A 139,848-nucleotide genomic window follows, 5' to 3' on the forward strand; every position below is an offset into this window, starting at 1 on the left:
ATGGTGAAGGCACTGGTAAGCCACTGGAGGTTGTGAGAGCAGGAGGGCTGACCCTGCCTCCTGCTGATGGTGGCATTGAGTGGCCTAGCCAGAGCAGTGCTGGAGAGCTCACCCTTGTGGTGCAGATAAAGAAGAGCTGCCTCGCTGACCAGTTCAGCTATGACCCAGGCCCAGATCTGGGCCTTTGAGTTGGCCTCAAACCAGGGCTCAATTACACATACAGCATGCTGTAAAAGCACAAGCCTTTATGGATATATTATATCCATATATATATATATTCCATAAAGACATTATTATAAAATACCTGATAAACTTTAAAATGTTTCATAGCCTTAAACACATTTTTAGAAGAAATCTGTTTTTGCAATATCAAAATAAAGTACTGGCTGGAGAGATGGCTCAGTGGTTAAGAGCAATGCCTGCTCTTCCAAAGGACCTGGGTTCAACTCCCAGCATCCACATGGCAACTCACAACCTTCATACCAATGCACAAAGAATAAAATTAAATAAATTATTTAAAAAAATAAAGTACCCACTTTAGGAGTGAGGTCACAAAGGAGAACCGTAATTTTAAAAGTCCAAACCAAATTTTACCAGTGCAAACAATTCAATCTCTAAAATCAATACCAATTTAAGCTGAGATTTGTCTTCTTAGTCTAAAAGGAAATAAGATAAACCGAATCATTACGACTAAGAGGTTCTGTGATTTTTCTTCTCCTTTATTCCTCCCCACAATATGTGGTAATTTCAAAATGGCGGTGTCACATCACATGGCAGGCCACATGGTTGCTATTTAAAAACATTTGTTCTATAGATCTCACAAACATATATGCACACATACATGTTCTAAACAAGAGTTTGAATTTAACCTTTAAACATATCCAATAACTGTTAATCTATAACCAAGACATACAGAGCATATTAACCATTTGTGGTCAGTCAGAAATAAACATGTGATGGCCATACATACATTTAAACAGACAGACAAAACTTTTCTCACTCCATCCATCTGTCCCATCAGCCTGGGTGAGCTCTCACAACCCGCCCAGCTCTTGGCTGTTCTCTACTTCTCCTGCCCTGAGGCATACTCCCACCAGAGATGCCCCAGCTTTTAGCGTTGGGAGCGTGAGGCAGGCAAAGTCACCTCAGTACACAGCTGATTGGTCATCTGCCCACTGAGACCATCATAAACAAACAAACCTATAAAAGAATAACACAAGAAAACAATGTACCAGAACAATGTGCACAAAAAGAAAGGAAGAAAAAAAAACCAAAGGAACAGTGGCCTGTCCCTCAGTGGGTCCTCCTTCCTGTTCTAACACGGGTGGCCTGCCCCCAAATCGGGCTCCACCCAACTACACCAGAGCTTGGAACAGCGGCCTGTCGTTCTGCCAGACCAGGGACCAGAGAGTCCCATCCAAAGAAATGAGATCAGTCACCACAGACAAACAGCCAGACAAACACAAAGCCAAACAACAGATTCTGCCGGGTGAGCGGGTAAGAACCCCAAACCAGTATGTTGGCAGCACTTCCTGTCTCTGTGGGAGTGACCCACATTCTTCCTGGCTTATCAGACTTGGGACCCCTGTCCCTCACAGTGCTATTGGGGAGCCCTATCCCTGCCAGGATCTCTGACATCTCCCATATCACCGTGTACTATCAACATGACCACTCCCTGACCACCCACTGTGTACCACCTTGAGATCTCAAAAATACACAGAACAGAGACACAGAACTTGGCCAAGACAAAAGCGCTTACCCAGGGTTCCGATCCTCTGGCTTGGGGTTCTGGGAGGTCTTGGGGACCCTGGTGAGCCCCCAAGTATTTTGTGCCCTATTCGTGAGACCCCAAAAGACTGCCAGGAGTTGAATCCATTGCAAAATACATGAGGATCTTTTTATTAAAGCTATAGCTTGGGCTTACACACTGTCACCTACTCAGTGGTTGAGAGCAGAGAGGGTAGGCAGAGTGCTCAGGGTAGGCAGGTGATATAAAGACTCCAGTCCCTCCCAGGACACCCAAAGCAGGGGAAATCCTGCCTGGCAAGCGTCTCTTGTTTGAAACACAAAAGGGGATGTTGCATTTTGATCTGATTGGCTGTGGGGAGACCCCCAAACCATTAATGGTCTGGCTTCCCTTGTTTGGCTGTCCTAGGGGAGAGGGGTGATCTGGGCTGGTTTCCTAGCAACTGTCTCTCCAGTGGGCAGAAAAGAATGCAATAAGGCTGGTTCCTCCCCGAGGTGGCTGGACAGCTCTCCACCTGTCTGGCCTTTGTTCAGGCTTGTGCTTTAAACTTTAAACCAAGAACTCAAAAAGCTAATTTTTAATTCTTTGGTCTCTCATCCCCCAAATCTGTATCTTCTGATAAGAATTGGGAGGTTGGGACATGCGAAAGGGATGGTCCTCCATGACACAGGGCAACAACAGGATGATGGTGTCGCAGAAGCCAGAGATCTGGAACCAGAACAATTGGCTCACTGGAAAGAACATTTTCAAGTGAAGATGTGTGATACACTGCGACACACTACAGCTTCCATGATGAGAAGGTTTTTTTGTTTGTTTGTTTGGTTAGTTGGTTGTGTGTTTTTTTGGGGGGTGGGGGTGGGGGTGGGGGAGAGGCTACAAGGGTGAAGGGTAGATATGAGGGAATGGTGAGGTGAGTGGGACGGGGGTGCATGATGTGAAGCTCACAAATAATCAATAAAAAGTTGAAAGAAAGTAATTTCAAAGTCAGGTAGAAAGTGCCGGGAGGTTCTGGCAAGGGTGGTGTTGGAGGTGGTAAAATAGGTTCAAAATAAATGATATGCACTTCTCAAATTAAATGTAGGTAAGTGGAATCACTTTGTACAGGCTGTGTAGGCTTTTGTAGGTTTTGGCTAACACCGTGTAAGAAAGCGTTTTCAGTTTTGTGCAGCCCTCAGTAGTCTCTTCTGAGCGGAATTTCACATCAGAAAAGTTTCCTTCAGGTTTCCGCAAATATGCATTTCCTGGCAGAGGGAAACCGCACCCCTCTGCTCTCGTTGAGGTGCCACAGGACTGTCAAGTTCCGCGCAGCTCTGGCACAGCCTCGGGTACAGGCGCCCTCCTCTCCCCGTGCAGACCACTCTTGCCGGAACTCAGGTCGGGTGGACTCGGTCAGGCCCTGCCTCATTCACCCGATGACACAGTCTTGGGGAGAACTCAGCTGCCAAGAGCCGTGAGTGCATAGGCCAAGCGCGGCAACTACCAAGAACAGACCTTCGCCGTACGCGGCGAACTACACTTCCCAAGAGGCTTTGCACCAGGCAGGCTTGGAACTCCGGGTCCCTGGAGCCGGTCGGGAACTGCCCTGCCACAGCCCTCTGGGAAATGTAGTTCAGGGGCCAGCGTCGGTAGCCACTGAGAGCCCTTTCCCTCTGCCTCCAGGCTCCTGGAAGGAGACCCATTTGTGCATTTTCAGGGAGTAAGTGTGGCACCTTCGTGGGTGTGGAATTGAGATACTGGGAAGAGATACACATGGGTGGAATTGTCTGGCTTGCCACTGGACGGGAGAGGTGACCCCGACCAAGGTCCACTCTCAGGAGCCAGGAAAGGTCTTGGTGGCAGCCTGAACCTGATCTAGAGCTCTGATACTTCCACCTTATCCAGCTGGATCCAGGTCGTGCATAGGCACCACGTCCATACAGCCAGCGTCAGCACTGTCACCTGGGAAGGCCACCGGTGCCCCCAGACTTCCCCGGCTGTGATGGCTAGACTACTGTCTGGCCCCCCAAATTCCTGTTTTCTCATTTTACACCCTAGTGTAATATCTCCCATGATTAGGCAGGCCTCTGAAACAATGCCCGTGTGTGGATCATTAAGCTAAGGCATAACGTCACTCCCTCTGGGAGAGCCAACACCATAGCTTAGGACATTAGATCTCAAAGGCAAGAAACCGGCCTCTCGCTTATCTAACCCTTCACAGCTTTGTTACCACAAGTGGACCTGACTTTGGAGGCTCATGTTGTGGGAGGTCCCTGAGAGTGACACAGAGAGCTAAAATGAGGGAAGAGCTCTCGTTTTGGCCCATTTATTTAAGGGAAGGCAATCTGTTGTACAACAGTAGCTAACAGTGCAGACAGAATGAGTTTAAATAGCTAAATGAAGACAAATTCCAGTATTTAGAATAGGGCTGGAGAGATGTCTCAGAGGTTAGGAGCGCTTCTGCTACCTGCTCTTCCAGAGGTCCTGAGTTCAGTTCGTAGCAACCGTCTATAATGAGGTCTGGTGCCCTCTTCTGGCGTGCAGGTGACAATACAGAACATTGTCTTCATAATAACTAAAATCTAGCTAGGGTGTCTATGAAAACAAGTGGAGCTAAACAGACATCCACAGCGGGCAGAAACCAGGAGACGATGCAGATGGCTGTAAGGGAGGCCCAGGAACTGGGCTGTCTTTTGAGGTCTGCGGAGCAGGCTTTTAACTTGTTGCTGCTTCCCACCCTTTGCACCTGAGTCATTTTACATGCCCCCTTGTACATATGTAGAACATGTGTGCAAGTAAAATACAGTTGATGATAAATTAAAGCAACTTTATTTTGGCTGGGTATGATAGCACAAACCTTTAATCCCAGCACTCAGAAGGCAGAGAGGCAGGAGGATCTCTGTGAGTTCAGGACCAGCCTGGTGTGCACAGTGAGTTTCAGCGCAGCCAGAAGGACATAATGAGAACCTGTCTCCATTTTCAACAAAACACTTAATCTTAGAACTTTTGGTAGATATATAAGTTTACCGTTTTTATTTATTGTTGTTGTGTGTGTAGGGGTATGTGTATCTGTGTGTGTATAGGTATAGAGTGTGTATGTGTAGGGTGTGTGTGTGTGTGTGTGTGTAGGGTGTTTAGGGTATGTGTGGTGCTCTGTGGAGGTCACAGCATGATTTTTGGGGAGTTGGTGTTCTCCTGCCACCGTGTGGGATCTGGAGCTTGGACTCCTAAGCGCCTGTGTGTGCAGCGCTCAGTAGGGCCCACGTCTCGGGCATGGTCCACACTCTGGAATCTGTCTTCACTCAGTGACTTAGACTCGAGTGGCCTGTGCTGTGAGCTCCATGTTGTGGTCTCCGTGTTGTGAGCTCCGTGTTGTGAGCCCCGCTGTTGGATGGACTGCCCCCAGGTGAGCGGTCACAGTGCCGGGCATCAGTCACTGCCCACCAGGACTAGTGTGCTGCTCTTGGGAGCTCTCCACGACGAGACAGGGGTCTCTGCTGTCCTGGAGCTCTCTATGTACAGGCTGGCCTCGAACCCACTCAGGTCTCCGCCTCCGCCTCCTAACCCTACACACACACACACACACACACACACACACCTACACGCATCTATACACAAGCCCTACACACCTACACTCATACACACACCTACACACACATATACACATACCCCTAGATACATACCTATACACACACACGCCTATATACACACACACCTCTACACATACCCCTACATACACACACCCTACACACACACCTAGTCATACACATACTTACACACCTATACACATACCCTTAGATACACACTTATACAGTTACACACACATAGCTAGACACATGCCCCAACATACGCATTCATGCATATACCTACATACACCCCTACACGCATGTACCTGTACACACACCCACACACACATGCACACATCTACACACACACACACACACACACACACCTAAACACATAGAATAAACAGATAATATTAAAATGTTTGATTGTTATTCTTTTTCTCCTGTGTGTCGTGGCATTTTGCCTGTACGTGTGTCTGCGCACCCTGTGTGTGCCTAGTGAACAAAGAGGACAGAGCATGGCCTCAGAGCCTCCGGATGAACAGTTGTGAGCTGCCGTGTGGGGGCTAGGACTCGAACCCGGTTCTTCTGGAAGAGTGGCCCGGCTTTTAGCTACAGCGTCCTCTCTCTGGCTGTCTGCCTTAGGGAGTGCAAAGCACCTTCCGCGGAGCTGAGTGACACTTTTGTTGGTCAAGGTCATCGCTGTGAACGCCCTTTCGTGTGACAGCATGCTTCGAAGTAGCAGAGGTGTGCTTAGGGTCAGGTCCGAAACTGTTGGAAATCCTAATCCCCAAACAAAATGTATTTAAGTGGTTTTTTTTTTTAAATGAAGTCCAAGCTAGCAACTCAAACATGTTTATTTGTGTGTGTGTGTGTGTGTGTGTGTGTGTGTAACAGCTATATCAGGCTTCTCGACAGGGTCCCGAGTGGGAGGACCTGGGATGAAAGAGTCAAAAGCCGGAGTCGGGAGAGCTGCAAGGGCTGGCCGGAAACTGCACAGCTCTTCCCCTCCAACGGGAAGCGAAAACACACAGCACATAGTCAGCAGAATCACGGGGAGCTCAGGATGGCTCAAGTTCTCGCTTAGCAAGGTGCATTCTGGGATGGCGAGCAAGGCAGTTCACGTCTAGTGTCTGGAACATTTGACAACACGTATGTGGGGGCAATGGCAATTGCCAGTTTCCAGATTGCACCCAAGGCCCTGGCACCCCTGTGTATGTAGCCAGCCTTGCCTGGCACGACCAGATGAGGGGTAAATGCCCACATTCCATCGCAGGGGCCGCCCAGCGGTCTCCAGTCCCATCTAGCGAAAGAGTGAGCACAGGAGCGTTCGTTTGTCAGAAGGGAAAAGTTATTAGGAAAACACACACAACAAAAGAAATGACTGAAATGAGCAGCCGTGTTAGGCCTAAAGCTCCTGCTCACGGCACGGCACCACAAGCTGCCTGCTACGGGGAGGGCGGGCCTGCACACACCCACAGATCACCTGGAAGCTGCCTGCTCACGTAGGTCACAGCTTGGACAAGGCATTGGTCTCATGGTCACACGCAAGTTAAAAAGTGTGCTGGACGCCTCATGGGTATGCTCTGCGCAAGCAAGCTGAATCCTCTCATCATTATGGTTCCTATTATTATTACTACTTAGCCGTGACACGTCTTTAATCTCAGTACTCCAGAGGCAGGGGCAGGTGGATCTCTGAGTTCGAGGCCAGCCTGACCTACAGAGTGAGTTTCAGGACAGCCAGGGTGACACAGAAACCCTGTCTTGAAAAAAGTGTTTTTTTGTTTTTTTTTTTAACTTTCCATGTTTGGGTGTTTTGCATGCAGTCTGTGTGATGTGTGGGCCTGGAGCCTGAGGAGGCCAAAGGAAGGCATAGGACCCCTGGAACTGAAGCTACTGATGGTCGTGAGCTGTCCTGTAGGTGTCAGAAACCAAACCCAGGGCACCTGGACGAGCAGCCAGTGCTCTTCAGTGCTGAGGAATCTCTTCAGCCCCTGTAAGGTATCTCTTAATCAAAATAAATTAGTTGATTAAGATGCCTACCATTTATAACAACAAAAAGTAGGACCAACCCTTCACAGAGCCGGCACTGTGCGCAGCTAACCGGTAGAGGATGGTGAAGCAGGCGTGGGTGCTTGCTGGGAATCCTAGCACTAGGTGAAGGCAGGATATTCCGGAGCTCAAGGCCAGTATTTTCTAGATAGCAAGTTGGAGGTCAGCCTGGGCTACCAGAGATCCTGCCTTAACTAAAATAGAAACAAGAGAGAGGAGGATGGGAAGGGGGAGGAGAAGGATGGGGTTTCCACTGCTTCTGGGGCTGGAAACTGGTGAACAGACTGGCATTTCCTCCAGTGCATGCATGCGTGTGTGTGTGTGTGTGTGTGTGTGTGTGTGTGTGAGACTCGGCATGCATGTGGAGGTCAGAGAACAATTTGTGGAACTCAATTCTCATTCTCTGTCATGTGGGTTTTGAGGGATCCAGCTCAGTGGTCAGGCTGAGCAGCCAACATCTCTTATGTAAATGAACTACACACTATATTTTTATATCTTAACGCAACTGTCTGAGAAATTATTTCATGTGAGCCCCAGAAGACAGGTTAAAAAATAAATTAGCAGCATAAGTTAATTAATTAGCAGCAAACATAAACCAGAAGGTTTCAAATGTCCACTACTAGGGAGTATAAATAATTCAGTTGAAATATTATACAGCAGTGAAAATAAACGTACTGAGACTACACAAACAGATGCATGAACCTCATAAGTAAAGACTAAAGTGTAGCTCAGCTGCAGGGCATTTGCTTGGAGCAAGGAAGACGAAGATAGCACTTCACAAGAACAAAACACAGAAAGGAGTGTTGGGTTGCACAGCAAATCCCAGAAGATTACAGATGGCATAGTACCAGCTTAAAATCAGAGCCAGGCAAAGCACGGCCTACAGTGCTCAGAGATATAGGATTGCATGGTGCCTCTGGGCAATGGACGAAGAGCTGGGGTCACCCTGTGCCTTCTGTAATGGTGTTTTGGCTGAAGCAGACAGTAGGCAGTATTTTGTGTGCTATCGCAGTTTACAGTAAACGCATAATAAAAAAATAATTAGCCAACGTCAAGCTTTCTCGTTTAAGAGACAGAAGCTGGGGAGGAAGGCCCTGCACGGGGGAGTCATTGGCTAAAGAGGTGCAGATGTTCACCATGGTCTGGTTTGGGTCCTGGTAGAGGTCTGCTGGGCACTGGGGGTGGCGAGCACTCGATGGTGGCTGGGGCCAGAGCCTCCTTGCTTGACCCCTTCCTAGCTAGAGGACAGCACTGGCTGCCCAAGAGACATGCCTCTTCTCCCTCTCCGAGATGTACAGGCGGTTAAAGCCTCTGCCTCTTAGCTGAAGAAGGCAAGAGCAGGGTGTCCTGGGCTCCAGCTGGGCAGGACATGAAAAAATGGAGACAGGACCAGCAGCTGGCCTGCCGTGAGCAGAGGCCCAAGCACTTACTTGATGCCTGCGGAATGCCAAGCCCTGGGCTGACACAGCATTGATAAGATTAATTTATTTATTGTGCATTTATTTATTGTGTGTGCGTATGTTCCTGTGTGTGAGAGTGGGTTTGGAGTGTAACCTGGGGTAAGGTTTCTTGTCTCCTGCACTGAGGTTTCGAGGGCCAGGCTGGCCGGCCTGTGAGCTTCTGGGGTTCTCTTGTCTCTGCCCGACATCTTTGGAAGGATGCATTGTGCTGGGGTTACAGGTGCATTCCACCTTGTCTGGCTATTGTGGATTTGAACCTGGGTCCTCACAGTTATGCAGCAAGCACTTTATAAGCCAGGCTCTCTCCCCAGCTGACCTAGGACCTAGCAAACAAGGTTATTACCAGGTAATGAGCTCATTAGGAGGTCAGACAAGGTCATTACTGAGTGATGAATTTACCCCCTGCTTCAGCACAGCTCCAGAAAACCCGTCTGTGCCCAGGGGTATTCAGGGCAAGGTCAGCCCCCATGGAAGGAAGCCCTGGACCATGCAATACCCCCCCCCCACATTCTCCTCCTCTTAGTTTGAAAACAGATTCCCCCAACACCAGAGATCTCATACCTGGCTTCTGTGTAAGCGCAAGCATGTTCCATCCCTCTCACCCCCTTGGCCCTCACACTTCCTGGCAGCATAGCCTGAGGGTTTGTGATGTGCCTACTATATGATGGGTGACAGTGTAGGTGGACATCAGTCAAAAGGCACACAAGACAGGGGGGATCACACGGGCAGAGAGAGAGGGCAGTTTGGGGAAGGAAGGACAAGGGGCACCGTAACAGTGATGTGGAAACCCAGGCTCAGAACAGGCTCCTGCCGGACCATCGGTAGGGGAGTATCCCACTGCAGTGTGGGCCTCGGGCAGGCTGACCTGCTTTATGACTTCTCCTCCCTGGCTCTTCTCCAGGAACAATGAAAAAGATCCCTCCCAAGGTCTGGAAGATGACCGGGACAGCTTAGCAGGCAGGGGAAGGGGGACGTGGAAAGACCACAGACAGCTGGACAGATCCTTCCCAGGTGGCCAGCCACATTCCGTCAGGCAACAACAGCCCTGTGTGTGAGCCTCTTTTGTATCTATGTTACATGTAAGATGCTTCAGCTGTTGGGCCGTGGTGGTGACACAAGCCTTTGATCCCAGCACTCAGCACTGGGGAGGCAGAGGTGGGTGGATGTCTGTGAGTTCAAGGCCAGCTTGGTCTACAGAGCAAGTTCCAGGACAGCCATGGCTACACCGAGAAACCCTGTCTCGAAACACCAAAACCAAAACCATAAAAGCCAAACAAAGGTTCAGCCACATATTGTAATTCTGCAGATGCTCTTTGAGGACCACCTGGGTTGAGCCGGGCGCTGCGGTGGTGCAGGTTCTGCTGAGATGGGATTCAGCTCTAAACACAGAATAACAACGTGGGGCTTTGTACTGGAGCAGCAGGGAGGGACCGTGATGAGACTTTACAAAGGGAACCGGGTAAGGGGAGTTCTTGTTGAAGATGGGTGAGGCTGTCAGATCATCCGGGACATGGTGGAGGCTCAAGTGGGTGGATATTGGCCCTTGCTAAACTGACTTAGCAGAATTCCTTTTTGGTTTGTGTTTTTAGAGACAGGCTCTCACTCTTCAGTCCAGGCTGTCCCTGGAACTATGCAGCACAGACTGGTCTTGAACCCACAGCAATCCTGCAGTTTCTGCTTCCTAAATGCTAGGATTGCAGACATGAGCCTGTAAGGTAGTGCTAGGCTGAGGAGAGTTCGTGCTAAAGCAGGAACCCAGATGGAAGCTCACACAGGGACCCAGGGAGCTCCAGGAGCCTGAGGAAAGTGTGGCTGGGCAGAGGATTTTTACTGCTGTCTGTGGGAAGAATGAAGCAGATTGGGGTATAGGCCTTTTCCACATGGGAGGGGACAGTCAGTAGGAGCTGAGGCACACATGCTGCCAGGTCCATTTCCATCTTTGTCCCAGACAGGTCACAGGGGTTAAGGCCCAAGGCCTAGACTAGTCAGAGCCACTTCGGGCCAGACTTCCCAGGGTCTGGGAAGCTGCTGACGCCAAAGCCTTGAAAACAAAGTCATTACCAGGTAATGAGCTCATTAGGACAAGGTCATTACTGAGGGATGAATTTGCCCCCTGCAGAGCCACCTACCTCAGCACAGTACCAAAAAAACCCTCTCTATGGCCAGTGCCCAGGGGTGTTCAGGACAAGTTGGAAGGAAGCAGGGACACTCAGGCCCCAGTTCTCTCCCACTCAGTTTGGAAACAGATTCCTCAAGTTCAAAATCCGGATGTTTGTGCTTCTCCGTGAGCACAGACACGGTTTTTCCCCTCTCATCACTGTCTGGCAGCTTAGGATCTCCCAGAGCTCTGACGGTTGGGGAAATTAAGGCAACGGAAGTGTAACGGCTCTGGCGGGAGCTGAGACATTCGAAAGAGAGGTGTTCGTACAGACTGTTTGAACAATTAAACAAGGAATTTAGACTTTGCCCAGAAATTTTATGCTGGAGGAAGGGAAAGCCTGGCGCCAGCCAGAGGGGAGTTTGTGTCCCAGAGAGAGATATTGCAAAGTGCCCAGAACTCGTTAGATGGCCTTGCGAGACAGACTAGAGCAAAAGCAGCCACCGGTTAGTAACGGGCAGGACCACAGTGACCACCTGACTCCAGCTTGTACCCGAGACTGTGGCAGGGCTACCGGAGGCCCAGGAAGAGCTGGGGCTCACAGACAGGCCATACACACAGCAGCTCCACCCTGCTCCTTCTCCTTCCAGCTCTCTTCACTCCCTCTGGTATCCTCTTCCCCCCACCTCCAGGATGCAGTGCCAGGGCCCCGGGGCTGCAAAGATGGCTTCCATCTCTTGCCGCAGAGGCAGCATCGAGGGCTCTGTGCTTGGCTGCACTTCACTGAGAACTAACACAGCTTGAACTTGGCAGGAGCTCCATGTCACTGGTTTTGGGGGTGCTCTGATATGCCCGGTAAGGGCTGTGAGGCCAGCTCTCCGTCCCCCAGTTGTTTGCACAACTCCCTCACCTCTAAAGCCACCAGAGACCCTCCAACATGGCTGAGTGCCCTCCTGGCTCCCAAGTGCCCTCTGGCTCTGGGAAATAACTCCTATCTTGGTGACTGCCAGGGTTTAATAGCAAGAGTGCAGTGGTGGCAGTAGTGACGACATTTAAGTCACTGATAGAGATTGCCCCACCACGAGCTCTGCTTGGCCCCCGTGTTCCACCCCCACTCTCCATGAGTTAATGAGTTGGTCACTGACTGCCCTTTCAGGAGGTCCCACCTGGATGCACAGGGCTGGCGCAGGGGCCAGATAGGAACAACATAGCAGCCAGGCTCCCTGTTCTGCAGTGCTGGCCCAGCCCTAGCCTGCTCTTTGTTCTGTGCTCCAGCTTAGGCTCTGCTTTTCACCCCATCCCCTCCCCCATGGCAAGTCCTCCCTGAATAACCATCTGGGTGATGGTTGTCTGTTTCCCGGAAGCGTCTGCCTCCAGACCTCAGCATCTGCTCCAGCCTTCCACACCCATCCGACCTGGGTCAGCCTCCCCACCTTGAGGTCTGGGGCACGATCCCAGGGGCTTGTTCATGTGAGACAGGTGCAGCAGCCCCAGGGGGCCCACCTACTTCCTGACCTCTGCTTGAGCTCAGAGGCTGGGGATGGTGTGTGAGTGTGTATGTGTGTGTGTGTGGCTTGCATTTCAGCTCGGCAGCCCTACTCCGGCACGATAGAGTCCTCTGGGCCTTTTCCCATCGGATTCTCCCAGCCTTCTTAGACAACCCATGACTCCAGAACCCTTATCTTCAGTCTTCACAAGAGACAACCTGAGACTCTCTGTAGAGGCTCAGTCTGTAGCTCAGCATAGTCATAAACATTTTTTCTTTTTGGTTTTTTGGGACAAAGGGTTTCTCTGTGTAGCCTTGGCTGTCCTGGATTCGCTTTGTAGATAAGGCTGGCCTCAAACTCACAGAGATCTGCCTGCCTCTGCCTTGCTGTTGCCGGGATTAAAGGCATACGCCACTACGCCCAGCTTCATAAACATCTTAAGTCAAATATAAAACTGCTGAATTATTTACCTCTCTGCATGGGCTCCTCTCATTTCTAATCCTGTCTGCAAGCCTAGAGTCTCTGTCACCTTCCCGGCCTCCTGGGCTTCCTAGGTGTAGACGGGTCAGAGAGTTAGAACCCCTCAGGAGCAGGCCTGGGGCAGGAATTCAAGGCTTTTTACTCAGCAGTGTTTTAACTACGGAGCACGGCTAATGAGCTCTAGAGTTCATCTGGAAACACAGGAGGTCCCAGGGGAACAATAAAGTCAGCAAGAACAGGGGACATGCAAGACACTGAGTGTCACATTCTCATCTCTGAGCTTTCTGGAGGGGAACAGGTGGCCCTCACCAGGCGGCCCACAGATGGTAGACACCCTGCCTCATACACGCAGGCGCAGGCAGGCAGAGAGGCAGAGCTAGCTCCACACACATCAGGTAGCCCGACCTGGCACTGCTGGGCCCACCAGAGCCCTCCCTCCTTAGACTGTCTTCAGAGGTCCCCGGGCACCGAGCACCCAGTGTTAACAACACCCCGAGGGTACCATGAGCACAGCATGCCAGGTGGGATACTGCCCTCTAGAGGGACACACAACCCACCGAACTGCTCGCAAGCACAGCTCAGTTTGTACAGGGGTGGGAATGAATCAGGCCGGTAAGAGGCTCCGCAGAAAGTGAGAGGGTAATAAACACAGCCTCGAAATGCCAGCAAGGACAGTCACAGGCCCCTAATGGGACTCGGCTGGGCGTGTAGGAGGGGTGAGCCGGGCTCCTGTGCTCAAGCCTGCCCATCCATGTATGTATTCATTCCTTCATTGAACAGTCAGCATATTGAGCAGGACTGAGGGCCTAGTCAACCTAGAGGAGCCAGCCATGGCTCCAGACTTGCTGTGAAGGGCAGAGAGTCACTTAAAATCACTGCAAGCATCGGGGCCTGGAGCCCACACCTTTAATCCCAGCACTCCGGGAGGCAGAGGCAGGCAGGCAGGCAGATCGCAGTGAGTCTGAGGCCAAGCGAGTCCAGGCCAGCCAAGCCTACACAGAGAACCCTATCTCAAAGAACAAAACAAAAATCAACAAATCACTGTAAACCAGATACAACAGCCTGTGCCTATAGTCCCAGCTACTGGTAAGGCTGTGGCAGGAGAGAGCATCTGAGTCCAGGAGTTCGAGACTAGCCCAGGCAACACAGCAAGGCCTTGTCTCAAAACTGAGCAAAAAAACTGGCTCAGTGGCTAACGGCACTTGTTGAGAAAGACCTGGGTTTAGTTTCCAGGCTTCATCACCTCCTCTGGCACCAAACACGCATGCCGCACACACACAGGCCAAATACTCATAACACACATAAAACAGGAAAAATAAACAGTAAATAAATCTTAAAAAGTCACCCCCAAACTAAAGTCAAAACTAGCTGGGCATGTAACTGAGTTAGCCAGCTGCCCCTCAGCACCAGGGAGTCCCTGGGCTTAATCCCTTGTGCTGACTGGACATGGTGAGGGGCGGAGAGACGCTCAGAGGCTGAGAGCACTGTCTGCCCTCCCCAGAGTGTGATTCCCAGCAAGCACACGGTGGCTCCCAACCATCTATACTGGGATCTGGTGCCCTCTTCTGGCATGCAGGTGTACATGCAGATAGAGCACGCGTGTAAAATAAAAAAAAAATAAATAAAATCTTCAAAACAAAACAAAACAAAAAACTAGGCCTGATGACACACACCTGTATCCTAGCACTCACGAGGTGGAGGCAGGAGGATCAGGAACTCAGTCCGTCGAGGCTACTGTCCGCAGAGGGGAGGGGCACGGGAGTCTGTGTATGTAAAGGCCCAGGGGGTGACTCGGTTGTTTGGTTAGAAGAGGTTAAAGGGGATGAGATGTGCGGGCTGGGGCTTGGCAGTCTCTGAGATGTGCCCATGCTAGGGACAGGAAGCCCCTTGGAAGGCTGGGGAGAAGAACAGGAGCCTGGGTTGAAGGTTGAAGATGCCAGGGACAAGGATGGAGTCTTGTGGACAAGGGTGGACTGTGGGAGATTCAAGGGCGGCTGGAGTGGTGTGGGTTGGGGTGTAGCTCAAGTAGAGTGCTTGGCCGGCTTGAAACACGCACGCACGCACAGCTGAAGGATGGGGCTGATCCTTGTCCGGCCCAGCTTCCCCTGCTGTGGCCAGGACAAGGAGAGGAGGTGAGGTGGGTTTTGATTCCAGCCTTAGGATGTCTGAGCTTTAGCAGCAATACTATTGCAGCTGCCTAGAGGCCAACCTAAGTCCCATATGGGGGGTCCCCAGCCAACAACAGGGTCCCTAGGGCTAAGTTTCAAATAACCCAGCCTGCAGGTACAACCCTCCCCCAAGCCACGTCTCCCTGGAGCCCCAGCCACTCGGGAACTGGTCCTGCTGGGGTTCCCCCCATGCCTGGTCGTTCCCGCAGACCTCCCAGGGGGCGCGTTCTCGTGGGTCCCGTGGGTCCCGTGGGTCCAGCGGTCGCTAGGCTGCAGGCTGGGGCCCTGGTCCTCTCGGCCGGGCTGGCAGAGAGTGGTGCAGGTGGCAGCGCATGGCGGCAGTGCCCGGGCGCTCGTGGACTCAGGCGCGCAATGCCTACGGCGCTAGAGAGGCGCTGAGGCGGGGCGTGGGCCGCCGGCCGGACCCGGGCTCGCAGCCCAACGGGCCGGTCCCCGAAGACGTCCGCGCCCCCGGCCGCCTGGCTCGGCTGCGTGGCCAGCTGCGGGCCGAGGCGGCGGCGCGGGCCGAGGCGCCTCGAATGCTGCGGCTGGTGGAGCGCGCGGGCGCGCAGGCCGGGCCGGCGGGGGCCGGCGACAGGAGGGACGCGCGCAGCGGCGGCTCGGTGTGCTCGGTGTGCGGGGAGCCGCGCGGCGGCGCCACCTACCCCGCCGACGTCCTGGAGGTGAGCGAGCAGCGGCTGCAGGAGGGGCTGGCGGCCGTGCGCGCCGAGCTGGGCGCGGGGCTCGAGGCGCTGCGCGCGGAGCTGCGGGCCGAGCTGGACGCCCTGCGCGCCCTGCTGCCGCCGCCGCCGCCACCGCCGCCGCCACCGCCGCCGCCGCCCGTCCGCCGCGAGCCCCGCGGGCCCGCCCTGCTGCGGGCGCTCGGCACGGTGAACGCCTTGGTTTCGTCCTCGAGGGCCGCGGAGAACGGCTCCGACGCCCCCGCAGACGGCCTGGCGAACCGAGCCCCGGCCCGCAAGAACCACAAGAAGACTCCAGCGCCTCCAGCGGCTGCGCAAGGCAGCGGAGATTGAGGAGCTCCGGCGACCCTGGCTGATGGGCAGTCCTCCTCAGATGCCGCCAGCTGACTCTGCCTAACTTAGTTTGAGCGGCTTCGCTTTATGGGTGATGGTCTGGGATGTAGAGCCGCTTTTGGCCTTGGGGCTGGGGACGAGTCTGCGACTGGAGTGCGACTGCCTAAGAGGTGCAGCTGTCTGAAGCTAGGGATCTGCAGCCTGGAGGCAAATGGCTGCCTTTTTCTTCAAAGGCCTAGGGAGCAGTCAGGATCCCCGCGCGCTAGAATAACTGGGTAATGCACTGGGTAAGACATCAGGCACGTAGGCAGCTGAGACAGTGTCACTTCAATATACACCTCTACGTGGCGTGAACTGGGCATCAATTTGCTGGTCACCATCTAGTCACTCTACCCTCCCACTGTGGTGTCATGTTGTCAAGTAGCCCTTGGACTGAGACTCGGACAGTAACAAGAAGGACACTTCCCTCGGTCGCCCAACACCAGCTTCTCTTTAGAAACTATTCCACCGGGTAGTAAGTCTCCATTGTCAACGGGCCTGGCTTCATTGCACTTGCTGTCTCTCACCAAAACCAGCCAACTCAGCGCTTCCTGCTGAGCCTGCTTCTCCGTAAGGACCGACCTCAGAATCTCAGCCAGGGTCATTTCAGTTGGGCACAGTAACCCCCTTTGTTGGTCACCCAGGTTGTTTGTAAAATAAAATGTAATTTCTAGTATAGGCGGCAATTCTAAGATATACCGACTTTCCCACTTCCCTTTAAAAGGTGTTGCTGGTGGGTATCTGAGCGGGTCTCGGTTTTTGGAAGAGGTTTCTATGGCAGGGGTGGGCAAGAGGGTAGTCACCCAGGAGCCTCCGGGTTGTGTGGACAGACATTGAGGCTGCAGTGAGGTTAGGGAGGGCTCTCCGTCATCTCCTTGACCGCTAGGCACATAACCCTTCCCAGCCACATTAGGCCAAGATCACTGTGCAGGATTTATTGTGGAAACAGGAGCCGCTGCTGGATTCTAGGGGCCCTGCCAAAGCCTCAGACCAACCCCCAAGCCCAGAAATGCCAGGTGCAAACAGGGATGGGTAGGATGACCGGGCTCCTGAGCTCCAGATGACCGGATGGATGCTCCAGGAGAAGCCAATACCCTGCGTCCTCCCAGAGGCTGCTGGGGGCGGAAATTATCCATGAGAGGTCTGAGGTGCAGACCTGGAGGCCCAGCCTGGGGCATGGTCTGGAACTGGGCTACCTGAGTGGGTAAAGATGGGTCAAGATGCGATGGGGCAGTCAGAGAAGGCAGGGGTGGCAGGAGGCTGTGGGAAGGAGCCTGGGCGTAGGGAGGGGCAGTGGCGCCCACCTGCGCACGTCCAATAGGGATGGTGTTTTCAAAGACGGTCCAGAGCACCGCGGGCTCACAGCCGGGCGTGGTCAGAGACCCAGAGTATCGGTAGTAGCGCAAGAGCCCCAGAGTGCTTGGCAGCAGAGAAGCCAGCGGGAAGGTGGACGTCAGATTCACAGAGGTCCCTGGACGGTGGAAGAGAAGCTGGAACTTGTCTCTCCAGCTCTTGCTCCTCACCCACATAACCACCAGCCCAGATGGGACACCCCCCCCCCCAGCTCCTTACCAGGTGAAGATAAATTTTTCAAGCCAGACACAATGGCAGAGAAATTGGCATTGTCCCCGTCCTCCTCCTGGGGGGAGTTGCAGAGAGAGAGGCTTTGACATTGTGTGTGTGTGTCCAAAGGTGAAACAGGCATAGTTGGGACACCAGTTGAAGAGCCCAGTCGGAGGGGCTAGGAGACCTGGGGCTGGGGTGGGGAAGATCACCTCCCAGAAGGCCCACCAACACACCGTCGTTTGGCCTCACCTCCTCGGGGTCGCAAGTTCCCTAAGCCTTCTACACCTAACGCTCCCTGGTCCCTCCACACAGCTCCAGGACCCTCCTTCTGGGGTCACACCGCCCCTTCCTCACCAGCAGCAGCATGGCCAGGACAGCGAGCCCATCCGGCTGGGTCCGTGCATCCCCCAGGCTCTGGTACTTGGTGTTCATGTGCACCAGGTGCATCTAGAGAATACAGAGCACAGGTGCCGTCTGGCTGCGCACTGCTCCCTGTGCCCATCCTCCTTCTGGTCCGCCCTGAACCCACCTCCATAGAACCATGCTTTCCGTCCAGGCTGTGCTCTGAGCCTGTGTGACCCGGGCTGCCCCAGTGGAAATGCAGCTGCAGGAGCCGGTACTCTGCTGACGGCAGCCCAGCCCCTCGGATCGCCGGGCACTTCTGCTGACAGGAATCGACTCGCAGTCGCACTGAAGGTGGAACAGCCTGTGAGCATTCCTCCCCAGCAGACTCCCTCATGGTGGGAAGCAAGCTGGCCCTGGCCCTGGCGGTTAGGAGAACCTTGACTGCCCAGCATCTTGACTTGCATGTGTGAAGTGACTGTCCTCAGGGGCCCCTGGCTAGTTTCATTTATAGCGAGGCTCCTGCCATGTCCCCACAGTGTGTGTAGAGCCTCCTCAGCTTTGTTCACAAGGATTTGGACTCGTGTGTGCGTATCCCTTTCTTACAGCTGCTTAGCCGTTGGTAGGGGGAGGGGTGGGACAGCGAGCTCCTTGGAGAAGTTGGTGTCTCGGTTTCTGTGTCATCATCCCCGTGTACGGGTGAGGTTCCTTTGTGCTGTGTGGAGTCCTGCCTCTGTACAACAGTCTTGACCCTATGATGCTGACCTGTATAGCCATCATTCTCCAGGGTCCAAGGGTCTAGAGGTGCGGAATCATAGCCTTGAAAGATGAAGGGTTCAAGAGTGTAGTCCCGCTGGACCAATCGGAGGTCAATGTTGATAGGGGACTGAGCTGGGCCCCCACAGGCAGGTGCTAGCTCCTTCCAGTGGGCAGGGCCTGAGGAAACAGGGACTGGAGTCTGCAGCAGGGGGCGAGGAGGCAGTCTGAGAGTACACGGAAGAGGGTGGATCCCACGTGCCCACCCTCCTGCCCTCCACCCACCTAACTGAGCTACCAACTCTGCAAGCATACGGACCCTTAGAGAGACAGCGCAGAAGGATCTGGGACATGGCTGCATACTCATGCTGGGGACCACCCCAACACACACTTGGGCTAGCCATACCCATAGGCTCCCAGACCCTCACTGTGGATTACAGTGGATGCGTGACCACAGCATGCCTGCTGCCCAGGCCTTTGGAGCACAGGAAGCTGACCATACAGACCCACAAAGCCTGTTAAAACTGTCCTCACCACACTTTGGGTCTTGGGAGTCGTAGCACCAGGTACCTGCAGGCAGGAGGCAGGGACAGCTGAGCACCACTATGGAGCCCTTTAAAGTTCCATCCTGGCCTTGGTCCCAGAATGAAGCCACCTTTAGCCAGGGAGGCTGCTCCCTTGGCCGTGCATCTGTCCATTGCCCCCGCCCCCAACCTTGAAAGGATGGTGTTGGGTAGTAGCTCTAGGATCACGCAGGCAGAGGCTTGGTGCTCACCCTTGGAGTCCACCTGCGCAACCAGTTGTATGACGAGGAAGCGGAGCAGGAAGCCCAGGGCACGCATGATGCAGCAGTGGCTTGACTCTGGAGAACTGCAAAGTGGAGGAGGAGTGTGCAGCCGGGCTTAGAAGGCTGCTCTGTAGTCATAGGCCAGTGAACTAGAGGTGTGGATAAGTCCTGTGGACATGCTGACGCAGGGCCAGGCAAGGGCCAGAGTGGGTGGGGCTCAGGTAGGGCCACTAGGAACAGAGGTAGGCTGGAGCCTACATTCCAAGGCTTCTGCAGTCGTCGTAATGGTTGGAATTAATCCTGAAGGGTGTCTGGTTATTCTTCTCACTTACAGCAGGGGACATGGGGGACCAGGACCAGGAGTGACATGCCAAAGCCATCATCAAATGGTAAAGACATTTTGGATCCTAGTGCCCGAGACTTAAGAGGCTAGGGGAGGAGGCTGCTTGGATGAAACTGACCCTTGTTCCAAGTCAAGGTCCGCATCTGCCTTCCCACTGATGCGCCTGTCCCAGGACTGCTCTGCTGAAGGGTCTTGGTGCAGCTTGTTGCATGGTGGGGACACCGCAGTGGCTGATGCCCCATAGGGAAGTGTGTGTGACTCCCTGGCTTCCTGTGTCAAGTGATCACCAGACAGTTCTACATGTGGGCACTACGTTGCCGTGAGCAGGTTACGCTTAACAACGGCTACCAGGGAGTGGGCTGGGGGCCTGTCCCTCCGGGTGTCCCGGTTCTCAGCATCTCTCTCCCATGGCCCGAGAGAGGTGAGATACAGCTCAGTGGAACAGCAGTCCCTTAGCACGTGCCCCTGAACTCACCCTTAGAACTACAAAAGCGAACGGCCATTGTGGGAGAGAGAAGGAAAGGGCAGTGTTGGTGGTGACCCAGACAGCCCTGCTTCAGAGATGCTCAGGATATAAACGAAGGACTTGGCAGTTCCTTCCTGACCCTGGCTCCTTGCCTTTTTGACAGCCTGTTCCGTCACTGCCCCTTCTAAGCTGGCGGGAAGAGCTGGGTTAGGACGGTGAGCTTGGTCACAGAACCCACAATGCTAGTTCCCCATTTCTGACCACTGAGGATTCCTGGTGGATGCGTGCAGTGCCTTGCTCGTGCATGTGGGGCACAAACACATGCAAAACTACAAACATTAAAATACTGTGCCAGCGGTGGTGGTGCACACCTTTAATTTCAGTACTTGAGAGGCAGGTTTGTGAGTTCAAGGCCAGCCTAGTCTGCAAAGAGGAACGCCACAGTTATGCAGACCCTGTCTCAAACAAAACAAATACATATTTATTTATATTTATGATAGAAACAAATATATATAATTTATTTATTTGTTTTGTTTATGACAGGGCTTCTCTGTGTAGCCTTGGCTGTCCTGGGACTCACTCTGTAGACCAGGCTGTCCTCAAACTCGCAGAGATGTGCCTCCCTTTGCCTCCTGAATCCTGAAATTAGTCATGTGCTACCATGCCTGGCCCCCAAAATTGTACTTTTTTAAAAAAGCAAAATGAGCTTAAGGACCCCTTCCAGAAATTTCTATAGAGAACCCTGGTGTCCCATAGAAACAATAGCAAAACTATAGTATCTGGGAGGCTACCATGCTTTCCCAGCTTCTCACCCCAGCTCCCTCACCCTGTGGGCTGAGTGCCAGTGTGTGGGTATAAATCCCCCCTCTTTCCAGGAGGGGGCACAGGACCTCTGGAACAGCAAGGTCATCTGATCTTCTGTACATGAGATCTTTCATAGACCCTGCAGGGGGAGGCCTGGTCCAGCCGGCCCTGGCTGTGGGTAGCCAGGCCCTCCTCCACAGTTGCTCTGCTGGAAGGGGCTGCCTACACCCACCGGAATATTAAGCCCCATGCCCTTCCCTCTCAGCCTGTGTCACACTGGTCACCAGCACTCAGATCCACCAGCCCTGGCAGATAGATGCAAGGCAGCTCTGCCAGCCACTCTGGCAACACCTCCAACGGAGCACAGTATGGCCGCTGGACATGAACCTTGTGCAGGGATTCCACATGCAGCTGTCTGGTCCTCAACCTAAGGGGTGTCAGAAGCCTGCTGGGTGCCCACAAGGGCTGAAAACTTCGGAGAGCCCTGGCTATGGGGCTGGGCCTCACCAAGGATGGACCATGTCTTTTCCATAACACAAGTTTATTTGGCATTGGATGAAATGGTTCTCACAGCATCTTAAGAAAGGATTAATGCCAACCCGACCAAAAATACACCCAAACTAAAACCTTTAGTGAAAGGAGTATGTAAAAACAGGCATTGAGACAATGTACAGTATCAAATTCCACTTCAAGGCAGGTCAGAGGGCTCAGAAGTGTGGCAAGGCAGTCCTGGGAAAGGGGCCTCCTAGGAGCTTGGCCTGTCTCTCTGGGGCCTTGTGCGACGGGCAAGGAAACACAAACCTCAACAAATCCTGGACTTGGGATTATTTGCCAGTAGGAGCTGGCAGTCCCCAGTGCTCAGAACTGGAATAACAATAGTCTGAATAGCCCCAAACACAGGCCTTCCATGCACTCTGCAGGCATGCTGGACAGACCTCGCAGTCCTGACAGGTCCACTCTGAAGCACCAGTCCACACGAGGTCACCCTCCTCAACTCTGCCTCCTAGACTCAGGTCCAACCCCAACAGCCATTTGGTCCCCAGATAAGTTTCAGTCAGTACATATGGCCTTCTGAGGCACTGCTGTGTGGTCCTTAGGACTCTTTTGGGTGGCCTGGCACCAATGCGATTCCCTACTGTTGCTCTGAAGCATGGCTGCCCAGCACCCAGCTCTCAGTACTTGCTGGAGGCATGATGAGCTCCCTGCTGTTCTCAGCAATGTGTGTAGGGGGCAAGAGCCCTCTGCAGAAGGATGTCTGTACAGCTGGTCTGTGGGCTCAGACTTGGGACACTGTCTACTGACCTCCAGGCAGCCCTGGGGATCTGGTTTGAAGATGTTGCCTGTGGGAAGGGGAAATGGGTTTCCAAGTAGTGTAAGGATGTGCCTAGAACTGTGCAGGTTTGCAACAAGCACAGCAGAACTGGAGCTCTCAGTCGCTTCTCCCGCTCATGCTCTCATTTGGAAAGGAGTCACAGCGCCGCTGACCTCGCAGACAGATGTCTATGAAGCTCAGACACAGTGGTTTAAGAGCAGACCAAGGGCAAATGGCTGTGGTGGACCCCCTCCTCCCCAACCCTGAGCTCCAGTGAACCACCATCACCTGCAAACATTTGGCCACATGAAGACACACATAAGATACAGAAAAACCCAGACATCCAACATAGAAAAGACACGATTGTGCTAAAAATTGCACAGAACCTTGCTTAATCTCCAAACCTTAGAAATGCCACAGGCCTGTGTCAGGAGACAAGACCACTGCATGTAGCTGGAGCTGGCAACAGGGTTGTTTGGCTAGAAAAGCCCCGTGCTGTGGAGGGGTGGGAGGCATGAACGCGCCTGGCAGACACTGGGCTCCAGCAGTGGTCCTGGGCGAAGGGCACTCGGATGACACAACACAGGGTGTCCACTTGTGCCCTTCTCTTCCCCAACAACCTTTTATGGCACAGGCGAGGCGAAGGCGGCTGGCAGGTCACCAGCAAGCAGAGCACAGGGATCCAGAGTGTGGCAGAGAAAAGCCAGCACCAACCCTCCACCGGGGCCTCGTCTACTCCTGGGGAGCCATGCAGAGCTATGCCATGGAGAGTGCTAGGAATGAGTAGGGGCCTCCTGGCACCGTGCTGGCCTCAAAGCAAAGCTAGAAACGGGGTGGCAAGTTAAATTTCCTCCCAGGTATCGGCACCTTGATATTTGCAGTTGAGCCCGGACAGGATGCCCCAGAGAGCCAGTGCAGCAGCTGCGAATGCCTTCCCTGGGAGCAGTCCTCAGACGCTCTGCTGCCTCTAAGCAGCCACCAGCACTAGCCCTACTGTCTACACTGGGGAAGACGGGCTTCTGTGGGCGAGACAGCGCAGTAAGCAAGCCCATCCAAAGATGTATTTGGTGTGAGTGTAGCCCACTGCCTCTGTTCTCTTGGAAATGTGTGGTTTCAACTCCTGTGTCATTCTACCATTTAAAAAAGAGACTAACAGCCCTCAGGTAAGGATGGCACAGGGCACTGACTCCTCTCAGTGCCTGGCTTCAGTTTCTATGTACACACCCGCTGCTGGTAGGATGTGGCAGTGGAGTAGGTCCAGGCTACGACAGGACCCTTTAAAGTCTCCCACTGGGATAGGTGTCTTCAGAACAGGAAACACATACTCCTGGCCCACTGGGGCCGTGAGCTGAGCCACCTAAACCACAGTATTGAGGGAGCCACGGGGAAGGCGACCACCCCCTGGCGGTGCTTCTGTAGCTGGGGTGCTCCCACTCTGGCCAGGATCAGGAGGTACAAGCAGGGCACTGCTACTGTCTGTAGAGTCTTCCAGATCTGCCAAGGAGCTCTCTGCAGGGGGCAGCGGCTGATCCAAGTGCCTGGGCAATGCACCTTCAATGCCACCATCCCTTGCGGTTGGCAGGCTGGCCTCCACGGGCTCAAAGGCATCGTCATCTGCAGGAGACCAGAAGGGTGTCAGAAGTGAGTGAGGGCCTGGGCAGAATGAAGACTCCCTCCCTAAACACTCCCCGGTCCCTGAGTGCTAACATTCTGGCAGAACAAAGTTCACTGTGCTACCACTGTGTGTGGTAGGTAAGAGGCAGTGACTGACTCATGAGGACTAAGGGACACTCGAGGAAAGCCACCTCTGACTCAGCAGCAGCACATAGGACAGAGCTACCGGACAGGCACCCAGGGCTGCAGAACTAGAGCAACTAGAGCAAAGGGGGTTGGGTGGGAACAGGCAGACTTGAGAGCTATTGGTGTCAGCCCAAGGTGTTCTCCAATCTACCCTGCTGCAAACTTTGGGCTGTTTCTAAACGCCCAAAGGCCCAGAGGCCTTGGCTATGAGCTGTCTCCATCCCCACTTCCTGACCAGTCTCCAGAGACCCAGAACCCTGCCCCGAAGCCCAGAGGCTGTGGAGTGGGGATCTACAGCTATCTAGCACAGTCGTCAGAAAGCTCACCTTCTGTGTCAACCCTTCTGCAGTGTGAAGATCCAAGGAGGGCCTCTAGCATACTAGGCAAACATGCTGCCAGCTGAGCTTTGCCCCAGCTCTGACTCTCGGGCAACAATTTTTGATCATCTGCTCTGAAGGCAGGAATCAAAATCTCATAGCCCTAGACTGCAGCAGTATTAAAGGTTCCATTCCTGCAGAGTGCAGGCCTATAAGGACCACGCATGTTCCACACAGAGAACAGGACGGGAGAGGACAGGACTCCTCCCTAAATAAGCCAGGCAAGGGGCACACTGGACACTCTTCCTTGGCCATGCAGCCCAGGAAGAACGGCTTTCAGGGTCAGGGGAATCAAGCTTGTTGTCACAACATGAGGGGCTGTTACAATGGTGTCTAACGGTTCAGAGCAAGCTCCGGAGCTGAGCCGGGACCAGTTCTATCCTTACGATCCCTACTGTCCATCACACATATGGGCTGAAGGTCCTGAGAGCTACGCCACTAACAGGTGCTCACAGAAGGAAGAGAAGAGTGCTGCCAACGGCTCCCCAGAACTCTCACCACCCCGAAGAGGTCAGGATCAAAGACCTTTGCAGGGGCAGTCTTGGAAAGGGCCCTAAAGACTGGGAAGGTATCCAGAAAGAAAGGAAAGGTCCCAGGCCCCAGGAAACCCTGTGGTCCCAAGCCAGCATTCCTGATAGAATTCCATATTCCCTCTCCCTGGGATGGACAGGCACCTGCAGGGTCGTAGAACACACTGTCTGGGTTGATGGAAGCCTCATAGGGCGGTGGTGGATCATCTGGCTGGTCCATGTCTGGGTACTTGTAAGCTGTGTAAGGAGGTGGAGGGTCGTGGAAGTGGAAAGTCCCACCTTCCCCGTCGTCAGAAAGATGTAGTGGAGTGAGGCCGGTGCCAAACCCATCTGGGCCATAGTCAAAGCCAGGGATCCTCCGACCAAGGTTGAAATGGTGCACTGAGCCAAACAGAAAAACGGGAGGGAAGCTGTGTAAGTTGGCGGCAGGCTGCTGGCTCTTGAGTGTCCGTGCCAAGGCTGAGCCGACCACCCCAGTCTCACACTCCTATCACCAGCTACCCGCTACCTGGACACATCCAACGTGTCACATGAGACCCTGATTTGGACAGAACTTCTCACCCCTGGGTCTCTCCAACCAAGGTGCCCTCACCCCACTTATACAACCTTTTCCAGTCCTGTCACTTGACTGCAGGAGCAGCCCTTGGCATTGCTGTAGTCTGTGGATATCCATCTACTAGAGAAGCTCAAGTGAGCATAAGGGTGATTACAAGGACTACCTACTCGTGGCTCAAGTTTCAGGGCCCTAGTTAATGGTGCAAGCTTCAACCTGCCTAGGAAACCCTGGAAACCCCTTCACAGAACAGGTCCGATCCCCTGTAACTGTTGCCAACTTGCTCCCAGTCCTCCAATTGCTAAGGAGGGGCCTTCCAGCCAGAAGTAGAGGAGGAATTCTGTCAAAGACGTTCTCTCGGGTGCCTGCTGTGGCCGGTATCTGGGCCTTCTCCTACGGCAGGTGGCCCCCACTCAGCTCATCAGGAGAAAGTGTTTGGATGTTCGGGATACTGTTCTTGATATAGAGCTGAGAAGGCAGAAGGCCTATCCTGAACTTCAGGCCATGTATACCTTCTCGGGTGTACCGTGTCCCAAAGCACCCCATCTTATCACAGACACCACCTCCTTGGAGGGTCACAGTTCGGGACAGGGGAGACTTGGAGACCTGGGGGTGGTGGTGGTGGTGGTGCATGTGTCACTCTTGTGGTCCTTGCAGGGCACTCACAGTTTGCTCCAATCAGGGACTCGATGCGCTCTCGGCGCCGCTGGCGCAGCCGGTGGACCATGAAAAGCAGCAGCGAGAGGATGAGAAAGGAGGAGATACAGCTGACGACCAGGCGCATCCCGCTCGCCATGGAGTCAAACAGGCTGCTGCCATCTATGAGGAGGGTGAGGAGGAAGGAAACCAGCTGCTCTGAGAAAAGGAACTTGCAGGGCTGGGGGTGGGTGGAACAAATGCAGGCATGTTCTAAGTGCTTGGGCAGCTTCAGGCATCTCCCCTCCACCCCAGGGGCTTTTACAGTGTCCTTGGCAACTTTCGATACAGAGGGTAAAAGAAAACCGCTCAGAATTAATACTGTGACAACACTGCAAAAGCAAGACAAGGAACACAGCTCTCAAGCCTTCAAAGGCGCTGCACAAACGGGCGCCACCTCTCTGCCGGAGGACAGGGGAGCTATCTGGCTTCATCCTGCTTTTCTCACTGGCCACTGTGACCTGCTGCTGCAAGTGCCACCAAGTAAGAAAGCAGAGACTTGCACAGCTGAAGGACAGGCAGGACAGCTGCTACCCAGTGTCTTCCAACAGCCGAGCCAAGATTCACAGGAGTTAACGTGGACATTGTCCATCAAGTCTCCACTGCGGCTGTGGGTTCTCAGGCTGCAGCACAGAAATCACAATCTCACCGCATACCCAGCCTGGGCCCACCACACACAGCAGCACTTTAGGTCCCAGGGCAGCCTTCGCTGAACACGCCTAAAGCAGACTTTCTATATGTAGATTCAGGAGGGGCGGGGCAGCACCAGCAACAAATTTGCTGGATCAATTCTGAAGAAAAAGGATGCTAAACTGCCTTCCTACTGCCCTGGAGACCAAGAAACTGGTCCAACCTGGAGACCCTTTCTCAGTCTTCCCATTTTTCTGGTGGTCATGATTTAGGGAGGGGGCGTTTAGTGAGTACAGGCTAGAGACACTGATTAGCAGGCAGCAAGGAAGCCCCTCACCACTCTCTGTGGTCCAAGATGGACACGGTACACACGTGGGTCTCTCACGTGCTTATAGCTACTGATACACGTGAGAGACGATGTGCACAACCAGGTGCGAAAGCAGGTAGCTTCTACTGCCAAGCGCTTGCAGTGTGCCATTGGTGCCTCAGGCTGGGTGAGGGTGTGGCCCCTCCCGGAAGCGGGAGGTCCAGCCTATGCAGTGACCTACTAGGCTTCAGGAAGATCTAGCGCTGTTCACTCCTCACCTCTACAACAGTTTGGGGAGGCAGGTGCCCAAAGATTAGCCTACGGAAAAAAATACTCCACAACCTACAAATGAACAGCCAGGCTACAGAGTCCTAACAAATCCTGCCACCAGCCAGCTTGACCTAGAGCAATACACATGGCCCAGCTGGTTCTGCCTTCTTCTCATCTGACCAGGAAGTGATGCTTAAAATTTTCGAGTAGAGCTGGGCAATGTGGCACATGACATTAATCCCAGCACTCAGGAGGGACAGGCAGAAGGATTTCTGTTGAGTTCAAGGCCAGCCTGGTCTACAGAGTAAGCTCCATTCCAGCACAGCCAGGCTTACACAGAACCATCACCAACAACAAAATAGTTGAGTGGGTATGTGGAAAAGATGTGCCCAGTCAATTAGCTGCTTGTTTGCATGCCTCTGATGGCCCTCCAGGGTCCCTGTCTGTGGGACGGCCACAGGCCTGGCCACTGGTGGCCTGCCCTCAGTTCCCAGGGGAGTACCTAAGGAAGCAGCCATTTGCAAGACTACTTCCTAATCAGTTCTAGACTGGGTTCCTATAGGACTGATATCGAACATTTTTTTCCAGGGCCTTCACGGAATAGTTACCTATCTTCTTTGGGGAAGTATAATTTAAATGATTTTAAATACAGTTGCCTTTTCTTATTAGTGCGTTTTTGTTTTGTTTTTTTGACAGAGTCTTATATATCGCAAGCTGGCCTCAAACTTGTTCTGCAGCCAAGGATGGCCCTGGCCTTCTAACCCTGCTGCCTACAGGTTTGCACCGCCGTGCTCCACTTTGCAGTTTTGGGGAATCAAACCCAAGCACTCAGGCAGGCCAGGCAAATGCGGTATGAATTGTTACGTTCCCAGTCCCCAGAGTTCTTTGTGTGTTCTGAACTTAAGAATCAGGTCTGGACTTACGTTGCAGAGCTACTCTTTCCTGGTAAGTGGCTTGTGTTTGTCTTTTCATTTCTCTATCAGGTTGGAAGCTTAACGCCATGTAACTTAACAACCTTTATAAAGATTGTGCTGTATTTATATTTCTGCGTATCCCATGAGAAAAAACTTTCCCCTTCTATTTTCTCACAGAAGTTCCATACTTTAGCATTTTCTAGTCTGGCTTATGAGACTTTTGGCTCACTCTGGAGCCAAGGAGCAGATAGGCTGTCAAGGCCAGCTGCCTGTCCCAGCTACTAGTTCAAAGACGCTGCTTTCTCTACTGAGTCATGCTTCCTTGCTTGACAAGTACGACCGGGCCATATCGGCATCACTTCAGTACTTTGTCTCACAGATGTACAGCTGTTTCCACCTATACCATCCTGCTCTGATTAATAAGACGACACTCTAGGTCCTAAGTTAGGCATTATAAACCCTCTCTCTTTGTAAAAAAAAAAAAAAAAAAACAAAACGTTTGGGCTATTTTAGCTTTTTTGCCATTCCAGGTAAGTTTTCACATCATCTTAGGAATACACCAGCTGTGCGTGGAGAGATGGCTCAGAGGTTAAGAACACTGGCTATTCTTCCAAAGGCCCTGAGTTCAATTCCCAGCAACCACAGGGAGCTCATAACCTCTATATTGAGATGGTGCCCTCTTCTGGTACACAGGCACACATGCAGGCAGAATACCGTATTAAAATAAATACATAAATCTTAAAAAAAAAAATACAGCAGCTGCCATTTTGGTAGCGCTTATGGCTGTATCTATGGTTAATTTGGGAAGAATTAACATCCAGGCACATGATATCTTTCTTTTTATTTAAGTCTTTGACTTTGTTCTTCCCTTAGTGTTTGCTGGCAGCAAAGTTTACAATTAGATAGCTCCTATTTTGGGTTTAGGTGGTGCTTTCTGTAAATTTTCAGTGCTTAACTGTTACCAATAGTATACATAAATCAATGGACTTCTGCATACTGATCTTGTATCTGAAGACCTTGCTAAATACATTAATAGTTCTAATAATTTTTCTGTGGATCCTCCAGGACATTCTTTGTAATTACATCATTTGCAAAGAGGGATTTCTTGTCCCTTGCTGCAAATGCTTATCTTCCACTTCCTCTGGCAATGAGTCTGGTCTTGAGCGCTGGGCCCTTGCACTGCTAACGGGAAGCGATATAGCTGCTGAGGCTTTGTTCCTATTGTCTCTACTTCTAGCGGCAGGGCCGGCCCTTGGTGCAGGCCAGTAATTCCTAGGAAAGGCTTGTGTGCAAAAGACAAGATCCTATGGGAACGGGCAGAGCAGGGCAAGTTCCAGTTGACCTGGGGAAGTGGCCACAGAAGGTCTGGGCGTGCACTGCCACATTAAGGTTCTGCTCCGCTTGAGAAGTCCCCGTGGGTGGACAGGCCTACAGGCTAAGCGCAGCGCAGATGGGCCACCCCACCTACCCTGATCATGTCTTCAGAGCCCGGACTGAGTGGCAGGGCAGCACCAGCACGGGGCCAGCCCCAAGGAGCGGAACCCTGAACTAAGATATTGGTATTTGTATGGTGGAGGCATCCATGAGAAAAGTATCTGTTCTGTGGGAAGGAGGAGGTCCAAGTGCCAATCTCCCTGATCCTATGCTCTCTGCATCCTGGTGGGGTTTTGCCAAAAGCGCAGCCTTTGTACTGACTGAAGCTAACTGGACGTCTGATGGTACGTGTGCCAGAGTGCCGGCCAGCTTCTGTCCAGCCTCAGACATGGCCTCTAAAGGACAGTTGTATTCTCCTAGCAGCCTCCTGGAGGGACACTGATGGCAATTCTGCTCAGGGGACAGCACTCCCTGCTATGGCCTCATACTCCAAGCTCTAGCCTCCCTTCCACAGAGCTCCTGGAGGATGAAGACCAATCTTCATGCCTTCCCAACCAGCTATTTTGCTGGGCCTGCCCACATCACTTTCACACCGTGGCATCAAAGGAAAAAATAAATTCATGCTTTTAAAATTCATACTCCCTGAGACCTGAGTTCATGCTGAGATGTCAGTGGCTCTGATATACAGCAAAGAAGGGCGCCATGTGGTGTTCTGAGCAGAACTCAAACCTGTTGGGTTTCCCCACCAGTAGTAGATACAGGACCTAGGGCTTTGCACATGCTAGATAAATGCTCCATCACTGAAAACATCAAAGCCACATGAATGTTCTTCTGTTTCAAGCGGAAGGAGGACAGTAAGCCTGAAGCCTGACCACCTAGTGTACACCTTAGAGCACCACCTGGTGGTGAAGTTTCGTCCTAACACCAGGGCGTAATCCGTTCTGACACTGATGACTAAGGCAAGGTATTCAACTACCTTCTACATCACACCACAATACAAGGAGGAAGAACTCAAATGTACATGCAAATTTCAAGTTTATCTCTATTCTTAAGAAGTGAAGCTGGGCGGGCTGGAGAGATGGCTCAGAGATTAAGAACACTGTCTGCTCTTCCAGAGATCCTGAGTTCAAATCCCAGCAACCACATGGTGGCTCACAACCATCTCATTAGATCTGGTGCCCTCTTCTGATGTGAAGGCATACATGCAGATATTGGACACATAATAATAATAATAAAAAAAAGTGAAGCTGGGCGTGGTGGTGCATGCCTTTAGTCCCAGCACTCAAGGAGGCAGAGGCAGGTGGATCACTGTGAGTTCGAGGCCAGCCTGGTCTACAAAGCAAGTCCAGGACAGCCAAGGCTACACAGAGAAACCCTGTCTTAAAAAAGCAAAAACAAAACTAAAAAAAGTGAAAGTCAGGTCTGAAGCTGCCGATTTGTAAACTAGCAGCCATGCTTAGAGTCAAGCTTATTTGTAAATACTACCTTAGAGTGGAAAATAGGCCATGTGAAGGGAGGCAGTCACAGGGGACTTTCACAGACGCCTACTGAGGACCATGAACCAGCTACATGAGGTACTCGCTGTCAGCACTCACTGCCATGCACCATGTACAAGCTCCTGAGCGTCCTCACCGCTGCTTTTGGCCACGGGTGGCTATCTCACCTGGGTCCAGACACATGAACTTGCAGCATTCCTTGGGGTCCTTGCGGTACTGCTGACATCCTTGGGGCCGCTCACACAGGGCAGCCACACACATCTCAGGCTCCCCTCGATGGCAGGTACAGCTCAGGCACGGGTCGTCTCCCTTGGGGGTGAAGTAGAAGCCTTCATCCACCACATTGTCTTTGATATCAACACATGTCTGACCTGCAGGGGGCACATGCACGGACGAACGCGTTACCAGCAGCGCTGAGCCCCGGTTCCCCACCACCACCGCACCTCTGGAGGGAACAGGGCAACCGAGGACCGGCCGCATCTTATGCAAGTACTCCCTGTACAGCGTGCTATGGGTCTGAGGCAGTCACCACACACACACAACTGGCCAAGACAAATGGAGCCCACCAGCTCAGAACAGGAATGGCAGATTTCAGGGTAAAGGTCCCGACAGAAGCATTTGCTTTTAAGGTGCTTGGTTAATTTATGAGCTTTTCTGAGTTCTAAGTGTAGATGGATATTAGCTCTTTAAAAACTGGAGCGTGTTTAGAATGAGTCTCTAGGTACTGCTTGGCAAGACGGTCCCCTGGAACTGAGATGTGTGTAGTAACCAGCACAGAGGCAGTTACTACAGACCACAGTAGGGCAAAGAGCTACAGCCAGCCCCTCAGGCTAGTCAGCAGATGTGACAGCTGCACAGGGAAGGGAAAGCATGAGGAAAGGGACTGGCATGGGCGTGTCCAGAAAGAGATTTTGGAAATCTTACGGCTCTCTTCTGTTAGAACTAGGATCAGATTACCCACATGGCCATCAACGTTCAGGGGAAGAAAGACAGAACTTTCTCTGCTACAACAGTGAGAAAAGAACAAGGAAAAAAAAAAAAACATGATCCGCAGAGAACCATGAGATCCATTAAGCATTCCATGTGTCAAATGCAAATGCCAGGAGGAGAAGGGAGCAGAAAACTAGTTTTAAAATGCTGACTGGACATGTCTCCAATGCAGTAAAAACAAGACCCTACATCCAGGATATGCAACAGACTCTAAACAGCATTAAAAACAAAAAAATTTCACAAAAGGGCACATTACAATAAAAACGCTGAAAATCTAACAGGACCATCCAAGCTTTTGACACTGTCCCATGACATCATCTACAAATGTGTTGGGCTCCATAGCTACCCTGCAATGCATTAGCTGCAAGCGTAGATACAAGGTGAAGATACATTTTTTAAATATTTTATTTACATTGGCGTTTTTATCTGTATGTATATCTGTATGAACTGGGGTTATAAACAGCTGTGAGCTACCATGTGGGTGCTAGGATTTGAACCCAGGTCCTTTGGACGAGCAGCCAGTATCCTTAACCATTGAGCCATCTCTCCAGTCCCGGACAAGGTAAAGCTGTTTAAAGGAGGACACAGGAAATGCCTTGTGGCTTGTAAGGGACCCTGGTAAACTTAACGACTAACTTCTCAGAAGAAACAACTGTAGGCAACATAAAGGGTTCAAAGGAAAACCAGGCACAGCAAAGGTCGGAGCGGAGAGTCTGCGCGGACGTTTGAGTGGACAGTGTGACTCGGTGGCCGAACGCTTGCCTAGCACACATGAAGGACTGGGTTCAGTCTGGAGCACCCTGAAGGGCAAAGTAAACACTTGCCAAACAAAATCTGCAATTGCTGAGGGACCTGCCTTAAAGAACTACCAAAGGGAGCTCTTCAGGCTGTGGCAAGTTAGTCCAACACAGCGACTCGAGTCCACACCCAACGCAAGCTGCACAGGAGGCAATTATAATCCAATGTTTCCTCCCCCCCCCTTCTTCCTTTCATTATTTCTTTTATTTTTTCCCCTCTCCAAAACAGGGTTTCTCTGTGTAACCCTGACTGTCCTTGAACACAGAGATCTGCCTGCCTCTGCCTCCCAAGTGCTGGGACTAAAGAGGTGTGCCATCACTAACCAGCTCTTCTCTCTTTTTGATACAGGATCTCACTATGTAGCCTGGCCTCATTATGTAACTTGTAGAGATCCATCTGCTTCTGCATCCTTAGTGTTGGGAACAAAGCTGACCATCACTATACCCAGCTTTCCTTTTTCTCTTACCTGATTAAAAAGCAACTGTGATCGATCAATGCAGCATAGTTCAATGGCAGAACATTTGCCTAGCATGTGGGAGCCTCTGGGTTCTATGCTCACACCGATTTTAAAATTTTTTTCTTTATTATTATTATGTATTGTAATTTATTCATTTTGTATCCTGGCTGTAGCCCTTTCCCTCATCTCTTCTGGGTGCCACCCTCCCTCTTTCCCCTCCTTATGTCCCTCTCTCCTAGTCCATTGATAGGGGAGGTCCTCCTCCCCTACTATCTGACCCTTGCCTATCAGGTCTCATCAGGACTATCTGGATCCTCTATCTCTGTGGCCTGAATCAGGCCACCTCACCAGAGGAAGGTGACCAAAGAGCCAGCCACAGGGTCCAAGTCAGAGACTGCCCCTGCTCCCTTTACTAGGGAACCCACTTGGAGACTGAGCTGCCCATGGTCTACATCTGAGCAGGAGGGTCTAGGTCCTCTCCATGCATGGTCCTTGGTTGATTCATTAGTCTCTGCAAGACCCCCTGAGCCCAGATTTTTGCTCACACCAATATAAAGAGATTACTAAATAAATGTATCAACGGTCATATAAAATATTATGTACTTAACCTAATTGTCAGCTCAGCCATACACAGAAAATATATGCCTAACAAATGTTCCAAAACAACATAGAGGGTGCATACTGGAGCAAACTGTATTACATGAAGGAATCATGAACTCAACTTGACAATTTATATAAAAAAAATAACTCAGTGTCAATATTGTAAGGACGCTGGAGAGATGGCTTTGTGTGGTTGAGACCACTGGTTGTTCTTCCAGAGGATCTGGGTTTAGTCAGTCCCCAGCGGATTTAATAAATTAACTTTGTTTCATTGAAGCCCCTGTGAAAGCCAGGTGTGGTGGGGTACACATTCAATCCCATCACGTGGGAGACAGAGGCAGTTGGATCTGAGAAACCATCTTGAGAAGCCAAACAAAAAACCAAATCACCCCTGTGAAAAATTAAGACAAATTACAGATTGTGGAAAATGTTTGCAAACCACCTATCTGATACCTAGAATACATAAAACAAAACAGATAGAAAAAAAAACCTTTAAAATTCAACAGTAAAAGAACTGATAAACAACCCAAATAGGAAATAGACAAACGGCACAGACAGACATCAGAACAATGCGGATATGAAAAGCTACTTAGGGCGGAGGAGATGGCTCTCTGGATAATGCCTGCTGTATAAACTTCAGAATCTGAATTCTAATCCCACATGAGTCAGGATGGCCATGTAAGTCAGCAACTCCGGCTCTGGGGATTAGGGGAGAGAAAAGCAGGTCTAACGGACCACTGGCCCTCTCTAAAGCAAAAAGCTCCAGTTTCAGTGAGAGATCATCTCAGAATATGAGGTGAAGAAGCAATTTCTACATCTTGGCATCCACGTGTACCTGTGCTAAGGGCAGGCCAGCCTCACCTTCCCCTGGCATGAAGGCTCTCCTGAACAACAGACCAAGCTGCAAGCACCAGTGTCTACTGTCATGAACAAATGTTTGCATTTTAATGAAAATTAAGAGCCCCCCACCATGCTCTTAAGAGTGGTCAGCAAAGGCAGAGCCAGCTCTAACAGAGACTATGAAAGTCCGCAGCCCTGTACAGGAAGGGGTCTAAGGGCAAAGACAGGCCGCACACAAGGTCAGATGGTGTCTTAGTTGCTGTTCTACTGCTGTGAAGAGAGACCATGACCAAGGCAACTCTTCTTCTTTAATAAATGTTTTTATAATTTATTTATTTTCATTTTTATATGCATTGGTATTTTGCCTGTATGTATACCTGTGTGAGAATGTCAGATCTTGGAATTACAGACAGTTGTGAACTGTCATGTGGGTGCTGGGAATTGAACCCAGGTCCTCTTGAAGAGCAGTCAGTGTTCTTAACTGCTGAACCACCTCTCCAGCCCCCCAAGGCAACTCTCATGAGACACACTTTCTCCAACAAGACCATACCTCCCAGTTCTTCTAATTCTTTCAAATAGTGCCACTCCCTAGCGAGTAAGCGTTCAGGAGGTCATTTTTATCCAAACCACTACAGATGGGAAATTTAGTCAATAAATGGAAAGATCAAGCAGGCATCCTAGAAGTGGAAGGCACAGACAGAAAGAGTAAAGCAAGTAGCCCTCTAACAGGCTCTTGGGTACGCTTGACATAACAATGGCAAGAACTCAAAGGAGAGAAATGAGACCAAGACAACATGGCGGGCAGAGGCAATGATTCTGGACTGGATTCCAGACTGGGAAAACAACAAACAAACAAACAAACAAACAACCAGCAGTAAAAGGACATTATGGGAACCACTGACAAAACTGGAACACTAGATTGTTAATGATGGTATGGTATTACAATCAAATGAAATGTCCTGAAGTTGAAAAATGTACCACGCTTACATAATAGTATGTCTTTATTCTTAGTAAATATACTACGTTGTTACAAGTCCGTAGTATCTCTAATTTCCCACGGACATTGAACTGGTAGGACAAACACAGTTAGGTCACACAAGGAACATCACAGTGTCTTCGGAGCTTTTCCCTAGGTTACACCCGGTTCCCCCTGCTTTCCCCTCCCAGGGCAGATGGCCCTACAGTCCTGTCTATCAGACATACAAAGACAAGATTATCTTCAACATGCATAGATTTAGAGAGTGCAGGGAACCGCTTCCTAGTTTACTGCTGCTTCAGCTTCCCAGCAGCCCTACCCCGGAGGGTAGCCTGGCTGTAGATGGGCAGGGAGCTCTCATCTGCTGTCAAGCCTTGGCTTCAACCAGCACAGCAGATGGTGACAGCAGGCACAGGATATAGAACACCAGGAGAAGCTGGAAACAGCCACACTTTATTATCGCCTGCGCTGCTACTGACAGCACAGACACAAAGTAGGTAATCAAAACTCAAAGGGTGACGGAGTGGTTTTAATGAGCCTATATATGCAGTAGAGTGGCCATTCTGCCATGTTACAGATAAAGATTTCGGCCTGCTAGGCGTGATGGCACATGCCTTTGATCCTAGCACTTAGGAGGCAGAGGTAGGCAGACCTTTGTGAGTTTTGTCAACCTGCTCTACAAAGTGAGTCCAGAACAGGCAGGACTCTGTTACACAGAGAAATTCTGTCTCGAAAAACCAAAAAAGATTTCAGTCCAATGGAAAGTGTTATGTGATCTTTAAACACTTAAGGGCAGAACCTGAAGACCATTACTTAGTCTTTGTTAAATCTCATCTGACTACACCAGGAAAAAGGACTAGACTGCTGGAATACTAGCAGAGTCTTTTAATGTTCCAAGCTTACACAGGCTGTTCTTATTTTAGCTACATTCTAAAACTCAAGCAGGAGAATGGGCTTTGACGGGTACTGTACCAGAGAGTGGAGGAGCCAACCACATCATTCCAGAGGTGGAGGGTATGTAATTGGCAGCTGTGTTAAGCACATTCTAATCACAGAACAAGATTACTTATTTTATTCAACAAATGCTGAGAGATGGAAAAGCAGGAGCCCTACAGGAAAATTCATGCCCAGTGCTAAGGCGGTCAAGGAGTACTGCAGCTACACCTCCCCAGACCTGGTAAGAAAAGTTAACTAGCATGACAAAGACAGTTCAGACAGATTACAGTACCCTGGAGTCAACCTTATTTAGAAAAAATCATCTTGGGAAAAACGTTTGTCTTCCAAGACTTATGACCTGAGTTCAATCCAGATGGTGAAAAAGAAAAACAATCCACGTCTGAGGGTTGCCCTCTAACTCAACATGTGGACACATGTATGCGCTCAAAGACACACGCAGACACGATGCTTAAAAAATAATACAAAGAATCTTTCTGCTGACATTTGTTCAAAGAGCAAGGCTGCAGCTGGGGACTGAGCAGCAACAGCCTGGAGCCCAGTTATCACACATGGCGTGCTTCAGAGGACCAACGCAGGCTTCCACACTTGGTCCTACCAACCTCACGAAGGGCTACAGTGAGGCTGGACCCAGCATGTCATCACAACCTAGTATGACCTATGTCATGTCATAAAGTTGACTTTATGGTTATTTAGCTTAGGGAAACAGATGAGAGGCAATCTTCCTAAGACCTGCTCTATCTGGGTGGTTGGTACTGAGATCTTAAGCATGATGTGAAATAGTAAACACACACCACACACAGGAGCATGTCATGAGCACATCAGCATGCTGACGGAGAAGACACAACGCGATTGTGCTTCACTTCAGCTGAGTATTTGAAGCTTCTGGGCACTAACTAAGTGTGTTTTAGTTCTGTTTGTACACTGAGATTTTGTATATTGGTCAATTATCCAAGAGACTTGGTGGGAATTATCAGTATGTAGATAGTTTGATAATGCTTGAATTGAATACTGCTGAGCAGGCAGTGAGGGTCTGGTTTATATTCCACACTTTTTGGTTTTTCTCAAGACGGGGTTTCTCTATGTAACTCTGGGTGACCTGTAACTCACTTGGTAGCCCAGGCTGGCCTCAAACTCCCAGAGATCTACCTGCCTCTGCCTTCTGAGTGCTGGGATTAAAGGAGTGAGCTACCCATATTCTATACTTTATATGATGAAAAAGTAAAAGAAAAAGACAAACTGTAGTAGAGGGAATAAAAATGGCCAAGGAAAGGGTGAATTCAACTTGGCCAGTAAGCATTCTCTATCTCTCGCTAGGCCACTGCATATCCCTAGCTGTCCCACCTCTAGTTTCCTGTTTCCCTAAACCACCAAGGGTTTTCTCCAAAAGAGCATCCAAGACAAGACATTCATGGATGCCTCTTGATTACTTGTTTTAAAGGGAAACACTGTTGGACCGGCACTACAATGCCATTTCTTATTAAAAACAAACAACCTGGCTACCAACATTGGTATATTCAAAACCTAATGCCTTTCTAAGAAAGGCAAAATGTTTTTGTTTTGTTTTTTTTTGAGATACGGTCTCACAGTGTAGCCCTGGTTGGCCTAGAACTCAAGAGACCCACGTGCCTCTACCTTCCCAATGTTGGTATAAATAGTGTGCACCAACAGGCCCAGCAAAATGTGACTTTTCTATGTTCCACACAAGTTATTGTTAACTTTTAATATGTTGAATACTTTCTTTTTGATAACTGGATCTCTATTTGATTCTTTCATTTCTATCTAAAAAACTTAAAAAGAATTTTTAAATTACATTTATTTACGTGTGTCTTGTACTGTGTGTGTGTGTGTGTGTGTGTGTGTGTGTGTGTGGTGGGTGCGTATGTGTCATAGCGCAAATGTGCAGGTCAAAAGACAACTTGGGGAAGGTGGTTCTTTCCTAATACCAAGTGGGTCCTGGGCACTGAACTCAGGTTATCAGACTCAGCAGCAAGCACCTTTACCTGCTGAGCCATGTCATGGTCCTTGGGATATTTTTTAGTGCCAATTGTTGACTTACTTATTGTGGAAAGCTAATTTTGTTTGTATTTTATAATATCTGAATTATGAAGAAAAAGTTGTACCAATAAACTTAAATTACATTTTAAAAACAACAAAAATATGGGAGAGTACAGGACAGGAATGTACCAAGTCTGGCTCACTTGGTAAGTACCAGCAAGTGAAATTCAGCAATGTAAAATACACAGACATCACAACATCAAATATGTTGGCAAGTGCCTGAGGCCCCAGCTACTTTGGGGCTGAAGACAGCTACTTGAGCCCAAGTGTTCAAGATCAGCATGAGCAACACAGTAAACCTAGAGCCAAAGAAAGTCTAGCAAACAGTGAACAAAGTGATAAGATTAAAGAAGAAAAACCTACACAACTCCCCAAACCAGAACAAGCCTTCTTGTAAAACAATTACTTGGGTGACATGAATGCTCCTGGAGAAGAAGGAATAGGAAAGCAATTCCTCTACCCCTAAGGATCTATTTTAGAACCCTGCAGAAAGCAGTAAGCTTGATGCTGACCCACTAGGCGAATGCATGGTCCTCCCAGTCAACACTACTGCAGATCTCCGCTAGAAGAGGTAAAGAAATCCAGGGGGAAGATTGCAAAGTCACAAAACTGTTGGCACAGGTATCTAAGAGAATCCCACACTACGAGGGAAAACCAAAACTAGGAGGAAAAAACCAAAAACCCTAAAACTGATGGAGGAGAGAAAATGGCACAGAAGAGCAAGGGCCAGAGAGAGTGGAAACACATGGCTGCCACGGAGGTGCAGCCTGAGTTGTTATTCCCTTGAAGTGTGCGCTGACATTAACTGACAGGGAGCAGGGTCAGAACAGGCCCGGGTACCTGCAAGCTTGAGCAGAGGGAGGGAGCATCAACACACCAGGAGCGGAGAAAGGGATAGTTCAGAAGGTCAGAGCTTGAACCATGCATCAACAACTATAGGAGCTAGCAAAGCCAATCTTCCTCCTCAGCCCTTCCCAGGGGACTAGCTGGAAGGGGGCAGCCCTAGCTTTGCTCTTTGCTTGCTGTGTCTACAGTACAAGTACAGCCCTTGCTGTAAATTAGGGTGGGCATGTTGGCAAAGGGCTGGGGAGACTCCTGGCTCCACATATTAGAGAAGAGAGTTCACACAGAGCAGCCAGCCAAGAGGATGCCCAGCTCATATATCACTAAGATTCTCAACACCACAGAGGTGCCACAGGCTTCCCAAGCCCTCAGATCACTGCTCTCACCCAATCTCTTCAAGATACTGAAGCATAAAGCAGGAACTGTCTCTGTTACAGGACAGGAAACCAGAGGTCAAGAATACCCATGGCTGCCCAGGCCTGAGAGCTGGAGGCTTGCTGGGTGGATCTCCATTAAAGTATACATGGCGAGAGCTAGCGGCTGACTGGGACTCACTTCTTTTACACAGAAATGAAGACTTCTCAGAGCAGCTCTCGGCATGCCAGCTGTGGAGGTCGTGGTGCCTCAGGGTAGGGAAGTGGAAACACTGGAGCTGGGCGCAGAACACATTGTCACTCTCAGACATGGCGGAGGCGAAGATGGGATCTGGGGGCAGGAACACCTCTGGAGATCCTGTGGGGAAGACTGAAGGTGAGGCTAGACTGTCACACACCATCCTCAAGGGGGACCCTGTGTCAACAGGACACCAACCACAGGCTGGAGGACTGCAAGAGCCAGAGACTGCTGTAGCTCCAGCAAAGGTCCCAGAAACACAGGCAGTATGCCAGCCTGGGTGCCTTCTCTGGAACCACTCCCCACTTCCGTGTGCCTTGCCCCCCCCCCCCCCCCGGTGTCCCTACAAATCAGGACGCCACTGGGAGGAAGGAGGCAAGGAGGGAGACGCCAAGAGGGTCTTCTGAGTCAGGGTGGCTCCCTTGGTTTCCAACTTAACCACAAATACCTTTGAATGCTACTTCCCAGCGACCTTCTAAGGAGTGGTTCCGGCCAGTGATCACATACTGGTAGCCAACCCAGAGCCTGGAGAGGACAGAGAGAAAAAGCTCAGGACCCGGGAGGACAGCCACTGATGACCACATGTGGTACAACACACATTAAGTACATAGGTGTGTATCTAGTAGCACTGAGGATATTTATCATTTTTTGGTCCCAACGGCTCAAGTTTGCAAGGCAAGCAGTCTTCTCCAGCAGCAAATTATGTCTCCATTTTGGACTCTAGAACTGAGTTCTTGACTCTAGTGACTCAGCCTCCTAAGTCATGTATGGATGACATAACTGGAGCTTATCTTGAAATGGCCCTCTTGCCATTTGTCTCTTAGGTCATCATGCTCCCCTGGCAGAATGGCAACTGTGCCACTGTTGGGAAGCAGCAGGTAACTGGCAGTAAACACTGACCATCTTTCGACCCAAAGAGAAGGAGAGACAACTGGCTGCCATTTCCAACCTCCAGCGCTACAGCATGGATAGGGCATATGGTGCTTTCTGAAGGTGGTACGGAGCACTCAGGTACATTCCTGCTCCATAAGCCAAAGCCCCACAAATACTGAGCCTTCAGGTTGGCTGCCACTTTTCCGCTTCCTCTAACTGAGCAGGGCACAGAGTTCAGGTGGCAGACTGCCTGAGCTAGGCCTGGCACATGCCCTGCACCCATCAATGATCACATGCGCATGCACTTGGAAGCCTAAGCAGGGCCACAGGGAGTGCCCAGCATCGCTGACAGGCCTCACTTTCTCAGAAGACATCCCGGCCACCTGTGTACTCTTATCGTGTCCAGCGCCCCACACTGAGCAGCCCCTTGGGATTCGGGTTAGCACACTCTGGCCACAATCACCAAGTGTAGCTGTATCCGTAGGGGAACCAGTGAAAGAGGCTGGTCCGTGGTCCCACAAAACAGTGACAGTGTCCTGTCTTCCTTGTTCCTTCAAAAGCCCCCAACTTCATCTTGATGCCAAACTAGGCCCCTGGATCTCTACCTGCTTCTACTGATGGGGATTTGTCTTCCCCAAATGTGGGCTGCCAGTGACTACTTAGCAGTGAATAGACTTTGAACCCAGGACTCACTTGCGCTGGTCTTTCCAGCCGAAGCTCCGCTCTGGCTGGTCCCATTCCTGAGCTAGGACAAAACGTAGCTCCTGGTCAGTGGAGAAGGTGGCGAGTGAGCCATTCACACGCTGGCAGGTCTGCGCGGCATCCCAGTAGTTCTCGCCACTGAGGTAGACCCGGTAGCAGCTGGCTGTGCCTTCATAGTGGTGCCACCCAGTCGGGCATTTCCCTAGGAAGCATGAAGAACAGAAGGGGAGTTGTCCCCCAAATTAGGATCATGAAGTGAAGTTACACATGCCTCATCAACAACAGTCACACTTCAGAATCACGCTGGAGAGCTCGGGCTGGAGGCGATGAATAGGCTCAAGGCAGGGCCTCCCCAAATAGCAGTGCTGGGGACAATGTCCTAAACAGAAAGATTCTGGCTAAGTAAACAGAATCTAGGTGTGGGTCTCTGTTCACCACCCTTCCTCTTCCCTAGAAGTCAACTACCTCAGGCAAGGGCACCAGGTCAGTCCACACAGCCTGAGTCAGCTCAAAGATCCCCATCCTGCTGACAGTCATATACAATCCGTTTGCTTTTCCTCCACTCTTCTTCTCTCTGTCCCGAGAGAGAGGGAGAGGGAGAGGAGAGGGGAGGAGGACGGGAGAGAATATATGCCCTGGCAGTTTGACACCTAATAACTCATTTTATGTACACAGTGGTCTAGGTCCTTTGTCCAGCTGTGCCTTCACTGACAGTGATAAGCTCCTGGCCCTAAGCTCACACTGATCACGTTCTCCTAAAAAGTACAGTTCAGCCCAGGGAGCACATGTCTCCAGGCCCTCTCAATCTTACATGGTTCTCCAACTTTCTCAGTAGTCAACAACTGCTGAGATAGTTTCTCTAACAGTTAATTCTCTGCCTGCATCTGGTTAACAAAGCAGAGTAATTACACAGTCTCATTGAGGCCTTGGGAATAAGAAAATTACCAGGATTAGCTGTTTTGGCCTCTGCTGCCAGCAAGCCCGCTGCTTCATCTTTTTTGTTTACACAGGTACTTTCAGCGGGGTACCAACCAGCATGCCCCTAAAATAGCTCCATAAATCTAATTTCTGAGGACCCAAACCTGCCTCTCACAGATGACACGGAGGAGGCGAAGCTTGCCACAGCTGGAGCAACTGAGGAGGTGGGCAGCGCCTGACTCCTGGACACCTCCAGCATCTCATTTTGTTGGGTGGTTCATGTGCCCCTCAGGCATGGACAGTGCTGATACTATACACCTCAGTAAAAGCAGCACCCATTGTGTGCATCGCAGAATCTAGGGTGTTCAAACGTTGGGGGGACTGTGATGGCCACTCTTGCTTGTCTGCTTGATTTCATATGGAATTAACTAAAACCCAAGTTGCTGGGTACATCTGTGAGGGTATTAAATCATTTGAGATGGGAAGCTCTATCTTCCGGAGGCAGCCTATAATAAAGCACATGAATGAAGGAAGCTTTCACTCTGCCTGCTGTCCTTGCTCTCACTGGCAAATCCATTCTTCACTAGCATTAGAGTTTTGGGATTCCAATGTCTATTGAAAATGAGCTGAGATATCCTGCCTCACGGACTGAACAACTATTGAATTTTTAGACCTTTTTATTGGTAGACAACAATTAAACTAGCTGGACCACAATCTATACGACATTTTAATAAATCCCCCCTCCCTCTCAACAGATTCATTCTATCAGTTCTGTTTGTATAGACAACCCTTACTATTACAAGTACCACCACCACCACCACCACCACCACCACCACCTCACGGCAGGCACAGGAAACAGCAGTTTCTGCCAAAGATCTGGCTGTTCCTGAACGTAAGGTGTTATAACCTGAGAGGGCGTCAGCCTCTCAGGGTGGAGGGCATTTTAAACTATGCTTTGTTACAATCCTGCAGAAGTTGAATGTCATGGGTTACTCATTTACTAATTCAGAAAAGGGAGAGTGTTTTCACTCTGCAACTATGGAATCTCTCAGAGCCTAGTTCTCCACCTAGAAAAGGAGAACACAACTACAAAACGTCCTTAGGGTGAGTCAGTGTTACTATCTCTGAAGGCACTGCGAAAACATGCAGCCTGGCTTTAGAGCTTTCTTGGGTACCAAGCCTCCTTTATCTCCACAGCCAGATGCCTGTGGCAAGCCAGCATGCAGCCTCATTGACATCCTCCTGACATCCTCCAGGTCTGCTTTAGTAAACCCATCCCTCAGCACTGGCCTGGAGAGAGGCAGGGTTGAGTAAGGCTGCGGGCTCCAGGCGGAGTCTGGATAACACACATGTTAGTGGGCACTGTCTTAGAACAGGTCTGCAACTTACTGCTGAAGCGAACAGGCTGAGCCACGTTCACGGTGTGAAAGTGTGTGGGGTCACCTCCTTTGGTCCGCCCCTGCCGCAGGTCCACAGTTTCCTTTCCATAAGAACGGGCCTCTCCAGTCACTTCTGAAAGCAAAAGAAGTGTGCTATGAACTCACTAGCAGCAGCCAATGTACAGCTTTGCAGTTGGCCAGCACCAAGTCCAAAGGCAGCTCGGTGCTGGAGTGCTGGAAAGACCAAGCGCTCTGTGGCACGAGTCACAGTCTGAGTTTCTTTAGATGCTTACATCAAATAGGACAAGCGTGCTTCTGGTAAAGGACACTTTTCACTTTATTTCTATTATGACTTGGGGTCTTGCCCTTTCGCAAGCATTCCTAGAACAGCCACGAGTTAGCCATGCTGGCTTCACACTGGTCAGCAGGGCCAGCTCTACAGGGATGTCTGGGGAGTGAGTTCTTCCTAAGGCCCAGGAGGCCTTCTCCTGCATCCCAGGTCTGGGAGCCTGACAGCATACAGGAAAGCCCACCACATGCAGTCTTCCACCAGTGTCACTGCCCTGGGCCACCTGGCTGCAGGTCCCCTGAGGCTGTTAAGCTTCCAGGCCAGTGCCCCAGGACACAAAGCACTGGCATGGGTCCTGGTGTGCAAGTGTGAAGAGGAGACTGAGGAGAGAGGGAGACTTTAGTTTTACATAGAATGATCTAACAATTTCCTTCACAAAGGAAGAGTGAACAAAAGTAAGGTGACTGACCCAAGGTCTCTGATCAGGGTACATCAGAGCCAACATGCCTCTTGGGCCTACCCATCTCCCACTCCACCTGCATCAGGACAATGTGCAGGCAGAGCAGTGTTGTTCTGTGTCTGACAGAAACCTGGGCTGTGACAGGAACAGAGAAATCTCTGGGATCTAAGGCTCCACTTCTCTCAGGAATGATTAGAGCCCTCAGGGCAAGGCCTTTGCACTAGGCCAGGCTCCCTTTCTCATTAGGGGAGGTGAAAACGAGTTTTCCACTTGGGTGTTATGGTTAGCTCTTTTAAAATGAGATTGCTGGTACCAGACAGCAGTGGATATTTGAGCATCCAAAAGCCTGTGATGATACTGCAGAGTTACAGCCCTCTGGTTAAGCCCCTGTAAGCAGGGGGACTAGGGGTGCGGGCAGACTGAAGACAGGTTCAGTGAGACGCAGTTCCAACCGGATGCAAGCAGCACGTGGCTGAGGTCCAGGAGCTCAAGGATGCTGGCCAGCCAAGGCTGGGAGAGGGGGGACCAGTGGCCCTTCTTCAGGGAGCACTTCCTTCCCCAGAATAAATGATGAACCTCAGGCAGTCATGGTGAAGGAATAGTGAAAAATTTGATTTCGTGAATCAGGGACTTCTAACCCTTGGGCAGTGGGAGGAGTTTTGAGGGTGAATGCGTTTGATTCGCTGGGGCTAGAAATGCCAGGGACAGTTGGTTTACATGTAATAACACAGCCCTCTCCTAAGAGAAGGAAAGCAGTACTTGATTATCCCATGGGTGGGGAACTCCAGGCACAGTTAAAGGTCATTGGTTGAAAGCCAAGACACCAAGACATCTCATTAGCATATAGCATGGGTGCTTGCTCAATGGGTTTCTTATCAGGAAAGGGCTGGGCTTGCAATTCCCTTGAGAGCTATGCGAAGAGCCTTAGGATATCTGGGGTTCCCCGGATCAGGTGGAGAGGGCACCATGCTTAGGGGCTAGCTGGAAACACCAGGCTTCAACCTTAATAGCAGGATCTCACAGTAGGATACTGGGTATGCAGGGCTGCCCTGGAAAGTAAGATTAGACCAGACTCTGTAATGGTTTTCCTCAGGCTAGCCTGAGACTGAAGATATGACAAGGAATGACCTTACAAATTGCTTCCTTGATTCTATCACTATATAGAATTGTACAGTGATAGAATCAATTATATAGGATTTCTCTATATATCTCATTCCAATATCCTACGTGCTAAATTTTACTTAATAGGGTTTGCTCCTCTCATTATGAAACAATATTTAATGTAAAATATTTAAAGTATTTAAAACTTAAAATATCAATCATCACTATATTAAGTTTCTCCTAAGTCTCCTTTTTTCCTTATGCAAATCCTTAAAAATACTGGGATCAGGTCAGTGGTCATATACCTATCGTCCATGAGACCTGAGCTCCAGCTTCACAGAGACAAAAAGAAGAGGAAAAAAGGGGGAAGGACAGAACAGAGAAGGGGGCAGTGTGTCTAGTTACTTTTCTATTGCCTTGCTAGGACCCCATGACAACACCTGAGCCTTTACTCAAAGGCTGACAGTTTCACACAGAGCCCAGGGGCCTCAACAGCAGGGAGCAGGCAGCAGACAGGCATGGGGCTGCAGCAGTAACACGGTACAAACCAGAAACAAGGAGAAAAAAAGCTAACTGGGAACGGGGTGGGCTTTTCAAACCTCAAAGCATTCCTTCAGCAACACACCTCCTCCAACAAGGCCACACCTCCTAATTCTTTCCAAACAGTCTTACCCGTTGGGGACCAAGTATTCAAATGTCAGAGACTTATGGGGAACATCTCATTTAAACCATAATAGAAAGGGGGAGAGAGGAGAAAAAGAGTAGAGGGGTGGAGAGGGAAAGAGATGGGAAGAGCGGGAAAGGAGAAGAGAGGAGGGGTCATCCTGTCATGGCTTTGCTGTCATTTGTCATTTGTCCCGTAGGACAGTTTGTGTCATGGGACTCGGGGGGCTTGGGCCCCTGCCACTGACTTGCAACCTTCTCTGTAGATGTCTTGCTGTTATACAGGTTTTAAGTCATGAACCTAGAAGCAATAAGGAGACAAATTTCGAACATGGAACTTGCAGGACTGTGCTTGTGCTTTTTTTATTGGGCTTTATAGTGTACATGTGGGTATAATCTGGAAAACAAAGTATTCATTGGTAACCCTCACTTGGCACCAGAAGGAAGATCCGGAGGGCCCAGGCACCACTAAACTGAACAAGTAAGTGGTGGAGAGATGGAAGAGAAAAGGAAGCAGAACAGTGTGTGCACTATTAAGAGAGGCGGAACTGGGTAGTGAGAAAAGCCTGAATGTGAGTGGCCCGTGCTGCCACCTGAGGTCCTGGCCTATGCTGCCACCGAGGGTCATTTCTGGGTCCATGGCTCTTCAGCAGCGGGGGGTGGGGGAGAGTCTTGTGTCTGTGGTACATGTTACCACCAAAGGCCACGTGGACATCCCTGGTCTAGGCTTCTTCTTGGGGCCATGTTGATGTCCCGGGGGTGTGCAGAGCTAGTCCTACCCCTCGTTGGCTGCAGCATTCAGGAGAGCCTAGCCCCAGAGACCCCTCAGGTGGAAGAAGCAGAGCAGAGCTGGTCCTGGAGGCATGGGTGAAGGTAAGCTGTAGAGAGGGCGTGGGAACGTGAGAGCTGGACCCGATGGCATCAGTGAGGGAGACCTGTCAGGCTGTCAGCTCCCACCCAGGCCCAGATCCAGGGCTTTGAGTTGGCCCACCCCAATATCTACCCTGTCTATGAACTGCTGGACTGTGTGAAGGGGCAGTTCCTCAAGAGCCGAAGCTACAAGATCTCAATGATACAGGGTAACAACAGGAGATCCGAGAGGTCCCAGTGAGGACCCAGTACTAAAGGGCAGCAGACGCCAGAGGCCTGGAACCATGGCAATGAACACTGGAAGAAAAGCTGTTTTGAAGCAAGGATAACCTGTGGGACACGCTGTGACACAGCACACCACACTGCAGCTTCTGTGTGGAGAGTCCTGTTTGTTTTCTTTTGATGGGGAGGTGACAACGGTGGAGCGCAGAAGTGGCGGATGGGAGAGAAGTGGGATTGGGGTGCATGATGTGCAATTCACAAAAAAAAAACAAATAAGTTTTTAAAAAGTATTCATTGGCATTTTAAAAGCATCACAGCCTCAAAACACAGGTAGCCAGAGACAGATGACAGCCTCAAGCGCACACTCTCCAGCAAGTCTCAGCAGGACAGGCTGGGTTTGGCTGGACCGGAGCACAATCCATTTAAAGAATCTGTACATGGTAACAGCAGTACCATCAGGAATTTTGTATCTTCTGACTTTGGGGTTTTCGAAATTGTTTTAGTAAGAAACTATTACTTAGCTTACTGATATCTGGTTCTACTATGACTCCAGGTATAGATCCAAGTTGGTCTGTCCCATCAGCTCGGAGTAACCTGCCTTCTCCGTTGCTTGGGCAGCTCACCTGCACCAGAATGCTCTCCTGTACAAGGTTGTGTGCAGAAGTCAAGGGTGGCTTTGATGGGCTGCCTTTGTGTTGACTCGGGCACCCTCTCCTGATCTTCCGAGACACTCTCTTCTCCTGTCTTTAGTGTTTTAACAAAAGCTAGGATGTGGAGTTTCTGTTGACTGTCTTTTGTACTTGCACAGCTCTCATCCCCTGTAGACTTGGGGATTTTCCACTGTTTGTAGCAAAGAATATTTTCTGGTTCTGGCATTCTTCTCCTATGCCCACAATTTGTAGACATGCCTTTCTCGCAGTGTTCCCTGCACATTCCATCTGTATGTGTTTAAGACTTCCTGACACTCTGGAGTGACACAGGTCTTCTGACCCTGTCTGTGAGCCCTGGCACCCTGCTTGTCTGTGGTCTCCCCCGCCAGCGAGGCTTTCCAACGTGCTGGTCATCTGAATTACTGAAGTTTTGTTTTCCAGTATCATTTCAGTTTGCTTCTTTTTCAGTATTGCTCTTTATATTCTATGTTCATTCTGCATGGACTTCTTTGTCTCTTCACCTTTGTTCTCTTTGCATTCACTCTTCTCGTGTCAGGACAAGTTTTCATTATACGCTTGAAGCCTTTGGAGATTCATCTACGTCACTATTACTGGGAGATTGCATTCAGGGATTGTGCATTTTGGATGAGACATAGAAGTCATGTCACTTGTGGTTTTCTTTTAGTTTTGTGTGTAGGTGTCTGTGTGTGTGGGGTCACAGGACCTTCAGGATTCAGTTCTTTCTTTAACCCTGGGATCCAGGGTTTGGACTCAGGTTGTCAGATTAAACACATGCGATTACTTGGGAGCCATTTTGTGAACCTTAAGGTGCTACTTGTGTTTGGGGTTGGATTCAGGAATTCGATCACTGGTTGAACTATTTTATTTTTTCACCACCTAGGTGGTGACAGTAGTTGAAGTATTGTTTCTGTTAGCCTGGTATTCAGGGTACGAGGCTCCATTAGCATTTTTCCCCATTAGCAGAATACTATCTGTGACAACAGTCAATATTCAGAGGGAAAGCTCTATAAAAAGTCAACTGCAATGTAATCAACCTGAAAAAAACCTTCACATACAAATCTCATAAAAACCAGCTAAGAATTTAACAACAGTAATTTAAAAAAAGTAACAACTCCTCCCCAAATAATCGCCTCTTAAATGCTAGGCACCTCGGGACACTGACAACACTGTGTGAACTTACATGTCACTATGGATGTGAGTGGAAAGAGAAGTTAAGAAACAAACAAACACACACAGCAAGGCTGGTAATCAGTACTGGAATGGTAGGAAGCAGGAGACAAAGAGAAGGGAAAATATAGGGACAAAAATGTGGATGGGGGATAAGGAAGTTTTAGCAAAGGGTAGACTGAAATGAAATAGGTAAAAATATCCTCCCAGATAACAGTCCCGTCTCAGAAAGCTGAGACACACGACTCCATGGATCCAGCCAGACTATGTTCTGGTAAAAGCAAAGAGGAAGATGAATAAAACAGTAGACAAAGAAGAAGATGAAGACAACAAAGATGATGGCGACAAAGAAGGAGGTGGGAGGAGGAGGATGGGCCTGGGCTGGTCTCCTAAATTATCTGTCATATTAAATAAAGAGGGACTGTACTGGGTAGAGGCAGACTGTGAAAACCTACTGGTCTGACTGTGAATTCCCTCTAGTTTCTTTTGCCTTCCTTCTCAGCTTTCTCCTCTACTCTTCTGCAGTAGCTTTTTTGCACTTGTTCTTGTGGTCCAGTCTTCCTCTGCATGATAGTGAAGTCTCAAGAGGGTGGCTGGATCTCTGTGATTTCCTTCGGGTTCTGAGTGATAATGCTGACCGCATTCCTAAGCAGCTCTGGCCAGTGTCCTGCTTGGAATCTGTGCAAGTTCCTGTGTATACTTTGGTTCCCACCAAAGGTTTTCAGCTGGCTGAGTGCTGTGCAGATCTGATTTTAAAGTTTCCTTTCTCAGTCTCGCAGGACTCTGTCTGACAGTTCTTCTACCCTGTAGTGCCATGACACTTGGCTCTTGGGTTGCCACAACTGCACAACAGAATTCTTCTGCCCTGCAGCGTCGCCAGTACCCAGCAAGGAGGCAGCGCCCCCCAGTCTTCTCCATCAAACTGCCCTCTGCACGGCCTTTTCTCTAGTGCTTCCAGAGCGCCTATACCCTTTCGGACTGCGCCTGAGGGTCACCGGCCACCTTCCTGGGGAAAATGTTTCCACTGTATTCTGTAGCACGGGCTGTCTTGGCCCTCTGAATACTGAACTCACAGGTGTGAGCGGCCACACTGGGTCAGCCATGTCACTCCCCAACAGGGAGAGGCCCATGCTGGGCAAGCAATCTGCCACTGAGCAGTCGCCTCAGCCCCTACTTGCTCAGTTGTTTTAGGTTTTTGTCCATATTTTCCTTTAGTTCTGTGAACACATTTAAGATATTTAAGGTCTGCATTTCTTACAATTACAAAGACATAAAAACAGAAAGGGGACTTCCTGGGAAAACAGGGATGAAACAGAGTAATGGGTAAGGACTAAAATTTATTATATACATGTATGAATCTGACAAAAAATAAAAATAATCATTGTTGCCAGGCAATAGTGGTGCACGCCTTTAATCCCAGCATTCAGGAGGCGGAGGCAGGCAGATCTCTATAAGTTTGAGGATAGCCAAGGCTACACAGAAAAACTCTGCCCCAAAAAACAAAAATATACAAGAAAATAAACAATACCTTAAAAAAAAAAAAAAAGAGGTCTCTGTTTTGCTACAGGGATAGGCCATGTTTTCCCTTTCTCTGTGCAAAAGCAGCCATCTCTCCTATCTTTGCAGACTTGCTCTGGATGACTACCTATACCTAGGAGGGCTTGGCAGGAGCCTTGGACTAATGCGAGATGGCGGTTTTTAAGGTTTTTCTCAGATCTCTTTGTACATGCACCTTGCCAGTGCCTATATGTTAGCTTTTCCTGATTTCCAAACACACTGCTTTTAAATGTATTCATCGCCCTTCCTGATGACCCAGGTTGAACTATGCTTGGCTTCTAGGAGCTATAGTACACCCTTTCTACCTCAGGCAAGGGCTCATCCAGAGGAAGAAAAGGCTTCCTGTTTTTGAAGCTTGTGGTCTGGAAGGAGAAATGCAGAACGGGCCCTTTAACAGTGAGAATTAAGTTGGGCGAGGTTTTCTATGATTTTAGTCCCAGCACTCAGGGAGGCAGAGGCAGGCTGATCACTGTGAGTTTGAGGTCAGCCTGGTCTACAAAGCAAGTCTAGGATAGCCAGGGCTACACAGAGAAACAAACAAACCAACAAATAAACAACCTAAACCGACCAAACAATAAAAAACCAAAACCAACCAAACAAAACAAAATAAACAAAAAACCCAACCCCCTCCCCCCAAACCCCCCCCCCCCAAAAAAAAAAAAAAAACTAGTGAGAATTAACCAGCAGTTCTAGATATGCTAAGAGACAGATAAGACAATCAGGTGATTCAGCCAGAGAGACAGAGGTACCTTTTCACTGTGGCAGCTAGCATTTGAGACAAGTCTTGAAGGAAGGCATGTTGACCCAGGCAGGGACATAAACAAAACAATTCCAAGAAGCACAGGGCACATGCAGTGAGGAATTAGCAGAGTGGTACAGGAAACATACCAGCTGAGGTGAACAACAGTGACACAAAAGCTTGGCAAGGAAGAATCATGCCAGACAGTAAAGGATCACAATGCCAGGACAGTGTCAGGACACACACACACACACACACACACACACACACACACACAGGCAGACACCCAAGCGCACACTCATGTACACACATTTTGAGACAGGGTCTCACTGTGTATACCAGGCTGGCCTCAAACTCAGAGATCTGCCTACTTCTATCTCACAGTTACTGGGATTAAAGGTGTGCGCAACCATACACAGCTTAAAATGGTGATTACAGAGTTACAGTATGACTGATCACAGTGATAGAATTGTTATTCTAAAGGACTTACTGATAGATCTACTTAGGAGACATTGAGTCCCCCAAGTAGAATTTAGCTAAAGAAGCAGCACTTCCAAAATACCCGATGAAAAGTCGTGTGCTAACAGGCCTGTTAGAGATAACATAAATTTAGGATGGTAGGATGTAAATGTTTTGTCACCAGGATTGGCCGGCCTTTAGGTTCCAATCATGACAAAGAAGACAGCGATAACTTATGACTGACCAGCCAGTAGGCCCTGCTTCCTATGCCACAGACATACCTCTAGGGGCTGGAGAGATGGCTCACTGATTAAGAGCACTGACTGTTCTCTTAGAGGACCTTAGTTTGGTTCCCGGCAGCCATGTTAGGCAGCTCACAACTGCCTGTAACTCCAGCTCCAGGAAACCCCATCCCCTCTTCTTCCTTCCACACACCCAGACAAATAACATCTCAAAAAACAAACAAACAAACAACAACAACAACAACAACAAAACTCTAATGTCTTTTTGAGACTCTGGCTCAAAAAACAAAAAAACCCCAACAAAAACAGTTTTGGGGGATAGGGGCGGTACAGAGCTGAAGTAGAATGAAGTAGAAAGGACAAATTATTAGATACTGATTTATTTAGTGCTTTACTTAAGCTCTGCTTGCACTGCCTGTTTGCCAAGCATGACTTCACTGGCTACCTGGAACAGAGGGACCTGAAACAGCTGCTAACGCGATGGCGATGGGCTGTTCTGTGTAACGTGGCTTGCGTATTTGCTCCACCTTGAGATTTTAGCGTATAAACCAAGAATGCAAACTGGACTGTCTATTGAAGTCTACCCTGGCTTTGCTCCACCAGTGATGGCTCCTCTTGTCCACTCTCACTGGCATCAGAGTGCTTACTCCAGAAAGGTTTCCACAACAGGGTCGCAACCATCATTAGGTCCAGGTCTGTCACAGAATCGCCTGTGCTCTCTTATTAGGAAAAACAACTCTGTCAGGTGGACAAGATGACCCTGGGTAATAACTATTTGAAAAAGAACAACGTTGCTGGCCTTAAATAATTCTGGTAATATGTAATAACTTTGCTGTGTAAATCTCCTATCTGCCTAAGATAGGCCAGACTTGCAGCCTCCTGCCTCTGTTTAAATTGTTAAAGTGTAACCTGGGACCACGACCCAAAAGAGATGGCTGTAAGTGGAATGCATAAGTGTGAGGTGTGTATAAGCCAATGGAATCTTCTCTTGGGAGCTACTGTTCCTCAGGCTGTGCACGAGCTGGCCAGGTGCTTCGGTGAAGAGCTTCCCTCCCTCTAACTGTGTGGAGGAATTTCTCACTGAGAAAGCTTATTATTTCTACCACATGCCGTGCCTTCTGCTGACAGGCCCTAAAAAAGCGTAATGTATGCATGTGCAGGTGTCTCCCAATATTACACACGTGCACCGATGCTACCCTTCCCACTTATGGCAGGCTGAAACCTGTGGATCAATGTGGAATGGGTGCTATTTTCCATGCTGCTTAACATGCATCAGGGTGCTGAGGTAGAAGCAGTGGGTACCCAACAACGTACCAACTTCTATGGCTCTCTATGTGCCTTTAGGGGCTTATTGAGGGCCATGAAAACAAACAAGACCCAAAAACCCAAGTGCCATATTACTTGAAAGGGAAGTAAGGGCAATGCTAGCTTACTGTCTACTTGCCAGGACACTAGGCCAGCCTCCAGAGGCACTACACCCGGAGCCGCTGAGCGTGCAGCACGCCTCTCAGGAGAGTCCGGGCTGGCGGACCTCCCCTCCCCAGTGCCATTAACTCAGACGTTTCACAGTCAGTTCATGTCCAATACTTAACACACTACCCTTCCAATGTGCACAGACCACAGGGCTTGCCTAGTGACACCCCCTGCCTGTGGGACAGACAGGCCGATCCCCACTTACCCGGACAGTCGGCTTCATCACTGTTATCCTCACACGTTGCCCAGCCGTCACACTTCCAGGGGAGGGGTATGCACTGGATGGCACCACCGTGACATGCAAACTGCCCAGGGTTGCACCGAAGCTCTGTGGATCAAGAGGGCAAGAGGCTGTTGAGGAAGTGGCACAGAGGCAGACACCTAGCAGAGCAGAGCTCTGGCCACACCATGGTAGCCCTGGGAAAAATTGGCCAGGATCTGAGTGGCTGCCATAGCCTGCTTCCTAGGAGGATCTGATCAGGTGTTCCCAAAGCAGAGGGTGGAGACTGGTTACAATCCTGCGTCAGACCACACAGAACTGCCGCCCTCCCAGAAACATTTAAATAGCATGCCAAAACAAGGTCAAAGTCAGAAACATCTCTAGCAGAGGGAGTCCGGAATACTTTTCTAAGAAAGTGGGACTTGAGCAGGGTTTCCCAGGAAGGCAGACGAAACAGCAACCGCATTCCAGGGAAACAAAGGCTTACAATTACAGGAAAGGACTTCAAGGTGGCCGTGTGAACAGAGCCAGACTTTGGAGGTTGCAGGCTAACGGAGTTCTGACTCTGATCCAGCATGCTGCAGGGAACCAGGTTACTAAGGCAGTACCATGAGATGTGTTTAGGTAAAGCAAAGCCGGCATGGTTCCTGACAAGATAAGAATGCTAAACTAACTCAGCGAAACATGGGCTTCACTAGGAGGCAGCCACCTACACTGCAGCCAACGCCAAGCTCTTCCCTTCTTGCCGGGTTCTCCTTCTCTGACCCCCACACCTCTTTCCGCTTTCCAGAGAGGCTCTCACTGTGTGGCCCAGGCTGGCCTTTGGCGTCTGTGCTGGCTTGGAGCCCAAGCCTTGAACATGGAGGGCAGGCACTCCACCCTGAGCTTTACCTATGGCTGGCTCACTTTCCACAGGTTGTTTGCTGCTGATTTTTGCTCCTCCTCAGGCTCTGTCTACTTGGTTTTGTGAGACAGGGTTTCTCACTGGCCTGAGATGGCTGATCACAGGAAAGATGGAAAGCTAGCAAGGCCCAGGGCTTCCCGTTTTGGCCTCCCCAAACCCCATGTTTGCAGAGAAAACATTGTACCAACTGAGCCATCTCCTAAGGCCACAATGCCATTTTATGGGGAATTTTGTCCAAGACAGCTACAGGAACTGGACTTAGGGTCTCATCTCATCCACTCCACCTTTTGCAAGAGTATGAGGACTGGAGGGTGGTTCAGGGGGTAAAGTCACCTGCTGGCAAGTCTTATGACTAGAATTTGATCCCAGGAACCCACGTGGTGGAAGGAGGGAACTGACTCTTGCAAGTCATTCCCTGACCTCCACACTGTGTGCGCCCACATGCACACAGCCCTAACATACAAAAAGGTTTAAATGTAACCGGTTTTCTTTTTTCTTTTAGATTTCTTTATTTTATGTATATGAGTGCTCTATACGCCTGCACGCCAGCAAAGGGCACCAGATCACATTAAAGATGGTTCGGGAGCCACCATGTGGTTGCCGAGAACTGAACTCAGGACCTTTGCAAGAGTAGACAGTGCTCTGAACCGTTGAGCCATCTCTCCCCGACAGACAGTTTTTCTATTAAAAAATAAAAAATAAAAAATAAAAAAAAGCACTGGCTGGCCTGATTCCATTCCCACATAACAGCTCATGTATTTCCTCACATGTCTAGGGAATGTTGATCAAGGGAGGGCGCACCTCCAGCTGGGGGGTGGAACTTACACCACTGTAATCAACTCTGCTTTTTTGTTTTTGAGACAGGGTTTCTCTGTATAGCCCTGGCTGTCTGGACTCACTTTGGAGACCAGGCTGGTCTTGAACTCACAGAGATCGGCCTGCCTCTGCCAACCAGAGTGCTGGGATTAAAGGCATGTGCCACCACCACCTGGCAACTGATTTTTTTTAATTTAATTTTTATTTCACTTAATGAACACAGGTGTAAAAGTTTTACCTGCATGTATGTCTGTGTACCCCACACCTACATGATGCCTGTGGAGGCCAGAAGAAGGTGCAGGAGTCCCTGAAACTGTTGTCAGCCGTCATGCTGGTGCTAGAAATCAAACCCAAGGTTTTCTGGAAGAGCAGCTAGCACTCCTAACCACTGAGCCATCTCTGCAGCCTCCAAATTTAAAACAATCTTAAAAATAAAATAAAACTGATATGGTACATATGATAGAATAAACAGACATTTCAAAAAACTAATATGCCAGCAAATGCTTGAGAGGCTCAAACTAAACACATAAAGCAGAGATGTGGAAACTACAGAGATCAAACCTCCTACCAGAGAGGAGAACCACAATGCCAGAGACGGAAATGTCCCTGAGAGCATTAACACGCTTGATTCCATAAGAGAAGGGACTAGGGACATAAGAGGTAAACTCTCAGAACCAAGAAACAGACAGAAAAAGACTACAAAAAAATGACCAAGAAGCCACCAAGATGCTTAGTGGGAAGGAGACAGCTGATTCTTAGTGGGAATGAGACAGACCCTGACACTCACATGCCAGGTGAGTGTGTGGCCTTCTTCCCCTACAATAAGAAATTTTCTTAATGGCAAAGCTTAGATGATGAAGAATTATTTACAATTTGATGAAAACCATAACAAATCCACAAATCTAAGCAATCCAATGAGCCTTAAACACAAGAAACAGGAAGAAAATGACTCAAAGTTACACGGCAACTGAACTGGTTAAGACCTGAGAAGCCAGGCATACTTGCATAGGCTGTAATCCCAGCACTCGGAAAACTGAGGCACAACCCTCACTCCCCACCCCCACTCTTAACCCCAGACAGGGTTTCTGTCATCCTGGCTGTCCTGGAACTCTGGAGACCAGGCTGGCTGAACTCAGAGACCCTCCTGCCTCTGCCTCCTGAGTGCTGGGAGTAAAGGCCTGTGCCACCACTGCGCAGCCACATTTCTTATTAGAAGTAATAAAACTAGAGGGCAAAGGAGCAACGTTTTTTTAAATTTTGAAAGGAAAAAAAAGTCATTGTCTTAATTACAGTTTATATTATAGTGATAAAATCCCATGACCAAAAGAAACTTGGGGAGGAAAGGGTTTATCTCATCAGTATAAAGCCCATCATGAGGGGAATCCAAGGCAGGAAGCTGGAGACAGGAACTGAAGCAGAGGCCATAAAGGAAGCTGCTTATTGGCTTGCTCTCCCTGCTTTCTATGCAATTCAGACCCTCTGTCCAGCGGTGGCAGACTAGTGTGGAGGACTGGGTCCTCCCACACCAGCTACTAACCAAGCGAACACCCTACAGACTTACCTACAGGCCAACCTTAGAGAAGCATTTTCTCAAATAAGAGTCCCTCTTCCCAGATATGTCTAGGTTTGCATTAAGTTGATAAAACTCAACTACTAGGACGGTCCTCAGCCTAGAAACATTTAAAGCAGAAATGTTGCATAATGTAGCATGACATTCACAACAGATGCAGAGCTCTAACTGTGACACTAGGTCACTAGGAATAGGGAAACACAAGTAAATTGTTTTATGGCTCTTCTATTAGTAAGGTGACCTGTCATTTGAAGGCACATTGTACTGAGCTACAGATCAATACTACTAAACACAAAATAATTACAGCAAATAGGCCAATAAGCAACACAAAATAGAATGCAAACCGAAAGATGATGGGAAAAAAAAAAAAAAAAAAAAAAGAAACAGGTATAGTGTGGTAGATTTTAGATCTGCCTAACTGATATATAGTCATTTGAACCCAACTAAGATATAAAATTGATCACGTATATAAAAAAAAATTAAAAAACAAAAACAAAATCCAAGTATGGGCTTGAGAGATGGCTCAGCAGTTAAGAGCAGTGGATATTTTTGCAGAGGCCCTGGGTTTGAATTCCGGCACCTACATACTACTTACAATGCCTGGTTCCAGAGGCTCTGACACCCTCTTCTGGCCTCCATTGGCACCAGGCATGCATGCGGTAGACATGCATTACAGGCAAAATATTCATATACACAAAATACAAAAACACTCAAAAATGTTTCCTAACCTTTTATTTGCTTTCATCTTACATGTACGGATGTCTATACCATGTCGTATTCAGAGGCCAGAAATGCTGCTGGATCCTCTGGGGCAGGAGTTACAGATAGTTTGAGCTACCATGTGGGTGCTGGGAATGGAACCCAAGTCTTCTGGAAGACCAACTGATGCCCTTAATGGCTGAGCCATCTCTCCAGCCCCAACAGAAACATTTTTAAAAGACCCAACTATGCACCAATGTTTACGGTATGTGACTGCAGGCTCCAGCCTGACAAAGATGCAGGTGGTTCATACTCAGCAGGACTCACCTCTGATTTGGAATCTGAGCAGTAAGGATATGGCAGGTCACGAGGCTGAGCAAGCTTACGGTCACCATGAAATAGCTAGGTGACCGAGCAGCACACTCTGCTGCCCAAACATGGTGTTGGCAGGCTGGGTTAGTAAATGTATGTTTATACCAAGTATGGTATTTTTAAGCCACCATAGCTTTCCTAGCCATTCAGAAGTCAAGAACTACATATAAATACATACACAGTGAAGATAGAAAAGAATGGCTAGATATACCATGTTTTCACGTCCACTTTCTTCTCCTATCACAGAACTTACCACAGAGTAGGTAACTTAGAAACAACAGTTTAGGGACTGAGGTAAGATGGTGGGCTAAAGGAAAATCCATGTGCTTACTTTAAAGACATGTTTTCTTCATAGTATCTTTTTTTTTTTTCCTTATCACTGATCCTTGATCTACCATGGCAACAGCAGTAAAATGGTGCTATAAAACAGAACTATCCAGAGCATCTACTTGGAGTCCGAAGGGTGGCTTTATCTATGTTTACAATAAGTCTACATAGTCTTCTCTCCCAGGTGACTACAATTGCCGAGTAGAGCTCACTTCTGACAGCAGGACAAGTATGTTCCCACCCTTCTGTGGACATCCCATACAAGCAAAACCTGTCCCTCAACCAGACAGAGCCTCTTAATATGAAAACCTAAGAACAGGTGCTAAAACCAAATCAGAAGAAGAAGTGACCTCTTGAGCATGGACTCATGACAGAACAACTGAGAAGGTGTCCTTCACTAATGAACACTGCTGGTCCCCTCAGGACAGTACCACAGATGTTGTGAGACCTCGTCTTGGAGCATCAAGGCAATGCCTTTCATTCATCAACTTAGAAAATGCAACCTGATGTATTTATGCCATGTAGGAAAATAATTACAGTATCTTTTCATAGTAAACCAACAGGCTAATCAGCCAAAGTTCTGCAGGCTGAGAGGCCCAGGTGTCAAGATCTTGCACCTGGTGAGCGTCTGCCTGCTGCACGCAACTCAACAAAAACAGCCCCTGGGAAAGAGCATGTGAGGAGTGGGGAGGCCAGTCTGGTGCACAAGGAAATCAGCAACCTCAGTGTTGAGTAAAAACCTACACACAAGGCTGGCTGTAGCTCACTGGGTTTAGCGTTGGAGGATTTCACTAGAACTCATCAAGTTTTGGGTATGGCTCTCGTCACCTCAAAACAAAACAACCTTTACCAGGCGTGTCCAACTGACCAAATGCATCCCAGGGCAACCATAAACACAGCTCAACACGTTTGCAGACCACAGTGTCAAGTTGCAAAGTTAAAATGTTTGTTGCTTCTGCTTTATGTAAAAATAAACTCCAGGCTCAAATGGCTTCACTTAAAAAATTCCATAAAATATTTAAACTAATACCAGAGCTGGAGAGAGGATCACCTGTTGAAAGTGTGTCCTGCTCTCTCAAAAGGCTCACATTTGGTTCACAGTATCCACACGAGGTGCCTCTCACAACTCCGCAACACCAGCTCCCAGGAACACAGTGCCTGGTCTAGCTTCCCAAGGGCACTCACACAAGTGGCATACACACACATGTAGGTAAAAAAAAAAAAAATTAAATCTTAAAAAAAAAAAAAAAAGGTCAATTCTTCCAAAAATTCAGAGTTCATTGAGTCACCAAAAGCAACAACATTAGAAAGTAAGTATGAGCTGGACATGGTGGCATATGGAGGCTGAGGCAGGACTGAATTCAGAGCTAGCCTGAGCGACACAGTTAAGACTCTGAATAAATAAATTGAAGACAAATGAATAAAAAATGATAAATCTAACAAAAAGACATTTAAATGCTATATGCTGAAAATATACAAATATGGCTGAAAGATATATTTAAAAGACTTAAGCCTATGGGTCTTTATGGATCAGAAGATTCAAGTGGTTAAGATCTCATTTTACCCAAATTCAGTGCTAGCAACCATATTTCATCAGGCTTTGTGGGGCCGGGGAGCTGTGGGATGGAGGTGTGTCCATACCCTGAAAATCTCATCCTGAGATGGGCAGGAACAGGAACACTCTTCCCACTTGACAGCCTGGACCCGTATGTCCCAGTGCACCCAGCCCTGTGTTCCCAAATTTCCCTCACCCCCAGGAGGTCATATAGCCTGGTAGCCAGGTTAAATTTCCTCTTCCTTATGCAAATGAGGTTTCCCCAACACCCTGTACCACCCCTTCTGTGCCCCCAGGCAGTGATATATACTCACACTGAATGCCCCTACCCATCCCCAAAAGATTTAAGTAGCCTTAGTTCCCGCCAATTAAATGAGCTGTCTCACTGAAGCCTGTCTCTCAAGAAGTCTGTTTCCTGAAGCGCTCAAAACCACTAGGCCTCTTCACCCCAACCGATGTGGCAGGTCGAGGCAGTGAGCCTGAATGGCAAGGTTTGATTACAGAAACTGACAAACTGACTCTAAAATCTGTTGAAATGCCAAGAACTTAAGAGCAGTGAAAACATTCCAGGACCTTGCAGAGAAGAACAGCAAACAATACAGATTGCAGAAACATCAAGACAGGATAGTGTAGACAGCAAGAGGCATCACAGAACAGGTGTGGTGGACAAGCCTTTAATCCCATCTCTTGAAGGCAGCAGCAGCTGGATGTCTTTGAGTTCAAGGCTATCCAACTAAGAAATCACTCTGCTCTGCCTCTTATACTAAGAAGAAAAAGTAATTCAGAATACAATGAAGGCCCAGATGTAAATGTGAAGCTCCGAACTGTAAAAGAAACTTTTATTTGCTTGTTTCAATTGTCCCAGAAGCTTACTGCCTCTGACTGCTAACCTCTAGGCCTAGAATGTTCTCAGCCTCCGTGACTTACTATGTAATATCTTCACCCTTCCTTGCTCTTACTGAGCTGGCTGGTTCAACTCAGCTGGTCTGGCTTAAATTCCTCTCCCAGCTAACTTATTCAATTTGGCTTCTCTCGGCCTCTGAATTATTCTGCTTGGCCTCAAACTAACTCCAGCAATCTTCTCATCTTCTGGCTCCTTCTCATTCTCTGGCTCATTTGGTCTTCACCTGAGTTCTCTCTCTGCAGCCTTTTACTGTCCCGGTAAAACTGCCTCCTCTCCCTGCATTACCCCTTAAGTTAAGTAGCTTCCCTTTTTCTCTCTCTTCTTGTGAGAGTTGGGTGTATCCTATTCTGTCAAATCTTCCTCTGATTCATCACTTTTTCTGTCATTCAATTAGACTTTACTTTCAAACATGGGTGTTTCCTTCTACAAACTACCTTTACCTTCACTGCTGGGGATTAAAGATGTACCACCATGCCTGGACGTAAGCTTTTCTCTACCTGAAACTTGCTCTATACCAGGTTGGCCTTGAACTCAGATCTGCTTGCCTCTGACTCCAGGATTACAGGTGTGTTTGTATTCCAGCTGGATCACACAGACCTGGAAAATTTTGGATGTGATCTCTTGCCAGAGCAGCCATGTTCTGAATTAAAATTTCTCTACATCAAACTACCAAAATTTGAGCAGAAACCACGAACAATTTTTAAACTTTAGTTCAAGCAAAGATTGCTAAGATGTGTATGTTAAGTCACAAAATAAAAAGTTGATAAACTGGACGTCATTAAATTTTATAACCTTTTCTTTTGAGACAGGGTCTCACTTTGTAGCAGCCCTGGCTGGCCTGACTTGTAATGTAGACTAGGCTGGCCTTGAACTCACAGGGATCATCTGCCTCTTGAGTGCTGGAGTTAAAAGTGTATGCCAGGAGCTGATGATGTGGCTCAACAGTTGAGTGCGTGCTGCTCTATCAGAGGACCAGAGTCAGGTCCCAGCACTCCCAAGTACGTGTAACTCCAGCCCCAAGGGCCTCATGAGCCTTTCCGGCCTCCACTGGCACTCATACAGCCACAGTTACCTCAGTTACACACACAGCCACACACATATCAGTTATACAGCCACAGCACAGCCACACATACACACATACATGCACATGCAGGCACATGTATACACACACACACAAAATAAAGTTTTAGGGGCTGGAGAGACAGCTGTTGCAGGGGACCTAGGCTTGATTCCCAGCACCCACATGGGGCCTCACAACTCACTGTAACTCCAGTCCCGGAGCGAACCTAACACCCTCTTTTGGTGTCCAGAGATACTAGGTATGCACTTAGTACACACACAGACATTTAGGCAAAACACTCATACACATTTTTATAAAAAAAAAAAAAAAGAAAACCGTGCTACCATGCCCAACTAGAACCTTTTCCTAAGAGGATGAGAAGGCTGGGCTTGGGTGCTAGAAAAGCAGCTCCGTGACTAAGAGTGCTTGCTGCTCTTCCTGAAGACCTGAATTTGGTTTCCAGTACCTACAGCAGGCAGTTCACAACTGCTTGTAACTTTAACTCCAAGGGACCTAATGTCTTTTCCTGGCCTCCAGGGCCCACTCATATGGCAATGATTCACACAGACACATCATCATCATCATCATCATCATCATCATCATCTTTTAAAGGCCAGATGAATCTCAATTATGCCAAGTGAAAGCAGCCAGTATATACTCAAAAGTTCCTAATTACTTACACACTCACACTCAACGTAACAAGAGAAAGCAGGCCACACAAGGGAGGGCAATGGGAGATTACAAAGGGCGCAGGAGAACATCTGTGGTGGTAAGTATATGCTTGTTATCTTGGCTGTGGTGGGAGAGGCAGATCAAAGGAACTACTAAAAATGGCAAGTCCAGCTAGGTTCAGTAAGACATCCTGTCTGAAAAAGTGGGTGGGGAGGTGATTCGGGAAGACATTCCTATGTCAGCTCTGGCCCCCTCCACATGCACCCAAACGGGCAAATGAACCCCCACACAAATATCTTCACTGCTTGGGATTAAAGAACAAATATCACACAGTGGTATTTTTGCGGCGCCTCCTAGGTTGTGGGCTGGACCAAGATGAAGCTGAGTATCTCTTCCCCAGCCACAGGCTATCAGAAACCAAATGAAGTAGACAATGAAATTAAGCTTTCTATTTTTTTTGTGAGAAGCCTGTGGCCACAGCAATAGCTGCTGAAGTTCTGGTAAAAGGTGAAAGGCTAATGTGGTCCCAGTCAGTGACGGGAAGACGTCAGGTGTCCTGACCCACAGCAGACTGCATGCTGCTGAGTAATGCACATTTTTGTTCTAGACCAAGGAGAACTGAAGAGAAGAAACACAGATGTTCACAGATGCATTGCGGATGCCAACTGGAGTGTTCTCAACTTAGTTATCTTGGGGGGGGGAAGGAGGGAGAGGGAGAGGGATAGGGAGATTGATTTCTGGAACCCACACTAATGTGCCCCAGTGACTGGGACCCAAAAGCTAGAAGCATCAGAAAGCCTTTCCATCTCTGTAAAGAGCATGGTGTCCTCCCGTGTTGTCAAGAAGCCCTTGAGCAAAGTGAGAAGCCCACACCAAAGCACCCAAGAGTCAGGGCCTTGTTACCCCACATACCCTGCAACACGAATGCAGATATTCTGCTCTGATGCACTAAGAAAGATGAGGAGGAGGCTGCAGAATAAGCTAAGTGTTTTGGGCAAGAGAATGAGAAAGCCAAAGGGAAATGCCAGGAACCAAGAGAGATATAATATAGGACATCTGTCCTGAGAGCGTCTGCTGCTGCTGCTGCTTCTCTTCTTCTTTTGAAGATTTACTTTATTTCTAATTCTGTATATGTCTGTTTATCTTTGTGGGTACCTAAATACGATCCTCACAACCCAGAAGGTTGGCAAGAGGCCTCAGAGCTCCTGGAACTGGCACTATAAACAGTTGTCCATTGCCTGATGGGAACTGAACTCAGGTCATTTTGCAAGAGCAATACATGTTCTTAACCTCTGAGCCCTCTCTCCAGCTGGGGAATATCTATTTCTGAGTCCAGTCAAAGATAAGTGTTTAGGAGTAACAAGTTGGGTGTAAAAAATGGTGCACACCTTTAATCCCAGCTCTTGGGAGGCTGAGGAAAGCAAATTTCTGTCAGTCTGAGGCCAGCCTGGTCTACACAGTGAGTTTCAGGACATCTAGAGGGACATAATGAGAACCCCTTCTTAAAAAACAACAGCAAGATCCCTCGCAACACAAATCCAACTCCCCCCCCTCCGCAAAATTATCAGAGCTGGCGGGGAGGTGGCTTCTCAACTCTTACATTTTAAATATGTACAGTTTATTATAAGGTAGTTTACCACAATAAAAGGCTGTTTTAAAAACTGCCATGAAACAGATTTGAGTTTACATAATCTGAAAATACGTTCCAAGGAGAAAAGACAATGTGCTGAGGCTAAAAGCCCAGTCACTTAGTGAGATCCGTCAAGATCAGTTATCTCCTCTGTGGCCTGCTCCCGCAGCTGGACAAGCCACGGTGGCTCACAGTCACTGCTGCCGCTCTAGAGCAGGGAGAAGCTTCAGTCACAGTGCTAGGGCTAGCTGCCCTACTCAAGACTGCCTATTTATTAGGAATTAACAATGGGCATCAAGTCTACATTCCTAAGCATTCACCCAAGTACCTGAAATTGTTCCTTTATTCTCCAGCCATGCTAGGTCTTCCAGGTTTTTAGTTAAAAACGAATTTCTAAACTATGATGAGAAAAAGGCAAAAGGTTCCTCTGTGTAGAAACCCTGTCCTGGAACTTACTCTGTAGCCCAGGCTGGCCTCAAACTCACAGAGATCCGCTTGCCTCTGCCTCCTGAGTGCTGGGATTACAGGTGTGCATCACCATGACCAACTGCTAAGAACATTTATAACACTATTCATTCTATAGAAAAAAAGCCACGACACGCTTCAAAGTGCACTCATAGCTTCTTTTGAAATGTCTATGTGCTTGGAAAAGTTTCAATGTGCTGCTGCAGATTCTTTTGGGAAATGGTCTTCCAGAGAAGTTTTCTTTCCCAACATCCCTAATATTTCCTTCAAGAGCAACTGTTTAGAGGTCAGCATGCCTGCTCTGGCAAACAGCCCCTTCCTCATTTCCACACACACCTCGATTCATTTGCTGCTCATTACTAAGCACTTAGGGGTTGGGAGTAGGGGCTGTTTTCTCACTTCTGTGTGAGACTCCTGCTGTCAAAGGGTCCCGAGGCTCCAAGGCCTCCCTGGTTGAAAATTGCCTATGAAGAGTGTTCAACCACCTGTCCCAGGATGGGGGACATAGACCATCAGGTACTGGGAGTAGACACTGAAGCATGACCACTTGAAGTTGCTGTGTACCTGAGGCAGAATGAAAACCAGGGGAAGGTGGGACTCTTAAAACCCCAATTCCCTGAGCACCCACACTTGCTTCCTCAGGTCAGAGAAAAGGGCCTCTTCCTCCTAAAGATCTGGCTAAAACTGCTCCTTTAAACTTTCACTTAAAAATGCTGTGGGGAGCAGACGGCTTTCAGCTGTTGTCTCTCCTTACCCTGAATACCCCTGGCCTCCCTACTCAGCCTTCAAGACATCCCCTCTTCCCAGGAACCCTTCATCTCCTGGGTGAGGTTGGATCTCCTAGCCTAACCTTCTGTCAACAAGCAGGCATTAGCACACTATTTCTTAGAGCTGGGCACACATTCCCACCTCTGTTGCATCAGCTCCAAGGAGCTGAGGAACCATTGCTCAAAGACCTTCCTATAAACATTCAGTGGATGACCAAGTGTCAAAAAGGAAGGTTCCTCCTGGACCCCCACCTGGAGGGCAGGGGCTGTGCTGGGAGCATGGGGATGGTGAACTCCTCATTGACACGTGGGGATCCTGCCTTCTAACAACCACGTGTGGACTGACTGCTCCTAGGAGCAGGAGTGTGGACTGCTGAACCTAGCAGGTGAGCTCCAGCACTACATCACCCACAGTGATGGGTGGTGACTCTGCCAGGCCTAGCTACAACATGCATCAACATCTCCCTTCCCTCCATCTGAGTATCTTTTCAACCCCTCCAAAAGGCAACTAGTATGAATTTCTGCTACACAGGGAGTTGCTCGAAAAGAAAAAGCCAATGCCATGGTACCCAGGTCTTATGACTCTCTCCTTGCTGGACATGAGTGAGGCAGGTCAGATCTTCCTAGCCAAGGATAGTATCCCTGTCATCACAGCACTAAAACAATTCCCACTGTACCAACACTGTCAAACATCATCATGCACTCCTTAATGCATTTTAACCCAAGGCCTATTTATATGCAAAAATTACTGAGGATTTCAAACAGTTTTTGCTATATGGGTTATATCTATTGGTATTTTCTTTGTTGTTTATTAAAGCAAAAACAAACAAGCAGGAACAAACAAAACTCTACAAGAACCCAAGCACATGCCCAAAATATTAAGCATAGAATTTTAACATAACCTAGCAATTCCACTTACAGATATACACCTGTTCTATGTGGCTATAAAGTGTCTCCCCCAAAAGCATGTGTGTCAGCGGTTTGATCCTCAGCTGATGGGCTCTGAGAAATGGTTAAATTATAAGGGCTCTAACACAGCACTTGGCTGATCCATTGATAAGCTCACAGCTGAGTGGGTTGTTAGGCAGGGCTAGAGTAAAGAATGAATTGGGAAGGATGTCTCTTCTTCACCCCTTCTTCCTCTCTGCTTCCTGCTGGCTGAAAGCTGAGTATCCTTTATCACACTACTATTTGCATGATACTCTGCCTTGCCTGAATCCAAAGTGGCAGAGCCACCAGACCTTAGAATGGAGCCTCTGAAAACCTGAGCCACTCTCCCTTTCTTAGGTACTTTTCTATTGGTGTGAAGAGACACCATGACCAAGGCAATACATAGAAGAAAGCACTGACGGGGCTGACGGGGCTCACAGTTTTACGACCATCACAGTGGGGAGCAGGGAGCATGGCAGGAATCATGGAGCATGGCTCTGGAGCAGTCGCTGAAAGCTTATATACTGGTCCACAACTACGAAGGTGGGAGGGGAGCACTAGCTGGGAATGCTGTGGCTTTTGAAACCTCAAAGCCTACCCCAGGTGAAACACCTCCTCCAAGGCCACACATTCTAATCCTTCCCAAACAGTTCCACCACCTAAGGACCAAGCATTCAAATGCAGGAGTCTATGGTGGGGGCCATTCTCAACTACATCCCCACATTCCCTTTTAAGTACAATTAAACCTTTCCTCCTTTAAGTCATTTTTCTCAGGTGTTTTGTCATCATGAGAAAAAGTTGATTATTACATCACTCCATGGGAAATGACAGTCTTTTCAGCAACTGGTACTTAAGGATGATTATATATTCACCCGAAAGGGAAGCTGGCTCTCATTTAATACAGATATAAAAACTAGCTGGAAATGGATCAAAGACTTCCACTTTAAGAGCTGAAACTATAAAATACCTAGAAGATAGGGGACATTTCCTAATGTCCAGCCTTGGAAACGATTTCCTAGATGTAAAACCAAAAGTACAATCAACAGAAGAAAAAACAGACAATGTGACTCCATGATAAAAACATTTTGTAGATCTCAGGACACTATCAAAGACTAGAAAAATAGAGTTGGGGATTTAGCTCAGGGCCTAGCAAGCACGAGGCTCTGGGTTTGGTCTTCAACTCTAGAGAAAAAAAAAAAAGACTAGAAAAATAATCTAAGGAATGAGAGAAAATATATTAAATTCAGTATCTGATAAGGTAACTAAAAACTAAGTTATTTCTCCAAAGAAACATAAATGATTGCCTTTAATCCCAGCACTCAGGAGGCAGAGGCAGTAACTCCATCATGAGTTTGAGGCCAGCCTGGTCTATAGAGTGCCAGGACTACACAGAGAAAGTGTCCTGAAAACAAAAACAAAAACAAAAAGAGAGAGAAAAGAAGACATACAAATGAAATGCAGATGACAAAATGCCCAGCAACATCAGTCACCAGGGAAGCACAAGACAAAACCACAGTGAGAAAGGACCTCCTGGCAAGGAGAACAGTGAAAATGTCCTGCCAAGGGGGTAGAGAATGGAGCCTTAGAACACGACTGCAGCAGTGTGTGATGACTCAGCATTTGCGGAGACTAGAATTAGCATATCAACTAGCAATTTCACTCAGAGACTACACTCAAGACAACTAAAGCAGAGACTCTAACAGGTAGTTGTGTACCAATGTCCACGTCAGCACCTATTTGTAACAGCTGAAGACGGAAGCAGCTCCTACCTGTCAGCTGAAGGATAGATAAAACAAAATGTGGTAAATTCATACAGCAGAGCATGATTGGTCACAATGACTTCTTTGTGCTACAATGTAGATCAACCTGAAAACATACTAAGTCAAAGAAGGACATCACAAAGGGGCATACGCAGCACAATTCCCCTCCAATCCACAAGATAGACCCCCAGAGACGAGAGCTGACCCTAAGAGGAAGCTGTTACTGACTGGCTCAGTGGCTGACTGGTCTAGTGGAAAAGCTGTAGGATGTGGGGTGGTGGCTATGTGATAATCTGACTGTACTTTATGCCACTGAGTCACATGCTTACAACAGTTAAGGGACTGGAGCGATGGCTCAGTGTATAAGGCACTTGTATAAACGTGAAGGCCCTGAGTTTGAATCCCTAGAACCCACAACAAAGCTGCCCATAGTATCATGCTTCGGCAAACCCAGGCTCCTACAGCAAAATAGGAGGCAGAGACATGAGCATCCCTGGAAGTCGGTGGACCCGCCCACCTCGTACAGGCATGTCTCGAACAGGGTAGAAGGCTAGGATAGGTACCTAGGTGGTCCTCTGACCTCCACATCATGTCCATACTCACACAAACTACATATAGTCACACACATACACATGTAAAACAAAACAAAACCAGCTAAGGACTAGGAAGGTAGCTCAGAGCAGAGTATTTCCCAGAACGTACAAAGCCCCTGAGTCTACACCTTAGTACATCAAGAGTAAAAGTGATTAATATGGTAAATTTTATGTGATGTATATCTTACCACATTTTTAAAGTTGTTGAGAAGAGAGCTCTCCAGCATTCATCTCATCAGCCTCAGGAGTAACGACATGGCATCATATATGCTCTCGAAACACTAATAACGTCCATGTGGTAAAGAAGATGAGTGGCAGGCGGCACCACCACAGGAGCGTTATGAAGCAAGTAGTTTTCCTTATGGATCCTGCCAGGGTTCCAGGTGTCACAGTAGCCCACGGGTGCTGGAGAGGCACTGCCAACGCACTGTGCTCTGGGTGGAAACTCAGAGTTTGTGTCTGTAGGGATTAGGAATTCCTAAGCCTTAGCAATAAGATTCTTTTTCTAGAGTCAACTTTTCTGTCAGCAAAACTAGGCCTCACACTAAATTATGTAAATTGAGCTGTCTCAAATGACTGCAGGAAACTTAGCATGCTTTCTAAATCACTTGGAATTAATTTCTCTCCATCATTTGCCCACAAAGGGCAAAAGGCAGAGCCCTAGCAGAAGTACAGGTCACACTCACATCGCTAAGGACACCAATTTCCAGCAAAGAAATGCTGAGGTCACCTTCCGCTGTCCACCTGAGTGGCCGAGACAACAAGGACTTGTAGAGGAATGGTTGTGCACAAACTTGTGCCTCAAGCCCAGGAAGCTGGAGTGTTCCCAGCAGGTCTGTTGTCACCCACCGTCCTGTTGCAGACAGAGCTAACAGCTACGTCCTGGTAGGCTTTTAAAGGCCTCAGTCTGTACCAGAGCTTCTAAAAAGGAGTCTTTTTCTCCCTAGGACCACAACCCAAACTAGCAGCAGAGCAGAAAAAAATCTGAAAGGATGGCTGCCTGGGCTTCTTCTCCATTTAGCCATATGAGTCTAGGAGGTGAGCTCCTATGGACACCGGGTTGCACTGTGCAACCCAGGCCAGCAGATTTTCCTATGAACACCATCAAGAGGAGATATAAACCACTGTTAACGATGCAGATAACCAACAGATAAAATAGATCCCATTCTGAGGTAAGAGTAAAGAAGGGTCCAAACAAGGCCTCAGACAGGGGCCAGTACCTGAGCCACCAGACACTGCTTGGGGCAGTGTTATGGTCAGCACTGCAGCCTGGACAAGTACCAATCAGAGGAAAAGGTACCCTGAAGAAGGGGGCACCCATCTACACGCAGCACAGAGGGACAGAGCCTAGTTGCCTTCACGAAATGTGGTCTGGCTTCAACAAGGACTGCAGCTGCCAACAAAGAGCACTTGCCCAATACAAGCAGCAGCCGGGGAAGGCAGAGCTGGTGAGTGAGGACAGCCAAGACCAGACCTCTGTGATGGCGTACACAACTTCCCACCACCTTCAGCAGCGTCACTTGTGCTCTCCTGAGGGTTCAGGAACACTTACAGCCTTGCCCCAAGAATCCCACTACTTTCTTGGGCTTGGCTTGGCAGTCCCTGAACTCTTTTCCTGGAGCCCGTAATTCCTTTCTGGCTACTGCCATGTGCAACTACCTCAGCCTTACAGCTTCCTGGGATGGTGTATGAGATTATTATAGACAGAGGCACCAAAAACCCACCACAAGACAAGCCTCAGCTCCAGACTACATGGCGATGCCTATAACTTGTTCGGCCCCATTCCTTGTTATGAGACCCATGGAAGTGACCATTCCTGGCAGTCCTGAGCCCCAAAAAGAACCCACTCCAGCAGTGCTCGCTACTGAAGTTTCAAGTGTTCCTTTGCTAGCGATGACCCTGAAGAGGCAAATCTCTGAGAAGGTCCCATAAGCAAAGGAGAGGGGCAGGCTAGGGCTTTGCAGGGCATGGCTCACTGCCATGTCTCCAGTGAACCTGAATAAATTCAGAGCCCATCTGGCCAGGTGTCTTAGTGACTTTTCTACTGCTGTGAAGAGATGCTACGAACAAGGCAACTTACAGAAGAGTTTACTGGGGGCCTGCGGCTTGAGTTAGTCCTGACCGTCAGGGAGGGGAGCGCTGGCGCAGGCAGGCAGGAACGGTGCTGGAGCAGCAGCTGACAGTTTACAAGCTGAGACAACAGAGGAGGCAGTGGCACAGTTTCTGAAACCTCACAGCCTACCCCAGTGACACACATCCTCCAAGGTCTCACCTCCTAGTCCTCCCAAAACAGTTCTAATACCTGGGAACCAAGCACTAACATATGAGCTAATGGGGCCTTCTCATTCAAACCACAACTGCACAGCTGAGTCTGAGGTTACAGGGGACTCTGTCTCAAGAAAACCTAACCTTAAGCCTGACAAGGTGGCTTAGTGGGGAAAGGTACTTTGTACTAAGCACACACACATACTCATACACATACATAAATTAATAAAAATTACAAAGAAAACTAAACTAAACTTCCCTGTATCTGGTAAATAACCTTCTAAAGTACTTTTTAAGTACTGTCCCTACTTAGAGAAGAGAGGACATTGCCACATGCCCTGAGGACCAGTTTTCCAAATGGAATGGCAGAAAAGTTACCTGACTCTCAAAAACACATTCAAAATATGGAAAGATTTCAAAGTCCTATAGATAAGTTTTTGTTGTTGAGATGGAGATCTTGGCTTTGTATCCCAGGCTAACCTCCAACAAAAATCTCTCTCCTCCTTGGCGAAGGATGGAAGTCAGGTCCTTGTATTTGTTAGACAAATATAAGTAGTATGTAAGTCATCTGATATAGTAGACAGACACTCTACTACTGAGCCTCACCCCAGCCTCACCTAAGGGCAATGCTAAATTAAACAAGGCAACTTCTGAAGTAAAGCTGGAGGAGTGTTCTGAGACGTGCAGGAAGCTGATCTACGGCCAAGCAGCAACGGGCAGCTCTATTCCACCCCCACTGATCTGACCACTACCACACACTGGAATTACCAGAGCTGACAATACAGCCAACAGCAGCATTTCATATATTCCTTGGGACTCTTAAACCAAGCACAAGAGCAACACCCCACAGACTCCATGTGAAGAGGAATGAATCGTTTACTTGGGGCTGTGCGCCCCAAGTGCTTCATAGAGTGTGGGATGCTGAGACACAAGGTGGAGGCAGAGGGGCAAAGATGGCAGCAGTTAGGCCCAGGACAGACTGCAAGACAGGAGGGGAGGAATGTGCTCAGCTCCTGACAGGCTAAGCATGGGAATTCTTGGAGGGTGGTGCTGGGCACAGGAGCCAGAGAGGAAGGTGCTTACTGAAGCCACTTCCGGCAGTGTGCCAAAGTCAGGCTGCCCAGAACCCACACTAGCGCGACTCCACAGGTGAAGCTCTGGAGCTATGCAACCTTGGGCAAGTCATTTATTCCCCTGGGATCTGCTGGTCTGTAAATCACAGCTGTCCCACCCCATGTGGGTGAAGTAGGAACATGTAGCAGTGAGCTACAATTTCATGTTTTCTGTGTGTCCTAATCATCTTTACAGTTACTTTCTGTTTTTGTTTTTAATCATGTTTTACCTTTACTCACAAGGGCGTTATTTCCTTTTAAAATACCTTTTCTTAGGCATGGCTCATCAAGTAAAAAACAAAAACAAAACAGCAAAAGTCTTGCTACGTAAGCCCAGTAATGTAAGCTTTTTCACACATGTGAAAAGCTGCAAAGAGTGGCTTGTATCTGTGACCCCAGCATTCTCAGGGTCAGGCAGGAGATAGAAGAACTGGATCATGTAAGAAGCTCCAGAAGAAACAAGGTAATACTCCACCTCAAGAATCAGGCAGAAGACGAGGTACACGCAGCACATGGCTAGCTTGGTCTACAGAGAGAGCTGCAGACTTCCCAGGCTACATAAACCCAGTCCTCCCCCCACCCTCCCAAATTGATCTCCACAAACATGTTAAGTTTTTTTTAAATCCTCCCCAACACTGTGTTCAAAGGTCAGTAATTAACGTAGGGTGTTTCCTCAATTGCTCCCACCTTTTTTGTTTTTGAGACAAGGACTCTGCCTGACCTGAAGCTCCCCAATTCAACAGGATGAGCTCACGTGAGCTCCCAGGAGTCCCTATCTTTGCTTTTCACAGCCTGTTGAGGTTACAGACCCAAACTGTTGCTATTGTGTGGTTGCTAGGGATCAAACTCAGGTCCCCAAACTTGTTTAGCAAGCATTTTGTCAAGTGTGCCCTCTCCCCAGGTCCTAAAAGGACCTTGTTGCAGTGACGATCTCACAATGCCTGAGGCTGGTCCCTGAACTCATGAGCCTGCTGGACTCTTCTAAGTATTGAGTAAACTACCTTTTTCTGACCCTTTACTTTCATGAAAATATCTTAAGAGGTAATGTAACCATATGGTTCAAAGTCCACAGAGATGCTGGGTGTGGTGGTGCCTTTAAGCCCAGTACTTGGGAGGCAGAGGCAGGCGGATCTCCGTGGGTTCAAGGTCAGCCTGGTCTACAAAGAGAGTTCCAGGACAGCCAGGGCTGTAACACAGAGAAAAAAAATAATAATAAATCAATTAATAAATAACCCAAAGTCCAAAGTCCACATAAAGGTGACAGCAAGGTTAAAACTCTGAGTAGGCCTCCCAAGCTTCTGGAAATGCATGCAATGCACGTGTTTTTGAACACAGTGTGCTAAGATCACAGGCAGAAGCTACTGGCCGATTGCCCGGAGCTGGCCACCCAGGCCAAAAGAATTGAAAAGCTGGTATCAGTGTCCACCCTTTGGAAACTATGGACACTGAAGGGTCTCAACCCAATGACAAGGTACCTATCTTTCAGCAGGAAGACTTTGCATTCCTCAACTACCCAGAGTACTGTCACCTGGTTTGGGGACTGTGACGCAGGAGGCAAAGCATGTCGTCAACACGCTGGTCCTGAGTGTTCTGTTCCTGCTTCTCATTAAAATCTAAGTGACACCCTCTTCTAGTCTCCATGGACACCTGTGTACAGATACACATAAACAGAAATAAATCTTAAAACAAACAATTAACAACCACGTACAAAAAGAAAGAGAGAGAGAAAGAGGGCTGGGTGTGGCAGCTCATGCTGCTAAGCCCTGCACTTGGGAGGCGAAGGCAAGAGAATCACCATGGGTTGGAGTCCTGCCTATTGTTTGCAGTGAATTCTAGGGCATCCTTGGCTGCAAGGCAAGACCGGGTCTCAAATAAAAAACCCAGTTAAAGCATTTGCCATGCAAAGACTTGAGGTCAATCCCCAGAAACCAGTTTTAAAAACCAACTGTGGTAAACTGGGTGTGGTGACACTTTAATACCAGCAGAGGCAGGCAGATCTCTGTGAGCTCCAGGGCAGCCAGCGCTACAACAAAAACCTCCTAAACAACAAAAACAAACCTAGCTGTGGTAGTATGGGCTTGGAACCCAGCGCAGGGAAGGAGGCAGGTACCCGGTGATCCTGGCTGGCCAAATGAAGTCCCAGCCCACTGAAAAACTCAAAACTCAGTTTGGGGTTGGGGAAATGGCTCAGACAACAACTTTTGGTGTAAACACAAAGACCTAAATTTGGTCCCAGAATGTATTTAAAAACTTGTGTGATAGCATGCGCCTAATTCTAGCACTGGAGAAGTGAAGACAAGAAAATCTTCTAACCTAATACATCTGCTCCAAATACAGTAAGAGATTTTGCTTCAAAAACCAAGGTGGAGAAATGAATTCAGGGGTTATTCAGTGTTAACCTCTAGTCTTCACGTGCGCACATGTGCACATGTACCGTACCCACATCTATGCACAGGAACACACACAAGTACTCCACCAGATGGTGGTGCCTGAGGAGTGACAGCTGGGGTTGATCCCCACCCACCACAGGTACAGTTATGGACGCCTAAGGAACAAGATCTGCAGGACCTGCCTGTACTTACTGTCAAGCCAGCTGTGTCACCTAGCTCCACACGCAGCCTTGTCCCACCCACCCGGAAGCAGCCCCGTGGCTGAGTGACAGACAGCAAGCTGAGGGAAATGATGGCTGACTGTCGGCAACCTAAAATCAGCCTATGTAGAGAGCAGGCAGAAGGGAGCAAGGCCAGCCATGTGGAAGTAGGAGGCCTAGCTGAGGGTAACAGTTTCGCCAGGCAGACAGGGAAAGAGACAAAGAGCAAGAGTGCAGCCTTCCTATCTAGCCAGCCCCGAAACATGGCCTGTACCATGAGTTTCCCAGCTCACTACACATCTCTGTCTCCAAGTCCAGGCGCCAAGGGTATCCTTCCTGTGAGATACCTCACCTCTCCCCAAGGTGGGGTGACTGGTAAGCTTTAGGAAAGATCTCCATTGGCAAGAGGCCCTTACCTTTGCCTCTGAACATAGCTAATACCCAAGGAGCAAGTTCCACCAAACATGAGGCTCAACCAGCTGGCTACGTCCCCTCCCTCACTCCGTTCAACGCTCCTACAGAACTCCTTGCCACCCCCATTAGCGCTGCTGCAAGGCAAACTGGCTGAAGAAACTACTGTCCTTTATGTTAAAATATAAAAAGCCATTTGTGCATGTGTTCAATAACTTCTTTTTTTAAATGAGGTTTTAATATATATATATATATATATATATATATATAATTTATTTTTATTTTATGTTCATTGGTGTTTTGCCCACATGGATATCTGTGTGAAGTTGTTGGAAGCCTTGGAACTGGAGTTACAGACAGGTGTGAACTGCCATGTGCTGGGAATTAAACCCCAGTCTTCCGGAAGAGCAACCAGTGCTCTTGACCATGGAGCCATCTCTCCAGCACTCCAAAAACCGATTTCTAGACACAGGGGGACATATGCAGAATGAATCAATGAGTAAAACCTGTCATTGTGAACAATCCTTATATTGTGCAATGTATAACTGCTGCATTCTTATTTAGGCATCAACGCTCCAAATGTTTAGATGTGGGTGTATAGCTGGGAGTAGCCACAGCAAGTAAAAAGGGATTGGGCGGAGGGCTTTGGGAATGGGAATAATATGACCATGAAGGGAGAATGGGAAAAATGAGGGGGGGCTTTATCTGAGGAAGGAAAGAGGGGCCAATATAGAGGGGGTGATAAAGAACAACAAGGATACGCTGGATATGGTGGCAAGTTCCTTTAAGCCCAGCACTGATAGGCAAAGGCAGGTGGTGGTGTATCTCAATAACTTTGAGGTCAGCCTGGTCTACATAGTGAGTTCCAGGACAGCCAGGGCGCCAGGGAGACCCTGTCTCAAAACAAAAACAAAAACATATAGTTTTGTGTTTACTTAAAAATATTATGTGCATATATAAATCAAATGAGTTTATGCTATTTAGAGTGATAATGCTCCCCCCACCCCAAGAGCCACAGACTAACCAAAAACACAGGAGCAGGCGTGGGAAACCTCCCTTCAAAGTGTTGGTCAGGGTTGTCTAAGAGACTCCTAAAATAATGCAGGCTGTTGCTGCTGCCCCCGGCTGCCTCCCAGAACTTGAAGTTAAAACCCTGTTGCTGAAGACAGCATACATTTTGGGCACGTGAGGTAGAAAAACTGAGCTGGAACTGACCTCGACTCCTCCTCCCTGAGGACTGGCTCTCATAATATCCAAAGGTGCTGTGCAAGCTACAAAGTGAGAAAAGCAATCAACAGTCTTACCCCGCGCGGGGAAGCCTGTAGTGGTGAGCAGTGTGGCAAGACAGCCCCTCAAGGATGCAACAGTGGCACTTGTATCTTACAAGTAACCAACAGCAGTGTAACTCGACTGATGGAGTTCATGCCTTCCAGCTAAGTTCTACAAACTTAGCCAGCTACCCACGGCAACTTCCAAATAGCTGGCAAGTTCACGGACCCTAAAGAATACTGGTTTTCAACCTCCCTAACGCTGCAACCCTTTAATACAGTACCTCAGGTTGTGGCGACCCACAATCATGAAATTACTTCATTGCTACTTCCTAACTGTAATTCTGCTACTGTAATGGCTTGTAATGGAAACATCTGATATGCAGGGTATCTGCTATGTGGCCCCGGTGGGGGCTGCAACCCACAGGTTGGGAGCCACTGCGAAAGAAGCCCCACCTACGGCCACTGTACTAAGCCCGTATGTTTCCCAACTGCATTCTAAACAGATCTTTATTTCTGTAGAGAAGTTCTCAGCCCTCATTAAAGAAGCTTCTTTTGTAGCATGCAATCACAGAAAACTGGTCAAAATGCAGAGAACTGATGGAGGTGTCCGTCCCCAACGGATACACAACTCCTACAATTAAGACTCAGAGCAGTGAAGAAGTCATGGACCCTAAAAGGGGGTGGGGGCCAGAAAAGCTGTAAGACGCAGAGACCAGGATGTTCACTGCAAGATCTCTTCTATGACAGGAAGCTGTAGCCCCATGAAATCTTAACGATGTATTTGCTCAAACAAGATCTGCGTAAAGACCAATGGACATCCAATGTGGATGAGGGACGTCTCAAAAGGCCCCACATCCAAAGAAAGAGCTACAGGCAATGGCTGCTAAGAGAAGAAAAATCATTCTTCTTTTCCAAGGGATGAGCCCCCTGATAGGTTAGTCAGTCCCAAACAGTCAGCACATACACATACGCTGGAGGCAACACTAAATGACCCATCAGGTTGTGTTTAATGTGTATATAGACATATGAACATGTAATATATGTAATAATTAAAAAGAGAGGTCCTGAGTTTAAAGTGGGGACACAGGAGTTGGAGGAGAGGGAGTGGGGCAAGATGATTTACAGTATTCACTCATAAAAGTCTCAAAAACAAAATAAGTGTTAAAATATAAAGAATATAATTTGAAAAAAAAAAAAAAAAAAACCAAAACCTGATAGCAAAGAAAATTCCGCAGTGGCTACGTGTGTGGTGAGATTTGAAACCACTGCACTTGAGCCCTCGTGCCTTCTACAGGGACGCTCTGCTGACCTGCATGCACACACCATCTAGCTCACGGGCTTAAGGGTTTCCTAGACCCCTTCACATCTACCTGTCAACACTACCAACAGGTGATCCGTATCATGCATTTGCTTTTCATCAGACGCTTTTTGGAATATTTCCTTACCCACTGTAATCCTTACATCTCCGTGAAGCATTATTACATTTATATTCAAAGTGAGGAAGTTGAGGCACAAAAGTAATCTAGAGAGGAGGGAAGGAAGGGAAAGAGGAAGAGCGGGAAAGAGACAGGAGAGAAAGAGAGGGAGAGGAGAACCTTGCCCCAGGCAATGTAGCTTCAAGGTACATGCTGTGAATCCACCACAACCATCGGTCACTGGTCTGAATGAGAAAAAGACCTTTGCATAACCTGTCAGTTTTGTTAACACCAGGCCATCAAACTGACCTGTGTGCAGGTCTGTAGAGCATTTTCTTGATTGATGCAGGAGAGACCATTCCACTGGGGGGAGCGCCATGCCTAAGGCAGGTAGGTGTAGGCTGTCTAAAAAGGCTGGGGAAGCACGTCAATTGCGGCCTCCAGGTTCCTGCCTTGCATTCCTTCCCTTCATGATGGACTGGAACCTGTAAGATGAAATAAAACCTTTCTTCCCCAGGTTGTTGTGGCTGTGGTATTTATCACAGCAACAGAAAGAAAACTATAACTTCCATTCCTCTTGTCACATAAAATAACAGCTACACCTCCCTCTTCCACTATCTAAGCACAAAGACATCTATTTCCACAGCCACTACATCATAACCACAGGCTCCCAAGCTATTTACCTCCAGCCTGGACTTGTCCTACCAAGGCCTGCCATGACAAAATGTGATTAGCTTCCACTAAACTTTCCAAGACAGTTGGTAAAATCAAATCAGAGACAAAACCAAAGCTGTCACAGACTAACCGCACTTTAAATTTAAGCATCATTCTCAGTTGTCTGGGACCACAAACTGGGCTTTCCAGGTTACCAATCTGCTCTGCAGGCTGGGAGGGAAACCAAATGTCATGATGTCCTCAGCACATGCAAGCACAGGCGATGAACAAACAAATGAAAGAGCTCTATACCAAAGAAGACATCTGCTTAGTCATGGGCTCTTTACTAGGTCCTGCATATTGTCATTGACATTTCAGAATCCAAAACCTACCAAAGGACCAGTAGGAGACAAGGGAACTCTCCAATAGTCAAAGACTCAGCCCACCAGGGGAAAATAAGCTACTGGACCACTGTCACCCCTAGGAGGACCTACCATCACTGCCAAGAAGACAAAATGTACAGCTAGATCACCTCCTGTAGCTATGGGAACCCACATGCAGACTGAGCATCTGGCCTCACTGCTAGGACACTACCTGGTGTCCAGACCACCTCTCACTACTGCTAAGAGGAAAAGCATCTACGAACCAGGCCAGGGTGAGGCAAGTGACTTAAAGGCCACTCCCTGCTGGGAGCAGCATAGTTGAAATACATGGAAGGTAGCTGCCAAACCTGCAACCTCCCACGGCGGCCCAAGCCTCTTATGGGGCCAGCCACAGGCAGGGAAGGTACCAGGCTTCCTTGGACTGTGGCCCTGCTGAGAAGGCAAGTTTTCTTAACTCTGAATGCAGGAACCCTGAAGAAAGCTATTGCTGAAACTATGCCTTAACTTTGTTTCCCAGTGAGAGCTTAAACACTGTTAGGGTGAGAAAAAAAAAAAAAAAAAAAAAAGTAATGCTCGCCTTATAGGTGGAAAAAAGGCCAGTAGTGGCTCTCATGGCCCTCCTACCTCCTCTTCTTGTCACAGCTACTTCAAAGGTCCAAATGCCCTTTCTCCCCAAATCAGGAGGTCTTAATGCATTGGGTAACCACAAAAAAAGGGGGAAATAATCAGAGCAGAGTACTAAGACGAAAAAAAGTTTGACACTATCACCTAAAGGATCTCTGGGACCCATCAGAGGTCCAAGGCAGCTGGGGGTTTCACATCTGGAGTTAAAAAACAATTTATAAGGGGCTGGTGAGATGGCTCAGAGGTTAAGAGCAATGCTTGCTCTTCTAGAGGTCCTGAGCTCAAGTCCCTGCAACCATTATGTATAATAAGAGCTGGTGCCCTCTTGTGGCGTTCAGGTGGACATGCAGGCAGAACATTGTATACATATAAATAAGTCTTAAATAAGAAAAATTAAAAAAAAAACACTTAAATTAAAAAAGAAAAAAAGAACAATTTATAAGCTGGGCATGATGGATGGTACACACTTTTGATCCCAACACTTGGGAGGCAGAGGCAAGTGGATCTCTGAGTTCAAGGCCAGCCTGGTCTACAGAATGAGTTCCAGGACAACCAGGGCTACACAGAAAAACCCTGTCTCGAGAAATCCTGTCTTGAAAAACCAACCAAGCAACCAATAGCATAACATGAGGCCCAAGCTGGACATAAACAGCCAGGAAGGACAAGGATCCGGACAAAGGTGCACAATGATCAAAGCAGCCAGGCTCTCAGAATTAAAATCTCATCTAGGTCACTTAGCTTTATGAGAGTTTTCTATTTTAGTTTCTCTGTCTATAAAATTGGGCTAATAACAGTCTTCCAGGGACCACTTGAAGGTTAACACAATAGTGCTTAGAACAGTATCTGACATGTAACATCCTCAAACAACCGAGATCAAATGTTCATTTTAGAGGAAGCCTGGAGGCCGGAGGTATAACTCAGTGGCACAGTGCTTGCCTAGGGTTGCACAAGGCCTGGGTTTCATTACCTGGCATTACAAAGACAAAAGAACAGAAAAAGAAGCTTAGACAGATCAAGCCCTGCTCCACACGCTGCCTCCCCCAAACCCCCATCTCTGAAAGGTTTTCCCTGTATCAAAGAAGAAACCCACAGGCCTGCTTCCTCCTCACAACACTGGGCAGGAGCAAGAGGACAACCATCTGCCTCCCTCCTAAGAGGTGGGTTCTAACTAGTATCCTCTGCCATGTTCAGGCCTAGGACTTTGAAAGGAAGCAAGCAAATATACTACAGAAGGTCCTTCCTCTTGCAAAGATCAGCTAGAAAGAATCTGCCCAGCATGGCCAGGACAGACACAATGAATGTGTAAAGAGGCACAATAGCACACAAGAAAAAAAAATCTGACCCAGCAATCTCTGTCTTTGCTGCCCATGTCAGGGGGGACATTCAAGCGCTTAGGATTTTGTAGGACAACCAGACAGCTCTAGGACCTGTTGCCAAATTCCAACCTAGAAAGCCATGGATTCAAGATCACATTACTGCCTCTACTGGAGCCTCTTCCACAGTATGTCCCATCCATACTGTGCGAGCCCCCTGCCCCCCACTGAGCTCCTCCCTTGCTGCACATGTACAAATGGATGGCCTCTGGGCTCCCATGCCCAGGGATACGACTACAGAATACCCTGAAGAAGTCACACTTGCGCTCTTCTTCAATATCTAGCACTTGTAAAGAGAAAGCTGTGTTCTCTGCACTTGAATATCTCTAGCGATGGGTAGGCAGCAAGAACTCACATATCCTTTCTGAACCACTCTTGGCCAGCGGGCAGACTATGTAAATGGACAGGAAAGGGAAAAAATGGTTAGGGACATCGATGCCTATGTGACCTAGGCAGGAGATGTTGGCCCTAGAACAAGAGGCAAAAGAGAAGGCAGAGATGTGTGGCTCCATTTCCAGGCCCAGAGACCTCAGCTGCGAAACTGGGACCCAGGAAACAAGATGGGAAGGCTGGTGACTACACAGAGGTATACAGGTCTACCAAGATGGAAACCACAAGAACACACAGACCCGTGAGCCCAGCAAGAGAACCATATCCACAAGACTTCCTAGCAGGCTATTTTCCAACCAGTCAGGTCCACTGTGCAGAGCAGCTGGCTGTTCCCTCCTGAAGCCCAGGGAAGGGCTCTGTTGAGTGCTGGCCTAGGGTCTTGGTCACTGGGGCTCAAGCAGACATTTCCATATGTGACCAAGGCACAAAGCAAAGCATTGCAATATGCTGCAGGATGGGAGCCGGGCTAGGACACTGCTGCAGGTGCACCCAGACATGAGGTCACCCATGGGAGACTTGCCTTGACCCTTCCTTCCTTCATGGGATCCTTCCTGTTAAGAACGTTAAGAGCTCTACTTGTCACACTGCAGGAGGTCAGAGATGAGTCTACTAACACGGAATACATATATTAACGCGCACCCAGAAGTCCACAGACACACGGGCTGTTTATAAAAACTTTTTCACAGATTTCTAAAGGGACAGTGAGGCTGTACTGGAACTCCTGTGCCTGATGGTTAAATCAGTCCTGCTTTGTCTGGGGAGTGGGGAGCAGTTAGGGTTTTCTTGCATAGTTCAGAAGTAGAGGTAGAAGAGGGACCTGAAGTTCCCCACTACACACAAAACTCCAAGGGAGTACCAAAAATAATTAATCCCATCACACAAACAAAGCGCTAAGTGCAGGGCACCGCTGAGGACTCTGTCCCTACACACGGTGCTGGGCTTACTCCCAGTACCTCCTTTGGACGGGCTAGACTTTTGTGATGCAGCGTTTCACTAAGCGGCATTAAGCCACCAGCCATCGCTGTCCAGGGCTGAACCACACTGGCACCAGGCCACAGTCTGACGGACACTTGGGACACCAGGTGCCTCCACAAGCCGCTTTCGGCCTCCAGACTTCCACCCTGCCCAGCAGAAGGGTGCGCCCGAGACGCAGCTCCTGGCTAGTGGCTCCTGGAGAGCACGCGGCGCTCGGTAGACGTGGGTCCAAAGGGAACATCCTCGAGGCTCCGAACCCAGATACACTTCAACTTGTGTCCGGGCAGGGGACGCCCAGAGGCCGGCAGCAGGGCTTCGCTTGCGCCTGTACAAGGCGCAGTGGCCGTCCAGCTGCCGAGGGTGGAAGGACGGCTCCAGCCCCACCCCCGACCGCGCCCCCACCCCCAGCGCCGCGCACCTGGCCGCAGCGGCTCGGTGACAGTGAGAACCAGCAGGAAGAGCAGCAGGAAGGCACCGCTGTCTGCCTTGGGCACCATTTATCCTCCGTTCATCGTCCCCGGGGCAGCCGCGTGACCCCGCGGGGAGGCCGGACCTGGCCGAGACGAGGGCGTGAGGGCCGGACTCCGGTCTGGGGCAGAGAGGCGGCAGGCTCAGGATCCAGCTGGGCCGCGGCTACGCTGGGCCGCCGCAAGGGAAAGCCGCCGACTCGCGCGCACTCTAGGCCGCAGAAGCGGGACAGGATTCCGGCTCGCGCAAGATGGCGGCCGTCCTGCTCTGGCCCGCGCCACCCCGCCTCCAGCCCGCCCTAACCAATGAACGCCGAGCCAGGCGGGGGCTGCAGGTGGGGGTTGCGGGGGAGAGGCAGGACCGGCGCGCTGCAGACGCGGGGAGGGCCGGGGCGGGACGGGAGCAGGAGAACAGGAAAGAAGCCGGCCTGGGGACTGAGCGGCGGTGGGCGGAGCCTGGGGGCGGGCCTATAGAAAATGAAGCATGCCATTGGCCGAGCCCAGAGGTGGGGCTGGGAGATGCAGCCTTGGTGGAGAGGTGGTCAAAGGGGTCCCTAGAGCTGGTGGGACCGCAAGGACTGACAGTGAATGCGCCTGGGTCTCGAGTTGGGATGAGTGGGGACGACCCGGGATTAGAGAATTGAGGAGGTAGCGCAGAATCTAAACGGTCTTTACTCCTGGAGGCCTAGGTCTGTCCCAGTACCCAACATACACCCTAAAGTGGTCTTCTAAAGGCCAAAACCGCTGTGAAGAAAGTGAAGGGCTCCAGTGAAACTAGAGGGCCAGCAGCCTCAGTGGATGGGGAAATGACACCAAATAATTTCAACAGAGGAGGAAATGGCCTAAGAGACATCAGAATAAGAGATGACCAGATCTTGGGAAGGACCTGGTTATACAATGAAAGAGAAAAAGCCCAGGCAGAGACGAGGCTACAGTCTGTGAACGAGGCTCCACATGCCAAACTCACACCTGCCCTCATGAACAGCATGAATTTGTGAAGAGAGAGACAGCAGCTGACGAAGCATTCTGTTCAGGGGAAGGACTATCATCTATGTATAGGCCTGGCATTGGGTGATGAGCCCTGGGGAAGGAAGTAAAGAGAAAAGAGGGAAGGCTAGTCACCCCCAATATACCTGACTCACTCTTTAGGGCCTCTTCACCAAGTCCCAGTATTCCAACCTAGGATAAGTGGACCCATGTGAGTGAGGGATGCTAACTTTTCATAGGTGGATAAAGCCAAGGTCAAACCCAGAATTAGGTCAAACCATCAGATATTCCAACTTTCCCAGGTCTTAGCCCAAGCTATGGGACACAGGTCTTATCACAAAAGGGGAGGAGCCCCTTGCTGGCAGAGGCAAAGGCATCTTGTCCAGCACTGCCCTCAGCACGTGTACAGTTCTTGTGGCACATTCCAGCTCTCAGTAAAATCCAGACCTAGCCTTCTGCCCCCACACCAACCCCCACTGACAGTCTGCCTTGGGAGCTCAGACAGAGCTATGGGTTGGGTAGGTCCTGAAGAGGGAACTCAGCCAGGTGCAGAACTCCTGCCAATTGTCCACCTGCAGAGGGACTGTTAAGAGACCAGGAAAGGTTTGGAAGAGAAGAGCAGCGAAAGAAGTGAGAACCAACTGAACCATAAGTGAAAGCAGTGTTAACTCCCTGAACAGTAACCACCACCACGCCTGGGCCAGAGGAGGTAAAGGACCTGAAGAATCTTCAGACTTGTAGGCCCAGGTCTGTCACAGCACCCAACATACATCAGCCCCACCCTTCCCAGCCCTGCCCTGTGCCTCCGAGGACCGCCTGTGTAGACAGCATCAAGAGCTGAATGGGTGGGTCACGAATGGCTTCCTGACCACTGGCCTGTCAAGCTGCTGCAGCCTGGCTCTTCTCCTCTCACAGAGGGTACTCTCAGGGCGGTCCTCTCCATTATCTCCCTTCTACCATGTGGGTCAGGGGTCCGCTACTACCTTAGGGTACGGCGTTATCTACAGGGGTCTCTACATTTTGCTCCTACCTTTGTGACACACCCCTTTCTCAAGACTTCCTCTGATTATCCTTAAGTGAGCATAACTTCTGTTTCCTGCTGGGACCCTTGACTGATAGGACAACCTATCCTGGGTCCCCAGCATTGACCTGGTTTGCAATAATGAGCCATGCCACTATACAGAAATTCAGTTTCTAGGTTCAGAAACATGGGCAGACCTTTGTGTCTCACAAGCCTTTCTTACCTCAGGTTGGAGCCAAGCATGAAGCCATTTTGTTCACTTCTAGCCTGCTCCGGTACACTGGCAGACCTTCTGGGTTCTAAGTCTAAGCAGATCAGGTAATAGCCTCATTTCCCCCAGGGCACTCCTTTGTGACTTCACCTACTGAAGTCACCCGGGAGACAGTACTGAATGTTCCATGCTAGAGTCTTGGGCCTTTCAGGAGGCAGGGACAGCAGGCCTGGCCATCTCAGAGGACTCTCTGTCCACAGTGTAAATGAGGACACTGCTGGCCCATGTCTGGCAGGGATGTAGAGGGCAGCCTCAGAGGCACTGGGCACTCCCGGCACCATGGATGACGCTGCCGTCCTCAAGCGACGAGGCTACATCATGGGGATAAACTTGGGAGAGGGCTCATATGCCAAAGTCAAATCCGCTTACTCTGAGCGCCTGAAGTTCAACGTGGCGGTCAAGATCATCGATCGCAAGAAAGCCCCCACGGACTTCCTAGAGAAATTCCTTCCCCGGGAGATTGAGATTCTGGCCATGCTAAACCACCGCTCTATTGTCAAGACCTATGAGATCTTTGAGACATCAGATGGCAAGGTCTACATTGTCATGGAGCTTGGGGTACAGGGTGACCTCCTCGAATTCATCAAAACCAGAGGAGCCTTACAAGAGGATGATGCTCGAAAGAAGTTCCACCAGCTCTCCTCGGCCATCAAGTACTGCCACGATCTGGATGTCGTCCACCGAGACCTCAAGTGCGAGAACCTTCTGCTCGACAAGGACTTCAACATCAAGCTGTCTGACTTCGGCTTCTCCAAGCGCTGCCTGCGGGACGACAGTGGTCGGCTGACGTTAAGCAAGACCTTCTGTGGGTCAGCAGCTTATGCGGCCCCTGAGGTGCTGCAGGGCATCCCCTACCAGCCCAAGGTGTATGACATCTGGAGCCTGGGTGTGATCCTCTACATCATGGTCTGTGGCTCCATGCCCTACGATGACTCCAACATCAAAAAGATGCTGCGCATCCAGAAGGAGCATCGTGTCAACTTTCCACGCTCTAAACACCTGACTGGTGAGTGCAAGGACCTCATCTACCGAATGTTACAGCCAGATGTCAACCGGAGGCTGCACATTGATGAGATCCTCAGTCACTGCTGGGTGCAGCCCAAGGCACGAGGTCTGTCCTCTGGAGCCATCAACAAGGAGGGGGAAAGCTCCAGGGCCACTGAGCCAACATGGACCCCTGAACCTGGTGCTGATAAGAAGTCTGCCACCAAGTTGGAGCCTAGGGAAGAGGCACGACCCGAGGCCCAACCTGAGACAAAACTCCAGGAAGACACTGTGCAGGTGGCCAGGCAGTCAGAGAACCTGGGCCTCAGCAGTGAAGGGAGCAGGGATATAGATGAAGGGCACCCCCAACAGACTCCAGAGACACATACTTAGTGAGCCTCTTACAGCCCAGGGGGCCAGCAGGGAATGAGGCAGAGCTCACGGCTTGAAGCCTGAGCCTAGAAGTCAAGGGACGAGAGAGAGAAGACAGTCCTGGATGAGCTGCTATTTTCGTCACTTTCTTCTCCCCCCCTTTGAACTTGGTAACTCACGTGGCTAAAGAAGCAATAAATAACTATATTGGTGCAGACCCTAAGGTGAATGTCTTTGCCCAGATGACTGGAGTCCTGGGCTTCCCCTTGTCTTCATTCATGGGAAAATCCATTCCTGTGCCCCAAGCCCAGACTGTATCCTCAGGCATTGCTGACTGAGGCAGCTGTACCAGAGAAAGGCTGGCTGGGGAGATTTGAGGGATGATGGCTAAGTAAAAAAGATAAAAGTCCTAGAGGGAGGATGAGTGCAGAGAAGGGTGGAGAAGGCAAGGGTGGAGAGAAAGCAAGGAGAGGACAGTCCAAGGATAAACACGGCTGCCTGCCAAGGAAGGGCTAGAAACCAGAGCCCTTCTGCGCTGGGGGAGCTAGATGTCTGCATCAGGGGCTCTGGGTCTAGGTGGGTGTTTCCTTATTACCCCAGTGCTTCGGGCTGCACAAACCCGCCTGTGAGGAGCTGAAGAGACCATAAAAGGCACATCTGACCAGCCCCATATTACCTTGAGGACTCCCCAACTTGTTTGCCAGCTGGTTTTTCAGCTCTGCCCATCATGTTCCTCCAGGTCTAGCTGGCACCCAGTTCCCATCTGTGCCCTAAACTACTCCACACCACCACTTCCCAGCCCAGAAACACAGGGCTCCACTAGTTAACCCGAGCAGTCCCACAGCCCTGCCTAGCTTTTAACTACATCCCATTACCCTCCAATCCCAACCCATTCCAGAGGAGATCACCCCAGCAGAGCTGGAAGCCGACCTCGGCAAAGCAAAACTGCCAGCATGTCTGAACCCTATGGGCAAGGAAGACAGCTACTGGTATTTCACACGGGCATAGCCTGCACCTGGCACCCCTGGCTGCCATGTGCTGCCTGCCTTGCTTATGCCGTGCCCCGGGCAGTCCTCACCTTGCTGTTGTGGGCCCTTTCTCTTCACCTCACTCTGGGCCACCTCATGGAGGTCTAAGGGTTTAATACACAAAAACGAGAACATTTAGACTCATCTCAACCCTGCCCCCACCTATGTGTCCAACCTGGGAAGACACCAAGAACCCTGGAGAAGCGGTGTTCAGTGAGTTCCCGAATGCATTCTTCTTACCCCCCCCCCACCACAGCCATCCCACCTTCACCCCATCATCCGCTGACCCACCATCACCTCCCAGAGTTCACAGCTGCACCCAGGCTACCTCCACCACCCTCAGAAGGGAGGTGCTAGCTTCTGATCTTCCCATCAAGAGCCCCTCATCCTTGTACCCCAACACACGTGCCATAAGCATACTTGCCAATTTACCTCTGAAGACTGTGCCCATCTTCCCCGGCTCAGCCAAGGGGTTCTGTCCTCCTCAAAGCCTTCTGGGACCAATCAACACTATGCCACCTGCTTCTGTGAATTTTGCCTGTGAGGACCAAGTATCCAGGGTTCAGGCAACCCTGGAGTGAGAAAGATTGGGGAAGCCCCATGAAGAAACCTGGATGGAACACAGGGCTCCAGACATATGAGGATGGCTGGGGGTGAGGGTGGGAGGCGCTGGCTCCTGCCCTCTCATACCTGTAGTCTTGCCATGATTTGGGGGCAGAAGACACCACGATGACCTGAGGCTGCTTGAAATTCAACTAGGAGACAGGGGGGGTAGGAAGAGATGCGAGAGTTCCTGCTGTGTGCCTTACAGGGTGTAGAAGTAGCTCAGAGAAGGTGAGATTGCTCCTCCAGAAAGCACAGCACCCAGAATGCTTTGCCAAATGCTCCAAATATGGCCTTACCCTTCTGAACCATTCATGGGGGCTGCTGACTCTGACTCAGCCACCTATAGTGGCACCAGGACTTCAAGGTGGCCTCTATGGTGTATTCTTGTTCCCATATTATCTTTTCCCACTTGTCTACCTGATAACCCCTCTGTACCTGGGTGGTGTCACTTCCTCTTTGTGAAGTCTTCTGTCCCACCTCCCCAACTAGAAAAAGGGCTTCTTGCTCTCCCACTGAGTGCATATTGGCAACTCACTGAGAGCAAAAGACTCCTGTGAGATGAGAAAATGGACACAGGACTTCTAAAGTAGCCAAGGAGGAGATGTATACAGCATGCCACTTTGCAAAACATTCATGCAAAAGCCATGACAGTCCAACGTGCAAATGGTGAGCAACACCACACTTCATGTAAGTGCTGCTCACAAAGCCCCACGGTGGGAGAATTAGGAGCCCCCTCTCCACGCAGAAGCTTCTTCTTTCAGGGACAATGCTGAGGGCTAGCAATCCCTGGGCCATCCAGCACCAAGCCCAACACAGTCCCCTCCTCACTAACCAGGACAAGGCTGGCTTCTCCCAACTCCACCACTCCAGAGGCCTGCTCTGGCCCAAGGACCCAGATGTCCATATGCTCCAAAGCCACGTTGGCTTCTCTTTCTAATAGCAACCATCTTAAAAGGGATTTAGGTTGTATACAGGCTGCTCATCATTTAGAGAAAGAAAAAAACTTTCCTGACTTATACTTTAGCCATTCTCAGCACTTGCCTGCTTGGGCCCCTCAACACCTTTTATATCTGGTTGAAGCCTCTCCATCCTCCACACCTGCCCCACCCCCTTGAACATGAACCTGCCTACCCTGGACCCTCAGTACATCCCCTAGCACTACCTACCCTCCCACCCCCACACACCTGTTCACCTTGGCTGTGGCTCATCTGCCCACTCTGTAGCCCAAAGACCCTTGCCACCTCCAGACCCCAAACATAGAACTTCTTTAATCCAGCAGATTGGGACCACCACTGGGCAGCTTCCACTGACTGACACATGCTCACTGGAGGTTTTCTTCAAACCCAAAGAAGTGGCAGGGAATTGGCTCTAGTGAAATGAGGACAAACACAGGACCAGTTCCCATGGCCTGATAGGGAAACAGGCATGGGGCTGGCCCTGGATCACCTCCCTTAGGGCCAGCTTCATTCCAGTGGGTGGGGAGGGGGTGCTCCTTCTAGGCCTTCCTGGCTTCCAGGGGCCCCATTCCCCACAGCCTAGCCCTCACTCCCAGCAGCCTGGCTTTATGACTTCATTCGCTGGTCACTTGGTGACAATGCCGAGCGTTCCACTCCTCCAAGTCCAGGCCCAGCCCAGCCAGACGCCTCCCCACAGTGGGAATAAGGGCAATGCCTACTGGCCCGTGTGGGGAGGGGATGTAGAGGGCGGCCGCACCGGCCGCTCCTGGCACCATGGACGATGCCGCGGTCCTAAGGAAGAAGGGTTACATCGTGGGAATCAACCTGGGCAAGGGCTCCTACGCAAAAGTCAAGTCTGCCTACTCTGAGCGCCTCAAGTTCAATGTGGCGGTGAAGATCATAGACCGCAAGAAAACACCCACTGACTTTGTGGAGAGATTCCTTCCTAGGGAGATGGACATCCTGGCGACCGTCAATCACCGTTCCATCATTAAGACCTATGAGATCTTTGAGACCTCTGATGGACGCATCTACATTGTCATGGAGCTGGGTGTCCAGGGCGACCTCCTCGAGTTCATCAAGTGCCGAGGAGCCCTGCATGAGGACGTGGCACGCAAAATGTTCCGCCAGCTCTCCTCAGCCGTCAAGTACTGCCACGATCTGGATGTCGTCCACCGAGACCTCAAGTGCGAGAACCTTCTGCTCGACAAGGACTTCAACATCAAGCTGTCTGACTTCGGCTTCTCCAAGCGCTGCCTGCGGGACGGGAGCGGGCGCATCGTCCTCAGCAAAACCTTCTGTGGGTCAGCAGCTTATGCGGCCCCTGAGGTGCTGCAGGGCATCCCCTACCAGCCCAAGGTGTATGACATCTGGAGCCTGGGTGTGATCCTCTACATCATGGTCTGTGGCTCCATGCCCTACGATGACTCTGACATCAAAAAGATGCTGCGCATCCAGAAGGAGCACAGAGTGGACTTCCCACGCTCCAAGAACCTGACTGGTGAGTGCAAGGACCTCATCTACCGTATCCTACAGCCAGATGTCAACCGGCGGCTGCACATTGATGAGATCCTCAGCCATTCGTGGCTACAGCCCCCCAAGCCCAAAGCCATGTCTTCTGCCTCCTTCAAGAGGGAGGGGGAGGGCAAGTATCGAGCTGAGTGCAAGTTAGATACTCGACCAGGCTCAAGACCTGAACACCGACCTGACCACAAGCTGGGGCCTAAACCCCAGCACCGGCTGCTGGCTGCACCGGAGAATGAAGACAGGATGGAGGAGAGGCTGGCTGAGACTTCCAGAGCTAAAGACCATCATGTCTCTGGAGCTGAGGTGGGGAAAGCAAGTACCTAGTGATGGAGAGGGCCCTAGGGGGTCATGGTGTGCAGTTTGCACTCACATAAGCTAAATAGGCAGGTAGGAGCTGAAGAAGGCACAGGTGCAAGGAACAAGTAAAATCCGTCAATTAAACCACTATTTTGATTACGTTCTATTAGCTTTCTTCCACTTAGTAGCAAAGACATTAATTACTGACCACCAAATAAACCACGAAGTGTATACAAGCATTGAGAGTGCCCAGTGGGGAGTCTTTTTCTCTAGGACTCATCCAGCGCGGGGATCTCCAGCATAGGGGTCCAGGAACCTGTACTCAGGCACGGGCAGACTCAGTGAGCCCTGTGGCAGAGGGCACCTCTGTCATGGTCCTCTTGCCAGGCTCACTTGCTGGTCTCTTGACTTTCTCCCATTCCCAAGGCCTCCAGGACTGGACAGCTCCAGGCCTATCTTAAGCAACAAAGCCACCCTGACCCTGTCTTGTTCATTTACCCCAAAGGCAATCAGAATCAGAGACCTTTGTTGCTCAAGCCTCACCCTCACCGTCACCAGGAGTGGGGCAGCCCAACTGAGCTTATTTTCTCCAACCTGTAGACCTGCAACGCCCAATCCCCAGAAACCCTCAATCAAAAAAAGTACCTGGTTACCATCCCTTCCTAAAGATTCCCTCGTGCTGGCTAAATGCTTGAGGCGGACAGCACCATCTTCTGTGCCTACTTCCCACTTTTTGGGAGAGTGCTTTGGATTAAAGCTCAATCTTCCCTGAGAGACAAAAGTACAAAAACAAAACAAACAAAACAAAACAAAACAACAAGCCCTAGCCTGAGATCCCAGCTCTAGCCCTGAGGGTCCCAAGAGAGGCACCTCACTGCCACCTACTTTGCTTCTGTTGCCTTGATAAAACACTCTAGCCAAAAATAACTTAAGGGAAGAAATGGTTTATTTGAGCTCACACTTTCAGGTCACAGTCCATCACTGAGAAAAGCCAGAGCAGGAACTCAAGTAGAGGCTGAGGCAGAGACCATGGAGGAGTGCTGCTTCCTGGTTTCCTCGCTAGCTTACTTTCTTGTCCAACCCAGGACTACTTGTTCAGGGGTGTCACTGCTGGGCCCTGCCCTCCTGCACTGACCCCCAATCAAGAAAATGCACACAGACGTGCTCTCAGGCCAGTCTGAGGAGAGGGCCTACTTCCCAGGTGACTCTTGACTGTGTCAAACTGACAAGGCCCTAGGCAGGAGGTGCCCCACCCAGGCTGTCTCCAGAGAACATGAGCGCAGAGGCCCGAGGGGACCAATGCCAGCAGACTGGAAAATGTGGCTCTCATGGAATCAAAGAGTCAGGTGCGTTTAAGCCCTGGGCTGCTCAGAGACTAGGCATCCCTGTGGCCTGAAGGCCACTGGCTGGGGAATTAGATCATAGTCTTGAACTCTGTTAGGTCCAGAGAGCATAGGTCCAGAGAGCAGGGACCCTGCAGCTCTGTAGGCATAGGCTCACAAGTCCTACTTGGCCTCCTGAGGGCTAGTTGGTCACCCGAGGGCTAGTTAACTTTATTCCATAGGCAAATGGCCTGCTGCTGGCATCTGCAGGTTTGCAGGGAGCCCGCACTTGCTCTTTTCCTGCATCAGCCCAGGCTGATATAAGGCTGGTGTCTCAGCAGAGCCCAACAGGCAGTGCCAAGAATACTGGGTAAGCACAGAGTGGGACAGGGAGGCAGCCTAGCCCTCCCTGGGCTGGAAGCCAGGTTGCTGGGAGGTAACAGCTGAAGCCACAGGAAAAGAGACTTGTCCTGGTGAGCTTGATACGCAGGGCCTGCCTGAGCCTGTAACCAACAAACTTAACAGTCAGCCCTGGCTGGGAGGCCGTGGAGCTCGACCCAGACACACGTCAGCTCAATGGCGCAACTTTTGGGATCTGTGTTACCTTCACGGTGGAAGGCCCAGGTGTGATCTCAGCATAGAAGGCAGCTCTATGGGCCCCTCATAAGGCCCCTGGCTTCTGACCCTGAGGGCCCGAGACACCCAGGTAGGCCCCCCAACATGGATCAGCAGCCCGGCCAGACAGTGCCAGGTGTTCTTTAATGAGAGTTCACTTGGGGGTTGGCTAGGAGGCAGTTTCAGCAGGGCCCTGGGGAACAGCACCAATGCTATACTCCCTAGAGAGTGGTCGGGATAGTGTGTCAACCTGGCCATGGCGCAGACTATAAACTTGTGGTTCCAGGGATAATCAGCTGCTTGTGGTCTGGGTCGCCAAGGCCTGGAGTTCTCTGAGGAGCAGACAGCTGCCTTACACGTTCCACAGTGTCCCACAAAGCATCCACAGTTCCAGCCAGGCCTGGCTCTAAAAGAAGTCTGAAGCTTTGCGCCGGGCAGGGAGCTGCAGCAGATTGTCTGTGATGGAGGCTGGGTCCTGTGTGAGGGGTGTGCGTGTGGCAGACCCAGGGGCTGGTGTGCTTGTTGGGGTCTGCGGCCCACCAGCTGGGGTCTTGAGGTGGGTAGAGCGTGCGGGGGATGGTGTATAGCTGGCCCGCAGGGCGCGGTCTGTGTACTTGCTGGCTGTCCTGCTTACGAGGCGCTGTAGGGCTGGGGACATGGCTGGGCTCAGGCCTTTGGGAGTAAGACTGTAGAGAAGGGACAGAAAAAAAAAAGCAACCATATTAGGGGTCAAGGGCTGCTTAAAGCAAGTTCTCCCCCAGCCCCTCAGGAGGAGCCCTATCAAGAGACATGGTCATTCTGGGCTGAGAAGGACAACTCTGGGCACACAGCCATCAGGCCAAACCCAAGGGCCTGCGGAACTGCTCTCTTTGGCTGCGGGGCTGAATGGACAGAGTTCTGAGAGCTAGAGTCTCCACCTCTCTCTAACATGAATGACGCTGACCCCACAGAACTAACAGGAGCCCACAGTCAGGCAGGAAGCCAAAAGATACCTCTTAGTAAAGGCCAAGGGGGATTCTGAGGAAAGATGATGGAGGGCTTCGAGCCTTCTCCACACAGCACCACTGGGGGGAGCAGCAGCACACAGAAAAGCCTGTGGCTCTACCAGAGGCTCTGTACTGCAGCCATGTGCATGCATGGCCTTGGAGGCTAGAGAGTAAGAATGAGGCAGGCACAAACTCATCTCTATCCCCATGCCTACTCCAGGGCCCAGCTGCCTCTCACCTGGCCAGGTTCTCGGTAACTCTCCGCCATGCTTCCTGCTTCTTGGCCCGGTTTTTGGCAGCTGCTTCATTGGCCATCTTCAGGCCCAGACGCTCCCTGCGTCCTGGCTCTAAGATCTACACGACATCAGGCATGTGGGTGACTTGTGCTGGACCTGTGACCTGCCAGGCAGTCCATTACCCAGAAGAGCAGCTGCTGTGGGTACCCACCTCTTCTCCATGGCTGCTGCAATCCCAGCTACTCATCTTTCCCAATAGCCTGTCAAAAAGCCTCAGCCCCACCCCTAGTTGGATATAGTGGTGCATTCCTGCAATCCTAAAAACTGACAGGAGACTATATAATTCGAGGCCACCCTGAGCTACACAGTGAGACCTGTCTTCCAAAAAAAAAAAAAAAAAAAAAAAAGAAAGAAAAAAAAAAAAAAGAAAAGAAAAAAAGCACAATGGCTCAGTGGGTAAAGGTTTGAATCCCATTCTGAGAACCCCCACAGGGTGGTAAGAGAGAACCACTGCTGACCTCCATACGTGTACATGGCACATGCTAACACACATACTCACACAAATAAATAATGTAAAACAACAAACTAAGGGGCTGGGAGCTGGCAGTGGTGGCCTGTGCCTTCAGTCTCAACTCCTGAGAGGCAGAGCTCTGTGACTCTGAGGGCACTGTGGGCCACACACTGAGTTCCAAGCAAATCCGAGCTACATAGTGAGACTGTCTCAAGAAGCAAACAAAAAAGCTAGCCCCAGCACTTCAGAGAGTAAAGAGGTCGAGGGTGTGTACAGGAACTGGGTCCTGGGTTAAATCCCCAGCACCAGGCAAAACAACAAAAACCAAAAATAAAACCAAACAGTTTAAACTACATTACATTCTGGTCGGTTTTTAAATTACTGTTTATATTTAAGGATTTCACTTTTTTGGAACTTATTTCACTGTGACCAATATTCAGAACCTAGTTTACTTAATTCTCAAAGGCCCTGCAATCCTGGACCGCCTGAAACACCATCTTTTCCGTACCCTCCATTCTTGTCTGTCCCCCGTTTTCCACCCTGCTTAACACTTGGCAACAGTGGACACAGCAGCCTGCCACTGTCCCCTGCAGAGCCTGCCCAGGCTTATTCTGTTTCAGAACTCACTGTCTTGGTAGAGGTCACTGCAGGTCTAGGACCACTTCCTGCGTGGTCAGCGCCTTGGGCCACACTTTCCTGTTCCACAGCATGTATTGTTTGCTCCCCTCTCGTGTTTGTCTTGGTTATCTTACATCCCAGACGCAGTCTATCACCAAGACCTCCAAAACCTATCCTCAGGATTTGTCCAGGTGTGTAGTACCTAACCTCTACCAACTGCTCTGGGGAGGGACCCAGTGGGCCATGGCTCCTGGCTTGGGCCAGGAAAGCAGGGTCAGGGCTGCAGCACAAGTCTGATGTCTGCTTTAGGAAAGCTTTGTTATTCCTGGCGATATGATCTCTTTCTGCCACACTCCACAGTGATCACAGCCGGGAGTTAGAGGGATGGCGTAAGATGACCTGGGACCCAGCCACCAAAGCACGCCTATATATTTACTCAACACTACACCTGCTCTTGTTGGGTTTCCAAAGAAGATTTACATTCTTGGCCTGCCCGCGTAATGCCCTGAGTCAGTGGGGCTCAGTACCCTCACAGTGAGGATGTATACTCTCAAGTATCAGGGACCTTTCTTCCTTCCTTTTCCAAACTATAGTAGACTCTGTTTTATCTACAAACTCCCTGAAGCCCTGAGAGTACATTGTACTTTCTCCATAGCTCTTAGGGGCACATCTGCCCACCCAACCCACCCATGCCAGTGGGGGCCACCTGACTGTAGATGCTGTCTGTCCACCTCTAGCTTCCTGCTCCACTCGAGAGAGGCCACATGATGTCCACCAGGCCTTATCTGACTCAGCCTTTCTGGTCTGCTCTAGGTCTCCAGCTCCAGTCCACTCACTCCTACAATGCTGGGTTCATACTGCACTTACTATCCTGAGCATCCTTAACTATGCTATGTGACCAGAGGCTACCATCTAGTCCTTCTGGGGGTGAACACTACGTGCCATAGTCTCCAGAGCTCCAGGGTAGTTGGGAATTTCTGGTCTAACTCTGTGACAGTCTAGCCTCTAGACCTGCCTTTGTTGCCTTGCCATGGTCTCCACTCTTTCAAATCCGTCTGATAGTCCTATCGTAATGCTCTTTTCTGCAGAAGTCCAGAGTCTGTGCTTGGTCCTGAGCAGCAGGTACTAAGCCCAGTGCCTGGGCTTGGTCCTGGGCAACAGGTACTAAGCTCAGTGTCTGTGCTTGGTCCTGAGCAGAAGGTACTAAGCTCAGTGTCTGTGCTTGGTCCTGGGCAGCAGGTACTAAGTTCAGTGTCTGTGCTTGGTCCTGAGCAGGAGGTACTAAGCTCAGTGTCTGTGGTACTAAGCTCAGTATCTGTGCTTGGTCCTGAGCAGGAGGTACTAAGCTCAGTGTCTGTGCTTGGTCCTGAGCAGAAGGTACTAAGCTCAGTGTCTGTGCTTGGTCCTGAGCAGAAGGTACTAAGTTCAGTGTCTGTGCTGGGTACTGGGCAGCAGGTACTAAGTTCAGTGTCTGTGCTTGGTCCTGAGCAGGAGGTACTAAGCTCAGTATCTGTGGTACTAAGCTCAGTATCTGTGCTTGGTCCTGAGCAGGAGGTACTAAGCTCAGTGTCTGTGCTTGGTCCTGAGCAGCAGGTACTAAGCTCAGTGTCTGTGCTTGGTACTGAGCAGGAGGTACTAAGTTCAGTGTCTATGCTTGGTACTGGGCAACAGGTACTAAGCTCAGTGTCTGTGCTTGGTCCTGAGCAGCAGGTACTAAGCTCAGTGTCTGTGCTTGGTCCTGAGCAGGAGGTACTAAGTTCAGTGTCTGTGCTTGGTCCTGAGCAGGAGGTACTAAGTTCAGTGTCTGTTCTTGGTACTAGGCAACAGGTACTAAGCTCGGTGTCTGTGCTTGGTCCTGAGCAGCAGGTACTAAGGCATCCAAACTTGGTCCCAGCCTGACTACCTTTCACCACAACCCACCTTGAACGTTGGTCCTGGTGTCCTGTCCACATAGGGGCTCTCTGACCCTTCGACTCTCAGTGGTGTGTTCTCAACTTCTCCCCACGTCATCAGTGGTGACTCATTCACACCTGCAGATGGAGAAACTATACCTCAAGCCAGAGGACCTAGTGCATGTATCCTAGCTGACATTAAGGCCAACAGGCAAACTCTTGTTCTTCCTGAAACCGGGGGCCCTAGGACCCTATCATCTGAAGGGAAATTTCAAAGACACCAGAGCCCCAAAGTCAAGAGAGTTGTATTTAGGTGTGGAAGGTGGGTGTGTTAGACCCTATCTTAGGGCTAGGGATGCCAATGGAAGAAAACACTCTGGCCTTCCAAAATTTCCTGAATCCCAGTGCGGCACTATGGTGCCTTCACAGCCTTGTCACAATATGGCAACCAGCACTGAGTGTGGAGGCCAGTGTGTAGTAGGGCAGAGGGGCAGCCTGTGCAACAGGGATGCTCAAACATCACCTGCCCCCCTTGCCGAGACTGTAGGCCTGGTGACCAGAACCTCTCCACCTACACAACTCCCCACATCTAGATGGGTAAGAACTAGGCACACACGTTAGCAGTCGGCTCCCTCCCACCACAGGGAAGACCAGAATAAGGTATGGTACTCTGGAGTATCTCAGGTCACATATGTGAGGGTCTAGCCTGTATTCAGCCCTGTCCAGCCTGGGCTTATAGCCTATTTCTTACCAGGGGCAGGAGAAGGAGTGGCAACGAATCCAAAGCCACCCACTCTGGGAGACTCCTGAGGAATAAGCTCCTTGCCATCAGGGCCAACCTTGCCCTGTTTGTGCTGGAAGAGAGAGAGCAGCGTCAGGGGTTCTCCACAGCTGCCCATGGCAGCTGCTGAGGTACATGTGGGAAGCACCTCTCCTCCCTGGGAGAGCTGGGGCTCCAGGACTGGCAGATTCCTTTGGGAAAGAGAGGGAAGACCCCACTCTCATGTCTTCCCCAGGGTTTTGAGAGACTGCAGAAGCGGGTTGCAAAGCTGATTCTCCCCGTGGCATCTGAGTCTCCCCATACCCTGCTTCTCTCTCTCCTCAACCCCACAATGACCAGAGCCACCCACCAAGATCGCTCACTCATCTTCATCCCAGGTTCTCTGTAGCCAGACTCCTTCTGGCACTTTCCAGCACACACTGCTCTACTCATCTCCCTGCCTGGTGTATGTATCAGCACGGTCAGAAGCTTCTCTCCTCTCAGGCTAACATCAGAGGAGCTGGACTCATAGGTCCTATGTGGCCCCATTGGATGGGTTCTGCCACACAGAGGCAGCGGCAGTTTTGCCGATTAAGCTCCATTTAGCCTCAGGAAAATCCTAACTTAAAGGGGACAACCAAGGAGGGAGAAGCTCCCCAACCACAGTTTGCCCAGCTGCCTGGTGGCTCTGCCCACTCACCTGGGCATTCAGGGCAGCTGCCTGCTGCAGCTGGGACCTGCTCAGGGCCTGGCTGAAGGGGTCTCGGAGGAAACGTGTGTTCTTATGCACCACCTGCCTCGGCTTCTTGAATAACTGCTCTTCATCTGGGACACCTGGCAAAGGAAGAACAAGGTAGCAGGGATCGAAGGGGTGGGAAGCCCCATGGCCCACCTCAGCCTTAGAAGCCACGCAGCCTCAAGGCTGAAGGCACACCTCCTAGCTAAAGTCGCTCCCAGCCAAGCAGAAGAATGGCCACCTTGATGTACACACCACACCTACAGAACCTGAACAAAGCAATGAAGGGAGGACTCAATGCCCCACTAATGTCACACTCCCCAACCCCAGCATGGACCAGGACTTCTCTGTGCTCTGTGCCACAAGTGAACACACACAGGCTTTAAGAAGACAGACCCCTGTGACCCTGGTCTTCTGCCCTGTCACAGGCCCCGTCACTCACCCTCGGGATAGTACATTAGAGAATTCTTGGCCTTGTACTTCCAGGTCTCCACGCCAGCCTGACTGCTCTCAATGGCTTGGTGTTCTGCCGATGGGAGTTCGAGATTATCTTTCTGTCGCTATAGTAACATGGGAGGAAAGTAGGGTCAGAAAAGCACCCAGACCCTGTACCTGTGCCCCTGGGGCTCCATCCCAAAAGAAGATGCCTATGTTTTCAAAGTCCAGGGATACCTTCTCAAATTCCTCCTCGGCTTGATAGAGCCACGCATGACGGGCATGGCTTTTTTCCTTGGCCACCTCCATGATCTCCTGGAAGGAGGCATTGTCCTCACTTGTGTAGCGGCTCAAGAAGACATCCAGGCTGGGCAGTGGCTCCTTCTCCTCCTCATCTCTAACCTCTCCTGCTAAGGGGGTCACAGGTAGAGAAACACAATACCACACACAGCATGATTACCACTGTACGGCCGGAAAGACCAGAATGACATCACTCTGTAGAGCCGGAACCCTGGCTCCTGCTAGGTGACACAACAGACTCTAACTGTTCGGGCAGAAACAGTGGCATTCACAGCTGACTGGCCAGCTCTCCTCATCTGCTGGATGTCAGGAGAAGTCTGTGATCTGATTGACTGGTGAAGGGGCAGGGACAGACACTGAAGTGAGAGCTCATGACGACAGTTTAGTAGGCTGTTTCTCTGCCCAGACTGTACTAATTCTATAGGATTTACCTCCAAAGCCCTGAGAGTTGTTCTTCCCTTCCTGGGATTGCCTTACCCTAACTACCCTTCCCTTTCTGCCTGGCACTATAGGTGAATGGTGGCCACTAATGCATCAGGGTATGGCAGTTAATTTCTAAGGCAGGAGTCCATATGGCCCAGGGCTCCAAAAAGCCAACCATATAACCTCAGTCTCTGCCGCCAAGGAAAGTGATACTCTTGTAGGCGCAGCACTGCAAATTTCAGGGGAATGTGTGAAGCTTAGGTTTCTCATCCATTCTACGGACTGTCTTGACCACTAGCTATGTGCCAGCCAACACCAAACACAGTGGCTACAAGTTCAAGACTTGAGGTTAGAAAGGGGCAGACTTGGGCCTGGTAGTGGTGGTACACGCCTTTAATCCCAGCACTCAGGAGACAGAGGCAGATGGATTTATGAGTGTGAGGCCAGCCTGGTCTACAGAGCGAGTTCCAAGCAGCCAGCCAAGGCTACACAGAGAAACCCTATCTCAAAAAACGGAGGAAAAAAAAAAAAGCAAAGAAAGAGGCAGACTTGGGTTCCATTTGACTGTTATTCCTACAGAAGTCACCTACAAGTACCTTTTGAGCCTGTTTCCTCATCTGCAATTACAAGGACTCCTATGTTTTCTGATAAACTATGTGCATAAAAAGAAGATTATCTTCAATTTGTTCTGTGACTGTGTTCTAGTTCAATCAAGTCAAGTTCCAAGAATAACCACTACCGCGTTCACGGCAGAAAAGGCAGGCTGTTAAGAAGCCATGCTGTGTGAGCGCGGTGCACATTTGCTCGAGCACAGCAGTACACTGCAGACTCGATGCTGGTGTAGAAACACCTTGCCCACCTCTGGTGATATATCCTGTACTGATAAAAAGACCAATGCACCCGGACAAGTCCCTTAGTATGGGCGCACTCACATATTTAACAGATTTATTAAGTGTTCCTCCTAACCTTAAGATACATCTCGTACTTGCATGGAATGGAAACATGTTGAAGACGACACACTCCTCTGCCCTATATGTGTCTATTGATGGTACAACATGCCATGTGCTATTCCAAAAGTAGAGCACACAGATGGAAGCGAGACCAAGGCTCTGCTCTCTGGGAGGGCTTGCAACTAGAAATAAGGGTGAGGGGCAGGACAAGTGCTTCCCAAACATTATGTCCTACAGTGAGGGAAACAGTGAGACTCTGCTCTCAACAAAACAAGCAAATCAGAAAAACAAAGGCAGTCTGTGAGCAACAGAGGCCCAGGATGTTCCAACTTTGCACAAAGGTCAGGAACCTCACAGTCCATACCAGCGCCTGTCCCTTAGTCCAAACAGTTAACACCTGAACCGACACAACAAGCAACTGGCTTGGAAGAAAGGAAGTAGAAGGGGCCTGTGGAGCATCCTCAGGAGACAGCAAGGAAAGAGCCTTCTGAGCCCACAAAGCCTACAAGGCAAAGGCTGGCTCACTGTGAACAGACTGAAACAGCAGTGGGCGCTCATTCCAGAGGCAGGCCAGAGGCACACAACACTGCTTCTCTAGACTGGGAGCTGGACTCAGATCTCTGCTTCCTAGACCAGTGTCTTTAATCCCCAAAGTTGACATATAGGTTAGAAGACCCCCTCAAGGACGCAATGTGACCCTGAAAAAACTCACAACAACACGCTTCCCCAGCAGTCTTGACTATGAGACCAAAAGAGTGAGTTCACTCACCATCATCTAGGTCTCGGCCCTGGGGCCGGGACTTGCTGCCCACCACACCGGGGCCTGCATGGACCTCAGGAGTTTCAAAGGTGGCTGGAGTCACATCTGAGGGAAGCAAATTAGAGTCAGCCTAAAGTGACAATAGACCTTCTTCTGTGCCCTCTACGGCAGCATGCTCTTACAGGGTGGTGGAGGTTCCCGAGATATCTTGCCCAGGGCAGAGCCAAACTTGATGGCAATCTGGCGCATACGCTCCAAATCTCCATTTTCCTCAGCCTCCAGGTACTCCTTCTGTGCCTGTAGTTTCTCCACATCAGGGAAGAAATCTCTCTGGATGACTGTCTGGAGTCCCTATCGTAAGCAATCAGAACAAAGACCAAGGCTGGCATCTGGACACCCTGACTCACTGTCTACCTTATCCGCGCTTCAGCCCTCATTCCTTTCACTTCTGCTCACCTGGATGACTGTGGTTTGCAAGAGAGACTAGAAGCATTTTCTAATAAGGCTGCTTAGCTCACATAGCTCTGGCGTATTACCTAACACCACTGAACAATCTCTTGATGCCTGTGAAATCCTCCCCTAACTGATCTTTCTCATTTTCCTTTGCTGGCTCCATTCATACACCAGCCAGACCAATGTGGATGCTGCCGTCCTCATTCCACTCATGAATTTTTATTTCAAGCCAGACCTTTCTCTTGAAGGCCAGTCACCAATACCGCCACCACCCGGATGAAACCCACAACATTTCACCTCCAGCCAGGCCTTGCTGTGGAGCTGCAATTCTGTACGTGCGGCTGCGTGGCGATGCTACATACCAGTTATCCCAGAAGCTCCTAAATTTAACCAGTCTAAAATGTCAGCTTGTCCTCCAGCGTGTTTGCAGTGGGACCCCTAACTTGAGGAGTAACCGAGGTCCACTCAGCGACGCGGCCAGTTCCACTGTCTATTTGCACGACCCCCAGGCTTGACCCTTACTGTCACTCCCTTCCAGAAAGTCCTCTTCTCCATCACCCTAAAAACGTGTCAAAATTCTACCCATACTTTAATCGGAAACTTTATTTCCTTGACCCTCGACAGACAACAGAACGGCTCCGTTTCTCGCTGAAAGCTGGACACCCGCTTCTGCAGTTTTCTTGGCTCTCAAGATTTTCCAAACCCAAAGGCAGTTGTTCCGCTCCCACCGGCGGCTGAGAGAGCCCCGACTAGGAACAATTCAAAGGACCGGAGAGGAACGCGAACCGGGGGAGGGGCCCGGAAGTCGCCAGCGCTTTCGCTCAGCTGGTACCTCAATGTACTCTTCTTCATCCAGGACCCGCTGCTTGCTTCTCGCAACTCCGGCCTCCCCGGCCGCGCGCTTCCTCGGGGGCGCGGACACGGAGGGCAGAAGCAGAGCGCCGGCCGAGGACCCAGGCGTCCCCATCGCTATCCCAGAACCGCCCGGGCGGCGTAGGCATCGCTCCAACAGCCAGCCAATGGGGAAGCAGTATTTTTCTAACAAAGCCGGCGCTCCAATGATGTCACTGGGAGCGCCGGATCTTAAGGGAGTTGTAGTCCGCACATCTCATGCCTGTCTCGACTATGGTCACTAGGGGGCGCTGTGGCGCGACTAGTTGATGCAACATTCCCTCTCTTAGAAGTTTCAATTCTCAAAAACACAAAACAACAAAAAACTGCATATGCTTCAAAGTCGTTTTAAATACTTTAAAAAAGGGTTATATATGACTTCCGAACTAAAAAAAAAAAGAACACTAAGACAATTCTTTCCAGATAGTTAGATCTAACAAAAGGTCAATAAAAAGAAAGAACAAGAGGGTGTTTAAAGCTCTGGTTAGATTTATTCATTCCCTGCCTGCCAGGGTGAACTTCCCAAGAGACCCGTTTTCTCTGAAAGCGTTCATTGAACTTTCTTCCTAAGGGGGATTATGAACTACGCCAAGCGAACAAATTCTAGCCCACAATGATTTGGTACCATTTTGCGTTCCCAACGATTTCTTCCTTCACTGTGAGTCACTGGGAGCTTTATGATGGTGTCCCTGACTCCATAGAGTTGGCCATGCAATAGTCAAAACACACGTAAAGTCATCCCACAAATGTGTAAAATTACAACCGTGACTTGCATTCTTGCAAGTCACAGAGATTCTTGATTTCTACACAGGACATGTCAAGTGGCATTTCCCCAGACAGACCGTGGGTGTAGATCCAAAGGTTGACTGGATAGGCATCTGTCATGTGCAATTGGAAAGGCATGTGCAAAGGCCCAGGGTGTGGAGCAAGGCAAATCCCAAAGCAGACCTTTGATTATACAGTGAAGAAGGGTAGCTCCAGGTCACACAGTATCTTTGGCTTCCTGGCAAGAAACAGTATTTTTTATTTTGAATTACAAGGAGGCCAGAGCAGGTTCAGGCGAAAACTAGAGAAAGCTGCCATGGTCGCAGTGCAAGGTGATGACAAATCTTTATCGGGTTGGTGCAGCTAGAGCTGCAGAGAAGCTAGTTTCTGGGGTTTATTGATATATTTGGAGGTAAAATTGGTTGGACTGGGTATGATTAGGCGAGGGACAAAGAGCGATTGGTGATCAAGAACTCTGTGATTCATGTGCCTCAGGCAGGCCAATGAACAGGGAAATGGCTCACTGTATACACGGCGTCTGTGAGGAGCCTGTGGCCTTCCAAGTGTTGTGTGGGACAGACTGACAAATACCTAGCTCAGGGGAAAGGCCTGGACTGGAGATGGAGATATATGTGACAAAGAGTTGTGAACTGAAGCCCACAGATGGAAAAGATACATCAAGAGAGACTGGAGGGGGCTGGAGAGACGGCTCATCCGTCAAGAGCACTGTTGCTCTTTTAGAGGACCGGGTTCAGTTCCCAGCACCTATACAGGGGCACACAATCATCCAGAACTCCAGTTCCGACACCCTCCTCTGATCTCCATGGGCACAAGGCAAACGTGGTGCGCAGATGCACGCAGGCAATACACACACACACGTTTAAGAAGAGAATGGAGATGAAAGAGCCTTGAGATGGAGCCTCTGGCCGCTTTGTTAATGGCCAGTGTCAGGTAGGGGCTGCAAGGAGCCTCTGCAGGGGAAGGTGACAGTCAGAGGAGGGCAGAAGCTCAGACCAGCTCAGACTCTGGAACACCAAGGAGGACAGGGACCTGAAACCCAGTACAATGTGAAGGCCCATGCCCGAAGGTGAGCTGACCTCTAGGACAGCTGTGTCTGAAGCTAGACAGTGCAGTCTTCTGAGGAAAGGCCAGAATTCAGGAAGAAGAATCTGGTGGCAGCCTTCAGTGTCCGTCCAAGGGACTAGGGACGAGAATCCGTTCCTGGAGGTCTCCAGCAGTATCGGGACAGCTCTGGCTGGGGACACATGCCTGCTTGGTATTCTCCAAACCAGCCATGTTTACACAGTGCCAAGACCCCCTGCTATCGGCTCTACAGTTTGGCTTCTCTTGAAGATACCACCACACCCTTCAGGACCCGTGAGGAGACAGAGCAGGGAGATCTGGCCAGGAGAAGGGGACGTTAGCTGCCTTCTCACACCGATCCCTTCCCACCACACAGGTCATCAGAGAACTGAAAGAAACTAGGTTTTCACACTGTGGTGCCCTTCTCCCATGCTCCTGTATGACCAGGATTACGGAAGGCAGCGAGGATGAGATGCTCCCTTAATTTAACCTCCTCTTGCCCACCCTATTGGCAGATGCCACTGTATGGAATCCCCCACAAACAAGAAAGCAAAGATCTCCCATCTGTGTAGCAGGTTGGTAGTGCCCGGAGGCCATGGCAAATCCCCAGGAGGCCTTGCCACTGCCCCCCCACCCCCGCTTTAGTTTTGATGGGGAAACATGGGAATGGGAATGAGCTGTCTCTCCAAAACATGCTGATCCCCCACTTCCCTGGAAATGGGCCACCTCCTCACTAGGTGTGGAAACGAAGCCTGAGCCCCGGGGACTCGGGATTCTGGACTGTTTTGTGGTATTTGTACGTCTTGTTTATTTCTTGACATCAACACAAGGATGAGATGAAGGGGCAGGTGCAGAGATACAGAAATTACCAACCATAGCCTTCTTATCCTGCAGGTCCTGACACGAAGGTCCAGTGCAGGGCCTCTGAGGACACAGTAAACCCAGGACTGTGCAGATGACACTTCCTAGAAGGCAGAAGAACAGACAGGAGGCCAGTCCTGTAGAAACATGAGGTTGGGAAGGAGGCTCCACTCCAGAGGATTTTGGGTCCTGAGTGGGGTGGGTGGCAATGGTGGCTGAGGAAGTTTACCTACTTTGCCTGCAGGAGGTTTCTGCTTCCCACCCCAGGTGCCCTTCATTCACCGGTTCCTCACCCATGAAGGGAGGGCTTTGGATCCCCTCTCTCCCAGCACTGGGCAGCTGGACACTGCAAGAGCAACGAAGAGGCCGTCGTCCTCTCCTAGTTCCTGATCAAGTAGGTCTGTCCCCTCCTACTCTGTTGTTCTCGGCATCACCGCCAAAGCCGGGAAAACTGCAGACACCATCAACAGCTCTCCTTTGGAGGCTTCTTGGTCCCAGGCAGGAGCCTCAATGATGAAGCACGCTTTTGGTGTCGCCACTTGGCCCGGCGGTTCTTGAACCAGACCTGAGGAGAAGGGGGACCAGGACAGCTCAGGCCCCAAAGATATCCCAAGAACTCCGGAAGAGCTGATAAGCCAGCCGAGCGGGTGTTAAGCTTCATTACAAAGGAAATGGAGCTGTGTCGCTTTCCCTCGTCCACACACAGTAGAAAATGATCAAGACTTCCCGAGTCTCCCCAGTCTGGGCTCAGAAGCAGTCAAGCAGTCAGTCAGTCAGTCAGTCAGTCAGTCAGTCACTCTCTCTCTCTCCCTCCCTCCCTCCCCTCCTTTTTCCTCGCCCCCCCCCCCCTCCGCATAATCTAAACTGGCTTCCGACTCTACTCGCTATGTGCTGATGAAATAACTCACGATCCCCCATGTTGGGATTACAGCTGCGTGCCACCATGCCTGGCCACTTTTGCACATTTCTTAACTTTCCCACATCTGGGGCAGGAACGAACGCATATTTCATCGTCAGGGGAAATGGGGAGGACGAACAAAGTCAGAAAAAAACAACTCCTAACCCCTTCCAGTCCCGGCGACAGCCAAAGAACGTGCTGGAGGGACTGGCCCTGCGTCGCCATCGAGTGATCGTGGGAGTCCCCCTCCCACGATGAGACACCAGACGGCGAGGCACCATCTGGAAGGTCGGTCTTCGAGAGGGAAGAGTGGCGCCGGAGCCGGCCTCTGGGCTGCGGGGCGAACACCCACCTCCACGCGCTCCTCCCGCAGGCGGATGCGGACCGCCAAGCGTTCGCGCGTGCCCACGTCGGGATACTGGTTCTGGATGAAGAGCGCCTCGAGCGCCTGCAGCTGCTCCTGGCTGAAGATGGTACGGTGGCGCCGCGTGCGCCGCTGCGGCCCGGTGCCGCTCGGGCCGGTCGGCGCCGGGGAACCTGCGCTGGGCGCCGTCAAGGGGGAGGGCGGCGCCGGCGCCAGCCTCAGCGGCCACGCTAAGCGCACGCCTGCGGGGCGGGGCGGGACGAGGTCGGGCGTAGGGTTAGGGGTTAGGGTGGGAGCCGGGCTCGCCCCGCCGGCAGCCCCGCGGCAACCCGGGGCCCGCACCCACCCACCCACCCCATCCCCGCGCGCACACACCCTGCCCGGAGGTCGCTTCCGGGGCTCCGCGGGGCGCGGGGCGCGGACCGCAGCAGCAGCAGCAGGCGCAGGGCGCAGCGGCGGCGGGCGCCTCGGGTTCGTCGGGCTCGGCGGGGTTCCGGCCACCGACGGGCTGTAGTGGCCTCACCGAGGGCCTGCGCTCCGGCAGGCTGGAGAGGATGTGCTCGATGGAGAAGGGGCAGGGTCGTCCCGGGTCCCTGCGGCCCGCTGCGCTGCCTGTAGTCGCCATGCCCGCGGGCGGTCGGCGCGAGCGGCAGAATATATACATTGGGGGTGGGAGGTGTGGACCGGGCGCAGAGTTCGCGCGTGCTAATCCCGTCCCCAGTCCTCAGAGAACTAATCCCCAGCCACGGAGGAGGGCGAGCCCCTCCGTCTGGGTGCAGGGGGCCGCGCTGCCGGGAGGGAGCCCTGCGCTCCGCCAGGACCAGAGCTGGAGGGAAAGGAAGGGCTCAGGAGCCCACCCTTTCTCTCCCCTATGGCACAGTCGCCTGCTGGGGGGGATGCCTGGACTCTGTAGACCCCCGAAAGCACATGGTCCCAGCCACCTCTCTGCCGCAGACTTCCTTGTTCTGTTGCCACCCATGAAAGTGGAGCTTCCTGGAATCCGAATTTCTTGCTCCCTTACTTCGAATGAGTGCCGCAGCCTTGGCAGTAGGCTAGCCGATCCCACTTCACAGTTCTTGCTCACTTTGAAGGCCAGGTCTGAACTTCCTGTGGCAAATACCATCTCCAGAATGGGAAACTGAGGCTGACTTCCAAGCAGAGATTCACCGTTTCTTGTCTCCAGAATGCTGGGATCAAAGGGCAAGAGCCACCAATTCTGTGTGTTCTTTCTAGGGTCTAAAAGATGTTCCCAGTCCTGTCTAAGGCCAGTCTTCTTGTTGCCGCCTCTCTCAGAAGCCCCTGACACCCTTGCCCCCATCTCTCATACTCAACATCCTCCTCATGCCACCTGTCTACAAGGCTGTTTCACATGCCCTTCCCCTCCCCCTTGCCCAGGTCGGTTCTGCTATGCAGGATATAACCTCTGCCCCTTGTCCCCAGCCACATGACCGGTACTCGGCCCAACTTAGGCCATTCTCAATTATGAAGCCTTGAACCCCGGCTGTTTGCTTAAGACACTTTGCTTTTGAGCTCTGAAAATATTTTATGTGTCTCAGGACAGAGCAATAGACTGCCTCGATACTGGAGCTTTCTGGCTCTGAAAGACATCCCAAAGGCTCCTTCACCTGGGTTGTCCAATGTCATAATACTGATGAACTATCAAGAGGTATTCTTAAGGGGACAGGTGTTGAGAATGGTGAGTCAAATCTGTAGTGGCAGGATCCCAGGGCTCTAGAGGGAAAGGCAAGTCTAGTGAGATCTGAGGGCGGGTGGGGGTGGGGGTGGGGGGGAGGGAGTCTGATATGGTTGTACCTTTAATCTCAGCATTATTTGAGAGGCAGAGGCAGCTAGATCTTTGTAAGTTCAAGAACTTATGTGAAAAGTTCCTGGCCCGTCAGAGGTCATGGTGAGACCCTGTTCTCAGAGTTTAAGCAATTACTAGATGCGAGATGTCCAGAAGTGCGATTGACGAAGGGTCGAGGGCCCAGACGCATTAGCTGCCATGCAGGCAGCATACCCCCTCAGCCTTCTTCCAGGGTACCACGCCTCTTCAGGATCTTCTGCTGAGTGCACTCTGCTGCCACGGAGGACTCTGCGGACTTGATGTGATGGGCCTCGCAGGCTCATCTCTGTCCCAAGAGTCACAGAGTGCCTTCATCTGAGAGGCACAGGAATGGCACCACTCACTCTGTGTGCACCCTTCCAGCCTGCCCTGTGATTAACGAATGTCTGCCACAGCCCTAGACCTGTTCCATGTTCCTCTGGGTGGAGAAACCTTGTCTAGCCGACCTTCATGTAAAACCGTAGAGAACACTTGTGCCTAAACCCACTACCATGCCCAGAGGCATGAGGTAGCCAACTACTGTCACTTGGAGTTCTGCTCGGAAAGAGAGGGCAAGGCCAGGGCCCAGGAACACCTCTGCAATGTCTTGTGAGGCTTCCTCCTTCCTTGCCCGTGGCCTTGCCTCCTTTCTCTTGTATTTCTCTCCATGTAGGAGGATGGCATGGTGCTCTGCTGAAGCTGTGTCCTCGGGGGCTTCTCCTTCAATGCTGCCATCCAGGACCACTTTGAGGTATCAGTGAGCCAGGCCTGGTGTAGGTTAGAGGCACTGGTTGTATGTGGCTCATTTGTATCTTCTTGGAGTTGATTGGGGCTACTTACATTGTGTTATAGTGTTGCGTGACACTATTCCTGAGAGAGAGTGAACAAGTGTCTTCCCACCCCAAGTAGGGAACCAATGATAGCCAAAGTAAGAGTACTACTGAAGTGAGGGGTTACTTACAGCAACAGAAATTACTCAAAGACCCTCCATCACTGTGGTGGTTAAAATGGGAATGGCCCCCATAGGCTCAGATGTTTGAATATTTGGTCCCAGTTGGTGGTGCTATTTGGATAGGTTTAGGAGGTAAGGCCTTGCTTGGGGGTGGGCTTTGGGGGTCTAAGCCATTCTTATTTCACTCTTTCTGTGTCATGCTTGTGGTTTAAAATGTGAGTTCTCGGCTTGCTGTTCCAGCCATGATGTCTGCCCTCTTCCAAGCTTCCCCATGGGAATGAACTCTCATTCCTCTAGAACCGTAAGCCCATCAAACCCTCCTTCTATAAGTTGCTTTGGTCATGATGTTTTATCACAGTAATGGATCTGTAACTAACGAAGTGACCAACATTCCTCTTCTGTGTGGCTGATGGCTCTTAAAAGTTGCAGGCAGCCGGTCTTGTCTGTCTTCTCAGCAGCTTTTTTCCTATGATCATGGGTAGAGAGCAGCCTTAAGAATCTGGTTAGTTTCAGTAACTTCCTGAGACTTTTGAGTTGTTTCCTGAATCTTAATAAGGTTCCCTTTAGAATTTCCTCCATTTCCTCCTTTAGAACTTTCTAGGTCCCAACAAGGAAAAAGAGAGAGAGAGAGAGGGAGAGAGGGGGGGGGAGAGGGAGAGAGGGAGAGAGGGGGGGGGAGAGGGAGAGAGGGAGAGAGAAAGAGAGAGAGAGAGAGAAAGAGAGAGAGAAAGAGAGAACTAGCTAAGCAAGTGGTACATGCCTGTAATCCCAGCAATTGGGAGGCAGAGGCAGGCGGATCTTTGTGAATTCAGGGTTAGCTTGGTCCACTAAGGAAATCCAGGTCAGCCAGGGCTACACAGAGAAACCCTGTCTTGAGAAAACAACAACAACAACAAAAGAACAAAATATTTTAAAAATTGAATAAACCAAATGTATTTTGTCTTTGATTGCTTATGATTAGATATGCTTATGCCATATCTAAGAAGCCATTGTCATATCCAAGACTTACTGCTAGAGGCTGAGGATCTACCTCAGATGGGAAAGCACTTGTTTATCATACACAAAGCCCTAGGTGCTATCCCCAGCACAGCCTATATGTAGTTTAATAAGCTTTATGTTTCGCAACTCATACATTGAACCACTTAAGATAAAATTTGCATATAATATAAAATAGGATTTAATACCACCCTCATCTCTAGGTGTGGGTGCTGAGGATAGAACCCATGGCCTTGACTATGCTAGGTGAATGCTCTACCAGTGAACCATATATCCACCTCACCCCTCAATACAGTATTCAATATTTTTTCTTCTGTGTGGAGATATCATTTGTGTTTTGGGCTTTTTGTTGTTATTTTGAGGCAGGGACTCATCTATCCCAGTCTAGCCTCAAGCTCACTGTGTATCTGAGGATGACCTTGAACTTCATCTATCTCTGGAGCACTGAGATTACATAGGTGAGTCCCACATCTCATTATAGCACCATATGACGATAAGATTACTCTTTCTCTATTGAATTAAGTTTTGTGTTTCTGTGAAAAATAATTGACCACAAATGTGAAGATGTAGTAATTTATGTATTGGACATACAGGGTATAGAACCCAGGACCTCATACATGCTAGGCAAGCATCCACCACAGAGCTACAGCCCTAGTTCATGGAGATTTACTTTTTATTTTGAATTCTACTCTATTGATCTATTGGTTTGCGCTCTCTCTCTCTCTCTCTCTCTCTTTCTCTCTCTCTCCCTCTCTCTCTTTCCTTCTGTTTCTTTCTTTTTCAAGATAGGGTTCCTCTGTGTAGGCTTGGCTGTCCTGGACTTGCTTTGTAGACCAGGCTGGCCTCAAACTCACAGCAGTCTGCCTGCCTCTGCCTCCCCAAGTGCACCACCACGCCTGGCTTTGCATTTGAAAACAAAGATCTTATTGTTTATTTTATGTGTGGGCGTTTTGCCTGCAGCTGTGATCATGTTCATGTAAGCACATATGCAGTGCTTGAAGAGGTCAGAAGAGGACATTGGATCTCCTGGAACTGGAGTTACAGACAGTTGCGAGGTGCCGTGTGGACGCTGGGAATCTATTCCTGGCTCCTCTGGAAGAGTATTGAATACTTAACTGCTGAGCCATCTCTCCTGCTTGTCTGTGTTTATTCTCATGCTGGTATTATGCTGCCTATTTTTTTTTTCAATACTGGAGAATGAAACCAGAGTCTTATGGGTAGAAGGCAGGTGCTCCATCACTAAATGATATCCCCAGCCTTCTTCTTGTTACTTGTGGTTGATGTCTAGACAGAGCATCTCAGGTTCTTGGCATCTAATTCAAATAAGTGAAACAAAGGTGTACACAGATTGCAAAGTAGTAAGGACATTTTATCGAAAAGCACAATAGTACAGATCTATAGTATCTGTCTACCTAAAAGTACGAAATAATACATATAAGCATATATATATTACATAGAAAAAGCAGCAGACCACCTGAATGAGAGAGAGAATGTTCAAGAACAGTCATTGTTTGAAGCCTCCTTTTCTGGGGCCCCTTAAAAGAAGGGGCTGGTTGTAGAGATGTAATGAGGGTGGTTTTCTGCTTTGATTGAAGGGTTTGGAATATGAAATTGCCTCTACTGCTAAAAAGAAACCTGCTTGATGGGCATGGTGGCGCACACCTTTAATCCCACCGGGTAGAGGCTGGTGTATCTTCAAATTAGAGGCCAGCGTGGTTTACAGAGTGAATTCCAGGACATCCAGGACCACACAGAGAAACTCTTCTTGGAAAAATCGAAACAACCAAACAAACAAATCTGCCATTTGACTTAGCCATACCACTTCTTGGTGTATTCTCAGAGGACTCAACATCCTGCTCCAAGAGACACTTGCTCAGTCATGTTCATTCCTGCTCTGCACACAATGGCTAGGAAATGGAAATGACCTAAACACCTTTCATCTGACAAATAAATAACGAAAATGTGCTGCATATACACAGTGGAATACTATTCAGCTGTAAAGAAGATGAAATCATGAAGTTTGCAGGATGGAACTAGAAAAAAAAAAATTGTATTGAGTGAGGTAACCCAGACAAGAAAAAGAAACATCCCATGTTCTCTCTCATCTCCTTGCATGTGTTTACTTCCAATCTTCAGATTTGAGTGTATACCCCCAGGAACTTCAGAAGACAGAGAACTAAAAACGACTACAGTGGGGGTGCAGCAGAGAGGGGAATAGCAAGATACAAGTGATATGACGCGAGAAATGTGAAAAACAGTGCTTTGGTTAGGGAGGGGGAGAGAGATTACTACAGAAGAATGAGGGAGGAGGGCAGAATAATAGTAAGGATGTCTGAAAGAGTCATAAGGAATCATATTATCTATCTACCTAAAAGTACAAAACAATGCATATAAGTCTGTGTGTACATATATATTTAAAATGAAAAACTTCTCCTGACAACACTCCCTTCCCCCTACGGAGCCATAGACTAACTTAATAAAACTCCCAACACAAGGCATAAGAAATGCTCCTTTGGTCAGGGTTGTCAAAGAATGATATTCCGGAAGTTAAAGGTAAGTCCCTATTGCTGAAGACACCATGTATTTTGGACATAGGACCCAGGGGATCCAAACCGGTACTGATCTGAAAGCCTCCTCTTCGAGGACTAGCTTTCCTGACACCTGAAGGTGATTTTCAAGCTTCCAAGGGAGGGCAGCCACCAATAATCTTACCCGCCCCTGCCCTCGCATGTGCGTTGTGGACGAAAAGAGCCAGCATGGCATGATATCCTTAAGGGTGAAATTGTAGGCACAGTAGGCATCAGCTTTCTGGTTGGACTTAAGGCCCACAAAAGGGAAATTATGCCTAGATACTGGAAACCTAGCCAACTACACAGGGCTAGGGAAGCCATGGATCTTAGAGAAGAACCTTCAAGTACCATTTACTAAACCAATATAACCCCTTACTTACTACAGTCTAAATATTCATCCTATACTCACAGGCAAGTAGAGGTCTACCCCTCACTGAAGACACTTTTCCCTGCTAAATATGGGAACATTACAGAAAGCCACAACCAATCAAAAATGCAAGTGATACATTTGGAACACAACTTTTGCCCCCCACACTCATAGGGACCATAGCAGAAGGGAGGGCGGAAGGATCCCAAGAGTCAGGGGAACAGGAAGTTTGCTGTGAGATTTTTGTCTCCTAGAAATGTCTGGGAAGCTATACCCATGAAATATCAACATGGCCGCCTAAACAAGACCCGAACAAGGATGATACCAATGGATAGACATGGAATATGGAAGGGGGACATATCATGGGAACTCAAGCCTAGGTCTAAATCAAACAAACAGGTGCTGAGAATGGGAGAAATAATCTTCCGCAAGGAAGAGCCTCCAAATTGGTTATCAAGTGGTTAGCTCTGAAATCATATACAGACAAGTGATGTTTTTTAAAGATTTTTTTTTTAATGTTTATGAGTGCTCTCTCTGCATGTACACCTGTATGTCAGAAGAGGGCATCCGATCACATTATAGATGGTTGGGAGCCCTCAAGTGGTTGCTAGGAATAAAAGTCAGGACCTCTAAAACAGTGCTCTTAACCACTGAGCCATCTCTCCAGCCCCATACAAGTAATGTTATACAGACTTAGAAGGTTGTATTTATATATTTAGGAATAAATGCAATTGTATTACTGTATATATGTAACGACAATAGAAGTCTTGAATTTGAGACCAGGCAAGGAGGTGCATGGGAAGGATCAGAGGAAGGAAAAGGAAAGGAAAAATAATATAATTTTATTAAAAATTTTAAGTCACTGGAATCCCAAAGGAGCAGAGAGGGAAGATGGGGACACATGTTAGTTTGAATGGTTGTATATGATTACCAGAGATGTGCAACTATGATTTTGCAGGTCTCGTGGTTTAGACTCAAGGTGTGGACTAGCTGTGTTTTGTCCTAAAGATTCTATAACACAATATGGTCCTTTGCTCTTTGTTTGCTTGTTTGTTTTTGTTTTTGACCATTCCTATGTAACCCTAAGTTCGACTAAAATTCAAAACAGTTCTCCAACCTCATTGTAAACTGACATTACAGATGTGTGTCATCATTCATGACTTTCTTGAATTTTGCAAGCTTCTAGAAATCACCTACAGCCTATGGCTTGTGTCTGTCTCCTTTCAGCAGCAAATCCTGCAAAACTGGGGTGCGTCTTTCTCACAGGTGCCCCATTTTGACCTTTTTCTTTCTTTTTGGGGGGTGGGGTGGGGTTTAAGACAGGGTTTCTCCATGTAGCCTTGGCTGTTCATCACTTGCTTTGTAGACCATGCTGGCCTTGAACTCACAGCAATCTGCCTGCCTCTGCCTCCCTGGGTGCTAAAGGACCAAAGACATGTGCCACCACACCTGGCTTCGTTTTGACTTTTCAACCCTCTTCGTGTTAGTCATTGTGACTATGGTAGATCCAGTGGAATACTTCAGGAACATCCCTCTCTCCTTGTCTCAGCTTAATCCCATTCGCATAAGGCAACATCTTCACAGCTTCTGGCCATTTTTATGGAGACATTGTTGAGGGGATATTATTTTGCCTGGTACAGGATAGAAATAATATTTTGGAAAATAATGGTCTAAGCTCTTTCACATTTGCTCTGTCTCCAAAGAACTTACAGATTTGCCAATATCACCACATCTCAATCAAAGTAAAAACAAGATAAAAAGAAAAAAAAAAAACACCACAAAGTAAAAGTTTTAAATACTTAAAACTGCCAAAGGAAAATGGATTGCTGCATACTGGGGGAAAAAAAGAAATAAAAATGTTAGCTAACTTCTCATCAAAATGATTGAAGACAAAAGCTGAGCATGATAGTACTAGCCTGTGATCCAGCTCAGGGAGGATGTGGGGAAGAGGACCAGCAGGGGGTTCAAGATCATCCTCCTACATAATCTCTTTGAGGTCAGCTTGGGATACATGAGACCCTGCCTCAAAACAAGCAAACAAAAACATAGGAGTGGTGGAGGCCATCCCCAGTGAAAGATCATCTTTAATGTGCTCACGGTGGGGATACCCCATATACCCAGGGATCCATTAACAACAAAAGAGATCCCTCAGGACTGAAGGTGGAATAAAGGCACCTTTAGATAAACAAAACTAAGATGCCCTGATGCTCTCAGCCCAGAGCATCAAGAAATACCGAAAGCTCTTTGCGCAGAAAGTTAACGACATTGATAGAACTCCGTTCTTTCCAGGGGAAAGAGATGCTAAACAGTTGGGCAAACATGGAAAGTAAGGCAAAGGAAGGGTTGCAGTATTTTATCTTATGGTCACCCTGGCATAAAAGATGTCATGCAAGATGGGCATCCGGGTGCATGCCTGTCATCCCAGTACTTGGGAGGTGGAGACAGGAGGATGAGGACACTCTTTTCAGACTGTCACTGCACCTGCACACACATAGAGCACATACATTCACAGGCACACACTCTTAGCATAACACAAAAATATTTAAAGTGGATTGAACATGCTGTGGTTTGTGTCACCCCCAAATCTGTGTCAGGAACTAGCTCTCCAGGACATCAATACTGAAAGTTTGTGGGGTTCTTAAGAATTGAGGCCCAGTGAGAGGTTCTTAGGTCCCTGAAATGTGAGACCCTCATCTCTGCTTTCTGGCTAGCGTTATGACCCTTCCTGTCCACATCTTTTAATATCTGCTGTTTACCAGGAGACCCTCACTAGAACTAAACAGTGCAGAGACCATCACTTGGCTATCCAAAATTGTGGGCTGAATAAATCTTTCTGGGGTGTGGTGACACACACCTTTAATCCCAGCACTCAGGAGGCATCTGAACTCGAGGCCAGCCTGGTCTAACAAAGCAAGTTCTAGGACAGCCAGGCCACACAGAGAAACCCTGTCTCGAAAAATAAAACAACCAACCAAACAAACAAACTTTTCTTCCTCCTCTTTTTTTCTTCTCATTTTCTCCTTTTCTCCTTTCTCCCTTTTCCTCCTTTTGTTTTTACTCATTAGTTTTGTCTTCTTTTAGTGTGAGCTGTGATTGAACCAAGGGCCCTGAGCACACACCCTGCCACTGAGCTTTTTGAGACAAGATCTTACCATAGTAGTCTAAACTGGTCTCAGACTTGGCACAGAACCAAGACTGGCCTTGAGCTCCTTGATCTCCCACCTCCACTTCCCAAGTGCTAAGATTATAGTTATGTGTCACTAACACTAACTCAAGCTGAAGCCTTTAAAATGTAAGACCTAACTATGAGAGGTTTATTTACCTCTAACAGAGAAACGCTGACGACCTAAGAGGGAAAATAATGAACAGTATGCCTAAGAAAGCTACATGCGTGGCTCAGTGCCTCAAATGTGGAATCCCAGCACTCAGCAGACTAAGGCAGGATGATCGCTGGGAGCTGAGTCCAGCCTGGATTAACAGATCTGTCACTGTTTCAAAGAAGCAAACAAAAAAGCAAAGGATACACACACACAGAGAGACAGACAAATTAAGAAGGAATGGAAAAAGGATAGCAATGGGGTACAGCTCAGTGGTAGAGCACTTAGCATGTCCAGTAAGCCCTCATCCCAATTAATCTTAATTGCAGTTATAAAGGCCACATTTGCAATTTCACAAGGCCCTGGGGGTTACAATTTTAATACACCTCTTTGAGTAAGCACCGGATTCCTCAGTATTCTGCACTCTTAGTGTCCAATGTCCTGTTCGCTATGGAAGTTTCTTTGATCTAAGAACACTGACTGGGTCGGCAGGTCTCCCTGGCAGCAGGGCAGGAGCTGGTAGGACAGGAGGGAGATGGCTAAGCAGAAGGCAGAGTCAGGACCAGCTTCCAGGCAGAAGATCTGGGACCTCATTTGTGACCCACCTTGAAGTCAGGGCCAGCCTTTTGGGATCTGTAGAGTCATAGCAAGTTCTGCTCAGGGTTTGGGTGACTCTGTTAGCCAGGTGATGACCCAAGGTCAGCAGCAACCCTCAGCACCTGGAGGCCTGATTAGACAGCTCTGGACAGAGCCACAGTGCACATCTAGCCACTTGGTTTTTCTTTCACATGCTTCGGTAAGTTAACATGTCTGCTCCCGCTCACCTTGGTTAGTACATATCTGTCTACCCAGGTGAAGGGTCTCCAACCCACCTGTATGTCTTGGAAAAATTGTGCCTTTCCCTAGAGCTACCGAAGCCTCAACTCTGGGTCCATGCCCAACACCTCTCCCTTGCCCAGCCCTCCTTGGTGGTGACCCATCAGTTCTATTTGAGGAGTCTGTGCTCTTTGCCTTTTTCTTTGACGAAGGTTTTTTTTTTTGTTGTTGTTTGTTTGTTTAGCTTTATTTTGCTTTTGAGATGGGGCCTTATATAGTCTAAATGGTCTTAAACTCACTGTGTAGCTTGATCTTCTGGATCTCCTGGGTCTATCTCTCAAGTATTAGGATAGAGGCATGAGCCAATATGCCAGCCCAGGATTAGCTTCCTAACTCACTTCCAGCCACTTTCCTCTCCTAACCCCTCTCTTCAAGGTAGGCTCCACAATTCTACCCACACAAATTCCATCTTTAGGCTCCCTTGCTTTGAACCCCCAATACTAGTAGTTCAGCACTCTACACCACTCCCATCAGCTGCTTACTGTTCATTCTCAGCTGCCCAAGCCATAACCAGCTCCTCCAGCGTGCTGACCTCATACCTACCCTGGCTCTATGAAGCCAAATCCTGGGGTTCTGACGGCCTTTACAGGGGCCTCTTGCTGAAACTCCATCAGCTTTCCACCCCTTTCCTCACTACTCCTCTAGTGGGAGCTATTCTAACGGCGCCTGTCTGAAGACTGCATACTGTTTGCATCAGCATCTCAGCCCAAAGAGAAGGGCACACTAGAGTCCACGCACTGACAGACTCCTGGTTCTCAACATTCAGAGGTTGATCCGGCAAGGCAGATAGAGCCAAAGCCAAGGCCTTGAAAGTACGATGGTGAGGATGGAGGGGTAGGGTGGACCTTCTTGCAGTCCAAGTGTTCAGAGCTCGATGGATTGGAGATGTCAGAAGAAGCCAGGAGCCACGATGCCCTCTGCTGGGCCTCGCCGCCCCTCCCCTGTCCTGTGGAACCGAAGCGTCCCCCTCTCCTTGCTGTCCTCACTCGCTAGCAGGCTTGGGCCAGGCCATCAGGATTCCCCTGATTGCATTCTTTCATGCCAGTGCCTTTTCTACAGCAAACGCCTGCTAATGCCTCCTTTATCACGGAATTAGGGGATTTGGGGCCGATTGCACAAAGGGTCCTCGATAGCGCGGTAATCAAACGCCAATCGGCCCCATCTCAGGCAGGCAGAGGAAGAAAGCGAGCACCGGGGATTAGCGCGGGTTCGCTGCCAGGCGGGGCCGAGATAGCATCGGCGCGGCTGCAGGCGAAGCTTCGGGAAGGGCTTCAGCAGGCCTCTGAGAAAGGCCGGCTTAACGCCCCGCACTGAGGATTCTGAAACCATTAGAGGGGATTAACACCCAGGTTAATCTGCTTTGGCCATTCAATTGTCACAAGCAGGGAACATTCCTGAGATGGAGAGACCTGGGGCCAGCAGGCAGATCTCAGTTTCCCCAGTCGTCTCTTGTTCAGAGGCAGAGGTAGGCTAGGAGAGGCCCCTGGAAGATCCTAAGTGCTAGATGAGTGGATCTGGGCAGCTGCTGAGTGTGAAGCCTGACCGGTCTTCGGTTCGCTGCTATCCCCCTCAGGGGACCATCAAGAAATACTGCATACATCCTCTGTCTTTTCTGTCCCAGGCAAAAGGAAGAGCATTCCTTGCGACTTATGGACCCATGCCTTATCGAGGCTCCAGTTTTCCTAGCTCGGATTCCTCAGGAAGGTGCACTTATCCTATTGTGCAGGGTCAGGAAGCAGGCTGCAAGCTGGAAAGATGGTGAGACAAGCAATAAACCATTGTTTGCAGCCCATCCCGTCGCCAATATTCCTCTTTCCATGGAAGAACCATGAAACACACTTTTGACTTTCTGACAAGCTGATGTGATACCACCTCTGCCTCACTGTTATCTTTAGTACCTTCTGTCTAGGTGGAGCAGGGTGAGGCTTGGCTGGCTGTGGGGTTCTTGGTCTCCACCTGGGTGTGCTGACCCATTGGAGGCAGGGCCAAGCCACGTAAGAGGTCCAGCAGTGCAGCCTGTGCACATTGATGGAAACAGCTTGCTCCTGTAGCTCCCGGCAGGGGCCAGGGCAGGGGACTCATTAGGGATGTGCCTGCACCTGACCTTTCCCATGGAAACACAAACACCGTGCTTCTGATAGACCCACAATTGCAACAGAAGGCTCGACTGGAGCCAGCCAGGTAGGGAGGATATGGAGGACAGCACAAGAAATCAGTGGAGACTTCTTGATTCCCAACCTGCGCCACAACTGGCATTGGACCACTAAGATCCAGAGGAAGGCAACAATATGGAGTCTTTTCTTCCTTCATTTAGTAGTATTATACCCAGTTCGCGAGCCCCCAAAAGATCTCCAGGAATCGACTCCGTTGCAAAACACATGAGGGTCTCTTTATTGAAAATTACAAGCTGAAGCTCGGGCCTACACAGCACCCACCGCCGAAGCGGCGGGAGCTGAGCGCCCCGCACCCAGGTTAGTGGGGTGATTTATAGATTCTGGTCCATCCCAGCATGCCCAAGGCAGGGGTAATTCCTGCCTGGCAAGCATCTATTGGTCAAGGTGCTACATTTTGAATCGATTGGCTATAGGAAGGTTCCCAGAACATTGATGACCAGGTGTCCCTCCCTAGGGGGAGGGCCCAGTTTCCTAGCAACTGTATCTCTAGTGGGTGGGGAAAGAATGCAGCGAGGTAGCTCTCCCCTCAGGGAACTTACTGCTAACAATCGCTGCTTATCTTTTGGTCTCTCAGTAGTGATTTCCCAGCCCAGTCTCTATGATGGGGATCCTGGGGAAGAGCCACGTTGTCACCTGTGAGTTTATGTACGGGTGCACAGGAAGACAAACAGGTAAAGGGTAGCTCTGGAAAGACGATTAGGCTCCTGACAGGCACAAGGGTTGCACAGAACCTCATGAGCAGTTGGGATCACAGGGCAAAGATGGAGAGCCAGGGAGCGTGGTCCAGAAGGGAGGAAAAAAAAAATCACAGTGTTGTAACTCTGGGACTTGGAGGGGAGGGTCCTCTCAAGTTGAGGTGATGAGTTGCCACGCTCACCATCACACTCTAGGGAGTGGACTGAGGCGGCTCAGCTGGCAACTGTAGTGGGGCTTGCAAGCGAACGCGGGGGAAAAAAAAAATCTAAGGACCAGGAGTAGCCGCGAGGGGCCTCCAGACTAAACAGGCGGCCGAAACCGAAGCCGCGGGCTACCGGAGTCATAGCCACAAGCGCAATTCCCGTGCCCGTGGCTGCCGGCAGAGCGCGTGCGCGGCCCCGGGATCCAGGCGCGTCCTGTGACGTCACCAGCAAGCGCGCCTCAGCCTATGAACTGGCTTGTTCCGGCTCCGGATAAAGGGTGTTTGTCTCTGAGCATTCCTCCCTTCCTCTGCTGGTGCTGCGGCCTTTGGAGAGCTAGCTCTTCTTCCAGAGGCGAACTCCGGGAAGCCTCGCTCGCACACAAGCCCGTCTGTGCCCTCCACGGCCGCATGTTGAGGCGGGCACTGCGCTTCTCTTGTGTTCTGCTCCGTCCGCCCGGATCCTAGTCGCAGGCGTTTTATCGTTTCCCTATTAGAGCTCCGGGAGGAATCTTCCAGGAGCGGGTGACTTGAGGTGCTACCGTGGTGGATTACTCCAGGCGCGGTCAGCCTGTAGGTCTGTGTGGGCCTTTGCGTAGGCTGGCCAGAAAGCCTGGGCTACCCCTTTCTAGTCAGTGCTTTGAAAACCGCCCCGGAGACCGGAAGTGCTAGGAGGCTGCCCTGCTCTGGTAGTGAAGCTAATGAGACAGGCATTTGAGCAGAGCTGGGGACCTACGGGCTGAGGTGGTTTTTCTCCTGGGGTAACTTAGGACAATGGCTTTGGAGCACAGGATACTTAGGTAGTAGCTGCCAGGTTCAGTGTCGCCAGGGAGGATAAGTGTGTGGTGGATAGTTGTGACTGGCTTCCGCAAATGTGACAGAGGTGTTAAAGGTCCCCGCGTTGGGCTCTCAAGGGCTGGCCACAACCAGATCAGAAGGGAGAAGGCTCTCGGGTATTTGCTGGGAGAGAGGAGGCGGGAAGTTTCAGGGCCAAACTCTTCAATGCTTTCTCCCATTATCCTTTTAGGTTAACTCTCCTCAGTGTCTTTATCTCCACTCCTTGTCCTAGGTGTATGCAGTATCTGGTGGTTCCAGATCTTGTTGAGGCTAGGAGTTCCTCAGACTCTAACTCTGTGCCTTATACCTATGAATTTATAAGTTCAGGAATCTGTAAAACAGGAAATTGAAAGCCAGCAATAAAAATGTTGAAATCGTAAACTGAGATTCTCTTCTGAGTGCTGGGAGGGATACAACATGAAAGCAGGAATCCTCTTATTTGCCTAAAACAAGACAATTCCTGGGCTGGGGCCATGGCTTGGGTAGACTATATGTAAGCTTTGGGTCTCTGGGTTCCCTACTTAGTTAAAAAGAAAGAAAAGCAGAGAACAACCATTGTCCCAAAGTGTGGCTTTTTTGGATACTAAACCGATTGCTATTTATTAACTACACAGGGACATAGAAAACTCCAGGGGTTACCTATACAGATCTAAGAGGAGCTTCACAGATTCAGAATGGGTCAGAACACATCTGCTTGGGGTTCTGCTCTGTCTTTCTGTGGTGTTGGCTAAGCCCTGCCCTCATTCAGCTGAGGCCGTTGTTCCTCCTGGCACAATTCTATGATTGTGTGCCTCTGACTGCAAACTTAGTCACCTCCTGGGATTCTTCCCAACATAAAGCTCTTGCTTTGGGGTTTTGAGAAGAGGTAGAGTCTCTTCTGGAAGTTGGGTTTGTTCTGCCTAGCACCTTGATCAAAGACCCACCCATTTCTCTGCCTCCACTGCTATCAGGAAAGGCAGTAGTCCCATCCTTGAGTCCTGATCTGTGTTGGCTTGCTGTCGGTCTCTGCAGCCTTCCTGGTTGAATGCACGTGGCTCCTGCAGACTCCTGCCTTCCTCTCCCAAACTGTTAATTTTCCAACATCTCAGAGGTTTCTAATGGGTTCCTACAGACACTCCTTCCTCTCCAGACTCAAGGTTGCCCATAGGATGGAGCCTATGGTGTATGCCCACTAGGGCAGCCACATTCTATCATTGGACAAATTGAACCCAGTCTGGTCACTATTTCTGCTAGGTTACCTGAGGCACCAGCCAAGAATCATCACATATCCTACTTGAAGCCCAGTATAGCTATGGGCCCTTCCTATGAAGGGCATGAGCCTCTATGTAAGTACAGTGAGTAATGACATCACAGTGACAGTAGATTGGGAGCTGCTGTGCTTTGCCTGTCTCAGGAGCATCAAGGGGAGACTGCAAGCCACTTCCTGCATCTCAAGAAGAGCAACCTTTGTGAAGTTACGAGGTGCCAAGTTCCCTCCCTAGAGATGTATTTCAGACATGCAGCCCAATGGTGTGATTATCTTAACCCCATTTCTCAGATTAGAGAATTGAGGTTAGATAGATAGCCCAAGGTTATACAAACAATGGGGGAGGGAGGGGCAGAGCATGACTCTCTTCCATTTTACCAGAATGGACCCCAAGGAAGCCAGTGCCACTTCTGCTACAACAAAGATGGAGTTCTAGAGTGAGTGGCCAGGGCCTTAGAGACAGGAAGCCTCTGTGTGGAGTCCTAGGAAGCAGGGGCAGGGCCTGGTGGAGGCAGGAGTTGGCTTTTTTGCAGGGGGTGGGAGTGGGGCACCTTTCTCTGTTGAAGAGGCCTGGGTTATGAGTCTGACAAATACTACTGGAGACTTCTACACCATATGTACACACACGTGGTCCTCATCTGCCTTGCACGGACTTATTCCCAGCCACATGCTTTGCCAAGATGTCATGGCTGCCTCCACAGAACCTGCCAGGGATCCCAAAAGGTCCAGGCCTACAGGGAAGCACCTTCTGCCTAGTCTTTTTCCAGGTCTGGACAAAGGCTTGCAATTCCCTCCCCCAGCTTACTGTCCCAGCATAGCTGGGAGGACCTGGTAGCCCTGTCCACTGAGTGCCTACTCTTTGCCCATGGTTATAACAGGAGTCAGGGCCACAGAGACCTTAGTGACCTATATAGCCTCCATCTTTGAATTGCATCTATGTGGCAGGAGGCCTCCAGCTAAGGAATACCTGCTTATGTTTAGGGGCAGAGATTGAGGCATCAAGATGTTCCTGGCCATAGGGGCCCATTCTTGCTCAACAGTTACCGTCTACTCTGGGAGAAGCCCTATCACCCCTGCTGCTTACAACCTTAAGGCCCTATCACCCCTGCTGCTTACAACCTTAAGGGAGCACTGCTTCAGTGTCTCCATGCTGCAGTCCCTAGACTTGCTAGTGTTCTCTCCCTACAGAATCATTTCAGATTTGAAAAGAGGCTGACTGGCCAGAAGTCCTATAACTGACCCTCCTCTAAGTCAGGAGCAGGGGCACCCCAGGAGCATTAGCTCACTTCTGACTGCTAGTCCCTCTGAGGACCTTGTAGACACATCCCTTCAGCTGGACCTCACTTGCTCTGTAAGGACAGCCAGGAGGTAGCACAAATCCTTTTTGCTTCCACACTGGGCCTCTGAAAGGAGCTGAAAGGGGGCTGCTGAGCTTTCCTATTGCCCTGCATAGGACAATGTCTTCAGGTTAAAGGGTAGGCTGGCCTCTGACAAGGCTCAGTCACCAATGCCCCTTTACAAAAGGATGGACAGGAGAGTGCGACAGGATCCAGTTTATTCTCCTTGGCAGGGTGGTCCTGAGAGTGGCAGGTGCCACCCTGTCCCGGGCAGGAGGGCCCGAGGGCCATTTAAGGCCAATGGCGGGAGAAGCAGGGGGCCATGTAGCCCCTGGAATGCGGTGAAGCCAGGCCGAAGCCCAGAGGCAGCTGTGGTAGGCCAGGGCAGGGCGACCCTGCCATAGGGGGTGGAAGGCACCGGACTGTGACCTGACCATGGCGCCAAGGCCATGGACTAGGACACATAGGCACCCCAGGAAGTGGGGCACAGGGTCACATGACATAGAACATGAAACAGGCACGAGGCTCACAAGCAAGCACATGGATAAGTGAGCACATATTCACAGACAGGCCAAAGAGACACCCAGCCACGGCCAGGCTGGACAGACACAATAGTAGTGTCACATACAGACCACATGGGAGATACAGAACTATGGAACACATGACAGTCACTATTAACAGACCAGGCCACAGAACTTGAGGGACAAGGGAAGGGGCCTTTTGGCACTACTGCACTGGAATCATCAGAGTAGGTGGCAGGAGTTTGATCTGGAAGAGCTGGGATACTCCGCCGCACCCTTCAGGGTTAGTCTGTCTTCCACACTTTATTGAGCAGCTTCACAACCTCATCGTAGATCATGAACACGATGGCCACGTCCAGGCAGACTCGGCCCAGTCGGGGAACAGTACCCTTGTAGAATCTGTGTAGAGCAAAGGGTCTGAGGTGAGCAAGGGAGGACGGAATGGGCAGGGGAGGAACAGCAGGCAAACAGTGCCCCTGGAAAGGGTATTCTCCAGATATGAAGAACGGACAAAGGGAAACAGCCTAGGCCAAGAGGGTAGAAGGCCTGGAACGAGGGCGACAGCTCTGCCTCTTATCCTACTCACGCCTTGGGCCCCTCCTTCTTCAGGATTTGAAAGCCACAGTCCAATGTGTTCCGGTATTTCTGTGCCTCCAGGCTCTGCAGGACACCAGTGGGCCAGAGTATTTAGCCACCAGCCCCTGTCTGGGGCTCTTTTCCTCCCTTTCTCAGGCCCCCAACCCTACCTGCATCCTGGTCTTGATCACATCCAGAGGAGTGTTTCCAAAGACACTAGCTGCACCTGCAATGGCTCCAAAGACCCCAGTGACCAGTGGGTTCATGGGCTTGTTGGGGTTGTCTCCTGGATGTGAGTACAGTTGCAGTCAGAATAACTGGGAGGGTTATGCCAGAGTTTTGAAGGCTAGGAAGAACCTGGGGCAGGGCCTGTGAAAGCTCCCCTCCCCTTCCAGTCCAAAGGAACAAGTTAGCCTTCAGGGTTTGGACTAGATCTCTGGGTCACAGGCGTACCTCGGTACCAGTTGCGTAGGGAGGTCATAACGAAGAATCGGATGGCTTGGTTTGAGCCCTGCTTCAGCACAGTAGCTGTGAGGCCTTGGTATGTCCCCTTTAGCCCTGGGGGCAGGCAGACTCAGGGTCAAGCTGGGGCCTTCCAGGGCAAAGGGGAACCACTCGAGCAGAAGCTCTTCTACTTGGCTGAGATGTAGATTCTCCAGGACTTACCTTGTTCCCGAACAATCTCTCTAACCCCATGGAAAAATCCTCGGTACTTGGGGTTGGGAGAAGTCTGGTCGTGGATGAACTTCACCTAAAAGTAATGAACAAAGGCGCTGACTCCTGGCCAGCTGGGGATGCCCAGCTCTTCTGCATAAATGCTCTCCTAGGCAGTTCTGGAGTCCCGTTACACACAGGCCTTTAGACCTTGGAGAGTTCTCCAGGTTGAAGGGCCTCCAGCATCATGTTTGCCATTTTCTACACTGTGAACAGCGAGTTAGGCTAGGTTTTCTATCAATAAACATAGCTTTAAAGACTTTGCTCATGTTTTTGTTTTGGACGGGCAGCCTCCACAGGAGACCTTTTCTGCCATCCATCCTATAAGATCATGAACCTGGTGAGTATGTGTGAGGGCCCTTCCCACCTTGATGGGGGCACACGGCCCTTCTGGGTTACCGCATGAGCTTGAGAGACAGCCTGGCAACCACTGGAGGCCTCAATTCCTCACCTTGATGGTCTCCATGGGGCACACGACCACCACTGCCTCTGCCACGCCGGCGCCCAGACCGCACAACAGCCCTCTCCTGCCGTCGAGGCGGCCCTGGGCATCCCGCATTTGATTGCTGAGGAACTCGAACATTCCGAACCTAACGGAGAAGGCCTGTGAGAGGGCTGCTGCGGCCACTCCCTCGGGGGTCGCTCAGGCAGAACCGGGTCATCACCTGACAGCCGCTTTGGGGATGGAGCCGTAGAGCAGAGAGCTGAGGCCGCGGTACAGGCCCAGGACGCCATGGCTGCGGACAGTTTGTTGCACGCAGTCCCCTACGGAGGGGAGGCGCGGTCAGGACCCTAGCTCCTCCGCCCCGCCGTTCCCCCCACGCCGCCCTGCCGCCGCCCCTCCTCACCGATGCCCCGGTATCGTGGTGGGTGAGAGCGTTCATCTAGCTGCAGCTGAGTCTTCACGTACTCGGTCGGGAAGGTGATGCAGATTTCGATGCCTCCAGCCAGGCCGCCTGGGGAGGACCGAAAGCCGGGGGGCTAGGAACACCCTGGGCCACTGGACCGAGCCGCCGCTTCCGCGCCGCCCCTCCCCCGCCCGGACTTCGCCCGCGTCTGGATCACGCCCACGCCCCCTCCCGGTGGTCTCCACCTGGGGTGCCCGAGGGACTCCCGGGCAGAGCCGGCGCTGGGGCTGGGGGCCCGGGTCGCGCCCCCGGCACCCGCGCCCCCGGCACCCCCGCCCCTCCGGAAGTTGGGCGGGGCCTGGGCGTCCCCGGCCCACCCGGAAGCGTGCCCCGACAGACGGCTCCGAGTTGGGGTTCGGAGTGGCCCACCTGCCAGGATGGCCTTCCCGGGGTGCGTCAGTTTGGCCTTTCCAGGCCCAGGCGCGGCGGCCGTCAGAGTGCGGGGAGCGCGAGGCGCGGCCATGGCGGGTAGGAGGAGGGGCGGCCGGGAACGACCTCGGGTCCGAGCCTCCGGCGCGGGGCACTCGAGACGCCGCGGGGCCGGAGGCTACTGAGACAGCGACCCGTTCTGGTCCTGGGGGCGGGGCGGTCACGTCAGCTCTCGGGCTCCGCCCCGCGTGGCCTGAGCTGAGCCCCGCCCACATCCCGCCCTGTGCCAACCGGGAAACTGAGGCTGGGGCGGGGAGCACCGCGGCACGCGTCCGGGTGGAGAGCGGAGAGCGGCCAATGACCGGTCCTGAGTCGCGTGAAAACAGAGAACCCCGGGGCCGGGGGGCGTGGTCTCCGGACAGCGGTGCTTCGCCAAGGCGGGTTGCAGTGGGTCAAGGTGCAGTTTCTGTTACTCCTGGAATAGAGACACGTGCTCGCGGAGCGCGCCTGGGGGTTAAGGTGGGCCTCCAGTTACAGGATCCCCCCAGGTCCCAGTGGGGACGCATGCTCCCCTGTCGCGTGAGTTCAGCCTTCCGGACACTTTGTAGTCACAGAGGTGGCTTTCGTGCACCCGTCTGGGCAGCGCGGTGATCACTCCTCCCTTCCCGGATCTGTCCGGAAACAGAATTCTCCTAGGCAGGTTCCTCGGACAAAAGCAGGTTTTCCTTCATCTCAGTTTCTGGCAGATCTTTAATGGCTATAGGGCCTGTTAAATTGGCCTTTGTCCCTCCTACCCACACAGTCACCAGGCAGAGCTGCTGTGGTCTGATAAACATGTTTTAATATTCATGGTCGGCAGGAGGCTCAAAGTCTTGGGAGGTCTTTGTTGCTGAACGTATCCGCAAAGCCGCCTGGAGGGGGCAGCCCTACCCAGCTTGGGGGTGACGCTCCCAGGAATCCGCAGACCAGAACCTGTGCGTGTCAAAGTCTAGAGGTACAACCTCCCTGCTTTCTGATGGAACCAGTCTCTTTGGGCGGTCAGTGGCCTCCTCGGGCCCTGGGTTGTCTTAGCAGCTATCACTGGGCTTCAGGAAATAACAATGCCCAGATATTGTACCTCCCAGTTGGAGTCCTTTGTGATTCTAGAGTGCCATGTTTCCCGAAAAGGTTAATAACTGGGTCGAGGGTGGGGTACACAGTACACACGAAAGCCACTCAGAGGAGGCTCCGTGCAGGCAGGAGCAGTAGAGTATTAATAGGGGAAGTCGGTAGGGCTGGTGGGCAGCGCAGCAGAGCCTACTGCCAGCCTGGCTTCTGGCCTATTTTTGCTGTCATTTTTTGGGATGGAGTCTTGTCCTGCATGCCCTTGAGTGCCCAACGGGTTGAAAGAACAGATAAGTTCCACTCCTCAGAGCCTAAGGCACGGTGCCAGCAGATGCCTGGAGGCAAAGAGTATGGGGAGGCTGGCGGGGGGTGGGTTGAGGTTAAGCTGGACCCCAAACTGGATGCTTAGCTCCGGTAACAAAAGCTGGGGAAGGCCAGCTGGCGTGCTAGCCTGCTCCCCCACCTTTGTCAGTGCTACAGTGTCCCAAGGAGCCAACAGCCTCTGCAGTCTGTTCTGTGCTCGTGAGCTCCTGATGGGCTTGTCCTAGCACGTACCGGAAAGAGCTTCTCTGCCAGAGCCTGGGGGGTCACAGCAGCAGTCCACAGCTGGGCACAGAGGCGGCTGTGCCACCGTTTCTGGACATACTAACTGCCACACCTGGTTACCGTTGGAGTCCTCCCCACCTCCACCCAACCATCTGAAGCCTAGCCAGGGCGGGGCAGCATGAATTACCTTTGTCCCTCTCTAACCCAAGGCGCTACCTGCCAAACATTCCTGCATAGGGCAAGAATACAGTCCTTGTGTTCTTCAGTGCTCCTTTTGCTCGCTCAGTCTCCTGCAGGCACTGAGTTTGTCTATCTGCAAGATAGAGCACACGGTCTGCATCTATAGGGAACCATGGAGGACGGGGCTTGAAGGCAGAATTAAAGCTCAGGGCGTGCATATTGACATCTCTGAAGTCTGGGTGGGCTGAGTTCTCGCATGCTTTACCCATGGATCTCACTGCCCAAGAAAAATTCAGGCCACACTTGTCCATCATTATATTGATCTTTGCGTATGGATATCCATAAGCTAACACATCTTAGGGAAAAGAGAAGCAGATCTCCTACAGGGGGCTGCTCCTTGACCTCTGTGATCATGAGCAAGTAAGGACCCTCAAAAACCTAACCAGTCTGTGTCTCCTGGCAGCTCATGCAGCGTAGCCCAGGCATTCTGTGTGGATGGGACTCTTTGCTGTAATGGGGTGATAGCCCTTCATTGACCTCTTTGGGGGTCTTTGCTAAGGGCAGGCAGCTTCTGGAGGTGTTGTAGGCAGCTGCCAGCCTCGGCCTGCAGAGGCATTCCAAGGCTGTAAGCATTAGCCCCACAGGCCAGGTTATTTTCTAGTCCATACCAACTGGGATAGCTTCCCTACCTTGGAATCACACTACAAAATCTCCGGGGGGCTTGAAGCAGTCTCAATTGCAGCAACCGGTTAGAAAGTGCTCTTGACAGATGGATTTTTCCATAGCATTAGAAACAGCAGGCTGGGTCAGGTGACACAGGTCCCTGGGGTAGGACTCTGGTACCCAGGAAGGATTTTAAAATCATGTATTGTCATCTTGTCACTTCAATGAGCGAAGTCAAGTCACCCCTCCCCACCTTAAACTGTTAAAAGGAGTCATTCATTCACTGTGTGGTTACACTCCTGCCCGAGTGTTTGGCAGGAGGGTGTCACTCCAGTGGGGTCACTAATCCATGCATCCCAGGCCCCACTGGATGTTTTGCAGGAATACAGCCTGTCTGCACAGAGCCCAGTGGGCCGTGCTGAAGGTTTCTCCGGATAGCTGTGTGCCAGCTGGCACGCCACTGCCACTGATAAAGCCCAGGGCTGTGAGCCAGCCTGCTTGTCTCACACACTGGAGGTATGTGCCGGTGCAGTTCCCAAAGGGTCTAAGCAGAACTGCTGCAGGTGGTTCCTGTCCAGAGCTACCCAGCCTCTCAGTGGCAGAGAGCAGGGCAGTACTGGGCACAAAGCCTCTTGCACCTGGAGGGAAGAGGCCAGTCCTAAAGTTGAGCCAGGGCTGGTAGGCAGTCAGGCCAGGTCTTAAAGTGGCCCATTTATCAGGAACTGGGCCAGGTTAGAGTCACCGTCAGAGGTAGGATGTGCCAGTTGAGGCCAAGGGAACCATCCTGGCTAGAATGTGCTTTGCTCAGGCATTATCTCATCACTGAGATGGAGTAGGATACAAGTAAGTTCACGGAATTGTCTCCAGACCAGTTTGTGCACCAGGCAAGCAGAGCAGAGCATGGAAAAGTCCCGAGGCACTCTACTCATGTCCCTTCAGGAGCCGTGGTAGCAGGTCTTTGGCGAATGTGGGACTGTCTGACTGCAGCTCTCTGCATGCTGGATGGTGTCCCACAACAGAGGCCACACAGTTTGGAGCCTGCAACACCAGCTCCACCCAGACCTCCTCTTGCTGCAGACCAAGTGTGTAGACACATGGCCAAACTGTTCCTAAAAAAAGATGCCATCTCCAGAAGCTCTAGAGGGGATCAGATGTGGTCTTCTATGACCCTGCTGTATTGCCCAAAGGTAGCACACATAGGTGGGCTCTCAAGAGACAGTTGCTCCAACCTAAGGACAGGTAACTAGATGCACAAGAAAGGTGCAAAGGTTGCTGTGGGCATCCTGGAAAAAAGAAAAAAATACTGGTCCAGGTCCCTCAGTCCCAACACAGCATGGAGCAGCCATCAGTGCGTCTGATGCTCAAGAAGCAGGGATCTGCTTTTTTTTTTTTCACTTCTTTCAAAACCTTCCAGCTGAAAGCCAGGCATGGTGGTACAGGAGCCTCATAAGTTTGGGTGACATAGTAAGGCACTGTCTGAAAAAAAGCCCTAGGTCATCTCCATACTTGTAAATGCGTGTGTGTGCTTAGGCATGGCACCCCGAGCTCTGTGCAGTTAGTGCTCTACCACCAGCTCCACTTCCATGCTCACAACCTCATTTGTAAAACTCCCGCCAGGAGAAACGCATGTTCCTGTGGCTACTGCTTCAAGGCACTGTGTGGGTTTACCTGCCTGCTGACTCCTCTGTTGCGACAGGTGTTAACTACCGCCTCTTTTGGAAAAAGTGAGACTGAGAAGTCGCTTGATCATGGTCACACAACCCAGCCTGCTTACCCACCACTGTGACTTGTGCTATCTAGGGGTAACTTGTGAGATTAGGAAAGTCTGCTCTCACTGGCCACCACTGAATTCTGGGACACTAGCCCACTCTGGGTTGTAGCACGAACCTGAGTCTCATCTGGCAACCCCTGACCTGCTCATAAGTAGCTGAAGGCAAGTATCTACTGCCTTCCTCCTAAGCCAGCAGTTTTCAACCCCCCCCAATGGTGGGTGTGACCCTTTCATACAGTTCATCATGTTGTGGTGACCCCAACCATAAAATTATTTCATTACCTATTTATAACTGTAATTGTGCAATTGTTACGAATTGTACTATAAATATCTGATGTGCAGAGAACCTTGAGGACCACTGTAAATGGATTCTTTCCCAGCTGCTTGTGCCTGGCTTGGAGTCAAGCCTTGATCCCGAAGTGGAGGCTCCAAGTTAGCATCCCGTGCTTGTCTGAGGACCTTGGATGCCAACAAGGTCACGGTTTCCATCTCCCCGATTACCTGACTGGGCTACCCTTTGCTGGCTTGTTTTAAAACTGACTCTAATGTGGGCTCCTCTGTCCTTTCCTTTCATGGACACCTCCTGGGGATGAAGCCAAAGTCCAGTGGTTCTCAACCTTCCTAATGCTGCATGTGACCCCTTAAGACAGGTTCTCATGTTGTGGGGACCCCCAACCATGAAAATACTCTCCTTGCTACTTCATAACTGTAATTTTGCTACTGTTATGAATCCTAATGTAAATATGTTTTTCAATATTAGGCGACCACTGTGAAAGGGTTGTTTGACCGCCCGCCCACCCCCAAGGGCTCACAACCCACATTTGAGAACTACTGCCATGGAGCAAAGGGCCCTGAACATTTTCCAGATCTCCAGTGATAGCCCCCCAAGATGGCTCCTTAGAGGTCACAGGCTGCAAGGAACCAAACAGTGCTCATGGTGGGAGCGCTTAGTCCTGTTGCCTGAGGCTGCGCTGGCCTGAGACTCCCACACTGCCTTTCTCATCAGCACCCTACACTGTGTCCTCTCAGTGCAGTTCTACACAGTTGGCCTTCAGCACCCCTCCTCTCAGACCACGCTGGGGCCGGGTGATCCCTACTCGCGACTGTGACTCCATTGCCTGGCTCCAGTTCTTAACTGGTGTGTGTGGCGGGGCCCTGTCTTTTCCTGGCCTCTCGTTTAGACTGTCTTCTGTAATCCTCACAGTGGCCAGGCTGACTGCACCCTAGTCCTAAAGGCTGCCACTGTTAACCATTTTTATCTCACTATTGCCATCTGGAATCACTTTTCACTGTGGTTTCCTGATTGGGCATTGTAACATGACTACGCTCTTCCAGGGCTCTTCCAGGACTCTAAGGCCGGGCTCCTAGAACAGGCATGCTGAGCCTTGAGGAGCGGGGGTCTTGGGTACCACTCCCGCCCTCTGTCTCCCACATACAGCAACACAACCCAGGTTGTGACACAAGGGCCCAAAATACTCTTCTGTATGAAACATGCCACTTTGTCTTACCTCTGGCTAGAGGAGGCAGGTCCCCAGCAGCATTTTCTGCTGCTGCTCACTCATCATTGCTCACGTGGCAGGTATCAAAGTGTGAGACAGTGACTGTGACCTGCCAGCTGGCGTATATCTGAGCATCTCCATCCATATCCCGCCCCCCCAGGCAGCACGGAACCACCTTCCAGCTTTAGCCCGCAGGAAGGCTCATGTACACAATCAGTAAGGGCTGGCTATCACGGGATGGCCCAAAACAACTTGGTTTCAAGTATAATATGATCCAGACCTTGAGACTCATGGGTTTTCTGGAGTCTAAGCTACAGCCCAAGTGCTCTGAGAGTGAGGCACCCGTGCTTTGTGCATGGCAGTCACCACCCGTGTGCCTGGGAAAATACCCAGAAATGCCCAGGGACAACAATGAGGACTTAGATTTCTCAGTCAAGTTTGCCAGCGGCTGGGGCCCCTTAAGGTTTGGCACTTGGAGCTCTTGAGAGTGAGCAGGCATGATACCACCATGATAGCTGGCTTGTGCAACTGCACTTTGCCCCACTGGGTATAGGCTCAGGCCGGACAGAGCTGGCAATCCCTTTAAGGTCTTGGCAGTCCCTCCAGGCTGCCCAACCTGACAAGCAGATTCTTGGATTCAGGTCTCTGCCATCTCGCCACCCACACCCTGGAGAAGATACCCTAAAAAGACTGCCTTTGAGAGCTAAAGAGGTGTCTCAGTGATTAAGAGCATGGGCTGCTCTTGCTGAGGACCCAGGTTCAGTTCCCAGCACACACACGGTGCTCACAACCATCTGTAACTCGTATCCTCCTCATCTTCCCACACGTGGTATACAGGCATGCATCAAAACACTCCTGCACATAAAATAAATGTTAAGAAAAAGAATCTGCCTTTTGTGGGGAGAGATGGCTTTGAGGTTAAGAACTCTTGTTCTTGCAGAGGACCTGGGTTCGATTCCTAGCACCCACATGGCTTACAGGCATTCATCAGTGCAGTTCCAGGGATTCCAGCTCCCTCTTCTGACTTGTGCATGTAGCACAAGAGATACATGTAAGCAAAACACGCATAAAACATTTAAAGAACATGCCTTTTAGTCTATTCTTTCCCTCCCCCCCTTTTTTCCGTTCTACTGAGCATTGAACCTAAAGTCTCATCCATGATAAGCAAGTTCCCCACCACTGAGCTACATCCGCAGCCTTTTTTTTTTTTTTTTTTTTTTTTTTTTACTTTTTGTTTCTTTTCTTAAACTATACATAGCCCAATCTGGCCTAAACGTCATGTGGATCCTTGAACTCCTCCTGCCTCTACCTCTCGAGTGCCAGGATCCGGAGTTGTAGGCATGAACCACCGACTGGCTTATACTTTTTAAACATTGCGACAAGGCACCCTGCTGGTTGAGGCTGCAGATCTTGCCTGGACCGGACAGCCATTACGAGCTAGGTGCTAAAGGCAGAACTCCCTCCTCTCCCTAGGCGGGGTCTCCTGCTCTCTGCCGGACTACCTCTGGAGAGTCTTTAGCCACAGACTCCCCTAGCCACACTTGATGTGTAGCCTGTGATACAGCTCCCTGCTAGCTCTTCCCCCCTTGAACCTGTATGTTAATTAGGTACTGAGTTTCTATTCTTATGCTGTATAATGCAAATCAAGCATCCTTGAAGTGTCCAGTTTCAACCAATTATGTATACCTATCCTAGGAGACCCCAGCCACTCCCATAGGGGTATATATTCTTTGTTCTCTGGAAGTAAAGTTGCACTAGCCATCAGCTGTTTCTGGGATCTGTGATCCCTGTACGGTTCTCACCATTCCAGGTACTCTTCTTGTCCCCAGCCCCTCCTGACTTCGTGGGCTGCTCTGAGGCAGCCCCCAGACCGGAGGAGAACTATAGTTTCATAAAATTGTTCAGGCTGGTGTCGAACTCGCTAGATGGCTGAAGCTCGTCTTGAATTTTCCATGCTTCTGTTTTAGCCTTTAGATTAGCTAGGATTACAGGCCTGTGTCACTGAGTCTGGCATAAGAGCCTTTTGATCTGAATAAATTTAATGGGGCTGCATATCCCTCTCAGTTCTCACACTGTGTTCTGAAAGTGGGCCCCCCTTTATGCCAGTGTCCCCATCACGTCCCTGGCTAGGAGCTCCTGGTGAAGCTTAGCGCCAGAGCAGACGACTTCTGTATCTGCCAGCAGAGTGCTGGGATTGCAGGCACGTGGTACTATACCCAGTACCAAACCAGGACATCACGCCATGGAGGCCAGCACTGTACCAACTGAATGCCACCCCCAGCCAACAACACAGTTTGTTTTGCGTGGTGGGGTAGAGCCCTAGTGTGTCCCACTTAACCGATGAGTGGGGCATAGGAGTGGCTGATTTGAATCTTCCCATGAGCAATCTTTTGGCAATGCATCAAAGCAGGAGAGCTCATCTGTACATGTCTGTACATATAGTTTTGTCCATGTACAGATGACCCGCATGACAACCTGCCTCACTGACTTGCCACAAAAGACCAATAATGTCAGTTTCTAGTAATTACACCTGGAGTACAGCTGCCTGGTTTTAGGAAGTGGGGTGATAACGCAGTGCTGTGGAGCCCCCGCTCCCGGAGCTGGCCAGCCACCCGGGCCTGTGCTCGCTCGCTGTGAGGCTCTGCACTGTTCTGGAAGGCTGCAGATTCTTACCTGGATAAGGGCTGAGCACAGAGGAGACCAGGAAGACAAAGTCAGAAACACAGTTAGAAGGCAGTGTGGTGACCTCATATGTCCCCCCTAACAACTGTCGCCTGCCTGCGGCCCCCTGGAAGCTCTGCTGAGGTGTTCTGACATGGGCCATTTTGTCCTGAGCTGGTTCTCAGGGACCAGGTGGCGTGTCTTCTTGTGTGCTCAGGAGGCAAGCCCCTTCCCTGTCACTCAGAACACCTTCAAGGCAAGGTGAGCCTTCCATTCCCGCCCCTCCTCCTCTCCAGGGTGCCTCTGTCTGAGCGCTTCCTTGTGACTCTGACTGTGCCACACTGTGAGGCCCCAGGGAGACAGGCTTCTTGTTGCGCCTAAGCTGCGATGGAAGCTGGTGTCAAACTTCTCCCAGCAGCCCTCGCTCTGCTGCCACTTGCAGATAGATTTTCCTCATTCCTAGACGAGGTCTCTGGCCTCCTGTACTCAGACCTTTGCCTTCCTTACCTTCTGTTTGTCATCCTGCCATACAGAAACGCCTGACCCTGGCACTCACCCTGCCAGCACTTGCCCCCACAGTTTATCATACCAGGCACCCCTGCTCCAGCTCCATTTGGCACCTAACCACTACTAACCGCCTATGCTGATTTTGAGAAGCTCAGCTCATGCTGTCTGGACCTTGCCCCTCTTGTTCTCAGTCCTGTGCAGAGCCGCTTCTGTGCCTGACCTGTTCGGGGATTGGAGAGAGACAGGGATGGCCTTGTCAGAGTGCTACCGGGTCTCTGAGAACCGTGAGCACGAACCTCACTGAGCTGCAGTCTCTCTTCAACCCTCTAACTCCACACGGTGAGCATATAGCTTGCTGTTTCCCGAGGAAGTGAAAGCCCTCAGAAGGCCTCCCCAGCCCTCTCTGTTCTGGGACTGTAGAAGCATCCCTCGCTAGCACACAGGTTCCCTAACTTCTGGTCTTGCATCATACCAGGCTCCAAGCAACCTGTATCAGCACACCAGTCCCGTGGGCTTAAGGAAATGCTGTTCTTTTCCCAAAAACAAACACAACGCAATGAATCTTATTTGCTCTGGCCTCTTGTTACCCAGAGGCTGCCACTGCTCCACCTCTCTTTCCAAGACACCTCTCCAGGAGAGATGCCCACGCACCCACTCTAGTCAGAGACATCACTTCCGATGGCGGTAGGGCATTCAGGATACCAGAGTCTGCAGCCTTCTCCGGCCACTTTCCAATTCTACTTCTCCCTGCTTCTGGATGCTGAGGTGCCAGGCCTGTTCAGTCCCCACCCCCTCCTTGGGCAATGACTGTGAGCGCTGGTCTGTGAATCATATGCTGCCCCGTGTCCATCGCACAGAGGCCTGATCCCCAGCCTTCCGTGTAGAGCTGTGTGGCATCTAGCAGAGGGCACACTGCCCCGGGAGCCCTGCTTCCCCTGAGGCTGTCTCCACCCTGTTCCCACATCAGCTGTTTCATCACACCATGGAGCTCATGCTGGCTTCCTTCTCACCCCAAAGGAGTCAGCCAACCCCGTCAGCGACATCAGGATGTGTCCCGAGGTGTCCCTGCAGCAGCTGTTCTTGGGCCCTGTCTGGAGTACAGCAAGTGACTCCTCTGTTGGGAACCCTACCCCACTGCAGAAGAAAGCTGGTCCCAAGGAGGGGCCCAAGTCCCCAACTGACTACCTCACATCCAAGCCTTCCCACCTCTCCTTTCCCACCCAGTAGGCAGGATGCTTTTTCCAGCCACCAAAGAGCTAGTGCCGAGATCAACTAGTGACACCAGAGACGTCCAGGAAACAGCGTGAGTCAGTGGTCACAGCAGTTAGGCTACCTTAGCTAGTCAGCTGCAGCCCTCAAGCGTGGCCTCACCTCGGCACCTCCATGCACCCAGGTCCCTGGGGCACTCTTCCTATCTTCATCAGGTTTCACACTAGAAGAAGGCATTTGGCCGCCTGAGCCCCTTATACTAGCACATGCCAGGCGCAGGATGAGGTTTATGGTTCCTGCAGCAAGGTCTGCCCACACTGACTCCACGTGGCTGGCTCTGCGTAATCGCTGCAAACTCACATGTCCAGTCTGCTGTCCCATTGTGTTCCACAGGACCCAGGGCTTAGAATATGGCTTGCCTATTTGCAGCTACTGACCACCTCCTAGGAGCAGGCATCCCTGTTTGGTCGGTCACCTCTTCTGCCTAAAGCCGCCTGACCATTTCAATTCAGTGCAAAGCGTTTGGACACCAAACACTTTTTTATCTATCACTCGGTTTCTCTGTGCAGCCGCTGCTGGCTGGGACTCACCAGGCTGGCCTTGAACTTGATCCACCTGCCTTTCCAAGTGTTTCTTGAATAGAAGTATTGCTAGAGACAGGAGCCACTGTGTGGGATAGGGATGTGACAGACACAGAAGCCACACTAGCAGAAAGGAGCTACAAAAGTGCCCTGCATGAGCTTTCCTGCTGAGGGGCAGAACACGGAAGGTGCCTTCTGATCTTGGGAGGGGACACAGTCCAACAGAGCATTATAGGCTGTGTGAAGGCGGGAACAAACTAGTTGATTGGACAGAAGCAGGGCTGGCTTGGCTGGACAGCTGGCAAGGCTGCCCCCGGGTGGTTTTGGCAGTTGGGGTGGCCTCCAGATGACATGTGTGCTGTGTCAGAGCAAGGTCATAGCTTATATGTGAGCACAAAAGAAGGCCTTCTTAGAAGTTTCACTGGGAGGTGTAGGAAGATGGAAAAAGGAAAAGGCAGGAAAATAAAGAGTATTTGTTTCCAGCTGTTAAGGTCAGAGGCCAGGTCCTGGCAGCTCTGCCGCTTGTCCTCGGAAAAGAGTAATAGTGAAAGCAGAGAAAGAGGTTTTTTCTTTGTGGCCATACTGGGAACAGAGCCAGCTACAGGCCACTGATGGGAGGTTTAGGCAAAACAGCAGGTGAGAGGTATACATAACTACTTATCAGCCGATTGACATCTAGACAGATTCTACTTCCTACTAGGTACGGGGGATTTGAACCCAGGACTTCGTGCTTGTGTAGCGTGTGTTCGTCTCCATACCCACTGAAGCACTTCCGTGGCTCCCTGTAAGCCACGTTTTGACTGAGAGTACCCGTTCCCCTGTGCTCTTTGCATAGCTATCGGTCCTCTCTGAGACACAGACTTGGCACCTGCTTCCTCTCACTCTGTATGCTGTCCCCATGCAGTTTTGTCTCCTTTGTTGTGCAGAAGCTTTTCAACTTCACGAGGCCCATCTGTTCATCATTGGCTGGGTCTCCGGAGAAACTGGTGTCCTGTTTAGAAAGCCCTTGCCTGTGCCTGAATCTCAATGTATTTTCCTCTGAGCGGTTTCAGACTCTCAGTTTCAAAGTCCTTGATACTATCTGGAGTTATTTTTTAGTAAGGGCAAGAGATAATCTAGATTTATTCTTCAACATGTAAATATCCAGGTTTCCTAGCACCACTGTTAAAGAGGCTGGCTTTTCTACAGCATCTATTTTTGATCATGTTGATTTTATTACTATATC

The 139,848-nt window shown here is 50.1% G+C and overlaps 8 protein-coding genes across 15 annotated transcripts; 3 read left to right on the top strand and 5 right to left on the bottom strand.

Annotated features, from left to right (window-relative positions):
• Positions 1-14,984: 14,984 nt before the first annotated feature.
• LOC132648489 (protein FAM246C) lies at positions 14,985-16,801 on the top strand. Its single transcript, XM_060370022.1, has one exon. The coding sequence runs from the start codon at positions 15,367-15,369 to the stop codon at positions 16,066-16,068; it is 702 nt and encodes a 233-aa protein (XP_060226005.1). The 5' UTR covers positions 14,985-15,366; the 3' UTR covers positions 16,069-16,801.
• Positions 16,802-17,022: 221 nt separating this feature from the next.
• On the bottom strand, positions 17,023-19,714 carry LOC110558439 (carbonic anhydrase 15-like). 3 transcript variants are annotated; one of them, XM_021653333.2, is made up of 8 exons: positions 19,547-19,714; positions 19,306-19,341; positions 18,781-18,834; positions 18,203-18,363; positions 18,028-18,120; positions 17,680-17,746; positions 17,412-17,578; positions 17,023-17,303 (listed from the first exon to the last, which is right to left on the bottom strand). In XM_021653333.2, the coding sequence occupies exons 1-8, from the start codon at positions 19,611-19,613 to the stop codon at positions 17,073-17,075; spliced, it is 876 nt and encodes a 291-aa protein (XP_021509008.1). In that variant the 5' UTR covers positions 19,614-19,714; the 3' UTR covers positions 17,023-17,072. The 3 variants fall into 3 exon arrangements, with proteins under 3 accessions (XP_021509008.1, XP_021509006.1, XP_021509007.1); XM_021653331.2 differs by having other exon boundaries at positions 18,781-18,951; positions 19,547-19,712; XM_021653332.2 differs by lacking the exon at positions 19,306-19,341 and having other exon boundaries at positions 18,781-18,951.
• A 1,981-nt stretch (positions 19,715-21,695) lies between these two features.
• On the bottom strand, positions 21,696-83,882 carry Dgcr2 (DiGeorge syndrome critical region gene 2). Of its 3 annotated transcripts, XM_060370021.1 has the most exons (11): positions 83,469-83,882; positions 78,961-79,136; positions 54,549-54,671; positions 44,440-44,563; positions 42,125-42,343; positions 41,007-41,083; positions 40,502-40,678; positions 31,598-31,801; positions 26,410-26,562; positions 25,335-25,571; positions 21,696-24,097 (listed from the first exon to the last, which is right to left on the bottom strand). In XM_060370021.1, exons 2-11 carry the CDS (start codon positions 79,028-79,030, stop codon positions 23,841-23,843), a joined length of 1,641 nt encoding a protein of 546 aa, XP_060226004.1. In that variant the 5' UTR covers positions 79,031-79,136; positions 83,469-83,882; the 3' UTR covers positions 21,696-23,840. The 3 variants fall into 3 exon arrangements, with proteins under 3 accessions (XP_060226004.1, XP_060226003.1, XP_021509000.1); XM_060370020.1 differs by lacking the exon at positions 78,961-79,136 and having other exon boundaries at positions 83,469-83,876; XM_021653325.2 differs by lacking the exon at positions 78,961-79,136 and having other exon boundaries at positions 42,125-42,335; positions 44,441-44,563; positions 83,469-83,871.
• Positions 83,883-85,925: 2,043 nt separating this feature from the next.
• Tssk1b (testis specific serine kinase 1B) lies at positions 85,926-87,375 on the top strand. The gene has a single exon (XM_021653341.2). It carries the CDS (start codon positions 86,076-86,078, stop codon positions 87,171-87,173), a length of 1,098 nt encoding a protein of 365 aa, XP_021509016.1. The 5' UTR covers positions 85,926-86,075; the 3' UTR covers positions 87,174-87,375.
• Positions 87,376-90,419: 3,044 nt separating this feature from the next.
• Positions 90,420-91,803, top strand: Tssk2 (testis specific serine kinase 2). Its single transcript, XM_021653342.2, has one exon. It carries the CDS (start codon positions 90,517-90,519, stop codon positions 91,591-91,593), a length of 1,077 nt encoding a protein of 358 aa, XP_021509017.1. The 5' UTR covers positions 90,420-90,516; the 3' UTR covers positions 91,594-91,803.
• A 691-nt stretch (positions 91,804-92,494) lies between these two features.
• On the bottom strand, positions 92,495-103,570 carry Ess2 (ess-2 splicing factor homolog). Of its 4 annotated transcripts, none has more exons than XM_021653337.2 (10): positions 103,396-103,570; positions 102,293-102,461; positions 102,120-102,215; positions 99,915-100,084; positions 99,685-99,802; positions 99,207-99,340; positions 98,498-98,600; positions 97,775-97,884; positions 94,728-94,843; positions 92,495-94,189 (listed from the first exon to the last, which is right to left on the bottom strand). In XM_021653337.2, the coding sequence occupies exons 1-10, from the start codon at positions 103,528-103,530 to the stop codon at positions 93,910-93,912; spliced, it is 1,431 nt and encodes a 476-aa protein (XP_021509012.1). In that variant the 5' UTR covers positions 103,531-103,570; the 3' UTR covers positions 92,495-93,909. The 4 variants fall into 4 exon arrangements, with proteins under 4 accessions (XP_021509012.1, XP_021509011.1, XP_021509013.1 ...); XM_021653336.2 differs by having other exon boundaries at positions 99,915-100,087; XM_021653338.2 differs by lacking the exon at positions 103,396-103,570 and adding an exon at positions 103,152-103,381 and having other exon boundaries at positions 99,915-100,087.
• Positions 103,571-106,094: 2,524 nt separating this feature from the next.
• Gsc2 (goosecoid homeobox 2) lies at positions 106,095-108,089 on the bottom strand. The gene is made up of 4 exons (XM_021653317.2): positions 107,801-108,089; positions 107,414-107,667; positions 106,457-106,728; positions 106,095-106,267 (listed from the first exon to the last, which is right to left on the bottom strand). Exons 1-3 carry the CDS (start codon positions 108,087-108,089, stop codon positions 106,627-106,629), a joined length of 645 nt encoding a protein of 214 aa, XP_021508992.1. The 3' UTR covers positions 106,095-106,267; positions 106,457-106,626.
• Positions 108,090-125,015: 16,926 nt separating this feature from the next.
• Positions 125,016-128,107, bottom strand: Slc25a1 (solute carrier family 25 member 1). Its single transcript, XM_021653315.2, has 9 exons — positions 127,903-128,107; positions 127,474-127,581; positions 127,291-127,390; positions 127,077-127,215; positions 126,578-126,662; positions 126,365-126,469; positions 126,082-126,197; positions 125,922-125,995; positions 125,016-125,734 (listed from the first exon to the last, which is right to left on the bottom strand). Exons 1-9 carry the CDS (start codon positions 127,994-127,996, stop codon positions 125,620-125,622), a joined length of 936 nt encoding a protein of 311 aa, XP_021508990.1. The 5' UTR covers positions 127,997-128,107; the 3' UTR covers positions 125,016-125,619.
• Between the last annotated feature and the right edge of the window lie 11,741 nt (positions 128,108-139,848).

This window comes from Meriones unguiculatus, chromosome 17 (genome assembly GCF_030254825.1).
Source record: "Meriones unguiculatus strain TT.TT164.6M chromosome 17, Bangor_MerUng_6.1, whole genome shotgun sequence".
Taxonomy (NCBI): Eukaryota; Metazoa; Chordata; class Mammalia; order Rodentia; family Muridae; genus Meriones; species Meriones unguiculatus.

Coding starts and splice junctions, on each gene's coding strand:
- Tssk1b (XM_021653341.2), top strand. CDS start 86,076: ATGGATGACGCTGCCGTCCTCAAGCGACGAGGCTACATCATGGGGATA.
- Gsc2 (XM_021653317.2), bottom strand. CDS start 108,089: ATGTATATATTCTGCCGCTCGCGCCGACCGCCCGCGGGCATGGCGACT. Junction 107,668..107,800: donor GGAAGCGACCTCCGGGCAGG/GTGTGTGCGCGC, acceptor CCCGCCCCGCAG/GCGTGCGCTTAGCGTGGCCG. Junction 106,729..107,413: donor TGCGGGAGGAGCGCGTGGAG/GTGGGTGTTCGC, acceptor CCTTCTCCTCAG/GTCTGGTTCAAGAACCGCCG.
- Dgcr2 (XM_060370020.1), bottom strand. CDS start 83,547: ATGGTGCCCAAGGCAGACAGCGGTGCCTTCCTGCTGCTCTTCCTGCTG. Junction 41,084..42,124: donor GGCTGGAAAGACCAGCGCAA/GTGAGTCCTGGG, acceptor TGTCCTCTCCAG/GCTCTGGGTTGGCTACCAGT. Junction 26,563..31,597: donor GTTCATGTGTCTGGACCCAG/GTGAGATAGCCA, acceptor CCCTCCTCATAG/ATGGCAGCAGCCTGTTTGAC.
- Tssk2 (XM_021653342.2), top strand. CDS start 90,517: ATGGACGATGCCGCGGTCCTAAGGAAGAAGGGTTACATCGTGGGAATC.
- Ess2 (XM_021653336.2), bottom strand. CDS start 103,530: ATGGGGACGCCTGGGTCCTCGGCCGGCGCTCTGCTTCTGCCCTCCGTG. Junction 102,216..102,292: donor TCGGGAACCTCCACCACCCT/GTAAGAGCATGC, acceptor TGCTTCCCTCAG/ATGTGACTCCAGCCACCTTT. Junction 94,190..94,727: donor GTTACCGAGAACCTGGCCAG/GTGAGAGGCAGC, acceptor CCTTCTCTACAG/TCTTACTCCCAAAGGCCTGA.
- Slc25a1 (XM_021653315.2), bottom strand. CDS start 127,996: ATGGCCGCGCCTCGCGCTCCCCGCACTCTGACGGCCGCCGCGCCTGGG. Junction 127,582..127,902: donor CGGGAAGGCCATCCTGGCAG/GTGGGCCACTCC, acceptor GGTCCTCCCCAG/GCGGCCTGGCTGGAGGCATC. Junction 126,198..126,364: donor CCTACGCAACTGGTACCGAG/GTACGCCTGTGA, acceptor ACTCACATCCAG/GAGACAACCCCAACAAGCCC.
- LOC132648489 (XM_060370022.1), top strand. CDS start 15,367: ATGGCGGCAGTGCCCGGGCGCTCGTGGACTCAGGCGCGCAATGCCTAC.
- LOC110558439 (XM_021653331.2), bottom strand. CDS start 19,613: ATGCGTGCCCTGGGCTTCCTGCTCCGCTTCCTCGTCATACAACTGGTT. Junction 18,364..18,780: donor GGAGAATGATGGCTATACAG/GTCAGCATCATA, acceptor TTCCACCTTCAG/TGCGACTGCGAGTCGATTCC. Junction 18,121..18,202: donor GAAAGCATGGTTCTATGGAG/GTGGGTTCAGGG, acceptor TGTATTCTCTAG/ATGCACCTGGTGCACATGAA.